General features: G+C 50.3%; 4 protein-coding genes and 1 non-coding gene across 11 annotated transcripts; 1 reads left to right on the forward strand and 4 right to left on the reverse strand.

The window, feature by feature from the left end:
• Positions 1-29,699: 29,699 nt before the first annotated feature.
• Positions 29,700-32,187, reverse strand: LOC115349840 (cystatin-like). The gene is made up of 3 exons (XM_030034586.2): positions 31,896-32,187; positions 31,235-31,348; positions 29,700-30,109 (listed from the first exon to the last, which is right to left on the reverse strand). Exons 1-3 carry the CDS (start codon positions 32,169-32,171, stop codon positions 30,032-30,034), a joined length of 468 nt encoding a protein of 155 aa, XP_029890446.1. The 5' UTR covers positions 32,172-32,187; the 3' UTR covers positions 29,700-30,031.
• Positions 32,188-39,287: 7,100 nt separating this feature from the next.
• Positions 39,288-66,575, reverse strand: LOC115349839 (homeobox protein Hox-D9-like). Of its 5 annotated transcripts, none has more exons than XR_005933812.1 (3): positions 57,036-60,414; positions 50,319-50,504; positions 39,288-41,099 (listed from the first exon to the last, which is right to left on the reverse strand). XR_005933812.1 is itself a non-coding variant. In XM_041128305.1 (3 exons), the coding sequence occupies exons 1-3, from the start codon at positions 66,120-66,122 to the stop codon at positions 48,667-48,669; spliced, it is 408 nt and encodes a 135-aa protein (XP_040984239.1). In that variant the 5' UTR covers positions 66,123-66,459; the 3' UTR covers positions 48,289-48,666. The 5 variants fall into 5 exon arrangements, 2 of the variants coding, with proteins under 2 accessions (XP_040984239.1, XP_040984238.1); XR_003926242.2 differs by lacking the exon at positions 39,288-41,099 and adding an exon at positions 48,289-48,743 and having other exon boundaries at positions 50,379-50,504; XR_005933811.1 differs by lacking the exon at positions 39,288-41,099 and adding an exon at positions 48,289-48,743.
• Positions 47,429-47,554, reverse strand: LOC115350532. Its single transcript, XR_003926483.1, has one exon. It is a non-coding gene; the product is annotated as a U6atac minor spliceosomal RNA (small nuclear RNA).
• On the forward strand, positions 66,013-78,295 carry DSTN (destrin, actin depolymerizing factor). The gene is made up of 4 exons (XM_030034584.2): positions 66,013-66,123; positions 74,908-75,215; positions 75,456-75,532; positions 76,864-78,295. Exons 1-4 carry the CDS (start codon positions 66,121-66,123, stop codon positions 76,971-76,973), a joined length of 498 nt encoding a protein of 165 aa, XP_029890444.1. The 5' UTR covers positions 66,013-66,120; the 3' UTR covers positions 76,974-78,295.
• A 3,884-nt stretch (positions 78,296-82,179) lies between these two features.
• On the reverse strand, positions 82,180-109,620 carry RRBP1 (ribosome binding protein 1). 3 transcript variants are annotated; one of them, XM_030035489.2, is made up of 24 exons: positions 109,510-109,620; positions 102,110-102,811; positions 98,208-98,356; positions 97,850-97,972; positions 96,725-96,877; positions 96,282-96,400; positions 95,368-95,521; positions 93,349-93,487; positions 92,825-93,012; positions 92,611-92,648; positions 91,338-91,428; positions 90,691-90,783; positions 90,231-90,323; positions 90,048-90,128; positions 89,536-89,625; positions 89,006-89,098; positions 87,450-87,521; positions 87,175-87,270; positions 86,626-86,709; positions 85,236-85,328; positions 84,261-84,344; positions 83,667-83,765; positions 83,009-83,152; positions 82,180-82,745 (listed from the first exon to the last, which is right to left on the reverse strand). In XM_030035489.2, exons 2-24 carry the CDS (start codon positions 102,789-102,791, stop codon positions 82,707-82,709), a joined length of 2,997 nt encoding a protein of 998 aa, XP_029891349.1. In that variant the 5' UTR covers positions 102,792-102,811; positions 109,510-109,620; the 3' UTR covers positions 82,180-82,706. The 3 variants fall into 3 exon arrangements, with proteins under 3 accessions (XP_029891349.1, XP_029891350.1, XP_040984378.1); XM_030035490.2 differs by lacking the exon at positions 109,510-109,620 and adding an exon at positions 105,577-105,719; XM_041128444.1 differs by lacking the exons at positions 85,236-85,328; positions 109,510-109,620 and adding an exon at positions 105,577-105,706.
• Positions 109,621-121,896: the final 12,276 nt, after the last annotated feature.

Raw genomic sequence — 121,896 nt, forward strand, 5'->3', positions numbered from 1 at the left:
AAAAGAAACGTTAGTGTGGCCTCAGGGATGTGGAGGAAAATAACCTGAGAAAATAATTGTTGCAAAGGAAGCAATTCTGCCTGCTGCTAAAACAGCCCTAATAGTAGAGAGGAGTCTTGCTGCATTCAGGGACACATGAATTTCTTCTGGGGGAACCGATATATCCAGGTGTCTCGCAGCAGTGGTAATAGATGGAAGAACTGATCTGTGCCTAGCAGAATTATTTCCTTCCTGCTTGCTTTGCCAAGGCATAAATCTCTTCCCTGTTCCCTGGGGTATGTTCTCCTCATCGAAGCAGGGAGCCCTCCAGTTCAACAGCAACATTCATTTACTCTTCATTTCCATCCGTCTAATACCTCAGGAAGCAGAGTCAGCCTGCGGGTCCCTGCTCCAGCAGCAGTCCCACATCACGGCGAGCTCTCCGTGCCTGCAGTCCCCTCTTCACATCAGAGATTTGGGGTGCTGCCTGTACTAAAAGCGACGATTGCCTTTCCCCCAGGCCATTCTCTAGAGGTTTGGTTCAGGCCAGCCAAGCCAAAGAGCCAAAAAAAAAAAAAAAAAAATTCCTGTGCTGGAGTACTGTTTGGGGGAGACATCAGCTGTGATGGGGTAGCTACCTGGGCAAATTTTGCACAGTTTGCAAACCAGACTCCCCCACGCTAACAGCACCAGGGGGGCCAATGGAACTCTTTATTTTTTGCTGGATCAGCCAGTTGATAAACTCAGTGGCAGCCAAAACTTCCTAAGTAGCAGAGTCCTTTATAAATAAGTAATGCCAAAGAGACAAGGATGGATTCTCAACTGATAAAGCTGTAATGATCTTCTTTAGTTTTCAGGGAGGTGGTCTGCATAGCCAGTGACTGCCTGCCACTGTGTGGGGGGGCAAAGCATCCTCACCTTGCAGCCAGAGTTCTGCATCTTCACTTTGGGATTGCTCTTCAGCCAGCTCCGTGTGTCCTTTTCTGCACAAATATCTGCAAAACCCCTGAAAACCCTTGTATACCTGTTTTTAAAAAGGTAAATAAATGTAAGTTTTATGCAGCTTACATTACAGAGTGCTTTCTAACAGTAAAGAAGACTTAAGTGCCTTGGGACAGTGCTTAGTACCCATCACTGCCAGATTTAAGAGCAAGTTAGCCGGAATGGATGTAAAAGAGTTGATGCTGCCCAGAGGCAGGGGGACAGCGAGTGACCTCCTGGATCCCTGCCAGCCCTACTTTCATCTGCTGCTGGCAATCAGCGCCAATATTAACGGCCATCTGCATGACAGTGATCTACCTGGTCACGAAAAGGGACAGGCAGGAGGAAAAAAAAGCAAGAAAAGAAAAGTTGTGGTTAAATTGCCACGGGGTCTTTCTTTGACCTCCTCGGCAAATGTGGGCACGGAAGGGTTTGCCAGGAAAAGTCCTGCCAGGTACGTCCTTGGCAGATGGGACTGTGAACATGGGAAGGGATAATCCCCAGCCCAAAAGGGGGGACTCAGGAGTTAGGTAGACCCGGTGTCCTTCTTGAGATGCTTTTCTATCCTCGTTGACTGCCAAGGTAACCCACAGCTACCCTCCTCCAAATGTAGCTTGCCGCCCTGTTTGCAGGGCTCAAGGACGTGCAGCTCTGAAAGGTTTAAAACCACCACGCGGTGCTGGTTTCTGTTCCAGGGCTGGTTTGGTCCTGCCTGTCCAGGAGCACCATCGGTGAGCTGCAGAGATGGAAACTGAGCACCTTCTCTGCCAAGAAACCCTCCTTCCACCTGGAGCAGAGGTAGCAGCTGAATATATTTAGAATTTCCTACAGTAAGTCCCCTGTGAACTGCTCCTGCCTTCCAGCCTCCTGACTTCTCACATTTAAAGTGGGTTTTCAGGCTGGTGATGAAAGGAAACCAGACCACCTTTGACCACCCCACCACAGCACAAGCCATCAGGAGCACGTTCATCGCCTTTGGACAGACCCTTTTGGTTTTTCTGACCTGGGGAAGAACGGGAAGGTAAGTCTGCTGCAGCGATGTTCCCGATTCATGCAAAGGACAGGGACCTCAGGTCCCAGAGGCAGGGTCCCCTCCTCCACTTTTCCCGTTTCTGAGTACAGGGCAGTTGTCATTTCTGAAGGGTGCAAGAGCCACTGGTTGCCTGAATTACAGCCAAGGCACTTCTTTTTTCTTTTGGCACCTGGACCTACTGGTTTTCCAGTGAAGGTTAAATTATATTGCTGCCTGGGGATGGGTTTTCAAATTATCTGAAAGGTGCCAATAGAATACGGAGAAGCAAATCCTCCTCTCCCTCCTACTTTTTTTTATTTAGCATTTCCAAGTTTCAGTGCATGCCTTCCTCATATAACTGCATTAGGTGCTTCCGTTGCCCCCAGGGTGAAATCAGCTTCTCTTTTTATAAAACCTTCTAGATTGTCTGTGCAATTTCTTCCAAAGACAAAATGCAGTGAGTGAGGGTTTGTTGCTTGTCCTCTTCCCCAGTGATGCGCTGATTGATCATCCTTCTCATAAACTTATTTCTTCCTTCAAATGAAGTGAAATAACGTGGGAAATAAGCTGGGATCTATACACTGTTCATAATTGATTTGATACAAATAATTGATAGTTCTGAAACTCAGCCGTTTGAGCAGATTGCAGAGTATTTCTCAATACTCACCCAGAAACTGCTTTTTTTTTTTCCCACAGAATTGTCCCTCTTGAGAGCCTTTACTTCTAAAGTTTCAGCAAATGGACACAAAACTTTCAGAAAGTAAATTAGCTGGTTTTTTTTTTTTTTTTTCATCTAGACTGTCTTTCAAGACTTGAATTTCTTATTAAATGGTTTGGGGCTTTTGCCAAGATCTACTTTCTGAAGAAATGCTGCTCATTTGCTCTGTTCTGTTGAAGGGGTTTTGTTGTCAGATTTTTTGTGGGGGGAGAACTATATTAAACTGAGACTACAAAAGAAATATTTTTGCCAATGGTTTCCCATTAGAAATGATATGACAAGGGAGTCTGACTTATGTGGGAAATGAGAGGTGTTCTCCAAATGATGGCTCCCATGTGCCACTCTGGCAGTTCCACCAAATAATTGTATTTCCATATCCTACCACAAAAATAAAATAAAATAAATATTTTCATTTTACCAACACTCTCAATTTCTGGACAATTTTCATTATGACAGTTTCCATTAAAAAAAAAAAAAAAATCAACAATTTCTGTGGGCAAGGCAAACAGGAAATTTTTGAGCAGTCCCTGAGCAACACAGCTGACATGGAAGTAAGTCATGTGAAAACCTCCCGTGACAGGCAGGAATTATTGCCAGCTCCATGGACCTCCAGGTGGGAAATCACCACCTTCCTGCTCTTTAAGTCAAACGGAGAAATGATATCTTTCTGGAAGAACACGGTCTGCAGTGATCACATAAATTCGTAAGGTTACAATGCTCTATTAAAAAGAATAAGATATATGTATTGTAAAAGAACAATATGCGTGTATATATATATATATAGAACAATCTTGAAATGAACTCCGTTGCTGGGGAGTTACTTCAAATGCAGGAAAGCTAACAATTTATAGACACAGTTAGCAACGGTGTGTATTACTGCAGAGCCTGGAGTGGCTAGCAGTTGTTGTGAAGCTATGCGAGATGTTTCCTGCTCTGAAGACCTTACAGGCAAACAGGGCATTGAACTAGGAATATTGTATGAAGTGTCATCATTATTTAGAGATGAGAAACCTCAATACAGGGAGATGAAGTGATGTGACCAGGAGCACACCAAAAGTCAGTGGCAGAATAGTGACCCTGGCCCGGAGATAAACTCCTACTTGCCAAAGACACAGCTTGGGTGTCATCAGGACTCATGATGTGGCAGGGTCAGATTCAATTACCAGAAACAGCCCCTTGGGTCTTTAACAATGTTGGAAAACTCAGCAAAGCCTCTGGACAATTTAAAGAGGAAAATAGGAACCCTGCTTCATTGGGGTCAGCTTAATTATAGTTGGCCAGAGCAGGAGGGTGAAATTGCTAGTCTGGGGCTATTTCTTGCAATTCACACTTCCTCTTTGAAGAGTATATTCGCTCTTTTCCCTCTCAGTGTGGAGACAGGCAGCTTTTCCCAGCGTACATCTAAGCCTGCCTCTCCACAGAGCAGCTCTTCAGCCCATCTGGAAACACACCGCAGCAAAAGGCGGGGAGAAATGGGTCCCCAAGCACTGTAAATGACCTGCTCTCCTGCCCCGTAGCACCAGACCAGCCACCCTCCCCACCCGGGGTGATGGATAACACCTTCCAATCTGTAAATCAGAGTTGCAACACCTCTGGCTAGCTCTCGAGCAGCCTTCCTCCCTCCCATCCAGAGGATGATGGATGGGCTGGGGTGCTCTCGCGTACAGAAGCTTCTCATGGGAAGCCACGGGAAAACGCTAGTCGTTGTGGCATGGTGAGAAGCTAAGGCGCTATTTTTTTCAACAATGTGGAGGAGAAAAGGGAATCACAGCTGAGTGGGGGCAGACTAGAGGTATGCATGCTCAGAGTAGAGAAGGGCAGCGTATTCAGAAATGTCCAGGAAAGGACACGGGCAGCAAGGTGATAAAGTTTGCTGGTAATTCTGCTTTTCAGGGTAGTCGTGCTAAGAAGAGCAGAAAGAGCGGTAGAAAAACTCTAACTGTGTTTGCACTATTTAAGGCCAGAGCAGAGAGTTAGACTGTGACCATGGTCCAATCCCCTGCACGACACAGGCTGAGACACCTCACCCTATGACCTTCCTCCTGAGCCCACAAGTTGTCTTGGTAAAGAAGCTGTTGCCCAACATGGCCCAGCCCTCAGGCCAATCATGGAGAGACTGAAATGAAGACTACCATTTCACTGATGATTTATTCCGGCTGGAGACCCGTGTCCCACATCAGGACGACCTGTGAGGAGAAGCCGTGGGGACCTGTCTCATGCGGCAGCTGAGATGGGCTTCCTAAGGTCACCCTCAGCCACACTTAAATGTCTCCCAAAATATTTTGGGTGTTTGGCATTCTTGGCTAAAATTAGACCTCGTTGCTGCTGAGAAACAAACACCAAGCAAGAGTATGGGCTCCTTCTTGGTGTCTACTGGCAGAGGGTGCAAGAAGGATGGGAGCCTGCCAGAGGTTTGTGCCAAATTCGGGTCAGCTTGCTTAAACTCATGCAAAGGACTGTCTTTCACTGCCACTTGCACGGCAGGGGACTGGAGAGGCTACCCCATCCCTGTGCCTTGGAAAGGGGTGGCATTTTCAAGGAACTGTGCTGAGGACTGGAAGCGTTTCACCCCCAGCCCAGCCCCAAGGCACTGCATGGTTGTGGCTCTCTTAAAACATGATGACTTTTTGTTTCTTATGGTCAAGGTAAGTTAGGGATGTAAGTGAGGAATCCAAGACTCTAGAGGAACAATTCTGAATTACAAACTGGGTGGCGAAACACAAAGAAAGAGGCAGCTGTCCTAGGAGAGAAAGCTGAAGATGTTCAGGATCAGATCCTTGACCCACCAAGACACTGACTTCCCAAACCCTAGCTCAGCCTGTGCCAGCTGAAGGAGCTGTTAAGTATCAGGGTGAAAACCCCACGTGGACGTTGCTTTTGCTGCTAAAAGATACTCCCACCAGCTTTGACCTCAATGCAAAGAGACCAAACACTTGCCATGGGTCTTGTTCCTCCAGCCTTCAAGTAGGAGGAATGTTCTCCGTCCAGCTTTCCTCCAAGCTCCGTTTTCTACGTTATCACCTGGATGAGCTGTAGACAATTCGCAGTCAAGTTTGGCCCCACTTCTTTAAGAGATGTGTTACTAATCCTGTCTCTGGATCTCAGGGGTCTTTTGGGTCTTTCTTGCCCGTTGCCCTGTTTGAGCTCCCTTCAGGGGAGAATAGCAGCCCTCACGATGCTGAACTCCTAAACATTTCACAGAGAGAGGTGGCTGAAGAGAGGAGACGGAAACCTGAATTACTGCGCCCACAGAGAGAAAAGCTTCTGCCTGCCATTAAACATTAGGGAGACTGCCAGAGAGAGCACCAATATGTGTAAAATCCATGGGAAATCTGTCTTCATAAGCCTAGTGGCTCACAGTTTTGCTTGGGTTTTGTTGCTTTTTACAATTTACAAATTCATTTATAAACACATCTGAGTTTAAGCATGAAATTCTTGAATTGCACTCAAGCCAACTCATCTGGAGAAGAAAAGGTGTGGCAGAAAGAAAGGTCAACCAAAAGCTACCATATCTGTGATAACTGAATAGATATTTCAGAGCCCACCTTTGCACTTTGAGTGCTGTGCCTGATGATTGCTGAAGGTGCAGAGAGTCCAGAAATTAGTCTGTGAATTACTAACGTGGGTTATAAAGAAAAAGGGTAGGAGAAAAATGTTTGGGAATAGCTGAGATAGGGTACAGGGGCTTTCAATTGTATCAGAACCAAACACTAGGAAGTCCATCATCCTGCCTCCATCAGTCCCCTGACTCGGATGCAGGAGAAAGGCAGGAGAGACTCAGCAGATAATTCCAGCGTGCAGAGAGCTCGGCTTCCCAGAGCTGGCATTATGCCGATAGCCAGGGTTGTTTGTATCCCTTCTTTATCTGTTGGCTTTGAAGCGAAGCAATTTTTCTGGAGAGTGTAATCAGCGTTCCGGGTGTCAGTGCACAACCACCTGCGGAATTTATCATTCTTGAAAGGAAAACTTTGCCTCCAATACCATGAGGGAAAAAAGCAAAAATTGCCATTCTCCCTAGGGCAAAGTTTAAAAAGAAATGTAAGACAACCAGCTTCCTTTCCTATTTGCTAGTGCTTCTGAGAAATAATTTGTATTTTTAAAATTTGTATGTTTAAAATCCTCAGTGTATGCTAACACCAGTTCTGTCCGGCTCTCTTTCTGTTTATGTATTTAGTGCCAGCTATTGGGAGCAAGAGAAGCAGTACTGGTATGGATATTGGTAGTACCCACACACTGCATGGTCGCAATGCACATACATGCAATGACATGCCACACCGTCCCTTTTCAAAATGCATTTATTGGTAGTTGTCACAAATCAATTATGTTGCGTAATGACTTTTTGCCATTACGTCCACAAAGTAAATCATATTGTGGTTTGGTTTTTTTTTTTTTCCCCCAAATCAACTCTTAAATCCTTCATGAACTGCTGGCACACCATTATTATTGACCTACAGAGGTGAGAAAAGTGTGGCTGGATTTACCAAGGGACGGGCTCAGACGGGAACTGTGGGAAGTTTAAATATTTGTAGGAGGACTAAATTAAATGGAGTTTAAGAAATTTAACCATTTCTGATAAAGTTTAAGAATTAGCAAAAAAAAAAAAAAAATCTCTTCTTGCCTAATCCTTAGGGAAAGCAGGAATAAATCAATTATTGATAATTGATAATAGGATTTCCCCATATTTCTTCCTCTTAGAAAATCTCATATTATCTAAAAAGCACCAAATAAATCATAAAATCATAGAACAGCCCAGGTTGGAAGGGATCTCAAAAGATCATCTGGTCCAACCTCTTGCAGCCTAGACGAGATTACCTAGCACCCTGTCCAATTGCATCTTGAAAACCTCCAGCAATGCGGACTCTACCATGTCCCTGGTGAGGTTGTTCCAGTGAACTATTATAAGCATAGTCAAGCACTGGAATGGGTTGTCCAGAGAGTTGGTCAAATCTCCATCCATGGAGAATTTCAAGACCCAAAAGGACAAAGCCCAAAGCACCCTGATCTGAATTCACTGTTGACCCATTCTGGACTACAGACCTCCAGAGATCTCTGAACGATCTTCTGATCTTGTGCGATTTGCTAACCTCACTGCTCTCCTGGATAAAAAGGTTTTTTCCTGGTTTTGTTTGTGTCTGTGCTCTTGGATATACAAACCTGTGAGCTGGTGAGCAAGTTGCTGTCAAATGGGTTTGCACCATCAGGACTCAAATCCTCCAGCTACCTGCTGCAGGGGAGGGGGCACAGCGCTGTTTAAAAGTTACATCACTTTAAAAGACATCACTCCAAAGTCAAGCAGAGAAAATACCAATTTTAAAGAGTTGGGGGACTTTGTGTTGAACTATGGTGTAAATCCAGACAAGAACACTCCTGAAAGTCATAGCAGTAACTGCTTATTTCCCCCTAATAAAGTAATTATGGCTGTGATTGATGAGTTGATGAATTCTGCTCATAAAATTGAGACAGCTTTTACTAAGTACATGCATCACAGGCATCTCATCACCCTGCGCATCGTCCAGAGCGTTATGAACTGCAGCAAAGGCAAGCTGTATACCACTGCTTGGCCAAAGTGCTTGACTTGCTTATAATAAAGTCTTTTTTCCTTAAATCCATCTGGATAAATCAACTTATTCCTGTTGCCTCCATGAACCAGCATGAAGTTGGGCTCTCTTCTCAACAGCCTTCTTGAAGGTACTGGGGGAATGCTGTTAGGTACCAGCCAGGGAAAAGAGGGAAAATAATGCTCATTCTACTGGGACAAAACCGAAGAGGAGAGGTGGGAAAAGGGGTCCCTTAACGATGGGTCTGCCAGGAGGGGATGGTCCCAGAGAGGTTCAGGGTGGGTTTGGTTGAAGGTGCCACATTAAAGAGATGCCCTTGTATTTTGAGGTGAGGGGGCTTTGCCGCTCTTCATGCCAGGCGGTGCGCCCGGTGGGACTGCTCAGCCGAGCTCTGCAAGGACAAGGCTCTGCCTAGGAGGTTTCTGTTCTCTAATCAATGACCTGCAATTTCCCAGTGCAGCATACACTGCAAATCTTGCAACCAAACAGATCACTCGCAACCGGCTTTTTTGCGAAATAGTCATGCCGAAATTGGCTTTCCGTGAGTATTCAGCCCAGCGTGCTGGCGGCTTTTGCAAGAAGTGAGCAAACGACGATGGCTGGTATGTTCAAATGAAATTCAGCTTTTGCACTTAGAACATTTGCAGGAAGAAACCAGAGGAGGCTGAACCGCTCGGGAGCACTCTAGAATCCAGTCCCTGCGGTCCAGCGTTGAAGGGACCTAAAGGTCCCTAAAGGGCATCAGGGGTAGGACTAAGCAGATCTGCGTAACTGCAGCTATGGAAATAACCGTAACGGCACAGATCAGCAATGCTCACCCATCCACGGGGAGCAAGACTTTTCCCATCACCTGCTGATGGGGAAAATCAACCAAACCCCAACCCTTTGCCATGTGAAGCTGGTGACTGCTGTAAGATTTTAACCTCCACAGATGGGAAGCAGCGTATTGTTTACCGCTGCAGCTTCTGCTTTCAGTGCTACAAACACACGTTGGACAGTGTGAAGGTGGGTAATGCCGTGTGTACGAAAAGAGGAACGTGTCAGGAGCACATTGCACAGTCAGCTGTGGGAGGTGGGTTTATGATTCAAAGACCCTGGATAGCTGAGGCTATAAAATACCCGGAGTTCATTGTTTCTAATCTGAAGATCCGTATCTGATCTTAAATGCCTTTTTTAGACATGCTCCGTGGGTCCTTTCCAAATTAAGGAAGAAGCCTTTTTTATCTTCACAGAGAGGCTGCACGGCAAAGGAGCTGCTGCAAGACTGAGTTTGGGGCTGAAAGACAGAGATAAGCTGCATCCCCACGGAAGACGACCTGAAATACTCACAGCTTTTTTATCTACATCTGTCCCTCCTCTCCTTCTCCAGCCTTGGGGCTTTCCTGATGAGCTCTCCAGGAGGAAAAGCTCGGGTTTGAGTGTTACTGTTTCTGCCCTATTTCCCCCTGGGGAGGAGATGGAAATGGACATTTCTGGCTTGGCCTTTGGACTTTTTCTTACGGTAAGCTCAACAGAAGCCACGTCGTACCCTGTTTACCAGTGCTGCAGGAGGGACGCACCGTGGAGGCACCCGTGGAAGCGAGGGATGCAAAAAGCCGGAGCAGCGCCCGGCAGCAAAGATTGCACGGGGGCAGAAACGGCAGCAGGGCCGGAGGGGGGTACACGAGGGGAGAGACATTGGCAAGCAACGGGGGAGCGGCGAGGGAACGTGGAAAGGCACGGTGCAGATATTTGGCCGTGGGAGGAAAGTCGGAGGAAGCTCAGGGCTGTATGGAGAGCAGAACAACTCACGCCTTCATTTAGCTGGGGAACACATCGGTGGCCTGCTGGTGGGAGGCTGGATGATACGATTTGCAGTGAGAATGTAATTCATTAGATGTAGGAAGAAAAAAGGACACATAATAAATTTGCTGGAAATAATGCAGTTTTGAAGCTGCTGGCATGAGTCACAAATTGCATGAAATTTGTTCAAGAGAAATGGGTAGCTCGGAGTAGTTGAGATGTTTCATTTCACCTTTTCTTTGTGCATATGCTTCCATTCTTCTTTCTGAAAAGTGTCCTTTCAGGAGACTTTTATTTCATTTTCATATTTTAAAGGAATAGTAGAAAGAGTTAAATAATGTAAAAGTTATATGAACTGTTTTATCACAAACCAGGTGCTGCAAAATGAGCGAAGCAGGATTTTCTTTCCTTATAGTTGTTAATTTTATCTGTGACCATGGGCACTTTTTCAAACCTAGATATCATCTGGCCAAGGATACCCTTAGCTAACTTCTGCAGGACTCTGTGGGCCAAACTGAGTCAAGTCAGCAGCATGCCTACAAATGACAAAAGCTTGTTATTTAGAAGAGAAAACCAGGGGGTCCAAGGTATAATGAGCACTTGAATTAAGAGCACTGCTGAAGGAAATGGGTCTATGGTCTCTTCTACACCATATGCCCTCATGGAACAGCTACCACAGCTGCAAAGTTGATGCAAATTGTGTTTTCCACCAGAAAGGAAGGACCTCAAGCAGTTAAGTCCTCTTGAAACACCAGAGTAGGAACCAAAAACCATCCTTCCAAAGGTCAATGGCAGACTTTTCACAGGAGCACCCAAGAAGCCAAAACTGTTGCTCAAAACAGAAAGCACTTATTTAACCCCAGCACGCCAGGTTCCCCACAGCAACATGGAACATAGCCCTGAAGGACCCCGTCCTGCAAAGAAGTCGTGGTTTGTGCCGATAAAATGTAAGCATTGATGCATGAAGTTTGCAGAGACACAGCAAAAAAAAAAAAAAAAAAAACCCTCAGAAGGATGAGCGTTGCACAACTGCCAGAGGCAGGGCAAAATCTCATTCCCTGTTCATCAGTATGGGACTATTTTCTATGAGCTAATGCTGGTTCAGGTAATAATTAAAGGAAGTGGGAAGAACAGCAAAGCCAAGGCATCGTGGGGAGCGGAGCGCTGTGTTGTATTCAGTCTCATCTCCTTCTTGTAGCCCAGCACTCAGGTGTAAAAGTCCAAGACTGGCTTTGGCAAAACGCTCTACTATTTTGTGAGTGTAATTTATACACAGAGAGGGCCAAAACTGAGGTGCCTTTGAGTTTGCTCCCAAATATCCTAACCGAAGCCAGTTTTTTGTCCAGGACTGTATTAGCCATATGGTACCTCCATATCCTCTGGATGCGAATTGCAAATTCTCACACACACACACACACACATATACATCCCCCTCCCGGCCCCAAATCTGTGCTCGGCATTAAACTGAGCATCTACTGCACCTCATGTCTGCGCTCCTGAGGGTATTACCTAGTGAGAGCAATCCTGGGCTTCTGTATGGGGCTTTTCTTTTTTTGAATGGAATAACTTTGGGCCTTTCAATAGAGGCACTTTTCCCTCCGCTCTACTCCTTAGAAAAGTTTTAAAAGGAGTTTTTTTCCCCTCTACAATACTCAGCACATATAAAGGCTGAAAAGTGACAGCCCAGGCCAGTAACAGAAGTGAACAGTTACAGCAGCTATTCTCTGAAAACATTAGCAGCAGAGGTTATCACTTCCTCCGTCTTAATTAACCAGAACTGGCCAAAAGAGGTTTTACTCCTTCCTGCCTCTTCTTTCCCTTCCCAAAGTAAAAAAGTTTATTAATTATGGGATGTCAGTTTGTAACAAAAGTGGCACCTTAGGTCTGTGATCCCCTGAAATCAGTATTTTGAAGGACAACACAATTTTCATTTTCAAATCTAATTAAACAGGAAACATTTATCATTGCAAATCATTCATGTGCAATTAAAATGTTGAAGATATTTTTCATTTCGGTGTCTCTCTTCAGAACAAAAAACAATTGCAAACCGTCTGCCTTCCACTCACAACTCTTGGAAATAACTCCCTGAGGCCTGAAAGGAACAACGCTTTCAAACCCATCTCAGCTGATACCCTGACTACCCTCTGCATTAGGGAGACTTAAGAACACCATAATCCAAAGGCCTATCGCTTTTATTAAGATGAAAATTAAATAACATTAAATCAATTCTGTAACATCAAACTTCTGTCTCCAAGAAGACTTCTGCCAGATCCAACCTACAGCTGGCTGGGGGGGGTTCACTCCTCAAACACGTCTGCACTCAACCGTACTGGGGCATTTCTAACATCAGCTACAGAGAAAACCTTCCCAACGAGAGATACAAGGAAATACCTACGAGCAGTGAACTTTCCCGTCGCTGCGCTGCCGATGCTCTTGGGCTTGGACCAATCTGCCCTTCGCCACAGCTCCCTCCTCTGGGATGCGGGTGTCTCAGGGTCAATTCTGCACCTGGGTATGGATGGCATTACCGAATTTCCTTCCTGAACAACCCGAGAGGAACAGTTAGGTTTTCGCCAAGCCAATGATCCATGATGGACGTCTCTCCTGCCGGAGCTGCTCTGCTGCACGGGAGTGATGTGGAGACAACCAAGGAGCAGAGAGGGAAAAGCAAGAGCTGGGCAGGCTGCGAGTTCCCGCTCCCATCCACCACCCTGCGAGCGTGCAGGAGCATGGACGGGTCATATTTTCCAGGAGTTCTGACGGAAAGGTCATTTCTCCCCGTAAGCACGGCCGTTGTGCCGAGAAGGATGCGTTCGGGGAGTGGCGAAAGTCAATGTTAGAGAGCGGTGAAGCACGCTGCCATTTTTTCAACAATTTCTTCATTCGATAGTCTCCGCTATCAACCAGAAAAAACATTCCAACTACAGCTCTCTTCTGCACAAGCATCTTTAAGATTTCTGCCAACTGTCAGCACGTCTGGCTCGTCAAGGAGAAGCGGCAAAACTTCTAAGGAAAGAGATCAAGCGATCCAATCCCCTAAACATTTAACTTCTCTGATTAAACACTCGAGGCTGAGGTTCTGAAGGTTTATTTATCCTGGGGTGAAGCATCCAATTAAACACCCGAACTTCTGCGGGCTGTCGGGGAGGTGTCACTCCCAGCCTGCCTTTGTTGCCAACATTTGGTGGCAACAAAAGGAATGAATAATGCGCTCTTTGAAAAGCGAGGCGGAAAATGATAGTCAGCTGGAGGGGAAATGACAGGCTGGCAGCAGCCTGTCCTCTCTACCTATCTGCATGGGGCTGCGAAAAAATGGGGGTAGAGCGATACCGGCTTTGCTCTAAGGGGATAGCCAGCCCCATCGAGCAACAGGAGGTGTAGCAGGAGATCGCAGCTCTTGGCTTTCCCTGATTTTCACTCCTGCTCGTTCATCCCCGACACAGCCAGGCTGGTGGCCTTTTCTGCCACTGTCCCCTGGTCCCCTTTGCCAGGCTGCAGCCTTAAATCCCGAATCCCCAGCTCCCAGCCCCTGGCCGAGCCTCAGCCGGGCAGCAGAAAGCAGACCTGCACCCCAGGTCAAGGTCTTGCAACCCCCAAGAGATATCCATCCCGGCGTCACCCCACGCGGTCGTGCGTTGCTCTGCCTCGAAATGTTTGCATGTGTGTATTTTGCATACATTTTCTATACGTCTGCCCTTCTCCGACATGCGTGTGCCGTGGCAGCTCTGGTCCGTCTATCAGAGATCGGGGTGTACCCAGCACCCCTTGATGGTGCTGCCAGGCGTACACGATCCAAAACATCTGCACGCACAGCAAAGCCAGCGTGGCCAAGCCTTGCTTTGCTGTCCTTATAACCCCTCCAACAGCATCTCTTGGCTGGAGGGACCTTCCCAAAATTGTACTAGCATCCAAACCAGATCAGGAGGAAGGTGAAGCCTCACTAGCTCTTATTGCTTCCTCACTATTCAAACCTCTTTAGAGCAGGTTTTTAGAAGCACAGACCTACTTGGGGTAATGACATGCACGGTTTCATGGGCACAGCAGATGTTGGTAACTTGTTCAGTGCAAAACTTTGAAACAAAACAAAACTGCAATACAAAAAACAATTCTACATCCTTGCATTAGTTTATGGAAAATGAAGATCCTGCCCTGCCTGAAAGGATTCTTTTCCTTTAAGGAGAATGAATAACGCCTATCTACTAATCATTTTTTAATTCACTGAGAACTGGGAAAGCTTAAACAGGAAAATAAGGCAAGCATCTCAGCAATTTATAGTCAAATATTCATTGAAAATTGTCCAGGCATCAGCAGCACTACCTAACAAAAATGATCCTAAAATTTCAACTCTACAGGTGGGTTTGCTTCAGGGAAACTTAATATCATTATGTTTCTTTCCAGAACTTCATACATAATCATAGCATTTTGTACATTAGCATGAAAGTGTGTAAGCAGAAAGATGCTGATGCTGTACAGCACAATTAATTTCTCCAAGTAGTAGACTGACCCATGTGTCATGAGGGTCAGATTGAGAGAGTTAGAAAATGTTCCTCTGCAAAAATTGAAAATTGCTTGTATTATGATGAGGCTGTTTATTCTGCGGGTGCCAAAACAAATTAAAAATTACATATTGAGAAAATTACCCCAACAAAAAAGAGCTCAGCTCCTGTGTAACCACAGCCGTGAACGTTTATATCTACCAGTAGGTCTCAAATGGGTTTGGAAATCTTTTTTTTTTTTTTTGCAGGGGGGGAGGACCTCATTATTATCACCATTTTACAGACTAGGGAAACGGAGGCACAAAAAGATGAAGCGACTTGCCCAAGATCACCCAAAAGGCCAGCAGCAGAGCCAGAAAGTGAAACTGAGTCTCTTAACATCCAGTCCTGGTTTGTGGAACACTGTCCCTTAGGAAGCAGTTTGACTCCCTGTTGCCTCCACTAAGGCTCTCTGCCGAGCTGAGAAGACCCACAGGCCAACGTGGCCAACGTGCAAACCTCAGCACCAACAAATGACCACCTAAAACCTGCGGTGGACCTGCCCGTTCCCTGCAGCGCGTGGAGATACACGGACCTGTACGCCTGCCTCTTGGGTGAATGCGGAGAAGTCGGACGTTAGTGACCAGAGTATCATCCTGAAGGTCACAAACTCTGAATGGGGCTTCCTCCACCTACTAAGACTCTGGGGGAGCAGAAGAACGTGGCAGTCACACGACAGCCCAAAAACCACGAGACCGAAGATCACGTCCTTGGAAACACGGCATTCACAGCTGGAGTCACAGATTTGTAGTACTGGGAATCTGCTTTAGGTCTCCTTGTACCATCCCTTCTCCAGCCCGAACCTCACAGGGCAAGTGCTCCAGCCCAAGCACCTCTCCGGTATGCGCGGCCTGGGGTCATATCACAGCACCACAGAAATGGGCAAAAGACAAAATTCTTCCCCTGTGCAAAAGGGATGAGCCAGGATTTGTCCTGCTCTGTGAACATCACTGTGCATGCAATCCATTTTCTCCTGATTCATCCACCACCCCACCGTCCCAGTTACTCTGCAGCAGCTAGATTAATGTGGAACGAGTTTCCCTTCAGGATCAGCAATTCATCTTTCCTTGGCAGCACCCCAGCTCCTGCCAAAACACTTTGTTCAGGCCTGCAGGGCTGGAAGATTTTACTCCAGCTCCAGCACAGCCCACTAAATGTGATTTGCGCCGTTGCTAGTAAAAGGCCATGAGCTTTCTACTGCCCTGGCAGTGCAAGATCTCAGGGCATGCCTCAGTCCGGGCTAATTTTGCCTTCTTTTAGCTGTGACTCTAGATGCGAGGCCAAGTGCACGCAAGGATGATACCCGAGGTCTCAGTCCACAAACACAACCCACAGTGGACAAAGAGCAGTCACTACTGGAGTGAGCAAGTAAGCGCATGTAAGTAGCCAAGGTTAAGAAAATATATAAAAAATAAACCCACCACTACTCTCAGACTCCTCCGTGCCAAGATCTCAGGATAACTCACTATGAACACCCAGTTTCTCGATGTGACTCGGACTGAAGTCCCAGTCGAAGGACCCAGAGGTGGAAGGGTGACCGTGACACCCACGAAAAGGGACAGATACTGGGAAGCTCTTGCATACAGTGTTAACTGTTTCATTGACAAGGCTTTTCTGATTGAATTAGGGCAAAGCCCACTAATACAAGTGGAAGTGCAATAATAATAATAATAATAATAATAATGTTTTGTGATACATGAATTAGTAGGGGTTTACGAAGGACTACAGATAAATAAAGCTCAGGCAACAGTTTGTGCATCCTTGCAGAAGTGGTGGCAGTCAGTCAGGGAGAAAAAGTGGCACGGCCACCCCTGCTCTAACCTCTGCCAAATTTGTGTAAAGGTCCCCAGAACCCCGCGGCCTCCTTTTCCATCCCTCACAGCACAATGGCAGGGTCTGAGCTTTAGTCACCCATGGTGGCTGGGAGCATCCCAGTTTGCAAGAACAAATCCTCACGTAAAGTACCATCTGAAGTGTCCCTCCAGATAAGGTGTTACTTTAATACACAGAGGGCTTCTGCCTTGGAAGCCACTGGTACCTGTGTTGGGCTCCACCTTGCAAGGGAAAGCCAAGAGCTTAGGAGAACCAAGTAACCATCCTCAGGCATCCTTCATTCTCAAAACTGTTTGGTTTTGGTGCAGTCTGAAGGTCCTACCCACTTTTTTATGGTACTTTATAATAATAAATATAGAACACATCAGTAAAACCGATCTATGATAACATTAAACACATTAAGAGGAAAACAGACGATTAAAGTCAAGTTACTTCTGAGATGAACTCAAATTAAGTGTTGTCTCAGATCTCCAAATCCTCCCAAAGTGGCAGCTGGTAATCAAAGCTAAAAGGGGATGAAAACCTCCGTTTGCTGCTCCAGTCTTAGTCTCCAGACGGGTGTGAAAAGATGCTTTCCCTCTGCTCTGGCGATGGCCTCAGAGTACAGCGTTAGCTTTGACCAAGTGCCGAGCCATTCTGGTCTTAAGCAAGAGAAGTCACCCACGTCAGGCACAAAACAAACCAGAAGGTTTCCTTCAATCTCACCGTATTGTTTTCTCCGTAAATCAAAGAGTAGCTAAAATAGTGATCGGTCTGCCTGCTCTTATTGAAGTTTTCTTTCCAAACCCAGTAACTTAGGGTTGAGATGCAGCTGATGACAAGACAACCCTCAGTATAAACTTTCGGTAGCTGTTTAGTAGCTATTTTGCTTCCAGGGAAGTAAGCGATTTAGCCTTCCGCCTGCCCAAGCAGGTGTCAAAGAGAGCAGAACCTTGTGGCAGAGCTCTCCAGGGACTCCAAAAATGTAAATACTTTTCCCAAATGACGTCCTGGCTCCCCCCGACACTGCCTTCATAGCACCGCAGCCGGCACCGTGTCGTGCTACGAGAAGCCCAATGTCCCTTACCCAACATCAGCCTCATTAAACTCCGGCTGGCTGTTAGCAGAAAACCGTGCCTGACCTGGGCACAGCCAAGACCATCCCCAGGACTCTGAACCAAGCACTCCCAATTAATATTTGTACCTTTGCAACCTTTTCCATTCGATACAAGACAATTTGCAGTTTTCCCAGTCTTGCCTCAAAGAGGGGTCTGTCACCCTCGCAGGGAAGAAATAAGCTCTTAATTGATGGCACAATACCCCAGGAGCAGGAAAGCAAGCAGCAAGAAAACAAAAAATGATCCTGATTTGAATTTCTTCCGCGCAATGATCCCAATTATACCATATATCACATCATTTGCATTGCCACAACACAGCCTTTTATATCTGTTTGAGTTGCAAGCCATTTAATCTCAGCCTACCTTTAAAAAAAAGGCTTGTAGAGAACAAGACGCTTGCTTTATGCTGATGCAGTTAAGGGAGCTAATTTCAATTCCGAAGCAAACAAGATTTATGCAAGTTAATAGCCTGAGGGGTCCAGGATCCAACTAGGGTAAGGCTCTCGTCGTTCTGTTTTAATAATCCATGGGACAATCCCAGGTATTTACATAAATTGAATCCTCCAGATCTCATCTAATTTCCAGGCAATAATTTCCTGGAGGGGAGGATATTTACCGCTAATTTCAGAAGTGTACATATGACTTTTGCTGGCTTTGCACGTGGCCCTGAAACATATTTGGGGCAGCATAAAGACAGTTTCCCACTTGGCGCTTATTTGCCAGGATGAAATTCCACCAGTATCAAAAAAAGGTGGTTTCAGTGTCTGCAGAGTCAATGGTTACTCCCTGCCGTTGCAGGGTCTGCCGGTACAAGAAGCTGGTATTCAGCAGCTCCAATATTTACAAGCAATGCAGTGGTATGTGTCAGCGGCTGTTCTTGGGAAAGCGATGCAAAGTTCTACGAGAGCATAATAAACCACATTTCGATTAGGCCACAGATCTGAAGAATCACTAAATTAATTTAATCTGTCATTAATATATTATAACTCCTGCAGTTTATTGAACATGCTGGAGAAACATCCAGTTTCTGCCTCTTTTCTTACTTCAACATATTGAAAAACAGCCAATTATTTCACCAACAGAAGGGAATATTTTCTTATGCAGAGCCTGGTTTTCCTGAGAAGCCAATCACAATGAAATATCTCCAGAGTAACACTTTTAGCAGAACTCAGGAAAGTTCATAGCCCTTCCCCACAAACATTTATGTTGGTATCTGTATAAAATTTGTAACAGCCGCAAATGCAATTTGTCAATCTTTGTGTTTGATTGCTTCTCCACGCACCTGCCAGGTATGAGGGTAGTGGAGGATCTGCGGTCGAGGATGCACGTATTTCAATATCCCAGTTCTCATGCTTGCTTACACAGCCTCAGGACCTGTGCTGGCAGAGGCACGATTGAAGCTCTGCAACTAGTTTCATCACATCTGGGCTATCTAGCAAAACACATTTTCCACTGCAAAATGAACGGAAATCACAAAGCAAAAAAAAAAAAAAAAAAAAATCCACGTACAATCACTCAACAACGCAGCACCAAAAAATGAGTGTACCAATCCTTCTGCCGCTGAGCAATGGGGAGGTGCAGGACAAGACATTTCCCTGCTCTGTTTTCCATCCCTCTGTCCGATCCAGCTACAGCATCAGTGTAAAACTGGTGGTTCACGGCACACAGCCCTTTGCCCAGTGCTGGCTCTGGCCACTCTCACAGCCAAAGGTGCCGCTGCGGCAATCGGACGGGTTTTGGCAGAACGGGGAAGCCCTGTGTTTGCTCCTGGGCTGCTTCTGGAGTCTTAATGCGTGCCAGGGAAGGAGTTTGCTGGCTGCATTGGCATTTGGTGTCCCTCAGATAAACCGTGGCTCTGAACCAGCAAGCGTGGCTGATTGTGCCTGCCTGGAATGTAAATGGGGAGATGTTTTTTTTTCCTTGCTCCAGTCTGAGCGGACGAACAAGAACGTGCTCACAAGACACCATGGGGTTTTGAGGGCTGCTGCATGCTAAGCCCAAGATCACGAGCGCAGAACATGTTTCGGGGCATACAGAGCAGCAGCTGTGGAAGACAAGCATGTTCATATCAGTGTTCCTCAAAAGGCGGGCAGAAAACTCAGAAGCACTGAAGAATCAAGAAGTATCTTATCTTGATCTCAAGGAACGTGATAAATGCTCTTCCCCACCTAGGGGCAGATACATGTGGTTTTGCCCTTCACGCTTGCGCAAACAGCTTAATTATCCTCAGAAGCAGGACAAGATGATGGGGTGAAATGAAAAAAATTTCCTTCAGCCTAAGGACCACCTGGAACCAGATGCTGAGAAGTATCTGTTTGCAATAGAAATATCCAGGCATCAAGCTGCAAAAACGGGTGCTGATGGTGCAGGGGAGCATCTGTTTGGGACATCCAGGATTTTGAGGGCCTGCCTGAGGCAGCGTCGGTCCCTCTTGTGCCCTTGTGCCCGGACGATCAAAGCAAAATGTCTGATACAGGCTGTATCAGAACTTCCTCCAGGAGCACCTGGAAGGAGGTGACCGTGTACCTGCTGGGATAAGGGACAGGGTTGTGGCAGATGCCTGGCTCTGCCTTGCTTGTCCTAAGGATTAGAAACCAGTCTTCCTTGTGTCCCCAGTCCTGCATCCCCTGTGAGATGGTGACCCCCTGTGGAAAGCTTTTAGGTTACACATACGAGGCTGCAAGAGGTGAGAGCATTAGCTCAGCACTGGGGAAAGGAAGGCTTTGCTTAGCCCCAGGTATCTGGGATCACTTTTCCCTGCTGGAAATTAATCCGTTACTTTCGCTTGCCCTGCTCCTACCTGCTAACCATGGCAGGTCACCTTTCTGAAGATCAGTAGAGACGCAATAGTGGGAAAGGACCACGGCATCACCTTCCACTCATGACCCATCCCATACGGAGGCAAAAGCCACCAAACAAGTCCCATCCTGAGCTCCGTGTCTCCCTGAAGCTGACCTCTTCAGGGTAGACAACTCTGCAAGCGAGATCTTGCCGTGCTGTGCCTGCACAGGGGTCTGCTCGCAGGCAGCATCCCACCCCCAGGAGGAAGCACGGATGGCCCTGGTGCAGAGCAGAGCCCAGGCTGGACCACAAAAAAAAGGAATGAGTGGGGTTTCCTCCAGTCTTTGGGCAGCAGCGGTGCCTTTTTCTCTCTTCCAGTCCTGGGAGACACAAGTGCGATGGTCAGACGTCATCTGTCTTTCAGGAGGGCTTGTGAGATGGCATCTTCCACGAGACAACATGGACGCCCCAGGAAAATGCAGATGGTGACGATCAAGCCCAGGAAAGAGCAGCCCAAATGTCAGCAGAGGGACGTTCTGGTCACATCTGCACCTTATGGGCTGGTTTCAGACCCCATCACACAGCACCTTCCCCAAGAGTAGCCATTCCCTCAACAATCCCTATAAAATAAAAATAAAATTTTAAAAAGTAAAAACAAAAATATAAACCTTGCTTGCCTGTGTCAGCATTTCAGACCAAGGTCCAGCCTATACCTCTCTGTTGGCTAAAGCAGGATTTGTGCAGTGCCCTGCTTCCCTCGCAGCAGGTACTTTGGCACCACGTGAAAGTTTCAGAGGTGCTCGAACAACCAAAATGCTTAGAGACAGCCCATCAGATGATGTACAGCCCCCCGTACGGGGCATCGCCTGGGCCAGCGGTGGATACCAAACACAAGATTCAGTGAAGGGCCGAGAAACACTCTGTGACTTCAGGGGGATTTGGGAACCCATCTCAGTGCGAGACCCTTTGCGATCCGCACTGCCAGCCCCCATAGACAGCAAGGCGTCCTGCCACAGCTCTTGCGTTGGCTTTGTGGGCTTTGGGCAACGTCAGGGTGTCGGAGCAGACGTCAATCCCGTGACCGCTCACCGGCTTCACTGACAGGAGTCATCCCTGGGACCGGTCCCTGCTTTCCAGTTCAGCCAGGTTGGCATGGCCCTGCCGGTACTGGGAGGGGAGAGGATGCTCACCGGGTGCTGCAGCCCTTTCACGGGTCCCCTCTCAGCAGCACCCAGGCAGTGCTTCTCCTTTAAAGTGCTTGAAGGACAAGTGAAGTGCTAAAGATTTCTCCAATCCTCTTTAAAAAATAAGAAAAAAAAGAAAAAAAAAAAAAAAAACATGAAGGCTGGCATGCCGTTTATAGTGCAGGCCCACAGGCATGCTCGTTTCCAAGCAAGTCGCTTCAGCACACAATATTGCTTTAGATCGAAAATTGTCTTCCACGCCAGGCTTTGCCATCAGCATCGCCCCCAGGATGGGCAAGGATGCTGGGGACCGCATCCCTGAGCCGTGGCTTTGCACCAGCCCGGAGCTCCTCGTCTTGTCCCTGCACAGCGCAGCGAGCATCGGTCCTCACTGGAATCTCTCCGGAGAGCCAACATATGGGGAGGCAACGTCGTCGTCTTCCTTTCTCCCCTCCTAGCCCCAGATGTGGGGAAGCCCTGAGCGCTTTTCCCCTTCTGAAGACAAAAAGGCTAATTTGAGCGCACTCAGTATAAAATGTAGTCGGTATCTGAAATGTGACCAAAACACGTCAGTCTGGGGCCAGTGTTTAATTTGTCACTCGCTAATTCCCAATCAAATTGGCTGTGTTGATAGCCAGAGGATGCTGGGCTTTTTCTAATTACCAGCACCACAAACTCGGCGGAGGGTCTGAAAACCTGTCAGGCATTTTCCCTCCCGCCTTCCCCCCGCTGCTATCAGCTGAGAAGCTCTGCAGTTAGTACCGAGCTGACAATCTTTGTAGAAAAAATTGGTTTACGGCAGCCACGGCTCTCCCCTGGCAAACCTTACCCCACCAGACCCAAGCACAGACCAGCCCTTTTTCCTACAAATCCTGCCTGCACGTCACAGTGTCCCACAAACCACACTGGATCCCCCCGTGCAGCTCCAGGCACAGTGATCCCAACGACGTCTGCTCGGCGGATTAAATATCTAGCTCTACCCTCCCATGCTGCAAACTGGGTTTCTCTACAGCAGCTGCTTCCCCCAGTGAGTGCAGGCTTTGGGTTTTCTTTATTGCCATTAGAGATTGGAATCAAGGGGTCAAAACGAGATTTTTCTGAGAGCTCTTGATTTGTGCTGGATTGCTGAAAGCATAGCTGTGTTCCTTTTCCTCTAATGTCTGAACTCCGCTGCTTCTTGCCGTCCCAGTGCAAGCATCTGCAAGAAGCATTTGCTATATTTGGGAGAGAGTAGTTTAAAACGGCACAGAGCAAAAAAGCCTCTTGCCAGTTCTCCAACTTCCTATCAAACTGAGATCCCAGAGCCAGTTTTATTTGAAAGCCTCTGAGCAAGCCAGCTGGGCAAAAAGCATGTCAGAGCTGTGGAAACATTATGTTTCGTTATTCTCTCAACATTTCGCAGAAGAAATAATTGTCACTGGGCCACCCGGGGCGTGCAGAAGACGGACAAAGTGTCAGATTGAATAGGAAAAACATTTCCAACTATGTTATCTGGCTAACACAGAAAGAAGTGAAAAGACCTACTATTCAGGGAGGAAGAATAGATAATTAAAAATCTGTAGCCATCTTAACAAGTCCCATGAGTTTTAACAAGGGAAGGTCAGTGTAATTAGCCAACCTGCCCAGCCAAGCCATGCTCAGAGGTCCAAAGCTAATTTCACTTTATAAGCTACTGCTCTTCCTGAGGGGAGCCAGTTCTGAGAAGTTCCCAGATATCCCTTCTGGGACCAGCCCTGCGACCCCCAAGTTCACCAAATCGCAATTCTGCACAACCGGTGCTTGGTACCTCCAGCTTCATCGGGACAAGCTGCAACATGGTACGTGAAGAGCATCTTTTTGAATGGCTCTGGTGCCCCCTCTCCTCCAGAGAAGACGTGCTCAGAACTAGCATGGCTGCATTTGCAAACCAAAGACACCCAAAAAGCTCAGCCAAACTTTTCTCTGGCCTCTTTCTCATCAGCATGGTTGGCTTCATCCAGCTTGGTTGACCATCAACAAGCTAATGCCAGGCTTGCTAACCACAGATGTCTCCTGATGCTCCTCTGTGGGGAAAAATCACTGTGCTTTTGGCCTTTGGTACCCAGAGGTAAGAACTTCCCTGGGCAGCTGCTTAGGATGGGTCCTGGCACAGCTCGTCTTGCACCTCGGTCAACCCAGGACTACGACAGTGATGGAGCAAACAGCGGGTGATGAGAGATGGTCACTGGCCACGCAGCCATCGTGGCTGCTGTGTGATGGAGGGTGGCGTTTCATTTTCCTATCCGTCACGTAGCAATTCGCAGCCAGGCAGAACTCGTCATGGCAGCAATTCCATCAGGAGACGACAGAGGGTTGAAGATGTTCGGAGAGAAGTGGTCCATGCTGTCCTCATCGCTAGCGAGGCCAGTATGTCTCTGCACGGGAGGACTCTGAGGGTGACAGCAGCAACCTCACCACCCACTCCACAGTCAAGAGTGGGTGACGCTACTGGGAAGGAGGAGGACTGAGGCTTCACTGATTTTTAAGCCACAGGTTTTAAGCCGTGCTTAGCCGCTTCTGGCACTTGGAGACGGTAACTTTTCTCCAGGGATGTCAGAGCTTTCCTCCTCGGCCCCATAAGGAGGGAAGAAAACCGCAGCTCACCTGTGCAGAGGGACTTAACCTAGGACAAGGGAGAGGGGTATGCTTAGCGTAAACATCACTACTTCACCCGAAACCACTCTTTTCTTGCTAACTTTTATATTCAAGCTATAAAATCAATTCCCTGGCCAGGCCTGAGTTCCAGGTTCTTCTGCAGCTGGGGGTAGTGCCCTTTGTGGTACCTGAACTCCACGGGACGACAGAGAGGATCCTGCTGGGTTTGGCTTATCTATGGGATCATCTCACAGCTGAGTACACACACACACTTCAGAAGAGACCCTCAGGGAGAAAGTTTTGCTTTTTAGCACTCATATTTTTTCCTACCTGCTTACATGATTATTTTTTGAATTAACATGTACACACCTCGATTTTATTTTAAGCTTCTTTTGGTTTTTTTCCCCCATCATTCTCCAGGTTAAGGGGAGAGGATGAAGTGATGTTGCCAACACAGTGTCCCCTACGGACTGCGGCAGCAAACAGCCAGGATGCCTGTTTGCAAGGTGGGTGGCAAAAGCCACCTCCAGCCCTACCCGCCTGCAGGGATGGGCCAGGAGGTCAGTACAGGGAGGAGATGACTTCGCTTGCTGATGATTGCCTCACCCCAGCTACAGCCAGATCACCCTCGAGTGCTTAAAAGAAAAGGGGTGGAGATGGCATGACAAAAAGTATTGACGTTTCTCAGCTGGTGGGGAAGAGGGGACAGTGCCTCCCAGCAAGGCACGGTACAACGAGGACATCGTGATTCACTGGTGGGTTTTCTCCAGCTGGAAGCAGAGAAAGGTTTCCCCATCATCAGTCCTACGCAAACATCTACCCACACCCACCTCCAGCAAGGTCAGAAATAGCACCCAGCACACACCCCAACACTCACGCACCGGCTTATCGCGGAGATGAGCAGCTGAGCTTCTCCTTTTCTTCCCTGTTGCAAAATCCTACAGTAGGAGCCTACCATCTCACAGAGGTTGAGCAATGCCACGTGAGAGAGTGATGACACAGAAGAGAAGTTTTAGCAAGCGTGGCCTCGAGCCCCCGGTCCTGCCCCAGGGTCCACTGCCACGCTGAGCTGTGCCCCGTGTCAGAGGGGGACAGCAGGGACACGCTCGTGAGGGATTTGCACTGCAGAGCCTGCAGGTTGGCTGCTCTTCTCACTCAAGCCAGGTGGGGACCAAGAGTCCTCTTCACCCCTCCTTGCCAAGCCTGGGACCATGCTGCCTGGAGAGAAGAACCAGGCATCTGCCTTCCCACCTTCTCACCAGCGGGCCACCACCAAATCTGGGTGACAAGAGTCATGGTGGGGCCCAGCATCGTCAGCAGTGACCTAACTTAGGACACTTTCCCGCTCAACTCTGCAGAAATGATCTCCAGATCATTGTTGCATCCCGCAAGGAAGGGGATCTGAAGTCTTGCCTCTCCACTGTCATCATCAAGAGATTGAGCACCAAGATTGAAAATGGGATGTGGGCTGGACCAGTAAATTTGATGTCCTGAAGGATCCACACTACAGTGATTCTAAGGCATTGCATGTTAACGATGAATACAAACAACGAAGCATCTTCAAACACTCACTAAGAGGTCTCCATGCCTTAGGCTAAGCAATATTGTACATCCCGAGCACACGCACGCTGGCAACAGCACCGGGCAGCCCAGCCCTAGGGCTGCGGGGTGACCTGCATCCTCACATGGTCATTTGCTTTCGTAATTGCAGGAAATTGCAATTTAGGCTGTGTGCAGAGGGAATTGTCCGGACCTGGCAGGAGTGCTGGTATAGCTTCAAGGATCTCAGAAAGACCCTGCAGGCCCACGTCCCGGGGAGCAGCACGAGGAGGGGATGAGCCAGGAGCCCCAGCGCTGGCCATGCCCTCCCCAACGGGGCACAGACCCGTGGGGTCTCAGCACGGCTGGTAGAGCCAAGGGGGGGGACAGGGTCCATCAACAGCCCCAGACACAGCGAGGGGACGAACCAGGACCAGGGTCCCCGCGGAGAGCCCGGTCCGGAGCAGGAGAAGGGGCTGGAGACAAAGCTACAAGGCAGGTCCATGGTCCATGCAGCAGCCAGGGCTGGAGATAGGGACACATCTAACGCAGCTCGGACAGGGATGGGAGACCCACGCCTGAGCTTAAATGGCAACCTATACCACATTTCTCAACACTGTCTGGGCTCTTCAGTTCTTATGGCAAAAGCTGCTTTTTATCACAAAATCTCACACGGATAAGGTGTCCTTCAGAAAAGCCAGATAGGCTGAATGCTGCCAGCCTGGTCAGGTGGGATCAATATTTCTGCTTGTTGACGCTAAGGAGGATAACATAGTCCCGCTGTCTTCAACTGAGCATGTCATAGTTGTGGCACACCAGGAATGCCCGCTGGCTCCAAAAACATCATGACTTTCACAGCTGTGTGTCTCAGCTGTGCTTTGCAGAGCTGGGAGCTACAGGTCCAGGTGAGTCCAGGCACTGCTAAGGAGAGCTACACTTCTCAGCCGGTCAGCCCTAAATCTCTCCCTGAGTCCCAGAGCCAGGAAAAAGCTTTGGGTTCATGAACTGTAGCAGCAGCAACGCTCTGACCCCCCCTAAGTTTGGGGAAGCGTGACCCCAGAATTGATCCATCAGATGCAAGCAAAGCATAACGAGAGATAAAATGAAATAAACACTTCCCTGGTCACTCGTTCACGTCTGTCACTGACATTTGAAAAAGCCAGGCAGCAAATGCAGCTAAAAACGGGGGCTCAGTTTTCAGCTGACCAAGCTACAACAAGCCAGCCAAGGAGAAAGACCTGCCAAGCAAAATGCCCCTGGCAGGGGAACTTCCACTAATGCTCTTAGCCTGTTGCAAATGCAAAGTAATACAGGCCACAGTGGAAGGTGCTTAAATTAGGTCAGGCTTTTTTGGCATTTTCTCTGAGCGGAGAGCACGTAGGGACAATCACCAAGGCTGACACTCAGCAGCTTGTGAGGATGGGGTGATCTGTGCCATTCATTCGTGCCCTTAGTCATTGGCATTTCAACATGAAAATGTAATACCTTTGAATTCAGGAGCTCGTAACACTCAAACTGTCATTTTCTCTGGCACGGCCACTATTTTTCCTGCCTGCTGTTCAGAGCTGCTGGCTAGTAAGTACAGCTAAAGTGGTGGAAATGCCTGGCTACGTCCATCTGCAGCCTCATTTCTTGCCTAGTCTCCTTACTAAGGAGACCAGCGCAATTACCCATCCAGGCCTCAAGCCAAGACGATAAAAGGAAAACGCAGGCCAAACACACCAAAAGCACGATGGAGCCCCTTCACCACTGCCTAGTGCTTGTACGGATAGACTGGAAAACCGGGAATAAGCATGTACAAAGGGAGTAGTTAGAAGAATGACCAGTGAAGGCACTTGAGCGGCTTGGCACCAGGATTTTCTCGGTCAGCAGGGTTACTGACCCGACGACAGAGCAGACGGACACCTGGACGGTCACTGGCCTGGCTGGCAAGAGAAATGGGCCATCTTCGTGTATGGCACTCAGAGGGAACGGGGCAGTGATGGTGGGGAAGCAGGGGGAGTAATTCCTATCACATCTGAGCACATCCTGGATGGAGATCCTTGGTGTCGGGCAACCAGCTCATCCCCCTGACAACGTGAATCAAGATTTGGCCTTGTGCTCACCACAAGCTCATCAAACCCCAGCAATGACGGGAAGAGGCATTTCCCTTGGGAGAAAGAGCAACCCACAGAAGATGCACTCCCAGGGAGCTGTATTTCCCACTAGAAACTTGTTTTCTGGTTACTCTCTGGTTTTGCTCTCCTTCCTCAGATCCGAGCCATCCCCCTCCCATGCCCAAAGATGTGGTTGCATTGCCTTTCGTCGAGATACCATTTTTTAGGCAAAGAATAACAGCATCCTTACACTTCTCACCTCAAGCTGCTTTCTCCAGCCACCAGATCACTTCTGCAGCTCTTCTCTGCACCTCTCCCACCTTCCTTTCAAAATAGGACCACCAGACCTGGACACAGGACTCCTGGGCTTGAGGATTAACACAGGGCACGACAGAACACCAGACTTACTTTATCCCTGGGTGAGATTTACACCAAGAGTATGTTCGCTTCAAAACACAGAAAAGCAAAGACACAAGATAAAGTATGAACTGCACTATTAGGACTATGCAAAACAAGAAGCATCCCCGTTGTTCACCTCAGCACCTTCACCCACTCCCAAGACTCATTCTCTTGACCTGGCACCTTCCCCTATTACCTGAAGATAAAATTTCTTTCAAGGGGGTCCTGCTCCTTCCTTCCAGCCTTCCCCCAGGCGTAAAAACCAAAAGACCCCTCCTATGCACGATCCCAAGCTCCAGTCTCACTTGCCTTCTGCCCAGGGAAGCTTCCTTGCCTCTTTTGCTTGGGTTCTGGGACATCACATCACAAGACATTTAAAAGCTATGGGGTTTTTTCCTGGATCTGGTTTTTCCTAGATCTGGATCTGTCTTTCCCTGTGATGCTCACACCAACCCCAAACATGGTGCCATATTTACCGAAACTAGCATCAATGTGCCTGACTGAGTGAAAGACCCCACCAGGCTTGTACGTGCACTTGGATTTAGAGGGTTGCTTCTGGGGAACACACACTTGCAGAACGAAGCCAGGTTTTGTAGACAATACCCATTTGCTATAAAACTACACTGGCTGATAACAGTTTCTTTCTTATCAGTTATCCACTTAACACCAATTACTAACTTTCCCATTCTTTTTGCACTAGGCTGCCCTCAGGCTAAATAGACTAGGGGTATCAGGGTCATCTGTTCCTTCCCATGCAGGCGGAGTATCCCCAATTTCCCTGCAATGCAAATTCAGCACGGTTTAACGGGAAACACCTCAGCCACTTCTCTTTAAGAGTTCCTGCGTGCTGATCCTCTCTGCCTGCTGATTTAAAGGTATTTGCCCAGATCAGGCATCATTCAAATTCCCCCCAGTTAACACACAGCCAGAGTACAGTTCAGTCTGCCCAACAAGACAGGCTTGTCACCGATGCGCTCCAGGCATCTCTGCTTGTAAGCAGAAGCTGTCACGGTTCAGGCACACATGCCGAAGAAGCTGTTCCTCCAGTGGTCATAGTTTAGGTTATAAATTATATGAGCCATGCTACTGCTTGGACTGGAAAGGAAGCCCTGGGGCTTTCCGCTCAGAGCAAGCTGGGGATACAACCTGCGAAGACCAGATGCGGTAGGAAGCAAGAGCTCCTAAAACACCTCAAAGGCAGCGCAGGAAGATACTAGAGCGGTTAATCCTTACACAACGCAACTCCACAGACCTGTGCAGCCTTGCAACAGAAGAGCACAGCAGCCAGGACATGAAATGATCCCAGCCTGAATACAAGCTTTGGCTCATCTTGCCACAGTCGGGTGTTGCATGCTGCAGTGTTTTCAAAAGCAGAGTGTTTCTTCAGTGAAGACCGCTAAGGGCTTCCATCTCTTACTCAACACCAGAGGCCAGGTTAAGGGACAAGGAGGCAGGGTTTACCTCCCATGAGATCAGGGTCTCCCATTCCTTCTCACCCCATTCTTTGGGCACGATAGACTAGGTCACAAATAAAAGCAGACCCTCCCTCTAAAACAGAAGCAGCTCAAAAAGAAAGCCACATACCACAGCAATTATGAATTAGGGTTTTATGTTTACAGTAGTCACTTAACAGGGATACCGAGGGGGTGTTTTTAATCAGAACTCTGATGTTGGAGTTGCTTTATTGGGAAAGCTGTAGGAAGACCAAAACAGCTGCTCTAATATGGAATTACAAAGAAGAAAAAGTTGAGATCATACTGTGGTTTAAAGGAAAGTTACATAGTTTAACTTGCATAGCACAAGCATACGTAAGTAGTTAAAAGGCATTGATAAAGCCCATCACAATTTGTGTTATTGCTTGCTCTTATTTTTTCTTTTCAATCTGAGCAACTGGTTGCTGGTCTCTTCTGGAACCAAGGTAGGCTTATTTGCAGTTACTGGTCAGTAGTTTAATTACATTTTGCCAAGGAATGGTGTACACTACAAAGTCACAGGTGGTGTGCTAAGGAAAGAAAAAAAAAAAGCAGTTATCAGATTAAGAGCATAAAACAGTGTCATTGACTATTGCTCTACACTGAATTACCACCCCACATGATCCAGAACCTATGCCAACTCCATGGCTGTCTAGATTTACCCTCTCCTGACAAGTATTCAGGAACACCACTCTTGTTAGTACCTGCTCAGGATGAATCATTTTTTTTCCCAATAAACACTAACAGAGAAGCTGAGCAGTCAGCACTTCTGAAGATCAGGTTACCTCCTTTACCCATTCACACAGAGGAAAGCTTTCAGCATGGGTAATACTCCAACATAAGCTCTCAGGCACAGGTAAGCACACCTGCACAGCTAATCTGTACGTGCACGTGTCAAATCACAGCAGCTCTCATAATGGTACACACAAGCTTCTAGCTAGGTGCTTAATGGATCACTTGCGTGTAGTTACACTTCTTGTACATGCAGGCAGAAAGGGCATGTATGCAGAGAAGCTAAGCCTATCACTGTGATTAAGAGAAGTAATGAAGTACTACGAAAGATCTAGACTCAGACCAGATCAAGGCAGACATATTCGGTGCTTTTATCTGAAAAGTTAAAGTACTCCTTAAAGAGCATTGTCATTAGACAAAACTCATGTGTAACGGCTTGGTAGACACAGAGAACAGGGGTAATCTGCCTCTTGTGATCAGTGCTTAGCCCAAAGTGCTATTCACAGTAGTAAGTCCCCCAGGAAAGTGTGTCAAGTCAGGTATGTTTACATCAAAGGAGCAGAAAATGGTATGGGGACTCAGGACCCTGGACCAAGAGCCAGGAGACCTGTAGGCTTGGCAGAGTTTCCTCCATATATCCTTGTGATCCAGACCATGAGCACTTTTTAGGTGTATTGAGGCACACACAGTCCTCCCCGCACTACAGCCTCAGATCCCCATTTACAAAACAAGCGAAAAGGCCCTGCCTTCTCCGTCACCATCACCTGGCAAGACAAGTTCTGCATGGGCAGTGTCTCGTTAAGTGTAAAGGCACAAGGTCTCCGATTCTGGCTGGGGCAGACAAGGGACACTGCCCATACCTCTCTGTACTAAGCCAGCCGGAGGGATCGGGTTGGAAACGCATGCCGTGCTCTGGAGCCTACCTTAGCCATCTGCGGCGCATCGTGGAAAGCACAGCTCTGGAGATCAGTTGCCGGCTTTGGGCAAGTTGTCCGGCCGATCTCAACTGTCATTATGTACTTGATTCCAGACACAATCTGCAACAAGACAAGTGGGCAAAAGCAGCTTTATTTGCAACCCATACAGAAGGGCTCTCCGATGAGAGAAGCCTAGCAGAAAGGCAGTTTTCTGGTTACATGATGACCCAGAAGCACAGAGGGGATTGCGTGTGGCAACCTCCACGGAAGAGGCACTTGGCACCCTTTCAAAAACAGGAAACAAAATCCAAGTAAACAAGCCTCACAGCGCAGCTTCCTTGGTCAGTAAACAGAGACATGTGCTAACTCGGCACCCTAAGGAAGTTACAGCTTCTTCAATAACACACAGTACTCAAGGGCATTCAGACTGACAAGACCCAAGCCTCGGGGGAAAAAAAAAAAAAAAAAAAAACAAAAAGAGAGGCTTTTATTCACCTTCTGAGGAAAAAAAACAGCTTGCACAAGCCCCTCAAGCTTGAGGCCTGCTCTTTCTCCAAAGAAACCCCACAGCCCTCCTTTTCAGCTGCTCCCCGGAGGGTGCCGGGACCGACCCTAACACCCCCTCCCCGGCCACCGCCGCCGTTCCCAAGCCCGTCCCGTCACCCACCTGCCTCTTGGCGCTGATGATCCGCACCACCCGGCTGGAGTACATATCGTTGCTGGCCTTGTTGTACTCCGTCACGGCGAACTGCAGGGCCCGCTGCAGCCCCTCATCGTTGTCGGTGTTATCGATGTCCACCGGGGCTCCCAAAAGCCGCGGGCGGTCCTGACGGGCCAGCGCGGCGCCGGCGAACATCAGCGCCGCGACGAGCAGCGTCAGGCAAACCCTCGCTCCAGCCATGGCTCCGCGCTCTGCCGCCGCCCTCCTTCCTGCCGCCGCCATTTTAAGTCCGGCGGGGCGGGTCCCCTCCCCGAACACACCGCCCCGGTCCGCCTTCTCCCTCCGGCACGGAGCCGTCCCACGGCGGCAGAGCTGCCCGGTGACCCTCCCTCCTCACCTCGGCAGGCGTCTGCCATAGGGATGGGCAGTGTCAGACCCCCGACCCCGACGCGGGGATTCTCTGTGAGGGGACTCGGGGTGCCCTGGGACAGAAGCTTCCCCCTCCGAAACCCCTCTTGGTGCTGCTACTTTTTCTCTTCAGAAGGGCCAGCGCTGTGAGGGGGGAAAGGGTTTCGGTAACCCCTGAAATCTCTCGCTTGTGCCCTAAAGCCATCTTGCTTGTGGCAACGCACCTGTGTCCCCTGTCCCTCGGGGAGGGGACAGGAGGAAGGTGAGGGGGTGGCACTGCCATTTTGCTGCCCGCGACCCTCCACGGGGGGTTACGGGTGGAGGAGGATGTTTTCCCACACGGGTCCGGGAAGTCGGAGACTTTTTCCAGGCTCTGCCTCCTCGCGGGTTATTCTAGCACTTCTTTCCCTCTGCTGCGGAGGGAAAATAAAAACCACAGAGCGTTTTAAGCTACAAGCGTGGCTCCCAGCACGAAACACCGTGTGTCATTTCCTATAGCTGCCTCCACGGCATCGGTGTTACCTCATCCACACTAATTGCTCCGCTGAAGGCCAGAGGGGCATCTGCGGCCGGGGCGGCTTCCCAGACAGATCGCTTCACTTCCAGTCTCCTCTCGTAACCACAAACCTATCATCTCCCCCATCCTGGCAGGAATCCTAAGTTTGGAAAGACGGGACCTAATATAGCATGAGGGACCTAGCTCCAGTGGGATTTAAGGCCTCGTGGAGTTGTTAGGCTAAGGGAGGGCAAAGTTTTCCGCCTGACTATCCGCAGCACGCCTTATAATGCAAAGGAAAGGGCATGTGCGCTGACTGGAAAGGCTGCCTGCATGCCAGCAATGAGAGTTATCGCTGGAAAAATCCCCGCAGTTGGCAACAAGCTGTGCAACTAATTCAACAACGACAGGGCGTTGGGGTAGTTTTTACAGCTAGAGAAAGGCACGAGCACCACCGAAAGCACCAGAGAGGGGACCGGGGTGTGCGTATTGGGACGTGAGCCAAAGCTGCTAGCGGCTGCAGGAGTCTGTCTCCATTTATCTTTTCCCTAACTGGCCTTGGATCCAGACTGGATCGGTTTAAAACTCAAGGTTAGAGCTCGCCTTCGTGTCTTCAGAGACGAAGGCTCTCTTTTGCACTGTCAGTGACTGCTGCCAACGGGAACAGCCGGCTCTGGCCTCAATCAGTCACTGCACCTCCAACGTACCTGCCAGGTCTCTCCCCACCGCCCTGTGCAGACCCTGCCAGCTCAGGCCTCCATCGAGCAGTGCCCCGGCTCCCAGCCGCTGGAGATGCTCACCAGCCCCACGCAGCACACGCAGGGATCTGTGCCTCAACGCTATCACACAAGGGAAGCACCGTGAGAGGGAAAACCAGTGCCTTTGGGATTCAGGGAGCTTTCACCTTGCAGGCAAACAAGCAAGCAAAGTCTTAGCTCTGCTTGGGTCACCTCATTGGAGTGAAGGTATTCAGTGTGGCTTAAACTCACACTGGCAGGCAGTAAGTCAGCTCTCGGTACAGTCCTGGTGATCTCATGGTTATTTCTGCAAGCGGACATCGTGCGTGGTACAGCGTGACACAGCTGCGTTCCCTCTTCACCTCTGCTTCGGCACCACAGCGTGCCCATTCAGCCAGCCTTGTTCTGCCTCAGAAACCCAGGGTTTCAGTGTCTTCTCACATGCCAGTCTGTCACTGGCCCAATGAATAATTGATGCCACAAAGCCACTCGAGCAGAAAAGACTGAGGAAGCAAAGGAGACTTGCTTCAGTAATGTGAGGGGTGGTGACACTTTTTTGGAGGAAAAGGTTCACCCTCCTCCTCAGGCAGATAATCATTCACACAGTATGGAAGAGGCTCAACACAAAGTGGAACCATCCTCTCCAAGAAAGAGACCATCTTGCCCCAGAGAGGCAACAGCCTGGGCACAGATGTGGAAAAGTTTCTGTCCTGAGTTTTATGAAGCAGAGCCTTCAGGCTGGGTTTCCTCTCTCCCTGGGAATTACCCTATGTACTGGCTTCTCACAGGTGGAGAAGTGTCTCTGTGAAGTTTCAACCAAAAGTTTCCTCCTCATCAAACCGCTGCCTACAGCTTCCCCAAGCTGCAGCTGAGGCAAAAGAATGTTTTCCAAGGAGTAATTCCTAACCCCTTCCCGCACACCGCAGACAGGCTTTCCAGAAACACTCTCTGCCCTCCTGCTCACACCACCAACTTTCGAACCTAGAGGCAAAGTTTACATTCAGTTTGAGAAAGGGGGAGAGGTCTCAAAGACCGCAGCTTGCCTGCCACAAGCACTGCATGGTAGGGGAGAGCAATCCCATTGCCAGCACCAGCAGCAGTACCCAGTCTGCCACATCCTGCTTTTTCCCCCCAAAAAGTGCACGGGGCACTTTGACATTCTATCACTGTGATAATTAAGGTTTCCTCCCCAGGTATGCAAGCAGAGGAGTCTGCTGGATTTGCAGCTCAGAAGTAAGCTTGGCCCCTTTCTGCCAAGTGACTTAAGCCAGGTGCTAGAGGTCCCCAGCACTGATGGTCCTCGAGCATCAAATATCAAAATTTCCTGTTCTCTCCCCTGGTCCTCCTGTGTTCCTGCTCCCTCCCACAGAAAAAAAGAGACATATCTGGAGACCTGGTGGATGCCTGACAGCTCTTCTAAATGTCTGAAAGGAGTTGCACATTGGTCAATGTCATGTTGTCCTCTTCCTTGGTCAGCAACACTTCACTCAGTTGAACACATATAACTGCAGAAAGCAGAGCTGGCCTACGCTCAGCAGTATCAGTCCCTGGAGTTTCTTTGGTGCCAGGATTTCACTTTGTCTTTCCTAACTGATGCACCAACATTTAATCTGCAAAAGGGTAGCTGACAGAGTCCCTCTTTGACACAGTTCATGCCTTGCTTTGCTGTGCAGAATGGCTAAAAAGGTAAACTTGCTCTTCAGAGTTCCTGGTTCTCCAGCTTTGGCAGTGCCAGATGAACCCTGCAGACCTACAATGAAAACAGAAGCAAGCTGCATTTGTTGACTATTGCCCATTCAAACCTCACAAAATGAGGACTTGAACCAAAGCAATTTGGGGAAAAAAAGGCTTAGCAAAAAAAATTATGCTCTACAATCAATGAATAAAGGGGACCTTGTTCATGAAATAAAACTGCATTTTGTCCTTTTGTTTCTGAAAGGCACAACCATTTTTCTCTCTCAGAGGTGCTTTTTTTAACATAAATAAAACATAAATTCTCAAATAACCAGATGACCAAAGGAGCCAGTAATTTAAGGAACGTACCAAGCAGCAGGAAACTCATGATAACATTGCAAAAGTTTGTAATACTGTGTGCTATCAGTATAACTGGAAGAAATAAGAGTTTTAGGGTCTTCTTACATGGTTGGTTCAACAGCATTTGTGCAATATCCAGTATATTTTCATCTACCTTTTTGCCTATGTTTCCATTTCACTCAGGACTGGTGAGCTTTTTATGTTACCAGGCATACTTGTTTCTCCAGATAACTGCTGCATTCCTTGCCCTTGCTGTTGACATCCCTCATCTCTCTTTTAACATCCAAAGGAACAATTGTAGATGTCTCTACTCGGTAGCTAACTGAAAAGCTCTGGAATACTGTGACATGTCTTTCAAAGTACAATTAGACAAGTATGTTTGAAAAAGCAGCTAGTCCTTTAATCAAGAACAACAGTTTCTCCACAGAGCTGAACTCTGAACGACCCTCAAGAGAGACTAATTACTGTGATAGAGGCAGGAACAATGGGGAAAGCATGATATAACACTAAACATCTGGTTTCAATTTCTCTTAACCGAAGGACAGCAGGCCAAATCTATGCCGGGGTCAGGGCTTTGCATCACGCTAAGCGCATCTAGAGCAGCGAAGGGTGGGGTGCTGGCATGGCTCCCCATTTTCCTCCCACCGCGCTGCGTAACTAACACAAGGTGATGGAAGGGAGGCGTTTCGTAAAAGGATTGCTTTCAAAAGCTGAAAGCCTCTTGAGCAAGATAGTCAGCAGTTTATGAGACGGGGCTGAAAGTGATTCAATACCAAAGGCAAAGCCGTTTCACTGCTGTTGAAGAGTGCCCTCTGCTTACGGAAAAGAACCCATCCCATACCAGCTCACATTCAGTGATGGTGGGAGAAGTTGGGAGCCTCTGCGTTCCTTCAAGACTCATGACCACCTCTGTCCACTCCCTGCTCTGGCATGCAGAGGCATTTTTTTTTCAGGAGAGGAATAGAGGCAATGCTATGACTTGTCCACACAAGGAAAATCAGGGCCCTATCTTCGCTCTCAGCTTCAAAAGGGGGGGGTCTCTGAAATCTAGGCAGCTGATTTCAAAGTCCCCAGGCTACATCTCTTCTGCATGTACATACGCCTTCACATGCTGGCAAGCTCTTGCCACAAGCAGCCAGGGGTGGCTTTTCTGGATAGACTTCAGCTGAAAAACACTATGTGCCAGGACAGGCTTCAAAAGCACCAAAGGGCTGCTCTGAACATACTTCAGTCCTGACAGTACAACCGGATTAGTACAGACCCTCCCTCCAGTCCCTCTGAGACACAACCACGCTTCCTTTGCTCTCCACAGTAGCCTTGAAGGAGCTAATGACTGTCTACTTTAAATAAGCTTAGTACTCAGCACTGAGTGCACCTTGCAGGCAATTCAGTAGGAACAGAGCTATTAGGAAATATAGGGCCCCAGTCTAGGTGCTGAGGTCTCTTGAAAGCACAGCCCCAGATTTCTTGGGAACAGGAAAAAAAAAAAACCCAACAGGAAGCAAGTGCAAGTAGCACTGAGCCCTGTTCAGTCACTGGCAGTCGCTTTTAGGAATTAAATGCCAACAACTGCCAGGACTGATCTCAATAAGGTCAACAATTATCACCCTGCAGAGAGCAATTCCTGCGAGATGGACGTGAGGTGGGGGGAGCTACCCAGCTCTCTCTGCTGAGTCCCATGCTGCTCCCATCACTTGTGGGATGACAGCATCGCCCGATTTGAATCCCTTTCCCTTATGCCAGTGCAGAAGACAATCTGCCTCTAAGAAATGGGTATTCGCATACAAACATCTGCTTTAGTAATTACTGATGTTAATCTGCCTTTGTGCCCACAAGGGAAGGCATTATTGTTTTACAGGCAAGCAGTAAATAAAGTAATTGCCAGCAGAAAAGCTGCATTTCAAATAACTGCAAGCAATCAGTTATGGTCAGATTGTGCAACTGAAGCAATGAAGCCACAGTATTGGTAGTGAATGCTGATTTAAGTGAAGTACTGGTGCACTTGGGATGTTAGCAAAAAAAACCCCTAAACCAGCATCCTTTTTTGCTCTGAGAAACATAAATGCTGGCATAGCGATAGCATATATTCAAAATTATCGCCAGAGATTTTATGCAATCTGGTGCCTTTGATGGCTGCATTAGCTTGTATTTACTAAGAATAATTCGGCCATTCCCTTTGCTTCTGTATTCTTCTTCTTATGTGTTTGTTCACCTCAGCCTGCAGGAGAAATAGCTTTACTGCTTAAGATTTGTCCTTACTAGATGTTTTTTTTTCTTCCCCAGGAATTGTTTGGTTCAGAGCTGGCAAGAAAATGAGTTCTGTCCTCAGTCTCCAATCCAATCAGAAGCACAAAGTGCATGTTTAAGCTTAGCTTCTGAAGAATACCAGCGACTTCGCATGGCTAAAAATAAGCCTAAAATTAAGTACGTGTTCACGTGCTGTGCTGAAACTCGCCCTCCAGCAGCCTGCCAAGGTACTGTCCACTCCGGTCTCTTGTAGCAGCAAGCTCTAAAGTTGAAGTGAAGTGGTCAGGTGTTTCAGCAGAAGTTTGCTTAGTGGAGAAGAAGAGCCAGGCCATAAAGAAGGAGTATTTCTTCAAGTTTGGGCCACAGTCTGCACACAGCAGAGAAACAAAGTGTAGTGGAGAAGCCTGCAAAGACTAGAGCTCATGCTCTGAGGCTTCACAGGTCCCAGGAAGCCCAGAGGGGAAAGAGTTTCCCCTATGGTAGCATGGTGTCTGTGCAGAGTTCCTCCAAGCTCCCCAGGAGAAGGTGGTTCACTAGCCACACCACTTTTGTCCTCTCTATAAATCAAATCACTCCTGTCCTCCTTTGACAACAGCTCGTAGCCATAACTTCACTACTGCTAAGTCCAAGGGCTTTAGGACATAGCACAAATTTGGGTGTTCACTAAGCATGATATCACCCCTTAACTATACGTACACATGTTTATGATGAAGGCCCTTTGTGGGGAGCAAGACTACAAATCCCTTATGCTTGCAAGAACCCACAACTAAAGGGCCATCCAGAACCTCAAGTTTTTGTCAGTTTAAGTGAGCCCCTCCACTATGTTCCCAGGAGAGCCAAGCCAGCTGGCAGCCAGATGACAGACTGCTTTGGGTTGCATGGCACTGCGCAGACACAACAGTCACAACTGGTTTTTGGGGTTTGGGTTGGGTTTTTTTGAAGAGACAACTGTTGTGCTGTCAAGTAATTGCATTGATTTCTTGTTGAAAGGGAAACCAGTGGTGCACAGCCTGGATGTATTCACAATCCCCATATATGTACAACCTCTGTGCTAGGTTTTGAAGTGGTTATGGCCTCTGTCTGCTCAGCAGTTCAGAGCCACAAATTCTGCCTGGTTAAGGCTTTTTTTGTTATGGGGAAGCAAAACTCAGGTCCATGAAACATCTGAGTGCAGAGAACAGCCTGTTCTCAAGGGGTTGATTTGCCAGCATGACTCCTGGCTGCTTCTCATTAGAAAGGACTTAAGCTCTTTTCTACATTGTGCTTGTTGGATTTGAAGCACTGGGAAGGGGCAGGGACATTTGTTATGTTTAACAACTGCAAAAGCAAAATCCTTAGGTAGCCAAGGTAGCTTGCAAACAACACCAGACAGTCACCCATACCAGACAAACTGGTATACTTGGCCACTGAGATTTTCCCCTCAAGAGGGAAGTGAAATTGTGAACAACCCCAAAATTCACCCAGCTAGCTGTTCACACGCTGCTCTACACGCATACATTCAGCAAAAAGACCAGCCCACTCCAAAACATGAAAGCGCCTTTCAGAAGAGTACATATTGTTATACATAGAGTACCACATCTATTATCATTAATTAAACTAATACATAGAAAGTCCCCACAGTTAATCCTTAGGCCATGCTGCATCCCACATTTATAGCTAGCCATCCTTCACGTTTCAGTAAGCTCAAGCGCACAAGCAAAAACTCACTTTCAGAGCAGTACTTTTACACAAACAAGAATATGGTTATTTGTGAGTGAGCAAGACTGCTTCATATCCAGTGGCTGGCAGTCAGTTTGCTCCAGTTCAAAAGTTTCAGTCATCCAAGCCAGTAGACAGAAAGCCAGATCACAGCACGCAATGCAGCTGATGACACAGACCTGTAAAATGCCACCAGCACGAACCTTGAAGAGGAACCTTAGAAGGGTGCAGGGAACAGCAAAGAATGGGTCTCAGCACCGGGGAGGCCAACACTTACCTGTGAAGCTGTTCACAATAAAAACTTGCACAACCTTTCCCCAGCAATCTGCGTAACACGTACTTCTGTAAAAAAGGGAGCAAACACACTTGACTGCTTAGCTTCCAAGGATTCATTTGAGCAGGAAGAATTAAACTGTGTGAACATATCCCTTCTCAGATTGCCAGCTGGATAATAATTAGGCTTTTATGAACAAGACAGCAGGGCAGGGACAAGGATGCTTTAGTTTCATCGCAATTTATTGGGGGGTCAAGTGGTTCCTGTAGGAAGAGCTGCATGGATCAGGCCTTTCACTTAAGATTTTAAGAGCTCAGCCACAATGCTATGGTGTTGGTGGACCCCAGTTCCACCCTGGCTGGATATTTTGGCCTCCTCACAAACCTCAATGCACAGATTTGACACAGTCGCAGTTCTTTGTTCAGCAAATGCCTTCCACTGAAATAAGTAAGATCAGGATTAAGGAGCTTTGGCATAGCTTTGCAAGGATATGTGCAGAGACCCACTGCAGGATCCTCTCCATTGTCTCTGGCATGCTGCTGGTTTTATGAGTATTAAGTCTTTCACAAGCATTCAGTAATAAATTAGGTAACATTTTCTTCATTCCCTACCACTCAAAAAATGTACTTCTCAAACATGAAAGCTTTGCTTTCACAAGTCCAGCTATTAGAATATGTTCATATTTGCAGAAAATCCTTCAAATAAATGTCCTTTAGCCTCTAGCCAAAGTCTCTTGCCATCTGTACGGGCACAGAGAATCCTGTGAAATACAGTCAGCCAGACCATTTTCCAGCTAGATAGTTATATGGGCAGCTCTGTCTCAGTTGGACTGAAAGATAAAATCCCCAGTTTAATTCAACAGTAAGGTTCGTAGGATCAAGCTCATAAAGACATGGACACTAGAAATGGCAGGTGAAAGTATGATGGCACACGTCAATAGGTAGTGCTGCTATGGGCCACGTTCCTTAGTTTGCTTTCACAGTATGAAAATAAACACAGAGGCATGTGTTCTTTTGGGAAAGAATATATTTAAGTGTGGGAGATTTTGTCATCTGCTCTCAGCTTTGGCAATTCCTAATGTGTACGCAGAGCTATTCTCTGGGCACAGAGTTTCAGAGTTTGGCTGCACTTCCCAGAAAAATCACCATTATCGCAGTCCCTTGCACGTTATCTAAGTACCTCCACTCCAGGCCTGCTATCTGCATTTGTCTAAAGATAATTACATTTAGCACAGCCCCGCGCTGGTTCCTGCAGGGTTGGAACGCCAGCCGGCAAATCTCTAATCTCTGCACAGCACTCAGGACAGAAACCAGGGCCTGCAAGAGGGACAACGGGTTTTGCCGTCACTAAGCAACAAGATAGCAAACCTCAGATGTTGAAAAATGAGTAATCATGCTCCCTAAAGCTAGGAGATTACCTTTGAAAGATCTCAAAACCAATACAATCTAAATTTTTTTTTTTAATCTGCTTTTTGATTCCTTTTTTAAATATATCAGTCATAAATCAGGGTTAGATTTCCCAGTTTTCCTCTGCCAACCTGGCAGCCAGAACCAAATGCAATGTAATGAATAACAAGGTTTGCATATGTTCACATGAGTCCAGGGGCTGGAACTTGTAAAAAAATCTGCAAATTATTGTGAGATCTCTGAGAGGAAAACAAATCCATAAGGGTTAGCAAGGCTATGATGATACATCATTGCACCAACCCAGCAGCAACATGTAGTACTCAGAGATATTTATTAGGGAAAAGATGTTTCTTACTAGACTAAGAATAAACTAATAAAACCACGCACATATGAACATACACACACAGAGACACCTACCCAATAAACAAATAACTACCTGAATAACTGAGAGCAGCACAGGGAATAAAAATGATGCATGAGCCTATATTCTTGAGAAATCACTGGTTTTAAAAGCTAAATTGCCACTCAGATGTTTCAACAATTACTTCCCAATCAGGCAGGCAGTCTCATTTGGAGAATGCACTGCCATTATGCGTTCAACCCTTCCTCTTTTCAAATGCCAGGGACCTCTAAAATCAGCGGGGACAGAATAAAGAGAAGTTAGGCAGCTGGATGTGGAATTAATTAACCACACTGACACTTGATATTTTCTTTCCAGTTATTCTGAATCATTTTGTGTCAGGTCAAAGTATTCCACCAGGCACTTAGATACTGGCCATTAAACTTCAGGACTCCAGCTGAACAGATTTTTACCTAGTAGGAAATCACTCGACAACAAAAAGGCCTTATTTACCACGGCTGCACTTCACTACGAAAATAGAGAGCAACTGAGCATGCCTTGAGGCAGTCATCACAAATAGGCCACGGCCACTTCAGCATCAAGCAGCATTATCTACCTGGAAGTCCCACCGTGCTGAGCAAAGCAAGGACAGTCCCACTGTGCCGAGTCTGCACGAAGGAAGAAGCCTGGAGGGTTTACAGTCCGGCACTCCAATTCTGGGCTTGAGAACACACCGGCAACCAAATAATAATGTCACTCTGCCCAGTGGGGTGATGCTTTCTTGATGCAAACAGCAGAAGCAGGAATAACACCTTAGCTATCCCTAACTTTTAAAGATGAGGACATGTCTCCTGAACCCTTTGTTGGCTTCCCAAGGAAAAATGCAATTCTCCTCCAAAAGTATTCATCTAAACTACTCCCAAATTCCTTCAAATTCCAGAATAAAACTTTGCTTTGATGAGGGGGAAAAAAATAAATAAATAAAGCAGTGGACAAGAAGGTAGTGCATTACAGTCCTGTCATTCTGCTGCTTGCCACTGGGTCCCTCTGCCTGGATCTCGCTGTTCATGTTACACACTAGTTCGAAGCTCTGAGGGGTAAGAGCTGCTTTCCTTCTCCTATACTGGTACAGCATCTGCAGACACAAGCAAGGAGTTCAGTGCTTAAGCGCCACAATACCACAAATCATTTGGAGTTCACTGGACTGAAGTCAGCTTGCACAGGGTGAAGACCTGTCCTGTATGATCTTTCTGCATCTTTCTTGAAGGTCAAATCTTTCCTGGAGAAGTAAACTGTGAATTTGGGGAGCTGTCAATATGGCTATTAATTGAACTTCTAGTATTACTGATGGCTTGCAAAACCAGCACAAGCAAGGTTATTGCTGAAGAACACACAACATAGCTGAATACATTGAATGAGATTTAAATCAAGGCCCAGAATCAGGAGTGGGAGATCGAAAACATGCCTTAATACCTCTCATTTAATTGCATTATTATTTCTTTCTTTCTTCCCTCAGCATATTTCCTTTCAACCATAGAGGGAAAGTCCCTCCAGGAGGTCATTATTAATAAAGAAAAAGGCATATTCCTTGTACTTCTGATTGATTAACATTAATGACTCGTTGCATGCCACGCAGTAATCTACCCTCAAACATAATTAACAATGTCCACTTTAATAATGTCAGGAATGCAGGCTTTCTTCCCCCCACCCCAAAGGATTTTGGCTGTAAAAGGGTCCAATATTTCAAGGTCACCCCAGCAGTCTTAGTTTTGGACATAATTCACCCCTTTGCTTATACAGACTTGCACAAGAAAAAGAGGTGGTTCTAACTTAGGCCAAAACCAGGACATCCTCTCCCCACTGCCAGATGAAGGCACCTGCTAGGGGCCTAGTTTCCAGAATCACAAGAGAAACTAAAACAGTCTCACCTTTCCTATTATGAATGCTAGTTCGCAGGCTGCTTTAGGAGAGAAAAAGAAGGTTGCAGACCTTTTACCATGATACAGATTATAGCAGAAAAGATGCAGAGAACATCTACACAGTACCTCAGCTGTCTGAAACCCAGGGGCTCTAAAATCTGCTTCTAAAAGTCCACTAAGAGACAATTTAGGCTTCTTAGAAACCCCATCTACTTCACCATGAGCAACACTGGGGGCCTTCTAAGGGGGTTTCCATAGCCAACATGGGTGAGGGAACATCATGTCAAGGGCAGGTGGAACAATGTGGATGATCAGTGAATTAAGCCAAGACGCTGTCCTTAAGACACAGTGTCTGTGTAATTGGCCATCCCCTCGCAGAGGGTACGGGGAAGAAAGAGCACAGAGGGTTCTCACTATGAGAGCAGCAGTACCGGTGGAAGCTCAGCCCTTCGCACGAGGCAGAAGCTGGGGTTTGCAGGGAATCCACAGAACAGAGGAGGCTGAGAGAGTGGTCACGGGAAAAAGGAAACGCGAGGGACCTCTAAGCTGCCCCTGTTCTGCTTCCCTCCTGACTCCAGCCTGGGGATCAGGCAGGGTCTGGAGATGCCTCCAGCTCTGATCCCTTGCTGTTCTCCCTTCCCTGCCTGTGCCTAACCAGCTCAGTCACAAGGTGTGACTCACTGCTGGGGTGAGACAAGTTGAAGCCTGTGGCAAGCAGGGCTGATCCCACTGAAGACAGAGTAATTGCCTCTGCAGTCCTCTCTGACCCTGACCCCACATGAAAGCTGCTTTCCCAAAACCCTCTCACCCATGCGCAAGAGAACAACAGCCCAACCAGTCCCCACAAGCAGCCATCCTCTGCTGTGAAGCCCACGCTGTTGGATTTAAGTGGTGAAACTGTCCTGCCACTCTAGGAGTCATTCAGTCGCCAAACAGTTGAGATTAGAGATTAGAGATTCCGGAAAGAAAAAAACAAGCAGAAGTAAACCAAGGGTTGGTCTCAGGATCAGAGAGGAGTCCCAGGCCATGTGGGCATTCGGGGACATGGCCCATAAGATGAGGGGGGTTGGCTAGCTCTCAACTTCATGAGACAACCCTTGGCTCAGGGAGCTCCCAGTAAAAGCAAATGGAGAGAACAAGAAGAAAGAAGTGAGGTGATTTACCTAGGGCTCTCAGGCAACCGTTAGCAGGGCTGAGACCTGGGACCCAACTGCTGAATCCCAGCCTCGTGCATTTTCTTCCTCTTGGGCGTACCACAGTCTTGATAAACAAGTAACACTTGTTTCTGCAGCTGCTGCTTCTGGGCTGGCAGCAGTTCTCATCTATCTCTCCCCATGTGTCTATTCCCATTAATATCAATTTAAAAAGAACCTCACTGCTTTTTCATTGACATCCTCACTGCCAGCCATACTCAATTAAACAGAAGAAATAAGAGGCTTTAGCTGTAATTATGGTTTTGCCTATTTTGTAGAGAAGTCATCCTGTGAAGACTGACACAGCTGAATACCTGCCCTGGTCACCAACCACACCAATTCTCAGTGGGAGTTTTAAGAGGGAAAAATTAAATTGGAGCTGTATAATACATTAAGCGCTCAGAGGCAGGCAATGCCAGTGATTATCCAACAAAATGACATCAAAAAGCAGAGGCACCAACAGTGATAACTTCCAAGGGGGCATAAAGCATTCTGAAGAGTTACCCTGCAAAGGACAAGGCCCTTCAAGAACATTGTCCAAATCTAACCACTGTCCTTATGCCAGTCAGCAAAATCTGCCAAGCCACTGAAACAAAGCAGTACCTACCACAAGCTCTGTGCTTCATATGCAGAAGTACTGCACTTCCAGTAGACAGAGAAGTGGCGAGGGTGTGTACAGAACCACACATACATTTCATTCCCTTTACTCTTCAGCTTCTCTGTGAGGCCTATAGGACCTATAAAACTTTGCAGACACATTTGCTTGCAGGTACACATACTTGACACAAGCTGGCAAGTCCCTCCTTTTCCTCTCTTTCCCAAGCCATGAAAACACACTGGCCAACCTCGCAGTTCAGTCCCTGCCTTAATTCTGTTCACTCCAGTGCACAGGCACCAATCCTACCCTTCCTCTGGCTGCATGACAAGGGAGCAGTCCTTGGAACTCCACTGCCCGAGTGTCTCACTGAATGGAAGCTTGTCACCCCCCCTTCCCAAAACCCCACATATGTATCTTTTCTCTAAAATTCACAGCGTGGCCAGGAAATTGCCTTCTTCCCTTCCTGCTCACCCTAGCAATCTCAGGCAACCCTCCTCGCTGTTGCAAGCGGCCAGGTACGAGATGATATGTAAGCCGTGTGGCTCAGCTAAGCTCAGCGCACCTCCTCAGCTGGGATCAGGCTGAGCAACGTCCCAGGGAGGCTTGTTATTTATGTGGAGCTGCAAGCCCACGGCCAAGAGTGTGATGTGAAGCAATGCTAGAAGGCAGCAATGGATCTACAGCAACAAACGCAAACCAGGAAACATGAAGCTGGTCTGGTAACTAGCCACACCTTGACTTGGGGCATGGCTGTGAGGAAGTGCAGAGATGTTCTCCAGTGAGATATCTTTGCAATACAACATCCCCAATGCCAAGTACAGAGGAGTCAAGATGAACCAGGCACAGAAGGGGAGGTAATGCAGGGAGATGCCAGATTCTGTAAAGGCATCTGGGGTCATGGGTGCGATCACATTGCTTGCAGACCCCCCACAACCACAGTCCTGTCCGCAGTTGTGCCAAGGTCAACGTTTTCTCAGTCTCTCCTTGGCACCTGTGGGAAAACAAGGGAACATAAGACCCATATGATTATCCTATGGCAGAAGTCCAGGCATGAGGATGCTTCGAAAGCATGTCCCACAGCAAGTAAACGATCCAGCCAGTACAGACGCCAGAGCACTACGCAACTAATCTCCATTGCAAGAACCCACTGCCTGTTTAATCAAAGGCCCTGGCTTATAAAAGAAGGGTCTTCACCACCACCACCAGCCCCCACTCTTAAATAGTAAGCTTTTACCATCCATTTGCCATATACACTTTGCCAAAGGCAGAGGCCTACCCTGGAAGTTCCCCAGATGCTGACGGGTCACATCCAGCCAGTGTCCGAGACACAGCTGAGGAAGGAAGCAGAGCCAATTCTCCTTCATCTGGGGAGTATCTTCTTGACTCTCCTGGATGCTTCAGGGATATACCTCCAAAAATACATGTGCACTGGAGGGGCTACCAGGAGATATAAAAGCTAGGGAGCCATCTGCTCTTTCCAAGCTTCCTTCCCATCTGGCCTGACACATCTCCTGGCCCAAAGTTCAGCACTGTTCCTGTGTTCCTACTTGGCTCCATCCATTTCAGCTGTCGAGTTCACAGACTTCCCAGGATGCATATTACCCCAAAGACTTTTATGGGAGGTGAGAGGTGGAAATAGATTTCTAACAGTTACGTCTTCCCCACTTTTTCCTTTCCTGGTACAAATCAAACCATCTGCCTGTTTTTCGCAGGCTCCTTAGACTTCAGAAGATTCAGAACAATCTTCATATCCACTGATGCATACCGAAGGACAACAGAAACACCCTGGAATGCAAAAATCATTGCATTACATCTCATTTAGCAGAGGACAGAAAGCCCTGGCTTCACCTCCCTCAACTACTTTCTGCCTCTGCCCAGGGTCACGGACCCTTCGCACCAACTCTCCGCACCAGGTGACACACAGTCTCCAGGTCTATAGCAACCCAAAACTGCGGTCTTCCAGCTCATCAGCCTCCTGATGTTTCAGTGTCAAAGTTACTCCCCACCTGCTGTCCCTAGGACAAAGTCAGCACCCAGCTCCAAAAGCACATCAGTAAGTAAGCCTACCAGTTAGGACTCATTTCTTAGGCCCAAGGCACACTGCAAACAAAGTACATGGGCTACCTCTAAGCTTGATGAACTGAAGAGGGGCTTATAAAGATAGCAGAGGGGGGGGCGGGGGACAGGTGGAAGGATGGTGGAGACATCATGAAGAACAAGGCAATGCCTTAGCTATGTGTGTATTTTGTAGGACAGGAAGGCTTCTCCTAGCCTTAGGAAGGAAAGGGCTAACCTTCCCTCCTTTTGCACAGCACAAAACTTGCAAAAACTAGGGCTTACAAAAACAATCCAGACAAGGAATGGGGACATAAATGTAAATTTTCCCAGTATTATACTGGGAAAATACATCATGAGTTTTCACCTGAGCATCTTTGCAGTAAAAAAACCCTGCCAAACCATTCAGTAACTCTCCAAAAATGTTCTGCAGCTCTTACCGCATTCCCACGTCAGACAAACTTTCCCTCATCTCATTAGGACAGAGATGTAGTGCCCCAAAGAACAATTGCTCACAAACCCAAAAATTCTGGGAATGCAGAGAAAGGAGGGCAGCACCACGAGGCAATCAAGCAAGGCTTTGGAAGCACAAACATGCACACAAATAAACCAGATGCATGCTCAGTTTATTCTGGAATGAATTCATGCCTTTCAGCATGCAATGAAACAACAGATCCAGATTCCCTACAAACATGGCAGGAATAGGCACATCTAATTTATCCTGTTCAGATGTGGAGCCGTTTGCCAGGAGAGGGGACAGACTCCATGCCACTGGACAGACAAATGGCTATTGTGAAATTTTACTCAAGTTAACTGTGCATGTAGACAGGGATATGGACAAAATGGACACTCAGGGTCTCTTCTACCTCTGATATCTAGAAGCTGTATTTTATCTGTTCTGTCCTACTCATATTCTAACAAGAAACTAGACATTTTAGTAGATCCCTTATACCCCAATGCTGAAAAATTTTCTTACTATACCACACAACAGAGCTTCGCTCTCTCTGTTGATCCCCTCAAGTTTATTGGCAAGAATATTTACAGGATCAGACAATTTCAAGCAAATTACAGAACATGGCCAAAATACAAATCTTCTGCATGCTCTTACACAGCAAAGCTGTTTTTAAAAGGAAAATCCAAACTCCTCTCAGAGAACAAATATCCGACAGAAGACGTTTCTCAGATAAGAGTATTCCAGCTAGCCACTCCCAAACACATCCAGCAACCAGGCACAGGCATTACTGGCAAATATCAGAAACACTGCTGAGAAACATCACAGACACCTTGCAACAATACCCCAGCTGGGCAAGGAGAAGGAAGGAGAAATAAGCACTGAAGGCATCAGATCTCTCAGAAATCACTTTTCTCAGATCTACCACAGCTCACGGATTTGGGCTCCGATGGTCAAAATCCAACACACTTTGGAGTTTGAGGAGGGGCTTAGAAAGCCTGTAAAGAAAAATAAAAATTGGGATTTTTTTCACTTGTTCTGCTACTGCATCTTGTTCCAGCAAGCATGCTGAGTCCCACCAGCCCCATTCTAAGGTCATGCTTTCTGCAAAGTCCTCACTTAGGAATTTTAAGTAGCAGTTCAGGAATAAGTGTTTTGAGAAGTGGGTAACCAGTTGCTCTGGAGACCAGCAGTGCCACCGTATCTTCATAGACCTGACCATGCCACTTGTAATTTTCTCTACCTCCCTCTGCCCACTCAAGCGCTTCTAATCACTATATGCTATCCAACAGCTTCCTCTGAAATGCGTGTACACACCACTTACTAAAGGCTGGCAAACACAGATAAGTCAGTCCATGCTATGAGGCATGACCTGATGTGTGGCTCAAAGGAATGCCTCTCCCCACTTCTCTCTCTTCCCAGCTATGCCACTCTTGCTTTTATTGATTCGAGCTGGGATACCCTAGGGCCTGCCGCAGCCTCACTCGGTGGCAGGATGCAGGGTCTGTTACCGGATGCACTGGTTCTGTTACAGGTTTCCTACATGGTCTCTAGCAAGTCCCCTGCAATATAACACTGCTGAATTTATCAGAGTAATATAGGTTGGAAGAGATTTCTGCAGGTCATCAAGTCCAGCTCTCTGCTCAAAGCAGATCCGGCTTGATCAAGTTACTCAGGGTCTTGTCCAGTCTATGGCAGCTAAACCTTACAGGCACCTCTCTTTGTTGGTTTAAAATGGGAGTAAAGCTACCCCTACCGTCTGGCAGCCTGTTGTATACATTGCTTAATGTATGGATTGGCCCTTGCCTTGCACCCAGCACATATGGGGCCATCTGAGGTTAATAATACTGGGAAAGGCCTGAATTAGATGCAATATAAGAGCTTGACTGCTAATTACCCATATGGCCTCGAAGCCCTGGACAGCCATGGGTCTCCTACAGGATAAACTACAGGATGATAGATACAAATGCTTAAGCTCTGAGGACAAGGACTCTGACAAATAAGCTCTAGCAAGCCTGTCTATGGTTAAGACATTTCTATCTCATATATATGATGCTCAGAGCTGCAGATCTTATTCTGTGGATTTCTAACCTTAACAAAATAACGAAAAACATCTGGAAAAGAAAAATTACACCAGGGATAGTACTTCGTCTCATCCTAAACACTGGATGGTCCAGGTCTAAAAACATCATTTCACCTAGGTGAAATTTCCCCAGAGGGGAAATGGTTCCAAAAGCTGGGAGCCTGACTGCAGGAGAAGCTGAGATCACAGTCTGCAAGGGTTGTTACAAAGTTCAACACTGCGTGGAAGCACTAATGCCCACCCGTGGTTTCTTCCCTAAATGCAGACACATGGGAAGTAATCTGCTTCCCACAATCTAGGAGAGAAACCATACCCTTTCCAAAACAGTCCAGGACAGGTTTAGAGCAGGATGATGGCCTCTGGAAAAGAGCCACTAGCTGCACTGGCTCCAAAGAAACTATTTCATCTGCAGCTGGGTCACGCAGAGATATACTAACTTCACACCATCATGCCTTTCTTTCATTCATGCACCCACACCTGTCACATGTACCTCAGGACCCTCTTCAGATGGGCTGTCAGCCTTGGACAGCGCTATATGATGGTTCCTCACCTTCCCTGGACCAGGACTTCCCCAATATACACTCCTGCCATGAGCTTCCCATGTAGGTCATACTCATCCCGCTGCTGTTCCTTGGGACTCCAATAACCAGGGCTTTGCAGACCCTTTATTTTCATTCTGCAGACAGGGAATACAGTTCACAACATAAAACCTGGAGTCAGTCAGTCAGGTCAGAAAAGGGAGCTCTTCCGCAAAACAAAGGGCAGGGTTAAGCCCTGGGATACAACAGGGTTTCTGTTCTCATTGATGGCTGCTAGCTTGAGCTCTCATTATTCATGCTGGAAGGACTAAGCTCAGGCTAGCTGCTGTGGATGGGGCTGTGCCCAATCCAGCCAGCTCCTAAGAACAAGATCTTAGGCCCGCAGCAATTGTGTTTAGACCTCCATCTTCCAACTTTCTGAAAGTACCACAGTTTGGGCCAAGGCAGCATCTGAGCTGGAATTTGCCTGTTAGCTCCAGGAAGCGGAGTGCAAGAACAACCTGATCTGAAGGCAGCAGCATGGATGAAGATACACTATCATCACTCCCATGTCACACAAGTGGGGGATAGGAGAGAGAAGGACCTCTTTGTTTTTCATCCTCCAACTTCTCTCACACCACCCAACAGCTTCACCAGCAGTAGGGACACAAAGTTTGCCACTGCAGACCCTCAGGGCGAGTTCTGCTTGGAGAACTGAAATTCCCTCTCCATGAATTCCTGCATTGTGCATGTTCTTAACCAAAAATTCAGTCACCTCCTCTGGAAAAACAAAACGAGCCAACATCTTCCCCAGTCATGAGAAGATGAGCTCAAATGTGACTTTGAGTGGCTGCATTGAGCCACTCGGAAACATCAAGTGCTCAGCCGATAAAAGGCAATATCTACGTGCAGCCTTACCCACCACCCAAGGTGGAATTTTCCAGCACCAGCTCAAAACAAAGCTGGATAGCAAAGAACAAGATGAAGAAGCCAAAATGAGGAAAGGAAGAAAACACCAAATCCAAGGTCAACATCAAAACCTAACCAAATGGAAACCTCCAGATAGAAGCATTAAAGTCAAGAGGGAAAGAAGCATGAACCAAAAGAGATTCAGGATGAAATTCTCAACTCAGAACAAAACAAAATTAGTTGAGAAACAAAACAAGAGCCAAAAGGACACTTAAGCAATGCTAAAGAAAGTTTTGAAAAAGAAGTGTTCTCACCAGAGGAATATTAAAAAAATATTTTATTTTACAGAAATATTTACTTTTTATAAAAATCAGTATTGCCTAACCAAAAAGAGACTAAATTCTGATTCCAAAATCACATGTGCCCTCATGCCAGCAGTCAGGTCCCAAATGTCAAATATTGATACATTTCCACACTGCAGAATTTCTAAGCCAACCTAAGGCTGTTTATTTGCCGTCTAGATTTTAAAGCTATGAATGATGTTTTCCATTGTGTTTGGTTTTGATTTCAACATCCTATCTGGAACATTCAGCTCATGTTTTCATGTTTTTCTAAGCAACCACGAGAGTTAGAAACCTCCTTTTTTAAAATGAGAAAATGGGGATTCTTATGCAATATCTTCCTTCCCGCATCTGGGATTTTAAGAAAAAGAAATATATACAACATCCTGAGACTGCTGACAAAACCATAAGGCTTGGTAACCACTGCAATATGCCATAAAAAAATGCTGTCCATTTCCCCTCCACACATAACTCTCTTATTTGTATAATTCAGTCTCTCTTCCAAAGAGTTTACTGCAGTGTTTGCCGAACCAGTGTACTAAAATGAACTATTTGTAACTTCTTTAAAGAATTTCCATTAAAGCATGACTTGGATGGCTCAACGAGCAAATATCATTGATAGTACACCTGTCACAGACAAACAAACCACATCTGTGCTTAGATGTGATCAAGACATTGTTTTATGGAGGAGCAGTGCTCCCAAGACCATCACAAATCCACATGGCGCCTGTGAGTGCCAGATTTTATGTTCACGTCTCAAAGTAAACTCAAAGAAGTGCAAAATCGCTAGTAGACATGGAGCTCCTTAATGATTTCATCAACAGCTTAGAAGAGTCCTGTGCTGTGTTTGTTCTGGCAAATACAAGAAATATCTAAGCCTCATAAAAATGCAAGTGTTGGAGCATGTAAATAAATGATGAAACAAGTTCTCCAACTCTGGAAGAGCCCTGGCTCTTTTTTGCCTGTGGATATTCACACACAGATGCATGCTAGCATACGCTGATCTTCCAATATGTATGCCCCCAAACTCACCCTAAGTTTTGAAACATTTCTCCTGACCTGCACCAGGTTTACAACTGCAGGAGTCCTGCTGCGTTGAAGCACCCTTACAGGTCAGACAGCCTTCCAGGATGCATATGTCCATCCAGGGTTTTGGTGCTGTGATGCAGTTGTGCTGCAGCTCTGTTACAAAAGCAGGATTCCTCCAGGCTAAGAAGCTGTTCTGATGATCACTGAAGATATACATTTTTTACATATAAGTTTTAAGTTAAAATTTGGATAGCAAAAATGCTTCAGTCAAAATGCAACCTATTTCAGCTAAAAGTGGAAATCACTTCGCAGCTGCTGCGACATTGGAGCCAGTTCTCATTCATACTAAAAATCCTTTACGCTGCTCAGGAGAAAGACAGGACACTTCATATGGCACCTGCATTAATTCACACCCCATTTAAAATCCCTGCATGCTGGAGTGAGAATCAGGCTCTGCTCCCAGAGCAGGGAGCTCAGCAGGAGGGAGAGGGTGTTTTGCGGATGAGATCTGTGTCTCTGAGCTGGCTGTTCAGTTCTGCTGGTTTGCTTCTCAGCAAGACAGAGCTCACTGTGTATCTCAGAGAGCACAAGCAGAGCTTCTGGCTGGCCTTGGCAATTCTGCCTAACCCAGCACTCCCAGGAATGAAACCAATGTCCTGGGGGCCTCCTGCAAACTACCTAGAGCTGCTGCAGTCTTGTTGCAAACAGGGACAGATCTGTACTTAGGACTGCTACAAACTTCTGTTTCTAGCTTGAGGCAATCTTGTTTGATGTAATGCTACTGCCCAGTGCAGCCAGAGCTGCTCCTGACCAGAGAAGGGATAATGTTGCGGAACAGGCTTGTCTCCCCAGGCTAGGATAATATTTCTGGACCGCTAACTCCAGCCAGGGTCAGAAGGAAGCCACATTGGACTCAAAAGTGCCAGAGATGTGTCCTGAGTTTCCTGGGGTAAAACTATTATCCTGGTAATAAGTTTGGGTTTTGAAGGACTTCCTTCTCCTCTTCCCTGGCACTATGTGACTCAGTTTCCAACAAACACTGCACACTACCTTTCTGGATCCACTACGGGAAAGATCCTAGGCCTAAGAAGGGGGGACCTGCCAGGCATGCCTCTGGTCGTGTGCTTCCACTCTCCTCTCTCTATGCTGCAGAAACTTTTGCTGAGGAGGTCCTTTGCTCTGACAGACCAGCTGAGGACATGGACAGAACTTATGCTGTTCTTGATGCTGCTTTTTAAGAACCTCCAAGAAAGGACATTTCATTTCTCTCCCAAGTAACCTAGTCCACAGGTTTGCTATCCTTACCCTTGGAAAGATTTTTCTGATCCCAAATGCTGATGTCCCTTGCTATGATCTAAGACTAATCAGCTTATCTTCGGCTAGCAGGAACACAAAGAACACATTACCCTTCCGCAGCTGACCTCACGTATGTTTGGAGATTGCTATAACCTCTTAAGTCCTCTCTTCCTTAAACTAAGCAGCCTTCCAATTCCCTCCATCTTCCCTTCAAGATCATGCTTTCTGGACTAACACAAGCTTTTACCTTTACCTATGGCCCCATTTCCCCTATCCTGTGACTGCACGTCAGCGCTCAGCATAACGAAACCTGCAGGTAACCCACCTCCCAAGACAACCTGCAGGACTCCAAGCAAGAAGAAAAGATGAGCAGTGAAAAACAAGCCTATGTCTCCACCAGACCCTTTTCAGAGCACAATAAACTGCAATAAAAACTCCCACAACACTCAGCTGTGGCACAATATGCTGCTCCAGGAAGCAGGGAGCCTGGTGATTCTGCACTGTCTTCCTCAGGAGAACACCCTGGCTTTGAACAGGATTGCCTCTTGGCCACAGCTACAGCCAAGTGTGGCCCTCACTCACCATCTCCAGCCAACAAGGCAAGGAGGGGAAGGAGCCAATCTTTGAGGCACAGTTGCACAGCTAACACCCACTGGTCTGAAGCTTTAGGGGTAAGGGCTTTTCAAATATCAGGCTACTGCTGCTTTTTTGAGGTATGTACTTTAGGTACTGCTGGCAAATAGGTCCTTTGTTGAAGTGGCTCTAAAGCAGGACGAGATGTGATTGTTTTGACCTCTAGTGCCTTATGCTCCCCAACCCTCAATTCCTTTAGAATTTCTGTCAGGTATAGGGCACCACAGAAAAGGGGTGTCTAAACAAAAATGGAGGAGATTGAGCAAATTGAGAGCAGTTGCAAGGATGGGCCCTTCAATCTCTGCTGGAGCCAGGAGCTGAGACTATTAGTTTGCAGATTCATCTCTGCCCAGATGCCACAGGGGTGGAGACAAAGGGAAGAACTGCTCCTTGGCTGATGTCTCACAGGCTCCAGGTGAGCCAGGGCTTCCTCAGGCTCTCAGCACAGGTAAGGGGCAGGGAGGAGAGGCACAGAAGGAAGGCAAGACATCACTTTGGCCCCCAAAAAAGGGAGCACAGTCATTTTTCCAACTCACTGTAGCGTTCAGACTGCTCATCCAGGACTAATTTTTCAGTTATCAGTTTCACATACTCAATGAACTAAACCAATTACCCATCTTTTCCTCCAAGTGTGGAAGACTTGTCTCCTCAGCAAAGCAGAAATGTGGGAGGATGGAATATGTGTTTGTGAAAGTGCCAGGTAAGAGCAGGGAAAGGAGCCAGGCATTGGAAGGGAGGAGAGTGGATGGAAAAGGCCAGAATTACATTGTTCTGGGGAGTTAATGCTTCAACCCTGTAATTAAACAGGAAAAGTGATATCACTAGTGATTACAAACTCAGACTAGTACAAAAATAAACCTACTGCATGTGCCAACACTGTTTCTAGAACCGTAAGTCACAGATGCAAGCAGAAGTGCTGCGTTCTGCGGGACTACTAGCAGCAAGGCTAGTGCTTCAGGCAGACCCTCTCAAGCCCTGCTATTCCATCAACAAGACTGTCCAAACCACCAGAGACAGGAAAACTGTACTGCTGCCACGAGATTTTCACCCGCTCACTGTGTTTTCTCTGATTAGCCACCCTCACTATTCCCAGCCTCAATACTCCTCCTTTCATAAGAAACCTGCAATGAAGGGGCAAAACTCATCCAAGCACTAAAAGAATAATAATTTTTTTTGAAACGCAGAGCAAGCACCACAGAGTCCGGCTCTTACAATGAAAGCTGGGATGCAGTGGAGACTGAGGGACTTTTTTGCCATGCTGACCATTACTTCCTCGCCCTTGAACTGGTGTGAAGGATGGGAGCTCTCTGGTGGCAAAATGTGAATTTGCAAAGATGGACTTTCAGTGGCCTCACTGCTTTTCCCTGCTTATGTGGAAGGCACAAGAGCATAACAGAAAACCAGTCCTGTGCTGCCCTCTCCTAGAGCACCAAGAGCAGTCAGATCTAAACACTGGACAAGATGCTTTTTTAGTGCAGGGGTGCCTGTTTCAGAGCCTGGCACAACTCCTAGCTCGCAGCCTGCTCCTCACGACCCTGCAGCCCTTTCTCCAGCCCAGGCAGGCAAGCTGTGCTGGGACACACATTCACAGGCCAGGAGGTACTTGCATTTGGTTACATGACAAAAGCAACAGCAACCAGCCAGATGAGTGTTTTCTAGGGGCTGCTGTGGCTCCAGTCCAAAGAAAACAGGGGACAGCACTGCTCTGGGAATCCGAGACACTAGTGAGAGAAAAGGAAAGCTGATGGGATGTCCCATGGGATGTCTCTCAGGGCAGATCTGAAAGGAGGTCGTAGCAAGGTGGGTTACTTCTTCCAAGTAACAAGCAATAGGACAAGAGGAGATAGCCTCAAGTTGCGCCAGGGGAGGCTTAGATTGGATATTAGGAAAAATTTCTTCACTCAAAAGATTATCAAGCATTGGAACAGGCTGCCCAGGGAAGTGGTTGAGTCACTATCACTGGAGGTATTTAAAAGACACGTAGATGTGCTGCTTAGGGACATGGTTTAGTGGTGGACTTGGCAGTGTTAGGTTTACAGTTGGACTCGATGATCTTAAGGGTCTTTTCCAACCTAAACAATTCTATGGGAAGCAAACAGCAAAATGAAAGGGAAGTGCGTGAAATTGGTCTGGAGAAACACCAGCAGCTGGCTAACCTGCCAGCCAAGGGGAGAAACACCTCAATCCTCACCATCGAGGTTTCAGGAGACCCCAAAACAGAAGCAAAACCCAGCCAAAAACCAGGAGAATTTGACTCAGAAAGAGCTTGGACTGCCATGATTTTCACAAAACAACAGGCCTCCACTCTTCTCTAACTGATTTTTGGCACTGCCTTCTTAGGGAACCCTCAAGCTCAAGTGTCCAGTAGCCCTCAAACAGTTGGGGTCTCAGGGGATCTGGGCTCTCAGGGTATCTGGAGGAGCCAAACCACCCCATCTCATACAGACAGCTTACGTACAAGGCTTGCTCCTTAGGGCCCACCTTGACATCTGGTTCTCAGCTGTGTGCCACTGCTCCTCTCTGCTTGAAGATCAGCAGACCCACAATCTGGACACATCTGGCGTATCTGGTCCCTCCAAGGGACCTGGAAAAGAGAGACAGCAGGGACATACCACCAATCCTTTCTGGTATGTGCTCTGAGCCACAAGCCCCCCGCACGCAGATGAACAATGCCCACGCAACCTCAAGACAGCTGTTCCCACCTCCTGGCCCAGGGCAGAAGCCTCCTGCCCAGCTGCCCCTCCACAAGGTGTAGCGAACACTAGGAGGTTCAAACGGTAATGAGTCAAAATCAGGAAGGATGAAAGCCACAGAAGGTTATTCAAAATAGAGGCACAATGTCAAACTCAAGACATTCCTGCCTACACATTGGAGGCTGGCAGACCATCTAGCTATCTCCTGCTGCCAGCTCACTGCCTTCATCTGTCCTTCCCCAGGCATCTGCTGTCAGGAAGAGGACACTAGGTTAGACACACCCCTGATCTGACCTAGGACAGCTCCAGTGGGAGTGGAGCTCTCACATCTCAGGCCCTAGCAGAGCCTGTCCTCGGGCAGTTCCCTCTGCAGCTGTGTAATGCTCCTTCCCAGAGTGAGAAACTGTGGGAACTCCAGGAACAACCCAGAGCTGGCCAAGTTTGTCAGCTTAAGCGTCTCTGCGAGAGGTGGTCGCAGCAGCTGGGGAGAAACAAGAGCATCAGGCAGGTAGGGAAAGCCACAGAGGGGCTTAAGGCCACAGAAGAGAAAAAAAAAAGGGGGGGGGGGGGGGGGGAGTTGGAAACTACTAGTTTGTGTCTGGCTGAGAAAGTCAGGACTGCTCTCCTGCAGACGTGCGGACAAATTCCTTTCATGCCACCAGATGGTGCCCTGCCTTCAGTCACCAGCAGGCAGCTGGCCTGGCAGGGGACAACAGCCTTCTGCTCTCCAGCTCCACCTGCGTTTGATGGGCACTGTCCTCAAAACTGCAGGGAGAGGGAAACACCAGCCTTGCTTTGCCCCAGGGCCATCTCATGGTTGCAGGGCCACCTCCACCCTGAACTGGGGTGAAGCTGACTTTGAATCCAGGACCAAGAGACTTGGGAACAAGGAGAGGAGGGTAAATCAACCGCCTGCCTGGAGGTGAGGCTCCTGGAGCGGGAGCGAAGGTCAGAAGTACCTTTTTGAGCACTGCAAGAGCAAAGCATTCTATGTTGGGAGAAAGACTTCCATGACAGGGGATCTGACAGGGGAAGCACTGCCCAGGAGTTGTGTTTTGGCTACATTCAAGTCTTTTTGAACCGGCAGAAGCATCAGAGCCCTGGGGAAGGATTGTAGGGCAGCCTGCACAAGGAAGAAGTTGCTCTGGCAGGCCACATTCAGCCCATACACCATCGACTGGCAACCCATGCTTCCTGGTCTCCTTCAGAAATGCAGCTGCAGTCATGCTCCTTGCCAGCACCCACGTATGTCTTGTTGGGTGACTTCCCATCAAGAGATCTGAGCTGCGCTACTCTAGCATCGCAATGGCTCAGAAAGATACCATTGGCTGCTGAAGACTGGAAACACATGGGCTCACCAAGCTGGTTTGTCCCACTAGACCAGCTAGCCTTTCTCCAGGCAGTGTGCTGGAGGAGAGCCAGCACACCGAGCACAGGCCACTGTCACAGATCCAAGCGCAGAACAGATCTAAAGAGAGCGGTGGGAAAGGGCTGCTTTTCCTGTTTGTCAGTGCAGTCTTCCCCACAGCCACTTCCTTGGACAAGACCAACCGCAGCAGGAATATATAGCTCACTGTGGCCCAGCTATCAGCCCAGGTGGCTAGCAGAGCCACTCTTGACCCCATTCTTGATCTACGCCTAAAGACCACATCCTGCTGTGATCACACCCACAACACAGATAGGAGAGAGGTCGGGATACTCTCAGAGGTTCCCATCTATGGCTGTGTCTGCCGTCTACCTGCACGCTTACAGGAAACACAGCGAGACCCTCCTCTTTTCCAGTTTGCCTCTCTGCAATATCCTCCTACTCCTCCACCTCACCTCGCACGGTCCACATGGCAGAAGCGGTAGGGGTGTTGTCTATATACGCATGAGGCAGGTTCACCAGGAAAGCAACACCCTTTTTTATATTACCCGATATATTGGAAGGCAAAAAAAATAAGCGAGCACAACTTGGCGTGCTTGCTCTCCCTAGCATGCACTTGTAATGCTGTCCAGTCCCAGGCTGTGGGCAGGTTTGTCCTGCTGCCCGCCCCAGTTGTGCTCCACAGGCACAGTGCTGTGTAGTCTGTGCCTTCTCACTACTGTCAGGCCAGGACTGTGCTTTGGAAACGAGTGCTTACCTCTCCATACCTGCCTCTGCAACTCAGGCCTCCAGTAACCACCCAAAATTCTCAAAGCATCCCCCTCATACACCACCACATTCCCAGAAATCACATTCAGTGCTACTTCATTATCTTTGGACAGTTTTGAAGGAGCTTTCACTACCCTCTAGCAAATCCTTCACAGCCATCAGGCTGCTGTTGATGAACACCTGTCATGCTGACTAATACAGTCTCATTGATTCCTTTTTTATTACCCCAAGCATTTCCTATCTTATGGTTAGACAGTAAGCAGATTAGGGTGGGATTTTCCAGTCTATGCCTGTACAGCACCTTGCACGATTGGTGATACATGTGGTAGGGCTAATTCACATGCTATCTAATCTTACCCTTGGAAGCCCTCCTTATAATGAACTCCCAATTTTAACCACCCCAGTAACAAGAGCCAAGCTCGCCCCATTCCCGAGAGCTAAACCTAGACAGGTTCAACAAGTGGTCACAGCCCCACCAAACACAAACAGGCCTGCAGTTCCCAAGCCAGAAGAACTAGTCATGCTGCAGAAGCAACACACCACCGAGGGGTTTCTTCATTATTCTGATGCAGCTAAGCGCAAACCCTATCATAAAAAAACCAACCTGCTACAACAACCTTCTGTCTGGGTCGCAGTGTGAGAGGAGTGGGGGTTAATTTAGTCAGGAAATAAAAAGTTATTAACAGCATTGCAGATAGATAGATCTCAGCAGCAACCACCTCCACACCTGGAACAAAGCCCACATAAGCCACAAGTGCTTATTCTCTAAGAAATTCATGCAGCCATGCTGCATTCAATGTAGCAGTGTTATCATCTTACATGCGCAGAGAAGAGATCGCCTAAAGGTTAGGGTGTTACCCTGTAAAGGCAGCGAAGACTTCATTAAGACTTACCACAGATTTCCTGCCCGAGGCTGGGAGAGTCATGCAGCCTCTCTCCCCTCAGCCCTCCCCCTCTATAAAAAGGGTTGCTCACACAGCCCCGTCTCACAGCAAAAGCTCAGGAGCCTAACCAAACTAAACGCTGCAAAGCATTCGAGTAATACAGCCAGAGATGCTGCTTAAAGCTTTACTCACTGGTTAAAAGGAGTTCAAGGTCCCAGTGTGCTCTACATGAGCCTCCCTTCTCAGACTGACCAGGCTTTAAGATCCAATTCACGTGTACGCAGGGAAATCAACACATCATTGTGAGTTTTGCTTGTTGCCTGTTTTGAGGATTTAAGCCAGAGTTGAGCAGTGGCTAGTCTTTAAGCTGATTCTGGGGCAAGATGCATTTCATTCTCATCATAGAAAGTACTTCGGACAGGCACTTTAGTGGCAACAAAAGCAAAGAAAAAAAAAGGGGGGGAAAAAAAAAGTTAAACGAGCCAGGTAGGAGAGTAGCTTGATGACATTCTTGCATATTTAAATTAACATGGGGCTGTTCCATTCCTGAGCTGCCGCCCTCGCCTGGTGTTACTTCCTCCTTCGTCCTTCTAGTGGTGAGCATGCCCCAGGGGTAATGAAGCATCGGGGCTACCTTCCCGGTCACACTCAATCCAGAATGGTTCTGATGAGGCTGATAAAATTAGCCTGGTTTTACAGCAGCAAGCAGGGTCAGATTTTGGTCCAGTTGTTCATAGCATGCAGAGTTTTTACCGTATGGAAATTAAAAGGACTGCAACCTGCAGCAATCGTGGAAGTTGAGAGCAAATTAAAAATAATACGAGTTCTGGCATTCATCCCTAGCAATTTAGGACAGCCTTTTCATTACTGTAAAAATAGCATGTATTTATAAGCAACATCCAGCTCTGATCTCTACCAAATCTCAAATTGCATTATAGAAAAGGCAGTAACAATGTTAACGCTTCACAAATGGGAAACTAAGGTAAAGGGGGGAAAAACAGCTTGCCCAGCCTCACCTCACAGGCTAGGGCAGGGGTTTGGACCGGACTCTGGGGTCTTGGTTCCTGCAGGCTGCCTGCTGTGCCACACCACCTCCTCGGAAAAGGAACGGAGCATCACAGCAGTTTCTGGAAATCACCTTTAGGTTCTCCATCTCCCCCAAAATTTCCCTTTAAATTTTTACTCCAGTGCATCTACTAAGCAGAATGTTTCAGCAATGCACAGCAATGGCTTTGTTTCTGCCAGTGAAATAGCTATGACTGTATGGTTTACAGAGACTTTCTGTTCCTGGCTAAAATTATCTTTGCTGAGCCTTGCGACGCCAAGAGCACAGAGCCAATATTCCGTAAACCCTGAGAAAAATGGACTACATTTCAGGCACACTCAGCTAGTGTGGTTACAGTAGCATCCATCAGCCACGACCAAAGCTCAGGGCCACCACCATGTCAGGCCTCGCACAAGGGGACACCACCTGCTCTTCTTTGCTGCATGAGACAGCACATAAAATCAGGGCCTGATCCTGCCATCAGAGTGCTCTGCATTTGGGGGGTGGTTGTCCAGGCAAAGAGGAGTCTCTGCAATCCCTGCTCAACTGCGAGATCAGGGTGAAAGAGTATGAAAAGACAGCAGGTGGATGCAGACAGATGGGGGAAGCGGGGGCTAAGAGGGAGACAACAGCAATTAGCATAAGCAGCGGCAGTCTCAGCTCACCAGCTGCTTTGCCGATTGTCTGCCTCCCTGATTTCCAACAGCAAAGAAGCAATTTGCCCAAGAGCACCGTCAGTAGCTAAAACTGCCCCTCAGAACTGAAAGTATCGGGGAAAAAACCCACAATTTCCGTGGTACAAAAGCAAGGCTCGCAGGGCTGTCATGTAGGAGTTTGCCTAAGTAAGGCATGGAGCAGGCAGCTCAAAACAGCCACTGAATACTTCAGAGCGAAAGGCTAAAAAAGGAAGGTTTTAGAGGAGGAAATGAGTCAGTAGCTTGGAGGACGGGAGAGGGAGTTCAAATAGCTGAGGCATATAAAGTAAGCAAGTAGTCACCATCTCAAATGTTAGAAAGTCAGTGAGGTGGATGTATTGATCTTTGGTTTCTGTTGATGCAGAGTCTCATTCGCAAACTGAAGTCTATGGGCGACTTTTTATATTGACCATGCTGAGTTTTGAAGCGGTCCTTCACTGGGCAGACGCTTGTCGGCTGCAATTCACGCCAGTGTTTCAGACAGGAGCCAAAGCAGTCACCATCAGCTACAGCATTGCTGAAATTTCTTGGGCTCCCCCATGGCTGGGGGACAGATTTTGGGGGGGGGGGGATTTTGAGGTTAATTGTAAATGCCATTTGCCTTAAGAGAGGGAGGGGGATTCACCTTTTGAGATGGTTCATCCAAACATCCAGCTTGAGCTTTCAGCCTAGCTTATTTATAGCACTGAAGCGAGGAAAAAAGGACAAAGCTTATTCAGTGTTGAAAAGCAGCAAAGCTAGTAAAAAACCCTCGATCTCCACAATGCTGTAGCAATCCACGGTGTTCATTTCTTTCTTCCTAACAACCCTGTATTGCACTTAAACCCTGGGGGCAAAGGGGTAAGTCTCACCCTGGGCAGCTTTTAACCTTGCTCGCTGGTACACTACCACAGCAGCTGGCCATAACGGAGTATGCATTAGCAGAGCAGTAAGCCATGAGAGGGTTAATGTCAGTGTGGCAATAAGCCACAAGGCACAACTTCCTCACCTCTGCCCCAGGTCCCTGTCCTGTCCAAAGGGCAGGACTGATGGAAAGGGAGCTCGTAAAAAGAAGCACCAACTTTCCCTCCCGCCCTGCCCAAAACAGGGAGCTTCCCCTCCGTTCAGGCACCGAGACGACAGCTACGTAGCTGCCGCACGAGGACCCTGCTGCAAGCCTTCTCTGAGGGAAACCACAGCACCGCAAACGGTTGGGGTGATGCTTTAGGTCACAGGCATGTGAGGAGCCGGCTGTCGAGTCAGGGGGCAGCACAGGACTGGAAAAAGACCCCCTTTCCCCTACAGAAGCAGCAGCACGGTATTTACATACAGTAGGGATTCCCAAACCGTGACATAGGCACTGCTAATCACCATCAGGCAGCCCCCAGTACAGAGATGGAGCTCCCAGTGCCCATGCTGATACAGCACACAGAGTCCACGGAGCCCTATGCTAAGGCAGGCTGGTCCCACACCATAAGCCATGCACTTGTCAGTGCATCTTGGTGCACAGCTCCTGCCTCTAGCTTCCTCAAAGCAGCACAGCCGCTGTGTTTATGCCTCACCCAGCTATGCTGTTCTGTCTTTGGGGGAATGAAACCTTTCAAAAAGCCATCGTGGTGCTCAGTCGGTGCCCTTCCCAGAGCAAGCACATCTTTCCCATGAGACAGACACAAGTGAGAGAGATCTCCCTTACTCTGCTGGTGAAGGAGCTCCTGTCCTTGCTGAGGTTCCTTTAACTAGTTACATACCTACTCAACCCACTGCAGTGTTTCCAAAAACACAAGACCTCTTAAAACAGGCTGAGCCAACAGGCCAGTTCCAACTCATTTTCCCTTATAAGTATACAGCATGAAACAGCCCCAGCGCTGTTCTCGTGGTCTTACATCATCCCTTCCCCTCCTCCCCAGGATGTCTTACTTCTGTACCCCTCTTTTTCATAGCGAAACCAATCTATGAAGAGCAAGCTTGGAACAATAACAGACAAATTACCCACATCAATTCAGACTGAAAAGCACAGCTGCCCCAGGTCTCCGTTACATGCCACTGGAGATGGAGGTCTGCTACAGCACCGTGCAGGGAGGCCCCCATCGCCAAACAGTGCCCTCCTTGAGTTCTCCCCCAGCCACGCAGCACGCACTGGCACCAGGCTAACGATTATAGCAGACAGACAGGACCACAAGTTGTCCAGAGAGATGTATCTGTAGGACCGAAGCTCTACTATTACACAGGCATTTTATCTGACTTGTTTTAGAACGATATGTTTAAAAACCAAAAAACAAACATGTACCCTACTCAATTCTTGTTATTACTTCCAAAGTCAGTTAAGACTTTGGTCCAAATTTAGGCATTCCTTGATTAAATACATCAGAAAAGAGCCTGGGGAAGAACTACCCACCCACCCCAATTTAAGTCTAAGTCGTACTGGTAGGTCTTTTGGTTGTGTCACCACAAATCTGATGCAAATGCTCTTGCAGGAGGGACCCCTGGCCAACATAAGGCACCCAACACACGAGCCTAATGCAACAGGACTCCTTTTTCAATACAAGCATCTTCAATATGGGGTCTTTTGGGAACTTCTATCTAATGTGAACAGGCCTAACAGCATCTAAAGAGGGCATTTACTGCGGTATGCTGCAAGAAGGAGAAAAACCATCAAAAGGTTAACACCCTTAATTAGAAGAGCAATATGGATAAAAACTGTAAGGTATGGCTCACACCTTTAGTATTGAGGCTTCATACTAGCTGTAACCTGGTATGAAGTATTGCTGCCTCATACCCCTGCCCTGAAAACATGCAATCAAGCCTTGGGTTTGTTTTCTGCCTACAAGCAGGCACAGAGACTTGACAAATAAGCTTTATGTCAGGGACTTTTTGCTCATTGATTCATGCAGGAAACATCACTGCAGTCAGGACCCAGTAATGAAACCTAACTGTCTATACATTTTTTAAAGTTAGCAGGTGCTTCTGTAATCTGATCACAAAAAGCCCAAGCTTCACTGCCCAGAAACATTAAGGAAATAATATTTTCGCAGCATTTCAGAGTGAGCGGTACTGCAACAAACACGAAAACAGCAGCTTTTCCGAGCCCCCCGGTCTCAGCAGCAGCGTTCTCTCAGCGGCCAGCTTTGTGCCGAGGACAAACCGTTCATTGTTTCAGCCACCTGAAACAGACGCCGCTCTGATTCACGGGGGGACGCTGCTGCTGCTGTTGCTGCTGTGTGGTGGTGATGGTGGTGCTGGGAAGCAATGCACAGGGTTTCCTGCAGCACGCTGCCGGCCTGAGCCAATCAGGAGTGCCTGACTGAGATCGCACCAAAGTAGGTATTAAAAAAAATCCTCAAAAAAAAAAAAAAAAAAAAAAAAAAAAAAAGAGAGAGAGAGAGAAAGAAAGGAAAGCCCCGCACTTCCTCCTCGCCAGCTCTTCCGACGGACCGCCCCCATCGGCTCTCTTTCGGGCCGCCTCCCCTCCTGCTTGCCTCAGGGCCATGACAGCCCCACAGCCGCCCCCCTCGGATGGCTCCCCGCCCCGGTACCCCCCAAACCGCTCCCCTACCCCCTCACGTCTGCCTCCATGCCTTTCAACCCCCCTCCCAGCAGCCCCAATCCTCTCATTTTTGCCCGGCAGCCGCCCTCCCGCCTTTTTCCCTCACGGCTCCCTGAGCCCCCAACTCTCCCCTCAGCGCCTCCCCTCCCCTCACCCCCGCGGCACACCTTGGGGCAGGTAATCCCGCCCCACCTAGCAGAGGGGATGCTGCCATTGGCCGGCCGGCGCGCGACCGCCGTCCATCAGCCGGGGGCTCCCCCTGTGATTGGGCAGCCCACCCAAGCCGGGGTGGGGTGGGGTGGGGGGAAAACTGTGGGGTGCGTGGGTTCCCCTCCCCCCCCCCCACACCCGTAGGGCGGGGACGCGCATGCGCACGGAGCCGGGGGTCCGGGGCGTTGCCACGCAGGGCTCCCACCATAGCAACCGCTTCCTCCTCCGGGCACGGCGGACCGTGACGTCGGCAGCGTTTCCGCCCGGCTCGCGCCCTCGCCGCTTCCCTTCCTGCTGCCGGAGCCCGCGCCGCGCCCAGCATCCGAGGGGAGAAGCCGCTGCCCGCACCGCGCTCCGCCACCTGCCGTGCCCCGCCGACGCCATGGTAGGGAGCCGGGAGCTGCCCCGAGGGGGAGCGGGCCGTTACGCTTCCCCTCCCCCCTCTGCCTCCTCTTCCTCCTCCCCCGCCTTCATCCCCGGGGAAAGGGGGGGATGGGGGCGGGAGGTACCGCCCGCCCGCCCGCCGCATCCCGGCCTGCGCCGCCGCTGTGCCCGGCGGCATCGCGCCCCTCTTTCCTTCTCCTTCCCTCCCCTCGGTCCTTTCCGCTCGCCTTTGAACTCGAGGCGGCGGATCCGTTCTCCTCCCTTTTTGTGCCCCCCCCCCCCCCCCATCCCGCCATGAGGCGGCGGAAGGTTACTCCCCCCTCCTTGAGGCGATGGAACTGTCCTCTCCCCTTCGTCCTCCCCCCCCGGGAGGCGATGGTACGTTCCGCGCCGCACACAGGCGCTAGGGGCAGGCGTGTCCATTTCGCCCCTGGGGGGGGGGGGGGGAGCGGTGAGGAGAGGCGGGAAGAGCCGGGGGGGGCAGCGGCCCCTCCCCGTGCCGCAGGGCGCGGCCGGGGGGGGGGGAGGGGCGGCATCCCCCCACCCCACGCGAGGGGCTGCGTGGGGAGTGGGAACCCCCCCACACACACACACACCCCCCTTCACGGGGGGCTGCCCCGCTCGGGAGGAAACGCGGCCTCAGCCGCATCCGCCCCCGCCGAGCGGCCCAGGGCGGGAGCCATCTTCCCCAAAACTGAGGGGTTTTCGGGCCTGGCCTAGAAAAAAAGGCGACGGCTCTTCGGTGGAGCGGGGCGGCTGAGGGGAGGGGGGGGGGAGAAACCCGTCCTACCACCAGCCCGGGGGCCCCAGTTCCAACGTTCCCCGGTGCGCAGTCGCCGGGGACCGGGCCGGCCTTGCATCAGGCCCGGCTGGAGTCAGCAGTCCTGGTAGCAGACAAAAGGGAGGGGGGGGATGGGATGGGGGGGGGGGGAAGCAAAACCCGCGGAAGGAAGACGGTAGTCGTAACAAACACGTTTTTGCAGCGGCTGCTCGAAGAAGCTTGAATTTTGAAGGTACTTGCCGCAAGGGCTCGGGAGATTTTTGTCTTGCTTCTCCGCACAGGGAAGGTCTAATGCTGGAAAGGGAGGAAATATGGAAATGTATTCACCATAACACACCGACTTGCCCGTTTTCTCTGGCTTTCAGAAAAGCGCCAGGGGACTCCTTTCACAAATGGGGCGAAATAGACTAAACGGCTATCATGCTTCATGGTGGTTCGTTTACGGTTGGTTTGCCTACACTAAAAGTTTGCATCCCCGTTTAAGTTGGGCTAATGCGACTGACAAATTCACTTGAATTACTAGCTCACACAGTTTTAACTGCTGTCCCGTTTTTGCTTGAGTCATGCACAAGCACTTGTCCAGCAACAAACGCTCGTGTGTTTTGACGCACTTGCCTAGGTTATTTGCCGTTAGTAGAGGGGTTATGTCTTGAGGCCTCCCCATGGTATTTACCATTAGTTTCTTAAGCATGTGGTATATCCAGTAAATAAACTTTTAGCCTGTATAGACCTGGCAGACAGGATGTGCTACTAATCTCCCTGCTTCCTATAACACCCGAGTTGAAGCATCTATGGCTGGTCTGCAGCGTGGAGCAGAGCTAATGGGAGTTGCAGATGAAGCTGCTAAAAGTCTGACGAGACTTGCAGCTCTTGTTTAAAATAGGCTTGTCTGAACAAGCTAGCTACCACCTCTGCAGTACGCAAACCTAGTTTAGAATGACTACTCAGTGTGTCAGGCTTCACCTTGCTTCAGAACCAGAGAATTCCCCAGTCAGTCAAAACTAGTATTTCTCATAATGATCTCCTTTTTGGAACAGGGTCTGGGTTGGCTTTTTTAAGATGCTTTCCAGTTGCTGCAAATCAACTTGCTTTTGGGCAAAGAGTGTAGGCCTTCTGGCAAAGCACAGTAATGCCAGCAGGAGGGCATCATTTGGTATCAAAAGAGCATTGGATTTTCTGCTTTTGTGTCTTGCCACAAGGTTCAGTTTCTTTGCTACTGGATTAAATGAGTCCATGGTCTTTGGAGGACCGTGCAAATTATTTTTCTTGGTTGTTAGTCAATACTGTTTCCAAATCTGTGTAATTACAAGGTACATATGCCTCATATACTAGATGACAGCCTCATGACAATTGGTAGTGTGGGTGTCTGGCGTGTTCCTACTTGCCTTGTCAGAATATCGCTATCAAGAGGCTCCTGCTGGGAGCAAGGGCTGACCTAAGCGATCTCATGTGGGAGAGCCTGCGGACAGCCAGAACTTGCATGTAAAGCTGTTCAGAGCCTTTCGCTTGCCTGACTGTTCAGCATTCACAGCGATCTCCAGGACGGATACTTCAGTAACAAGTATCTGGGATGCCCAGAGCAGGCCTTCAAAGCCTGTTTTTAAGGGTGAGGTTTAAGCTTTAGGTTGCCATAGGCGCCTGGAGGGCCACAAGAAAATTCTTACAGACACTTGGGCTCACAACAGCTGATTTCTGTGCTGGATGTGTTTCAAAGAGGCTTTGCTTTCCTGTAAGATTTCTGCTGCATACCAGCTTACACCCACATTACCTTAAAAACATGTGTTTCAACACAGGAATGGGTACTACTCAAAACTTCTGTCCTGCTACTGGCTACCACAGTTCCTGTTTTTCAGCAGCATTGCTGGGATTGCCTTTTGTGGGTATTGCTTGTTATACCTACCTTGATAATTATATCAGGAGTGAACTTCATGGTAGCTTGGACAAGGTGATGATTTCCTCTTTGGCTGAAAGCTGAGGAAATGACCTCCAGGAATTCAGGGGAGACTTTTTTCCTGCTTTTTTTTTTTTTTTTTCCAGTAATTGCTTTCTTACTCATCTCTCCTCATCTAGTTGATAACCTTTCTTATTGGCAGGAAAAAAAAAAAAAAGCTGAATAGAGTTTTGATTCCTTCCCCCATGCCTTCTCCCCCAAAAAGAGACCAACTAATGCAAAATAAAAAACTTGAGTCTACCTGGCAAGATCTGCCTACGAGTGATATGCAAATAACTCTGTACTTCTTGCTGGTTTATGGTTTGCAAATAATGGCCTCTTGCACAACAGCAGTAAAAAGGCAGTTAGTTATGTTTCCTGTCATGCTTCAGATCTGAACTGAAGCTTTGGACTTCCACATGCATGGGCTGCCTGGTGTAAATGGAGGTGTCTGTCTGTCCGGCTGTAGGTAGTAGCAGAGGACATGGGCCTATTGGGACTTGGGAAGTCACTGGTGTTCCCACACTGGTGCTGGTCTTTGGGGTGAAGTTAAACTAGTCACTCCATGCATTGCCTTCTTTCCTACTCAGTAAAGTGTGGATGGTCATATCAGATAGGGTTTTTTGAGTGCTCAAATAACAGATTAAAAGCAAAGCAGTGTTTAAGATCCTTATATTTTTAACCACCTACATTTTCAGTCGGCTTGTCGGCCATAGCTGATACCTTTTCAGAGGCCTGATTTGGTAAAATCTTCTCACAGTCTGTTAGCTGCAGCCAGGTTGTGTGACCCTCCCTTGCTGCTAGGTGCTCTCCCAACCAACTTGGCTTAGTTTTCCCTTGAAGGTCTCGGTGCTGATGGTGTCCCAGGGTATTGTGTGCCAATGTAAGGGACAGCTTTGTGAAGGCTGCTGTCCCAGAAGAGTTGGGTGATAATAGTTTTAATTGAAAAAATATTTGTCGCAGAGATGTACTATGACACGTTACTGAGTCAGATGGAAATGCCACATAATTACACAGGCAGTTCTGGCAGTAGTAGGGGATTTTGAAGCTAGATAGGAGGGATGGTATGCCAAGCATAGGGGAAACAAGGTGCTAGCTGAAGAAACTGAGAACCAGATGTGTGGCAGTAGTGTGACTAGCAAACATGGGAGCACAGTGTTCTCAAATCTGCCTTTGCAATTAAACAAGGCATACTTCCATAAGTTCTTGGTGTCAAATTCCGGAAAAATTGATGATGCTTTTCCAAGAAGCAAAAGTTTCCACTTGAGTAGCTGTGGATAGTCCACACTGGTGTATACAATGTGTGTGCATGATTCCCAAACTAAACAGGTTGAGAACTGGTTCTTGAAATGTCTCTGTAGGTAACACACGCACAGGCACCACTATGCAGGGTTCTTAGGTTCTGATCACAGGAAAGAAAACCCACGCTGTAAAATTGTCAATACATAAAAACAAATTTAGTCCTTCAAACTTGTCTTGAGGCAAACGAAGTCCTTAGTTTAAAGTTGTCTTGGCTGTCTTACAGTTGAGGAGGGAACAAAGACTTTTCTTAGGTAAAATACTTTAAATATTTGAGGAAAATGCTGGAGTTCACAGCGCTTCCTAACAAAAGAGAAGGCAAATTTCATTGTGTCAGAGTTGCATTTCAGTGCATGCTTGCTACAAATCCAGTTTATCAGGCGTCTGGCATGTGTGTCGCTCCTGAAATGGCTTTCTGTATATGGGGATTTTCTTGAGAAAGCTCTGGATTATTCTTTAGTCTTCCCCCATTTAGATTAAATTTCAGTTGTAGAGTACTTGGCGATGGAGGCAAAATGTTGGAAGCTATTAGTGGAGGCAGCTGGGGACGGCTCTTGCAGTTGGAAGCCTGCTAGACAGAAGGCTCTCTCTTTGGACTGCCCTGTGTAGGGACGGCATTCTGCTCTCACAAGACTTCTGCAGTGCTTTGCACTTAAGGCAGGAACGATGGCTTTGTGTAGGGAATAAGAGCTGCTGTGTTACTGCAGCGCATGCTGACAAGGCATTTAATGCAACCATTACCTCATGTGCCTACAGCAGTCTATATGAAAATACAATGGGGATACTGGTATAAGTGCTGCAGAATAATGTATGAGGCAACGCTGCCCACAAGACGTGCCGCCTTTGCAGTAGTTGCATGGAGGTACTGGGGGAGAACTCATTTTTGCTGATTCCCTCAGAGAAACTTACTCTGTCCATTCTCGCCTGAATGTCTTCCTGAATATGCTGTACTGGTGTCATTTTTCTATCTGATGATTAGGTGGCTTGCCTCCTGGCTGCTGCCTTGTTTTAGCGAGGTTAACAGGCCCCACAGTTAAGGTTCTCGACACCTATAGAAACAGGCTGGCTACTTGAATGTAGTCTTTTCTCTGCAGCTGAGTCGCAAGAATGGTTTTAAGTTGGTGTTGCCTGTGTTACAGGGTTGATCTGTCCCCTGCAACAAAATGTCACCAGCTGATGGTCGTGTATCCCGCGAGTACCTGCAACATGTACTGCTCAATGAACAGCCAGCCACCTGTGTACCAGTCCAGAGTTGGATAACTGCTTTCATACTGAAAAAGGAACAGAACCAGGCTAGCTGTTGTAGCCCTGCAGCGTTCAAGCCAGAATGCACAAAATAATGAATGTGCTGTATTGAATCCTCTGAGCAGAGCGGTATTGGGCCAAAGAGAGAAAATCCAGACTAACAAATAAACGTTTATTCTGTCATTACTGACGGGGTGGAGGCTTCTCACCAGCTATTCTTCTGGACAAATCAGCAGAGACACGGTTAAAATGTCAATTGAGGACATGTATTTAGGAGTGTGCTCTTAACAGTCATCCTGTTGCTGCCCTACACAGAATGCTTGCAACCATGTTACAACAAAAGCTCCCTAGTGTTTGGGGCGTTTTTTATTATTTTTTAAGTATGTTTATGAAGCCAGTTGTGGCTGGTACAAGCCCAGGGTTGAAGAGAGAGTCCTACAGTTACAGAAGTAGATCCTCTCTTTGGAAGCAGTTAGTTGCACCGGGAGTTTATGGGTTCATTTCAGCCCATACTGTGACACAGCTATAGGGTTTTCTCAGATGGAACAAATCTGCATTGTGCCTAGCAATATAGTGGCTGCTAATGTCAGCCTGTGTGATGAATCCAGGGGTTGAGGAGTAGCACCAGCTACTAACAGCCTTTTGGTTTGGAAAGCTAGAAAATCCAGTTCTTACTATTGTCCCTTCAGCTTCTGATCAGTGCCAGTTATCAGCTGCAGTTTTAACAGTGAATTTTGAGTTTCCAGACTAAATACTCTCAACATTTTTGGAATCTGAACTGACTTGCCAGCAGTGCTCAGTTTCTTTATAAGGAAACAACTTGTCTCCTGACTCGGAGACATGTTTCTGGCTGTGCAGTAGCACAAGCATATGCTCTTTAACTGCACAGTTTGCATTAACCTGCAGCTCTGTTGCTGCTGCTTGCTTCTGCCTCTCTGCTGAGCATTAACCTCTTCTTTCACAGTTAACTTCTTGCCAACAGGAATTGGTGTGTGTGGGTGATTGAGAATTGACAAAGGCTGAGCTAGGTGACATGAACCACTTTTATGCAATTAGTAGATTCATTCCCATGTTAGTTCAGGCTTTCTGAGGATTTTCTACTTAGAATCTTGAGGTTTTTGTGACTAAAACCTGAGTCTTAACACCTGTTGTCACCTACTGAGGTGCCATTAGTTAGAAGACAAACCTCAGGGGAAAAAACATTGTCATGAGTTCACTGTGGATTTGTCCTTAGTGAATGATGCAATAGTTCTAGTCGCTGTACTGTTTGCTTTATTAGGGCGACCTTGTATTATTTAGAGTCTTCCCAGAGAGCTCTTGCCTACACCGACCACATGGATGGGAGGAGAAAGACCTTTATTCCTCATTAGTTCTCCATCACACTCTGACAAAGTGCAGTCTCTCCATATGGAGGAGGTGACATAGGAATGAGTCAGTTTGAGTGGATGTTTGCACTTTTGCTCGAATTTATCCTGGAATAGGCTTTCTCCGCTTACTTTCCTTGCCTTATTGGTGATATGCAGAAGGGTGGCTGCCTGCCAGGCAGCTGAGGCACAGTGACTTACTCCCTGTTCTTCTATCCCAAAGTGAGTGCAAGGGATTCTGGGTAGATTACCCCTAATAGACAAGCCATGCATTGCAAATCTTGAGGGAGGTCCCCTTGTGTTTGAGTAAACCCCTAAAGAGCACTGTTCTCCACGCTAGAGAAGAGCTTCTGTCTCAGATTCACTGCTGTATGAGATTGCCCTGGTTTTGCATGACCAGCACTTGGGAGATCTAGGTGCCAGACTCCATGGTAGTAGATTCTGCCAGCTGTGCCACCTTTCTTTACTGGGTTAGCAAAGCTATGCCAGCTCCTAGGAGTTACAGAAGGAGAGATGTTGGTAGAAAAAGGAGAATCTGGGCTCATCTGAGGTCCTGCGTGGTAGGCATTGGTCAAGGCTTTAAAAAAAATGCACGTTAAGTAGTTGTTCAATGAATAACCATCTCAAGGACAGCCTGTTTGAATGCTAGCACTAAGCAGTTCTCCTTCACCACTGATACCCCAGGTTTTGCAGCTGAACTCTGCTGTTTCTCTAGAACACTGCCACTCTGACAAGGTACAGTGTCCCCCACAAAATGAATCCATCAAGCACATGTTTTGGGGGTGAGCTTAAGGAAAAACAAAATGAAGAACAACCTTTAGTCCTTCTCAGTTGGTATATCTCACCTCATGGTTTACCTGACTGTTAGTACTGCTGACTGTGCTTATAACAGTGATGTGTGGCAGTTTACACAGAGGGAGGAGGGCAGTTTTCCTTCTGAGATATGAATTGCTGTATCTGAGGATATGTCATTTGAATTTGGAAGACCAAAAACCAGCAGGGGGAGAAGCAGCATTAGAAGGGAATCTCACTGTTTACACTGCATGCAGCATTTTGAACAGATAGATGAGTGTTGCACAGGCTTCAATTCGGCCTTCACTGCTCTGGCCATGATGTTCTTCCAGCAGTGTCCGGTGGCCAGTATGGCTTCCCATATTTGCAATATTCACTATTGCACAGCTGCTTTTAAGCTCTCTAACTTTGCTGCACTCTGAGAACAAAAGTCAGATACAAATGCTTCTACCCTGCCACCTCTTTTTTTTTTTTTTTTTTTTTTTCTCATTCCCAAAAAAGCAGCAGACTGAAAATGCAGTTCAGCCTCTTGTCATTCTTGCTAGGTCTTGTCCTCTTTATTCTGTGCAGCTGCCTTTAACATTAGATTGGTAATGCTGCATCTGCACCTCCTATTACAGCTAGTGCAGGGCGATACCACTAAGTAACTAGAATTTCCCATCAGACTTAAAGGGGAAAACAAAAAAAAAGTTGAAAAGGCAGGCAACTTACTTTAAAAAATGATGGAGGAACTGCTGGGAAGTAGACACTTTAACTGTTAGACTTGCGAGTTCTCCCTTTGAAACACTGCGTTCAGAGCAACTTCAGAAAGTTGGCTTGTTCAGCTAAAAACTGTACCACTACAGTCCCAGTACCCCACTACATGTCTCTTGATCTCTAAACCAAATCCACGTGACAGGCATGGAATTTGGCCATGTTTTACATCTGCTCCTAAAGCTGCTAGCAAGCATGGTAGAAATGGCTAGGAAACTTTGAACAGAAGATCCTCATGGACTTGATTGTCTAGCCAGCCTGAAATGGGTAACAAAATTAAGCTGCTGTAATGCCAAAGGATCTGCCGCAACTGAATCTCAGAGGACAAGGGGTGGACATGCATGTAAAACTACCCCAAAACAGTGTTCTAATATAAGTAGGATTGCGCCTTCTTCAGAATAGTTTTGGTTTGGCAGCTGGCTGTGGGCAGCATCAAGACTCCAGATTCTTTACTTGGCCTGGAAAAAGAGGGCCTGCAGCCTTTTCTGACGAGACTCTCAGGCCGCTGGTGTCTATTGCCAGTAGTGGTTGTCTTCTAGCCTCGCATTTCAGGCAGTGCGGTAACGTAGTTGTGAAAATTTGCAGCGGTAGCCTTAAGGGTCTTTGCTCTTGTCTTTGCAGGCATCTGGAGTACAAGTTGCCGATGAGGTATGCCGTATCTTCTACGACATGAAAGTGCGGAAGTGCTCTACGCCCGAGGAAATTAAGAAGAGGAAGAAGGCTGTCATCTTCTGCCTCAGTCCAGACAAAAAGTGCATTATTGTGGAAGAAGGCAAAGAGATTCTGGTGGGAGATGTCGGTGTGACAGTTACCGACCCTTTCAAGCACTTTGTGCAGATGCTTCCCGAGAAGGATTGCCGTTATGCCTTGTATGATGCAAGCTTTGAGACCAAGGAATCCAAAAAAGAAGAGCTGATGTTTTTCTTGTGGTAAGCTGTCTTCCCAACTCACTCATTCCTAATATGCAGTCCAAGCTCTGTGGGTGAGGTCTCCGAGTGTTTGTATTGCCCAGGCTGGCAAGATGGCAGGCTTAAAGTGAGCCGGACAGCCTGATGCCTGTTGTCTGAGCCATGAGACGTTTCACTTGTTCATAATCGGTAGTATACTGCTTCTGTCTGTGCTGGATAATAAATGTCACTAATTGCACTCTTTTTGGTGTGTCCCATTAGGGCACCAGAACAAGCACCTCTCAAAAGTAAGATGATCTACGCAAGCTCCAAGGATGCAATCAAAAAGAAGTTTCAAGGTACGTAATACAGCTAATGCTCCTAGCTGTGCCATGCCCCTACGATGCTTACGCAGCAAGGCTTAACCTTTGGCTAATTGGTTTGGTTTGGGTTGGGGTTTTTTTGTGTTTGTTTTTTTTTGTTTTTTTTTTTTGAGATACCAGTGAGACATGAGAACTTTACAGGTGAAATGCCCTGTGACAGAGCTAAAATGAGCTCTGGCTAAAACTTAAACTATCTGACTTTGAATTTTAGAGGCGCTAGAACTGTGCTCAGGACAAGAGCAGGCTTTGCAATCTGTGACACCATAGCTGTACTGTACAGAGCAGCACATCTGCACCATAGAGGCTAGAAACCATTAGATTCATAACACGGAGCTAGATTTTGTGCAGAGCTGCCCCCTGTGGCAGAGGACTTTCAGCCCTGTGTCTGTTGAAATACACAATCTCATAAACGTACTGTGGTGTATTAGTAGTAATTAATTCACTTGATTTAGAGATGCGGTTGTGATTACTCATTTTAAAAGGCATTGCCTCTCCAAGTGGAGAAGCGAAGTACTGTTCAGCCTGTCGGGCACCATTAACCAAGGAGTAAACACCTTGCTGCAGCATTCAGAAATTTCATGCTAAGTCGGTCATTACGATGGCTCGTAGCCAGATAGCACTGCCCCCCCCCCCCCCCCCTTCAGTTCCTCATGCCTCGCTGGGCCAAAATCTTGCAGCGTGCAAGACTGACAGGATCATTGTGCAGCAGTGCCAGCCTTCACAGGACAACTCGCCAGTGGATTGGAACTACCCAGGGAGACTGTTCTGTCCTGCACGTGTCAAAGTTGAAAAAAAGAAATCCTGAAGAAATTCTGCTTTTCTCCACATAAGACAGGCTCCCCCGCCCTCGAAAAAAAGAAACCACTGTTGATTCCTTGACCAGCGAAGTCTTTCTGGTCTCTACATCTCAGGTTCTCACTCTGATTCTTTCACCCACCTCTCCAGAGGGGGAGCTGAGTCAGCCATCTTAGTGTGCTTGCGTGTAGCTCCCTCATCTGCCATATCCAGGGTAGCACTAGAAATGAGAGATTTGCTCGTAAGATAGCCTGCGATGAAAAGGCTAACAGTCTGAGCACTGATCTAGTGAAAACTTTCTCCCTGATATTTCTATGTTGATATTTGGCGTGTAGCCACGTGTCTCCTCTGACACATCGGGGGAAAACCATCCAAATTCCTAAGCTAAAGCAGGACTTATCTGCTTGAGTGACTGGATTGCCTCTTCTAATGTTACTACCAAGTATGTTTCTTTGATTGATTGCTAGCATGTTGAAATACTGCATTATTGAGTGTTTTGCCTCTTCTTTTAGGCATAAAGCATGAATGCCAAGCAAATGGGCCAGAGGACCTCAACCGAGCTTGCATTGCTGAGAAGCTAGGAGGCTCCCTAGTCGTAGCTTTTGAAGGAAGTCCCGTGTAGATGTCATACAGTGCCACAACTCTACAAGCATTCCATGTTTTAATATATCAGTTATGTAAAGCAACCATTCTAGGCAAGGGTTTCACTAACTGTAGGGAAGCTGTCTTGTAGAATAAAGTAGATTTTGGAGATGTAGCTCGTATGTACAAATGACCCTAAATAAATCGAATCTAAGGATTTATCTTGGTGTATTAATATTTGCATTGGTTGTCCAGCCCAATACTGTCCCCAATGGATTAACACTAAAGGTCTCCAAAAATTTTGGTCCAATGCAGCAGTGTATCATGGGATGAAAGGGGGGGAGGTGAGAACAATCTGGTTCCTGTTGTTACTTTTCTAAATTGTAACAAGCAAAATTCAGTCAGTCTTTTTAAGGCTACTGGCCAAATTGCCAAACTCAAAATCTTTTCCCCTGTACCTGTTTAATGCAAAACTTAAAACCTGTAGTTAAAGTTAGGCTAAAGCAGCGTGTTGGCACCAAAACTGGGTGAAATTCTTAGTGCTTGCAGTTGCAGAGCAGTACTAATAAGGCTAATTCTGAAGTTAAATAGAGATAAAATAGACACACTTTTCTGGAGAAGTAGTCCTAATCCACTCTCTTGTAAACTCACGGTGCAGTAATAATATTTAAAGGTTCACTTGTTGTGTAGGTTCAATTTTCTTGTTATGAAGTGTCTTGAGGTCTCTTCCAGCCTGAGTGATTCTAGAAAAATTGCTTTTCTGTTGATATAGTTTAATTTAGAACTACCTTAGTTTCTCTAATACACACTTGCTAGCGGATCGGATGCTTCTGAGGCTTTTACAAATGCAGATTCTTATATTGGAGCTCTCCAGTGATGGGTAGTACAATGAGAAAGAACCACATCTTAAAAAGTGGTGGTTTTCAGCCCCAGTCTTTGGTCACTTGGTCCATTTGTCCATAATTACTATTGATTTAACTTAGTAGAACCAATCAGCCTGACTAATATGGCTTGATCTGGGCTTTTTGTCTGTTAGCTTCTTTAATTCTGTAGAAATGCATGGAAATATCACCTACTAGAAAGTTTGACCTGAAATGCCTTTTGTATGGGGGGTAGAGAACATTCCTGTGCCAGCTACAGAGATCTTAAAAGCTTCCATGTTTCACCAGTGGTTGATTAAAGCTGTTTCCTTTGTGTAATGTGTACATGGGAGTTGCATAGAGTTTTCCTGTATGTCTGTAGAGAAAAAGAAAAAAAAAAAAAAAACAAAAACAAAACCCTTAGCCTCCAGTGCGTTACTGTGATATGTTCTGTGCGTGCCAAATTCAAATAGCCTAAATAAATGGGGTTTCCCTCCCCTGGGTCAGTGACTGATTCCTCTCCAGCTTCTGGATTAGCCCTCCTGCAGCAGAGCCGGTGCTGCTGGCTGAGCACGCCGGAGCCCTGCGTAAGCCGGCTGCTCGGGGAGCTGGTACACTTTATGCAGCTACTGCCCTGTGCTGTTCATGGGGGAGCAAGGATGGGGGGGGGGAAACAGGCTGGAAGGAGGAGCTGGTGGAGGCAGAGGGAGTTGGGGGGGAAAGCTAGAGCCAGCCTGCTGCAAGCTCTAGCTCCCTAACAGTACCTGCTCTCTGTCTTTTAGGCTTCGGACCCAAATTTCCATGGGCTGGGGAGCTTCCTGGGAAACACATTTGCAGTCTGAGCAGGACAAACCCAGCACGTGTGGGTTATTTTGTGCTGCTTTCCCTGTAAGAACTGAGGGAGCTTTCTCTGGCCAGCCTGATGAAGCCCAGGCAGTTACAGGCTGCCCCTTCCTCTGCGAGCTCTTGCCAGCTGTGCAGGGACAGAAGGCTGCACTGTCCCCGCAGCCTCTCGGCAAAGCGGTGCGCTGGTTTATCTGCGGGGCCAGGGACATAATGGTCCATTACCTAACTCGGCATGTGCCCTCTCTGGCCACGCTGCATGGTTAAAACCTTTAATTAAAGGCGGGCATTGACCGCTTGCTCTAACTTGGCACCCGCGCGGGTCACAGGGTTGGGAGCACAAGGTTTTCTGATGTAAAGAGATCCACCGGAGCGAAGCTTTCTGATTTGGAGAAAAGCAAACCGGCCTGGTTTCTGCTGGTGCTTTTTAGCCTGTGTTTCGGTCAACTCTGAGCTCGCCCAAGTGGGTAATTGTCCTCATCGACAGCTCCTCCTTGCCCAGGTGTCTGCAGTACTGGTCTCTGTCCAAAGTCCGGGTTGAGATAAGGAAACCAGAGTGACACAGCGGGAGTGGTGCTGCCTGACAAACAAAGGGAACTCCCAGCCGAGATCCAGCTGATAACTAATGCCTCCAGACTTCAGGCATCTTTGAAGAGATATCCAGCCCACGTGACAGCGTGGTGGACTTCTGCCTGGGATGTCCTTCCGTGGTTAGAAAACGGAGCAGGGGTCCCTGCAAAGGGGGAAGGATGTCAGACCTGGAAGGTAGGAGGGCATCTCCTACAACGTGAAAGCCCTCGGGTCGGGGACTTGGGTACAAAATGCCTTAGTCCCAGGACTTTGAGGGATGGGAGGTCTGAGGTGGCATTTCGGGCCTTGGCTAGGTGTGATCCCACAGCTTCAGCTGATCTAAGAGGCTTTGGCTGCTTTTAGGACCCTCACAGTAAGTCCTGAGGTGTTATACTGGCCTCTCTGGAACAGTACTCCTGCGCTCCAGGGCTGGCAGTAACTCTTAACCTTCGCAGCTATAATGCTTCAGGCTTGTCCACATCGTGGAGTTAGTGGGCCAAACTTTACCACCTCCCTAGGCTGGTTGTCCTTCTGCGGTCGGAGGGGATGAAAAGCACGGGAAGATGTTTCCTCTTCTGACTGTTTCAAGTCCTTTCAGTTAAGGTTTCTCCCAAATCACCCAGACCTTCTGAAAAGGCAAGGCAACCGGGGAGAGACAACACGAGGAACGCTTCCTATAGCTTGGCCGATTGCTGGGGAGAGAAATTACTTTATAACAGGACGGCATGAAGAGAAGAAAAAGGTGAAGGGAGTTCAGCTGGACACAGCTCAGAGCTGCGCAAGCTCAGCAGGACTGCAGCCCAGGTACTGCACCTTGGCTGCTGTAAGAGCAGAGCTACCAGAAACCTTTTCAAGTCCACGTGCAGGCAAGGGTTTCCCAAAAGCCGTTTTTTTTGTCCATTACACTGGGGAGAAGATGGGGATGGGAGATGGAGGCTGGTAATTCAGGCCTGAGCTTGAGCAGCAGGTGGTGTAAACGTTAATTTAGCTGCTCCGGCAAATGCAAACTGGAGTGTCTAAGCTGTGGCTTGATAAGCCCAGGCTGAAAGGTAACTCCAGCCATAACTGAAATCAGCCAAAGGATCCAGCCTTCCCATCAAAAATCACTCCAGCCGAGCGATTGCTTGATCTTTATCAATAAAGTACCTGCCTGCAGCACCCGGGCGCCTGGCTGTCGATCGTACCTGCCCAGTCACAGGCTGACAAGTAACAAGCCGAGAGCGTGGCTTACCTGGAGGAAAGGAGATATAACCCTCAGCAAAACCCACTTTGTGAAATCCCACCAGCTCCTGGGAGAGCAGGGGCTGGCCGGTCCTCAGTCCTCCGTGCTGGTGGGCAAGGCTTGGGTTTTTTCCTAGCCCCTCGGGATTTCCTTCCCTTTCCGCCAAGGTGCCGAGGGAAGAAAAAAAATCCCAGCGGTACCACTCCAGGTATCGAAAATTAAGCTAAATGTCTTTTCCCCCAAAAAAGATGTGGGTTTTTTCAGCTTTGCTTAACAAGATCAGCTCCTCTCTTTCTAAAACAGCCAGCTCGGTGATGTGTCCTGGAAGGGCACCATGTCCTCTGACTCTGGGGACATCAAATTTACTTTTGTGCGGCTTCTGGAGCCCCATCAGAGCCCCCCCTGCCCGGGATGCCGGCTGCTCTCCTTGCGTTGTGCTGGTTTTTGGGGAAGGGCTTTGTTACTGCTCCTGTGTTAACTAACGCCTGGGTATCCGCTCTGTTTTGCACAAGAGCTGACAATAAAGGAAATAGTTGTTGCAAAAGCAAAAAAAAAAAAAAAAAAAAAAAAACCTGAAAAAACCCGATGGATTGCACTCACTTCGCTGCACACACACACACACACAGACACACACACACACACACACGATTTCCACATCCCTTCTCCATCACGGCCCCCAAAAACCACAGTGCTGGGGGTGGGGACAGGACACGTGTCTGCCTGCGTGGAGTCTCTGGTGTCTAATATAGAGGTTGAGCGCACACTGCCTTCCCCAGCAACAAAATGGAGGCAGGTCTGACCCTCATCCCCCTTCCTGGGCATGACTTTTTGGACATCCTGGAGGGAACAAGTGCTTCGGGGGCCTTCCCCCCCCCCCCCCTTAAATCCCGCCGATGTCAGCATCGGGCTCAGCAGCTTTATTGTGGGGAGACAAGCACTGAGCTGTCACGTGGCCTCTGCCATTTCCTAAGAAACCAGCTTAAAAAAAAAAAAAAAAAAAAAAAAAAAAAAAAAAAAAAAAAAAAAGAAAAAAAAGAAAAAAAGAAAAAAGAAAAAAAGGAGAAAAAAAGAAAAAAGAAAAAAAAGGAGAAAAAAAGAAAAAAGAAAAAAAAGGAGAAAAAAAGAAAAAAGAAAAAAAAGGAGAAAAAAAAGAAAAAAGAAAAACAAAGGAAAAAAGAGGAAAAAAAGAGGAAAAAAAAAAAGGGAACCAAAAAAAGGAAAAAAAAATTAAAACGGAAAGCCACCAGAGGGGGAGAGCAGAGGGCCGGAGAGCCCGGCAGCGACCAAGCACGACCACCGCACAACAAACACCCACAGGGACAAAATTCCCGGGGAGCGCGGAGGTTAAAGCAAGCAGGAGGAACGGTCCCCGCTGGGCTGGCATGGGTCACCCCACTGTGCCCCGTCCCCACGCTCGGCGGGACCCCACGGCAGCGGAGCAGTGACACCCTCCGCGGCGTGCGATGCTCCCTCGAGGAGCTCGGCGTGCACCGCCAGCGTGAAAACACAGGCGTCTGGAAGGAAAAGTTTCTCTCCTTTTATATTGCAGAAAAAAAAAACCAGAGGGGGATGGCTGTTGCAGCACAGCAAGGAAGGGGGAGAATAAAGGATCTGCTCCTGGGCAAAGCAGGGTGCTGCTTCAGTGACCCCAAAGACCTGCCTGGCCTGCAAACTTTAAAAAAAAAAAAAAAAAAAAAAAAAAAAAACCACAAAAAAACTAAACCCCAGAAAACTAAAGCAAGGACAAGCTCTTTTCACTACGTCATTTTAATTGTACTGACACCCAGAAATACACAAAAGGATACGTGCCAAGAGCCACCCATCAAAGAGAGGCTTCCTTCCATGGTGGGTCTTGCTTTCACACTTCTTTCACTCAAAAAAAAAAAAAAAAAAAAAAAAAAAAAAAAAATATAATAATAATTGCACCGGTTGATGTACAAACACAGTCTTCCCTTTTCACACATTCGTGGGTTCTGCCGTGACAGGAGGGTGAAGCCCCGGCGCCCGCCGCGACGCAGCTGGAGCAGCTCCCCGGGGAAACGAACGGTTGTACAAAACAGTATGAAGATTTTCTTACAAACATAGGCCTGCAGTGTTTACTGATTGGGGTTTGGTTTTTTTTTGTATTTTTTTTTTTTTTTTTAAGTTTCAAAACTAGGTTTTGGGTCACTAATGTCTTGTATCTTTTATCTACAGTAAATTCAGCATATATTTTTATTTTTAGGAATGTGTAAGGCATTTTGGTAAGTTGAACGGTAAGGTCTAGGTCACAGACTCGTCAAACTGAGGTCCCTTCCTTCGAACTGTCCTCTTCGCCCTGGAGAAGGAAAACACACGTGGGTAACTCAACGGGGTCTCAACCTTATTCTCACCGTCAAAGCATTTCACAGATGGGCCGGGTCCTGCCTTCTGGGCAGGGAGAACCGTCTCGCGTGGTCCCAGGGCTTCCCAAAAACCACGCGGATGGTTTCTGGCAGCAAGTGCCACCTTGCCTCTGGTTTTAAACCACTGCCCGACAGGCGCTTCCCCGCGGCCTCCGCCAGCGTCAAGGGGAGGGATGGCCGTGGCCACCTCAAGTACCGTTTCTTGAAGCTGTTCTTTCAACTTCTTCACCGTTTCTCTCTCTTTGGCCAGTTGGTCCTGGGTAACCTTCAGTAGCTCCTGTAGTTTGGTTGCTGCCTGGCCCAGGTCCTTTGTTAATTTTTTTTCTTTTTCAAGTCTTTCCTACGTGCGAGTCAAAAGAAAGCATCTGCCTGAGCCTCCCTTTGCCATCTGGTGACCTTCGCCCCCCTCCGAAACGTCGCCTCGGGTCTGCACCGAGCCGCCTCGGTGGCCACGACCCAGAGGAGCACCCAGCTCCCTCCCCAGGGCGACCAAGCATCACCCCATCAGCTACAGCTCACGCTGGCTCCCCAGAGATGCCACGGGCCGAGACGACCTCACGGGACCAGAACGGTTTCCCAAAAGGCGAAAAGCCCAGCCTGTGAGAGCGTTTGCTCAGAGCATCGCTCTTACCTTGGCCAACACGGCTGAAGGGGCTGCGACTCGCACCCTGTTGTCCTTTAGCCATGGTGGAGCTCACAGCCAGCCCCAGGCAGGGAGCTACGGGCAGGGGAACCATCTACCTTACCCCGCCGTCCCCCCAAAACGATAAATCACGCCCTTAGTCCCGCTCGGACACATCTTTTGCTGTCTCGGTTGAACACCAAAGCACAAGACAGCAGGGCAGCCAAATCACCTTGAGATGCTGGGCCTCCTCCGTGTCCGAAGCTGCTGCGTTTTCAGCCAGTCTCAGCTTTTCCAGCTCTGCTTGCAAACTGCACGCTGAGCTTTGGGCCTGGAAGGGGGGGATATAGTCAAAAAAACACACGAGCGAACAGCGGCAGGCATCTCCCGCATCCTTTCCCGTACAGCCCGTGGTCCCCGGTGGGTCTGCCTCTGGTGAAGAGTTAGGTTATAGAGCCGCTGTCGGACGGTTGGATGCCAAACGCAACGCGTTGCTTTTGCTGATCCAGCTTCCACCGGGGAGATGGCATTTCTCACCAGAAGCAGGATGAAACCCAGCTAAAACCCTCAAAGGAAAGAGCTTGTAAAAAATTATGGGGGGACTGGGAGAGGGGCAATGCGAGGGGCCAGCAATGCCATGTGGCTTTAGCACAGCTGCTGCAAGAAGTCCTTCAGATGGGTGAGGGAATGCGACGATGTCTAGGATGGGGACACGGATGGGGAAAAACCTTCAAATTAATTCTTCAAATTAATTCTTGGGCTTCATTAGCAGCCAAGAACCCATAAAGGCTTTGCGAACCCTTGTATCCTCCTCGCCCGCACCTACCTCCTCCAGCTCCAGCGCCAGCTTTTGCCGCAGCACTTGCTCCTTCTCCACCAGCGTTTCATTTTGCTCCAGCTGGGTTTTCAACTGTGTTGAGAAAAGGGGAAAACACCCAGAAACAAAATTAAAAAAAAAAAGACCCAAGAGAGGAGCTAGCGGGGACATCACCAAGAAAGCTGGGCTAGGCAGAAGAAATGAAACCCAAAGCTTTCCCCAGGGCACCAAAGGGCAAGAGGTACCGGCATCCCCTCTCCGCACAAAAGCTGGGAGGATGCCGATGGTGAGCCCGGGGCTTGCCAAATTTTGCCTGCTCCTCAGGCAGCGCCAGTTGGGATGAGAAGCCCCCCCCCATAGCGGAGGCAGTGCCTGGCAGATCCCCGTGCCCGAGAGAAGGTTCCTGCACTTCATGGGATTAAAGGAGAAAGACAGAGCCCGGCTCTTGGCAGCACATCCACCGGTGAGAGGTGTTAGCCTGAAACGGAACGATCGCTGCTAATGCCCTCAGCCCGGCTCCAACAAGATTTATGGAACCTCCGTAATCCTAAGCCCCACCGGCTGGGAAGGGATCCGGGCGCAGCTCTTTTTGGGGTGTCCCTTCCTCCGAGGAGACCCAAGCCCCGAACACAACGGGGCAATCGTCTCGTGGCCACGTTGGCCCAAGGGCTCGCAGCATCCCCCTGCCTGCCTCCCCCAAAATCCTGCCAGCCCGATGCCGTGGCGGAGGGCTCCCACGGGGAACAGCCTGGCGAAAGCCGGCTGGCGACGCGTTCCCAGTGGGAATAGGATGCACGGTTGAAGGGATGGAGGGGGCTGGCTTCCCCGCCCCCCGCCGCAACACACGGGACGGGAGACGACACGGCCGCGACAGCCCTGAGCAAAGCCACGTGCGGTTCTCCATGCGGTTAGAGACGGTGAGACGGGACAAGGGACACGGTTAAGGGTCAGTGCCTCCGCGGGCAGCGGTCTCACCACCCTAACCTCAAGGGGCGCAGGCTCGCTTGGGTCAGCTTGTAACCCCACTACTTCTCCGTCCTGTACATGGCTCTTCATCTCACTCAACTGCTGCCTGACCTGGAAGGAGGACCAGCAAGCCTGGCTCAGTTACACATCCCCGCACCGCAGCCATTGCGAGACCCACGAGGACCTGTAGATAAAGTTTGCCGGCCTTTTTGGCTTGCACGCAAGCTGAAATGTTTGGAAAACCAGCTCGGTTTCTGCTAGACGTGGGGGACGGTGGTACCTAACGTGGGCAGCTTGAGGCACGACAGGTCCTAGGAGCGCAGAGCACACGCTCGTGCCTCGTCTGCTCTTCTTCGATCGCTCGGCACCTTGGCTCGAAGCCACCGCTGAGGGTTTGCCCTGCCATAGCCGAGGTGTTAAATAAAGCAATCGAGGCAGGGTGGCAGACCCCATTTTGCCATCGATCACAGCTGGGATGGCTGGGGAGGCAGTTACTTGAACACCACCCCCCCCCACCAATTAAATCCCCCCCCACTCCATCTACCAGAGCTCCATCCTGCATCGCAGCAGCACCAGCAGTCAAGCTGCAACGCTAACGGCTTGGCCAGAAGAAAGGGAAGGTCGCTGGATGAACACAAATATCTTCCACGCTTACAACCGCCTGCCCGTCTAATGAGATTAAGGCTAATGATGACCCCACGCCACGTTCCCTCGAGCTGCATCGAGCTCGACCGTAGCGGCTGCAAGGCTGGGAAGAGCCACGGCACCCAAGGGAAACCGTACTCCCGGGTTGCTCCGCTCCGAGCGGCTGTGCGAGCCAGCGGTACTGCCGAGGATTTTAAAAACAATCTCCCGAGCCTCTCACAATCAAAGTATGGATTTAAAAACAAAAGCCCTCATGCTTTTGGCAGGTCTGTTAGCTCTCCTGGCCCTATATCCCAGTCTTCTCCCCCACTTACCTGCAGAAACCTAGCCCCATCCTTCGGGTCCCTGAGCAACCCCTACACGTGGGCTGCACAGCCTCAGTCCTCCCATCGGAGGTGGATGGATGGATGGATGGATGGATGGATGGATGCTTAAGGCACCCAAACCCAACGCCAGGGTGGTGTTGGGGTAACCAGTGTCCAGCGGTGGGGCAGCTGGGTTTTTCAGCCACACGCCAGCTTGTGCAAGCCTTGCTCCCTTCCTTCCCATCACGGGAATAAAAATCTCCTCCTGGGTCTCAAACGTCCCCTCGGAAAGCCGGATCAGTCTGGTGCCTGGCAGCACCAGGTTTCCCCGTCCGCTGGCTGTGCCGCCTTCTCCTCCCCGAACTGGTGGGGAGGATGCCAGCCCCACAGCTGGGTTTGCAAACTGGCCCCAGACCCGGTGTGGTCCCAGCAGGGCAGCTCCAGGGGTTCCCCCTTACCAAGGCCAGCTCTTTGCTCTGCTTCTGCGTTTCTGTCTTCGCTGCCTCCAGCTGCTCCTGGGACTCTGATAAGAGCTGCCTCAACTGTCGAGGAGGAACAGAAAGAAAGAAAGAAAAAAAAAAAAAAAAAGTCCATTTATGCACTTGGTTTTGGAGCCCTTTGGCCCAAGGAAGTATTTTTAGGGTGCAACATCTTCTCAAAGAGGCCACGATGGCATCACTTGCTAACCTGCCTGCTGATGCCTGCTCAGAGAGAGACACAACCGTGAGACAGCTCCATCCCACCTGCGTCACAGAAATCCCACAGGCCACCGAGGAGCAGTGGACACCATCTCCGTACACATCTCCCTGTCCCATCACCTTGCCAACGGATCTCCTGACTTTCGGTGTCTACAACCCAGACCGGAGCAAACCCTTCTGCGTGTTTTCTCCTGCTTTGCAAAGCTACGGATCCCTGGGGCGCTCCCCAAATCCCCAAAACGCGGATGGGGTGGTAAGTCAGGCTCAGAAGAAAGAAGCGTTTAAGAAGGTAACGGCCGCCACACTTACAACTTCAACTTCTTTTGTGTAGTTCTGGCGTTCGGAGCTGGCTGTCTCCAAGTGATTTTCCAGTTGCGTTTCCAGAAGAGAGGTGTATTCCTTTAGCTGGATTAAAAGGGAGGAAAGCAGGAGGGGGTTGAGATTGAGATCCAACACATCCCAAACATCCCCTGGCCCAAGCCTGCCTTCCCCAGGGCAAGTTGGGAGATGAGTCCCGACTCAGCCCAAGCATAGCGCGCATCCGTCTGGCCCCTGCGTCTTCCCCCATACCCAAAACCCCTTACCTGATCTGTGCTCTGCAGATCTGCTTTCAACTTCTCCACCATGTCTTCAAGGGATTTCAGCTGAAGTTGCGACTAAGCCAGAAAGGATTAGAGAAGGTCGGTGAACGGCGTCTCACGTGGAGACTGAGCATCTTTCGTTCGACTAAAAACCGGCCAGTATTTCACTCCCACCTCATCCCGTACCCGAGCGCGGAAAAGACCTGACACCAAAGCGGAGCTCCACAGCCTGCAGGGCAGGAGCTCCTCTTCCCAGGGAGGACGAGTCCAACAAGCCCAGGCTGTAAATCGTGGAGCAAAGTAACGGCTTTTGCCTGCTGGACTTCAGCTGGCTGCAGTCAGCTTTCAACACCCGAGAAACTGGCATCAGACTCGCTGCAAGTTTCCTACCGAGAGTGACTTTGGTTTGGAAGCAGCAAGGTAGATTTTCCAATGAAGCGTCATGGGCTTTGCTATGAAGTGAAGCCAAGCTATCAGAAAAAGCGTGGGGTTTGCATTTAAACCCGGACTGCTTTTTGAAGAGGGCTCCACAGTTGCTGAATTTTTCGGAAAGGAGGAATTCATCTCTTCTCCACAGAGAGGCAGGACTGCTCTGGGACCTGCCCGAGCCACCAGACGTTCATCCCATCACGCACACCCCGCTGCCAGCACACCACCGGCAGCCACGTCATCCCAGTGCAATCCTACGCCAGCCCCAGCAACGGGCCGAGAAATCAAAGATCTCTTGTACAAGAGCTCCCCCACCTCCCTGCAGCCCCAGTTCACTTCAAAAACCCATCTGATGGACGGGGAGCAGCCAGACTGTGGAAAGAAAGTAGCTTCATCTCAGTTCTGCATTCAAGAGGGAGGAGATAACTTAAGTCCGCTTTGCAGAAAAGCCACGGCCAGCCAAGTTCTCCTAGGCTCCAGCTAAGTCACGAGAGCTCACGAAACACGCTCCTCACCAAAATCCCGGGCAACCACGGCTCTCTGGCAGCTGCCGGCTGGCTTTTTAACTAGGAAGAGCAGTACCCAGAGCTAGACAGACAGCTGGACCCAAAACGATGTGCAGTACGTGCCTTGGACCTCAGCTCCTTTCTGAAGGCTCAAGGAACGCCAAGGTTAACCCGGGTTTTGAGAGCAAGCCAAGTTCTTCTGAAAATGGGAGTCCAAGAGCCCCGCACGTGCTCTCGTCCCGTCAAGCCAGCGCCCACCAGGAGGGCTCAGCCCGATTTCCAAGGATCGGAGCTCGGATTGCTGAAGCGGTGACGTGGTTTCCCAACGAGCGTGCCTGAACCGGGGAGCTGCAAGCATTCCTCCTGCTCCACTGGCAGGGTCTAGGCACACATCAGGCGGGGAGGGGGGCTGCAGGAGGAGAGAGGCTTAGCTCCTATCTGAGGTGGGCTTGTCTGCTGGTTTAGTGACGGGAGGGGTGGATTTTGGGAGAAGAGAGAGTCCCCGTGTGTCAGAGTTCAAGGTCGCCATCCGATTTATAGCCAACAGCCCCTCTGCTCCTGGAAGCCCAGCTCCACCAGCCTTTGCACACAAGCGACAAACCCATGCGTGCCCCGAACGCTCACCTTTTGGAGTTCCTCTTCGGACGCCGTGAGCTTTGCTTTCCATACCTGCTCCTCCTCCTCCACGCTCTTCTGCAGGTCTCGCAGCATCCCCTCCTGTCGGCAAAACCTCAGCTGGGTCCAAACCTCCTCCAGCCCTCCCGAGCCGAGCACTGTCAGGGCTGGAAGTTTTCGCACACCCGACGCCTCTCCAAGGATTTGGGCCAAAGCACGGGTGACAGAATTAGGTGCCCCAGGTAGGTCTAGGGGCTTCTGGTTCCCAGGCGGACTCAACCACCCCGCTCAGCAGAGCCCTCGCCGTTCCACATCCCACCACCACCAGGAAGGTTTCCAACACAATTAGGCGAAGAAGAGCTCTAGAAATTCAGGTTTTTCCACTTCTCCTGTCTCACTGGCAAATAATCTACACGGCAGCCCCCCCAACATGCTGTGGGATGCCCACCACGAGCCCACAGGCAGCCTGGGTTGTCTGGAGACCTCTCACAACGTATTCCTAGTAGAAGGCCAACGCAGCACCAAGGGCTGCAACTTACCGTCTCTGCAAGGATAGCTCTGTACTGCTCACATTCTGCTTGTAAAGTGCTTTGCGCTTCCTCCGCCTCTTTTAATTTAAGTGCTGAATCCTGAAAGGAGAGGAAAGCGATGGAGAGAGAGGTGAGGAAAAGAAACGCGGAAACCACAGCCGTGGCAATGCTGGAGTGGGATCTAGTTTTCTAGTGGCTTATCAGCAATAACAAGCAAGCGAGTAGCTGGCTGCCTGCACACCCAGGACAAAAGGAAGAAGTAACCTGATCCAAAGGTCAGAAATTCTGGCTTACACAACTGGGACTGCTCCCGACACGCTCCCGTCCACGGCTCGTTAGGCTGAGATAGCCCACAGCTCTGCATTTTGAAAGCATCATCCTACTACCTTGAGCAACCATAAACCAGGGCTGCTGACTAGACGCCCGAGAGCCTGCAGCTTCCCTCCGCACCCTCAGATCCACCATCCGCCCTGAAGGGAGCCTCAAGGACTCCCTTCCCACTTTCCAGCCCCTCCACTTACCGGTGCCTCTGTTGTCATCGTGTGCTGCTTTAGCACGTACATGGTCTTCTCCTTAAACTCTTGTAGCCACGTGTCATAATCCTGAGTTTGAAAAAAGAGGACAGGGAAGAAGGAGGACACTTAGATGTCTGTCCTTCCCGCACGGCGGAGGCTCTGCAGGGGTCTGAGAAAGCCCGTGCCCACCTGCTGCGAGGACACGGTGACTCCGGGCAGGGCAGAGAGCAGCGTCTGCTTGGTTCGTGTCTGGAGTGCGTCCAGCTGTTGGGCCAGCTCCTCCTGTAAGAGGGACAAACCGGCATGGGATGGAGGTTTTGGGCGCCCACCGGCCTCCCAGTCCTGCTTTTCTGTGCCTACGACGGTGAGCTGGCACGGGGAAACCAGCCAACACAGAAAACTGCTGCCGCTGAGAACCACAAAAACGTCCCTCCCGAGTCACCCGTCCTCCTGGTTCCCCGACCATGACCTGTACCGTGGATACACGGCACCTCAAGACAAACTTTGGAGAAGCTGGCAGGAGGGTTGGGTCAGCACTGCTCCCAAGAGGAGGCAGACAACCCAGGGCAAACATCTCTGGTGGCCTGGGGAGGCTGAACGTTTCCCCTACAACACGGGCATCACCGACAGAGAGAAACGCCGGGCTCACCTTTGCTTTTGTAGCAGCGAGTAGTTTTTCCTCGCACGCCTTCTCCACTGTGGTCAACGCTTCCATCGTTTTCCAGTTCTTCTCACGAAGGTCCTGCCGAGACCACACACAGAGGGCAATAAGCCGAAGGCCACCAAGCTGCTTGTTGGCACTGCAGAGGATTTCAAAGCCTCCGCTCAGGAAAACGGGCGGCAGCCCGTTGCTTTTGTCAAGGGTCTTCCACCCCACCGCCCACGCGTGCCCCCTTTCCCCTCCATCCTCGCAGCGGCCCAATGCATCGCGTCGCTCAGGCGGTGGCCTTGAGGGAGCAGAGCAGAGCGGGATGGAGGCAGGAGCTCCAGAAGCAGCCATCAGGACGCTTAGAGCTTCCTAGAGAGGACACAGGCCAAGTGGAGGGCTGCAAGGTTGCCTCCTTGATACTCAACTGATACCGCCTTGTAGTAGAGGGATAAGGAGCAGAGAGCAGCCTGCTGGGGGGGATTCCTGCTCTCCGGCAGAGAAAGCAATGCCTCCAGTGCTCCACGGGCCTGGAAGAACCTCTGGCCGCTCCACAGAGGCGTCGGTAGCCGATGACGATGGGTTGTCATTCAAACCCCAGAGGTCTGGGTTTTGGAGGAAAAAATTGTGAGCCCAGTTCACTCACGTACGTTGTTTTTCGTCTTCTGTTGCTCCACCGCCTCCCGCAGCTCTGTGGCTTCCCTTTCCAAGGACGAGAGCTGGTCCGTCTTCTCCTGGAGCCTGGAAGGGCAGGATGCAGCAGTGAGTCTCAGCATCCACCTCCCTCCCGGGCAGTGAGCTGTCGAGAAGGGGACCACAGCCCTTCCTATCCCGGTCTGCTCCAGGATCTACACACAGCGGGAGGAGGAGGGAGCGGGACTAAAAACCACAGCCGTGGCAATGCTGGAGTGGGATCTAGTTTTCTAGTGGCTTATCAGCAATAACAAGCAAGCGAGTAGCTGGCTGCCTGCACACCCAGGACAAAAGGAAGAAGTAACCTGATCCAAAGGTCAGAAATTCTGGCTTACACAACTGGGACTGCTCCCGACACGCTCCCGTCCACGGCTCGTTAGGCTGAGATAGCCCACAGCTCTGCATTTTGAAACCATCATCCTACTACCTTGAGTAATCATAAATCAGGGCTGCTGACTAGACGCCCGAGAGCCTGCAGCTTCCCTCCGCACCCTCAGATCTACCATCCGCCCTGAAGGGAGCCTCAGCTTGAGCAGACCAAGGAAGGTTCAGGTCCTTGACAAGAACCACCCAAGTCTCTTGGGGTACCAGCACAACTGAACAGCTGCCCTCCTTTAGAGGAATGCTGGATGCCCGCTGGCAGTGGGGGCATCTGAGAAATTCTCCCCCCATGCAGAGCCTGAGCCTTCTCCGAGGTGTCCAGAACACGGACAAGGGGCACCAGGCACAAATCGTGACCTGGGAAACTCCAACTAAATGCCAGGAAACCTTTTGGCACCGGGAGCGGGGAAGAGATTGTCAAACACTGGAACGGGGACCCAGAGAGGCGGTGAATCTCCATCCTTGGAGATACCTGGAAACATCGCCAAAAAGCCTCCTTTGGTTGGCCCAGCTTTGAGCAACGGCTTGGTTCAGAGACATCCCACCCCCAGCACCAACACCACCAGAACCTCCTGTTCTGCAGGACCAGCCAGCCTCCGTGTGCCTGCCAGCAATTACAGTCTCACTTCAGAATGGACTGGCTGTTATTTGGGGCCAGCACTGGAATCAATTAATATTTGAAACAGCTGTGTTGGCTAGGATTGACATTGTCTTCCCAGCTTTCCAGTCCCCAAGCCTGCTTAATGGGAGAGGGCAGGAAGCCCTCAACCACAGCGCCCGGGGAAGCCCGGGACAAACAGACAGCAAGCTGGAGGTGCCGTAGCAGTCTCCATGTGCACCTAGACCCACCTGGACTGCAGCTGCTTCATTTCTGCTTCATTGGCTGCCTGGAAGAGAAAAAGCACTTTCGTTACCTGTCCTAGGCACGTGATGCAGGTCAGCCCTTTCTGTGGCATCCCACAGCAAAGATAACTCAGGTACTGTGTTAACACAGTGCAAAAACACCTGCTTGAGCGGCGTAACCCCCTCTCCTCCTCCCGCCCCAATTAAACGAGCACGCGACCTGCAAGTCTCTGTCTTTTTCCGCCTCCCTCATCTGGCCTGCCTCCAGCAGAGCTTCGATGGATTTGATCCTCTCCAGGAGCTTCGTATTCTCCGAGCTGGCATCCTGCAGTTTTCCCTTCATGTTGTCCAGCTCCAGCAACTTGCTTTTAACCTCCGCTTCGGAGCTCAGCAGCTTGGCCTGCAGTTCTGTCGGAGGAAAGGGTAAGAAACGTGGTAAGGTAGGTGCAAACAAATTTGGAGACTCCCCACCCTGCCCTGCCCAAGCAGGGCTCTTGGCCAAAGAAGCCTTGGCCGTGGATGCTTTCAGGAGGCATAGAAAGCGCGGGCAGGGATGCAGGACAGCACAGGAGAGAGGCATTGGAGCGGCATCCAAGGCTAGGACCACGGACCGGTCCCACGTCTTGCTCACACCGACACCAAGCAGCCTAATTCATCCCTGGGTCTCCTCGTCCTGCCCCGACCAGCCCCACCAAGCACCCCACCTTCCCCACAGCTCTCCCTGCGCCCACCCAAGGTCCTCACCAGAAATGCTCTGCTGCTGTCCTTTGGCCTTTTCAGCGTCTGCTAACAAGGTTTTGTAGCTGGTCTGGGTTTTGCGGAGCTCGTCGCTTACTTCTTCCAGCCTCTTCTGCAGCGTCGCCTCTATCTCCCTTTGGGAAGCCTGCACGGCAGGATGAGAAGGTTTTCCGTAGCGTGCCAGGCACCCCGGCCAACTTGAAGCAAAGCTCCGTATGTCACATAAAGTTACTCTTAAGCTGTGCTTTGGGGGGGGTTTAAGTCATCCTTCCCCCACGCTCCCCCTGTGCATGAAGCATCTTGCTTCGTGCTCACGTTTTATCATTTGCCAGCCCTCAAGTGGGAAGCAGACAACACCCGAACGTCTCGGTTCTGGGCCAAGACCGCGGCCATCCTCCTCTCCGGAGAGCTAAGCTCTGAAAAACCTCTTAAAGCTCTGGTCCTAACGCACAGCCCCAGCCCAGCAGGCAGAGGTACTGCCACGGTGCTTAGCAGGACGGAGACACCCAACCATGTGTTTCCACACGCGGAGGAATTTTCTGTGCGGTTTGGACCAGGGAAGAGGTTTTTTTTTTTTTTTTCCATCTTAGAAAGTAGCGAGGAAGAGGCCTGCCCAAGGCAGGCGCTTCGAAGGGGAAGGCAGAGGAGGAGGATGAGGAGCGTGCTGCAAACCAGCAGCATTACGGCTACGAGTCGCAGCCTTGCAGAGGGAGAAACGTGGCTTTGCATGGAGGGGACAGAAGAAGGTAAATCAGCAGCCCCATCTCTGCCTGAGTTATGCTTCCAAAACCACCAAGAAAGCAGGACTTCTCCGTTTTTTGAGGATTTGACCCCGTATCGTCAGCTCAGAGCTCCAGGTGTTACTGTGGAGCACATTCTCCCTAGCGTCTTAAACACATCGCTGGCTTTAAAGTCTTCCAGCTAGTATGATTCATTTAATTAGTATTAAGGTGTGCAGCAAGCTGACAGCCCTGGAGAAGTTCTCCTAAAAGCATGCCTAGGAGCTGGTGTTTTGAGACAGGAAGGCGGCTTCACGCTGGCTGCGTGCCCACATCACCCCCTTTGCTTCTCGCCTGCAAAAGCAGCGGGGGCCAAAACCAGCCCACCAAAAGGAGATCTGCACCCTCAAGCACCCGAAAAATTACGAGCAAGGATATCAAAGGCCCCTTGCTCTAGTAGCACCTCTGCAAAACCATTTTGGCACGCGCAGATAAAGGTCTCCGCCACCGTAGCCCCTTCGTAAAGAGGCCAGAGCAATTCGGATACCACGGCGCGTGCGGGAGGGATCCATCATATCCCTCGCCCTGTCTGCCACCCCTGGGGGAAAGAAGTGCAAGTTCCCGGGTCGGGGGTACCCGGGATCCATGCTCCCAGCCCCCAGCTTAGCCAAATCCCAGCAGGAACGCTGCATCCCCTCTCCTAGAAGATGCTCTTCCCTGCGTGGGTACAGCCTGCCTGAATCGCCGCTCCTCTGCCGACAGCGCGCTCGGAGGTTCTGCTTGGGAGGTGTCCTTTAAACCCCCCTAAAAACCCCAAACCCAGCCACACCCCGGTGACAACAAAAAAGCCACAAGCTCTACCTGCCGCACCAAGGAGGGAGAGCAACGGGCTTAAAAACAGCTGAGGCGAGAGAGAGCACCCACCCACGGCTGGTGCGAGCACAGGCTGGCAGGGGCCAGCGCGTTTTCTCTCTCGCCTTCGGGTACCACCCAGCAGCGTTCAGCATCTCGCCTTCCCCCCCCCCAGTCCTTCCCACCGGGCTCATCAGCTTCACAGGTAGAGCGAGAAGAACAGCTTCAACCAGGGCATCGTGCTCCCCGGGCTTTGCTGGTGACGCTCCACGAAAAGCGCATCGCGTGTGACGAACTAACGGAGGGGGAGGTAATTAAGAGGTCCGCAAGGCAGCTTGCTTTCCAACCACGGATGCTCGTATCCCTCCGAGCTCTTCCCATGGCCAAGTCCATGGATCCCATGGAATTAGCCACCCACCCCACCTCTGCGAGGGTTTGCCGGCGCCTGCCTGACCTGCAGCTGCTCGATCTGTTTCTCGGATGCTGCCGCTTTGATCTCCCAGCTCTTCTTCTGTTGCTCCTCTTGCTGCAGCACCTCTGATTTCTCAGACAGCTCTTTCATCAGCTTGTTGCACTCTTGCCGTAACTTGGCCAGCTCAGCGTTTTGCCTGCACCAACAGAAGCAGGGTTATTTTAGCCCGCAGGCCAGTCGAGCATCTCTGATATTACCTAGGGGGGAAACCTCGATACGGGACTTGAAACATCTCAATGGCTGTGTTCGCCTGTTTCTAGGGCACGGCTGGTCCTTCAGGGAGGGGGTGGAAAGAGCTGACAAATCACTTTTCAAAAGCCGCGTTTCAGTCACAGGAGACATTCCTTTCTCATGAAGTACAGGACGCGAGGATCTGTGTTCCCAGACACAAGAGGAAGCGCTCTAAGCAGCTGGAGTCCGCTCTGTAATTATTGGACCGCCGTTAATCACCAGCCATTTCAGACTTTCTATAAAAAGGAGTGCGAAATTCTTCTACCTAGCTCCTATTTGCTCTGCAGGCACCGGGCAGGTCTCGGTTCTCTGCAGCATCGCTCCCATCCGCGTTTCTTCTGCACTTTGAGAGTACGAGCTCCCCTAAGGGGGGGAAGTGCCACGGCACCTTCTGGTCCCCTCTCCCCCGTCTCCGCTGTCTGCTGGCTCTAGCATCAGCACAGGTGACCCCAAAGCAGAGAGGGTCTCCCCTGCCCCTCCACTTGGGAAGAACATCCTTATTTCCCCTGCCAGCCCCCAAAAAGCCATTTGGCAAGCTCTTCCTCGCTCCCTCCTCTGTCTGTAGAAGCACCTTCGAGAAAAGGGGTGGCCAAACCCGATGGACAGCCAACCCCAGGGTTTTCCAGTGGGCAGCCCCGCGCTCTTTCCCCCCTCTCCGGCCTTACTTGCTCTCTGTCTGGCTGGTGGCCTGGTTGAGGGCATCCCTCAGGATGGAGTTCTCCTGCTGCAGGCGAGCCAGCTGCGTGTTGGGACCATTCTCCAGCTGCTCCTGCAGGGTTCGGATCTAGAGGAACCCAACAGGGGTTAATGCCGCCGCCGGCCCCTTTGCTCTCCCCGTGAAGCCCACGCGATGAGCGAGAGGGACGGGGGGGGGATGTCTGGTGGTACCGACAGCCCCCCCAGGGATGCGACGTTCCCTGAGGATGCTCCCATGTGCCTCTTTTCCCCTCGAGAACCACGGTCCAGGAGCATCGCGGGGTCTCGCCCCCCCTCCCCGAGGTTCTGGTCCCCTCGCCCATCTCGGTCTTCTCCAAAAGACCATACGACTGCCACCAAAAACCACCCCACGGCCAGAGGGGGAAGCTGCGGAGCAGAACGTGGGGCTCACCTTGCCCTGGAGCTGCTGCGTTTCGCTGACGTGGTCCTGGTAGCTGGCCTGCATGCGTGCCTGCACCGCCGCAATCTCCCGCTCCCGGGCCAGCAGCTGCTCCTTCAACTTGCCCTCCACGGCCGCCGCTTTGGCCCGCTCGGCGGCCAGTTCCTTCGAGGAGAGAAGTCACCCAGTTAGTCCCCAGTATACGAGTTTTGCTGCCTTAAGGGGATGCGAAACCAGCGGCCTCCCAGCTCAGAAGACTTAGAAGTTCAGCCCTTTCGGAGCTGCCTCCCTGCCCGTTTAGCGCTTACATTTCCTCCGGCATTTTGTTTTGGGCTCTGCGGCCACTGGATGCCACTGTTGTTCTACATTGAGCCAGCTAAGAGAAAGGAGTAAGGCAGCCTGGAATTTTACTTCCCCCCCTCCTAGGATCAATAATAGCACATAAAGTTTGGTGCAAAGCAGGAAAATAATAAAAAAAAAAAACAAAACCAAAACAAAACCAAACCAAAACCATCCACCCGCCAAGGGATGCTCTGTTAGCCGGCTGAGCGACACCGCGCTCCTGCCCCGCGCAGTCTGCACGGGCAAGGATTTAAGCACAGCACCTGAGTGCGTGGGCTGGTTTCGCCCTCTCCTCTCCTGCCTGCAGGCAGATGGACGGGCTGCGAGGCAGGAGGTGCCAAGTCCAGCGTGGCAGGGGTCTGTTCCGACCTCAGCATCCAAAAAAAGGTGGAGGCAGGGGGCCGAGTTGGGGAGCAGGGGCTGGAAATAGGGGTCAGGCTCCTTAAAAAGGGACTGATCATCACCTTCTCGGCTCAAGGGATCCGGGCAGAGATGAGAAGGGATTTATTTTCCTCCCTAAAGCAGCAGAAAGCTGCAATCTCTTACAGGAAGGGTTTTCCCCTGCTTGCCCCTGCGGCTGCGGTTCTTTGGGCTGGTGCCTCCCTAGGCTGGATCAGGCCCAGGCGAGGAGGTCAGGCGGGGCTCTCCTCCCCTTTTTGGGGAGAAAACAGCAAAAGGGTGAAGGGCCCAGAGAGCCCCTGGCCTTCACCTCCAAGGGGGACGGGATACGGGGAGCCACGACGAGCGGAGCCCACGCCGGGGACGCCGGGAGGGCTGCGCGGCGCGGTGCTTTACCTTGCTCAGCTCCCGCAGCTTGTTCCTGGCAGCGGCTGCATCCTCCTGCTCGGCGGCGAGCTGCTTCTCCTTCTCTTCCAGCTGGCGTTTCAGGACGGCAACCGGGTCACCCTTCTGCGTAGCCTGCCAGCGCGGGGCGGCACATCAGCGGGGGACCACCGTCACCGGACCCATCCCCTCCAACCCCACGCGAGTGGGATCCTGCCCTCTGCTCCGGGGGAAAATTCAGCTCCGGTCTCCAAGAGTGACCTTCGGGGCCAACCTGCCCAAAACCAGGGTACCTTCCCTCCCCACCGCACCTCCCGAGGCTCGGCAGAGCCCCGGCGGCAGGCGGCCACGTCGGCGTCGGCAGCCCTACCGTGTGCCAGGTATCCTGGACGATGCCCGCTTTCTCCGTCAGGATCTCGATGAGCTGTTGGGCTTCCCCCTCGCTGAACACCATGCTGCCGACGGTGGACACGAGCGTCTTGTAGGGCAGGTAGAGGGGCCCGTCCGAGTCCGCGGGTGCTAGGGAGGAGAGACGAGGGGTTGGGACCGCTCAAGCTGGCGGCAGAGCTGAGTAGCATCATCTCAGTTGGCTTCAACCCCACGACCGCCATTTCAAAGCAGCATCCACTGAGATTTCCACAGTCAAGTTTGAGCCCTCTCTAACTGAAAGCAGTAGGAGAAGTGCTGGCGGTGACACTCACCGCACACGTCTGCTTCTTGAGCCAGCTGTCACCTCTGCCTGGCTCTACTACTGGTCCCACCACCTTGCCTCCGTCCTCCATCAAACTGAGTGATTCCCAGCAGGAGCTGGGCGTGCTTCGCCAACGCCAGGGAGCAGAGCATCAGAAGCTGGACCGCGCCGTGATACGACCTTGCTGGGGGACGTCACCCCATGCAGCGGTGCCAGTGATGCAGAACGCAGCAAGGTCATCTCCCGCATTTCACCAGGCAGGTTTGTTCCAGCTCTTTGCTAAGGGAATGACGCGACTCCAACCCTTCCCCTATCCCTCTGCTAACCCGGGAAAGCCAAGGAGCACCAGGGACCATGATGCTGTTTGTAGGACGACAGTGCGCACGGTCACAACGGATAGAGGGTGGCAGCAGTGCTTTAGGAGTTCCTGCACAGTATCTATGGCCCAGTGGGCTTATTTTCCTAAAAAAATCCCAGAAGAAAAAGCAGTTTGGACTCCAGTAGCTCCAAAGCCTCTAAAGCTGTTAACACCAGGATCTCCTGAGCACAGAGCTCGGACCCCCGCAAGCAGCAAGGCCAGGGAAGAAGGACGAGGAGGAGGAGGGAGCAGAGTTTCCCCTGCAGCCCCTGGAGAGGAGCCCACGCTGGAGCAGACTCTTCCTGAAGGACTGCAGCCCATGGAAGGGGAAAGGTGTGAGGAGGAAGGAGAGGCCGAGAGGATCTGTTACGGACTAACCACAGCCCCCATCCCCCTGCGCCGCTCAGGGAGGGGAAATAGAGGAGTCGGGAGGGAAGGAGTGAAGTTGAGCCTGGGAAGAAGGTGTTGTTTTAATTTTGTCTCTGTTTTTCATTTGTTTTAATTGGAAATAAATTAAATTCGTTTTCCCCAAGTCGAGTCTGGTTTGCCTGTGACAGTAATTGCTAAGTAATCGCCCTGTCTCTATCTTGACCCACGAGCTTCCCCATCTTATTTTCTCCCCCATCCCGTCGAGGAGGGGGAGCGAGAGAGCGGCTGGGTGGGCGTCTGGCAGCCAGCCACGGTCAACCCACCACACCAACAGAGCAGCAAAGCCCTGGAAAGCCTAGCAGCTCCAGCACACGCCGTTTGCTCCTGGCTTCTGGTTCAGGACAGCAGCGCTAAGCCCTGGCAGGAGCAGAGTCTGTCTCACCAGCAGCAGCCACTTCCCAGCAGCGCAGCTGGGGCAGCCCCACCGTCTTGTGCAACTGGGGCCCCAAGAGCTTGGCTCGCGCTTTTTTCACGCTGGCAACAGCACGGATGCAGGACGGCGTATCACATCCCCTGGCTCGGTCCCGTTGGGCGGAGGAACCCACCGAGCGAAATTTTGCCCGTCTCCCGGCGGCGTTGCGCAAGCGAGCCTTGCACAAGGCGGGCAACGACGCAAACCCCACCTCGCAGCTGGCAAACGGAGCCGGGGCAACCTGCCAAGCCGTGGCAAAAGGAAGCGCGCGCCGCCGCCGAGCCCATTTGCAGAGTCGGAAACCTCGCGCCTCGCCGAGGGAAGCGACGAAACGAGAAGCAGCTGTGCGGCGAAGCCGCCGTGGGAAAGCACAGCAGCAAGGGCGAGGGGTCTGAAGAGTCCCTTCCCAAACCCGAGGGGACACGGGAGACACGGATGGTCCTTGCGTGGAGCCCCACACCCGGGAGGCTGCAGCCCAGATCAGGTACCCACGCGTGTTTCACGGGAGAGCGTGGCTCCCGCTATCACAGGTAACGACCTGGGACCCCAGTACACGCCAACCACTTGCAAGCAAGTTTTTGTGTGATGCAGGAGGCTAAAAATGAACCACACGAGAGAAAAACACCCCAAGCCGCTCTTGGCAGGTTTGCCATCTGTTTCAGTGCCGAGCACGTGTCTTTGAACATTTTAAACACCCATTTTTATCTGCCACGGGATAATTTGTTGCTTCTGCCTTTGAGGAGGAGAGACCACAGCTGCCGAAAGGCTGTCCACAATACCTTGGTCAAACTGCAGCCTGCTTCGTGAAGCAAATACTGCCGAGAGCTTTCCTTTGAAAAATCCCACAGGAGCAGCTAAGACATCACTCTTGGCTTTTAAGACATGCGGGATCGGCACTTCATACCCAAAGGAGTGGATGTTCGGAGCAGCCAAAAAAACTCCCAACTTAACAAGTGCTAAAAGTTCATCTCCCGTCCACATTCCCTCAGCTGTTACAGCTTGGATTTAGGGTCATGTTTTTCAGCGTTAGAGAAGCGCATCCCCGGGTGCACATGCGAAACCAGCCACCTCCAGTTTCCCCAACACCATCACTGCGATCCCCTCCAGCAGCGGCTGCTTAAACCGTTTCAAACCTCGTCACTATGTGGAGATGGCCTTCAGAAAAATCCTCTCCTCAGAGGAGCAGCCACAAGGGTTTTAACCCAACCTCGGAGACCAGCGGCCGCAAAATGTCCTGCTAAGTGGCAGACCCTTTTCCAAAACACGGGTGTGGAAACTGCCAGGTTACCCAGCAGCCTAGGTTTGGATGTGCTGGAGAAGGCTAGCAAGTAGGGGTGTCTTTTTGTTTGGTTGGGTTTTTTGTAAATAAAGAAAGAAATGACACCTATGCATCCCACATCACGCCTTTGAGAACACCTGAGGGATTTCTCCCATGTGTCCATATGGGAACACTTCTACAGGGCTGAAAGCACTCGCATTTTTAGTGCCTGTAATTATCACTCAACCAAAAATAAAACCCAGACTGTTCACGTTGGTGCAACGAGAGGCAAGAGTGCAGCTACAGAGCTGTTTCTCCCCTCCCTACCCTTATTTACACCCTGGAGAGTTCAGGGCCACCCTCTTTAATCTCTTTCATCTCCGAGTCAATCAAGTGAGGCATGAACGATGACGGGCAAGCTTTCCCTTCCCTGTGACATATCCAAAGTTACTTCCCTCTAACTATCCTATGATCAGTCCCCTGCAGTATAAAATACCTTCAACCCTCTCTCCTCCAACAGGCTTTTTTTCACCGCCACTGAAGAAGGAGGAAACTCTAGCAGTGACCCACCTCCCCATAGAAGAAGAGCGGTAGAGCTCCTGTGTGCTTCTAATAATCAGGGCTGCAGGGGGAAAACACCTTGTCTCGGCTTTCCACCCAGATGTCCAGCACCTTGGCAGCCGCCCCCTCTCCCAGGACAGGTACCTGCACCTCCCGTTCATTCTCGGCGTGCAGATCGGCTCAGAGACCCACAACGCAACAGTAAATCCGAGAAGAACCTGTAACTCCCCAACATCTGTGTGCTGGACCAAGGAGCTAAGCACCAAGCAGGGGTACCCGATGCAGGAGGCGACACATTACAGAGTGAAAACAAGTCAAGAAACTCTTGACTTCAACTCTACTTCCCCCCGGAGAGAACTACAGTCCGGTACAGGCTTTTTCAGCCCACCCTCTCCTTGGCGCGCATGGTCCATCTCACCAGAGACAGCCTTTCTACAGCTGCCCCGTTTCCAACGCTGAAGAAGAACGAAGAGATCTCAAAATGGGATAGCTCTGTTTTAACAGCACCAAGGTGCCCTGCTGGCTTTCTCGATGGGGATATAGGCAGAGGAATTTGGCCTTACCTGGCTCGCTCTTCTTCTTGGACGCGGCCTTCTTCTTGACGGGTCCATCATGCTTCTGCTCCTCATGGGTTGGAAGAGCATCGGTTTTCTTGATGGCGACGGAGCTGATGACCGGAGCACTTTGCTGCGTGCCAACCGGCGGCACGGCCACAACGGGCACCTCCTTAGGGGTCACCTCCAAGACGGGAGAACTTTTAGGGACACTGACAGGAGGCGAAGCCAACACCGGGCTAGGAGCAGGCTCTACCTTTGCCACCTTCTTCTCCTTCTTCCTCTTCTCCTTAGGTGATGGAGCAGGTTTCTCCTTTTCCTGGGAGGCCACTGAGACCGCTGCAATCGGAGACTCAACAGTTACAGGCTCAGGCACCGCAGCAGGCTCGAGAACCACATCCTTGGGAGAGTCCGTCACTTCCTGAGCCAGCTGCTGCTCTGGGATCTTTCCATTAGGTTTCTCTTCCTTTTTCTTCGCTTTTCCCTTTTTCTCAACAGGTTTCTCTTTCTTCTTTTTCTCTACTTTCTGCTGCTGGGTCTTCTCAAGCTCTTTGCGTTGCTTGGCCAAGGCTTCCTCGTACGATGTCTCCTTCATGGAGAAGGTGGACACCAGGAAGATCCCGATGGCTGATATCACCATAAAACCTCCGAAGACCATAACACCCAGCGTCTGAGGGTCATACACATCCATCCTGCCTTATTCTTCTGTGCCTGCAAGACACCAGAACAACAGTTAGTGGGGGGAAAAAAACCCAACGATGCAATGGCCTCTCTGAGCAGGGATTTTCATATAGACATTTGTGTCGCCAAATGGCACCACGCACCGAAAAGACAAACGTTCAAGATTCACTCACCCCCGGTGAGGGCCATTTACCTACACCCCCCCCAAGTTTGTGCTCCTCCACTACGTTGCCGATGTGGTCCAGTCATACCGCAGCGACTAATTTCACTGGCCGTAACAACCTCCAGAAGAACCAAAGAGGGGGGAAGGCAAAAAAAATGGGATGCGATCAGAGACAGCCATGAGCGACTACCCATTATATGTCCAATGAGATGGTTTTACGTGACCGTTGCGTGATGCTGCGTCCCCGCAGCGGTAAGAGAGCCCCTTCACAGACTGTTTGGTGCAGGTTGGCCAAGACCCGGGTTCTCCCTGGAGCACCTGGCCTTTTCATTGCACCCAGATGCACATTCAGCTATCAACTTTGGAATAAAACATCCTCCTGGAAGGAGAAAGCACGCACAGGAGAGCTTTCCCCAGCCTTGCGGCAGCCTTGGCTTTTTCCCTTCGCCACCTGCACCCTGTGGCACCGCTGGTTTCTGCCCAGCCCGGCGAGGAGGACGCACGGTGACCACGTCCTGCTGGGTAGCTGCTCCCAGCCATGAGAACCAGCTCAGCAACAACGCTGCGTGCACAGACACCACGCAGAGAACCAAGTCACAACCATTTCCTTGAGATGCAAATACCAAATAAAAGTCATAAGTTCAAGCTACAAAGAAAAAAAAAAAAAAAGCCTGGTCATTAATTATCTCATCTCCCCAACAGATGCCCGCAGGAAGAAGTGAGACTTGCAAAGGGAGCGCTGGATGTGGCATTTCTGCTACTAGCTGACGGGCAAACCGGGCACAGGGTCCTTCCCACCTTCCTCTCCAGCCTCAGTTTCTCCACCTGGAATACACGGAGCAGCAACGGAGACCGTACCGCCTGCTCCGAGATCTGGCAGGCAGGGTGCGACCGCACACAGAGAAAGATGGTGCTATCTGCATTCTCCTTAATTGCTAATTGAACCCTGTCCTGAGTTTCGAAGCCAATCTCTTCCCTGCTGTCCCGCTCACGCGTTGCTCCCATCGTGGCATCACCTCCACGTGTTGCTCCGAGGCGGCTCACGACCCCCCCAGATGCTGTAGTCGGGCAGTTAATCTGCAAATGGGCACTTTCCAGGAGGTGCCAGGCTGCGGTTTCTCGTCACTGTGCTTCAAAATATAATCAGGAAAATGCAGAAAGTCCTCGGCTATCAGAAGTTCCCATCCCCACGCTTAACTGTAAACATTATCAAATTTCCTCTTTAAGAGGTTGTGGGTTGAGGAGGGAGGGAGGGGCTAGAAGGGGAGGAGGCAAAAATGAGAATAAAACTAAGGAGATCAGCATCTTTTCAAAACCTCAGTGCTCCCAGGGAGAGACCTCGGAGCCTTTTCCTTTCTAACAGCCGGCGCAGCGACCGCGCAGCCGAATCTGCAGCTCAGAGCTCCTCGTCCAGCGAAAGGGGGGTGACGGTGCAATGAAAAAAAATCTCCTCCAACACCCGAGCAGGGAGCGCGGAGCTGGATGGAGCTGCAAAGCGGCCATCTCCCACCCACCGGAGACACCCACCTGCCTGGGGAAGGATGTTTTCACCATCAGCCCAGCTTTCCCTGCCTACCTCTCCAAGCATCCCAGGCAAAGCAGGAGAGAGCTGGCAGGCAGGAGGTTCTGCCAACGCCAGCTGGAACCAGCTTCTCCTGGCAGGGCCAACTTTCTACCCCGGGGCACCGTTCGAGATCCCGGCTGATACTACAGGCATCACTACTTCACGTCGTTTTGGATTTGAACGGCCTCAGCCCGCTCTATCCCAGCGTTAAGTGGTGCCAAGTCATTCCTTTCTGACGAGGCAGCATGGCTTTGGGATGGTTCCCCACCAGGACAGACAGATTATTCCTAACCTGCAGGGTGAAAAGGGCTGGATTTCCTCTCCCTGGCAGTAAATAAAAAGTAGGGCTGGAGAACACATACCCACGACCTTGTGCTGGTTTTAGGGCTACACCGAAACACCCAGGAGCCGGTTTAGGGGCAGAACAAGGTGATCCACATTCCTCGCCCAGCAACCCCAACACGTCGGTAAAAATAAACATTTCCTGACCTCACGCCGCCACGGCTTCGTATTTAGATAAAAATTTGCCGCTCCAGCAGAGGGCAAGGGCATCGCCGAGCGCTGAGCAAATGCACTCCAACCGCACCAGCTGCCGCTGCCACCTCCAAAAGCAGCTGGATGGAGCCCACGGAGGATGGAAACGGAGGAAAAAACCCAAACCTCTGCTACAGAGCCATCCAGCACGCAGAGGATGGATGAGAGAGGACGGCGTTATTATGTAGAGACCGGGGCAGTGAGGTGGGTGAGATGGCAGCGCTGGACACGGTGCCGCGGTGCCAGAGCCCTCTCTCTGACCCATATCCCACCCTGCGTTGCTGTCCCCCCCCCCAAAATCCTTACAGGCAGCGGTATTTGAGCCCCCCCGCTCCCCTCTCCCCCGCAGGCAGCCTCACCCAGCCCCGCTGCAGTAAAAACCGCCTGTACCTTGCCTCCTCTCAGGCTTTACAGCCAGGGTGAGATAACGACGCAGATTAGCATTAAAGTCTTTCCTAGGTAAAGAAAAAAAAACCCCAACAACCCCCTGCAAAACAAAACCAACGCAAGAAAAAAGCAGCCCAGAGCACTAACCTAGAGGAGCTGCGGACCTGCTGGAAGAGCCGTCGCAGCGGCCGGAGCTCGTGAAAGCAGCTTGAGATGCTCGCACGGGCCATTCGCAAGATCCCAACGGTGGACCGGGGAAATCCCGGGCTGTTCCCAAGGACAGGCGTGCCGGGAGAAAATCCAAAACGAAGAGCGAGAAATACCAACCGGGCAGCAATAACTCCCAGCAGTGCTATCACGGCAAGGGGAAACTTTGGTCTCCCTGTCTCAACGCTCGTGTCCCGCAGCCCGTGGCGCGGACCGGTCCTGGCAGACCCGGCGCTGACTCCAAGGAGCAAGTTCTACCAGTAGAGTTCCTCCTGCGGTCGAGACTTGGCACAGACCAGTCCAACAACTGGGTTCAGGGAAGAGCCTATTGCTCCGACGGCGCAAAGACGGCGCGGGCAGGCTGTAACGCTACCACGCGCGCTTAAATCAAACCAGGTTGGCTTTGGCATTCGGGGGGGGGATAAGGAAAAATCTTTCTCCGGGAACTTCCTGATGCATAAATGCAAGAAGCGCCGCAGCGTTAAGCGTCGGGAGCAAAGCTCTGCTTTGGCATTTCCTGACCTCGCCGTCTTCGCCCTTCGATGGGCTGAAAGTTTGCTCCTGGATTCGCACAGCAAGAGCCGGTCCCCGTCGCGAGCGCGGCGGCAGGAGCGTGCGTGCCTTGCCCTTCGGCAGGGAAGCCCTCCGCACTCCCCCCCCGGCACAAAACCTTAGCCAGGACACGGAAAAACAGGGCACCGAAGGCATTACTGCTTGTCTGCTCGCGGATAGTTTCACACGTACAGGTTCTGCGCGACAGCCAGGCTTTGAAGAGGCTTGAAGACTTCAGCGTTCTCCTCTCTGTACCTTCTGGGCCCCCACGGGACTTTGTCCCTACGACGGCGTTTTTCAATCTGATGCCCGGGCTGCTTTGGGAGAGGGTTGTGTGCCTAAGGGGTGCAGGGACACCACCAGCTATCAGAGTCCACGTTCGAAAAATCAAGTTCACGTCTGACACTGAGCATGTTTACCTGCGTGAAGTTTCTCGAGCAGGATCATCCTCTACTCCTCATCCAGCCAAAACAGTGGAAATCACCAAATATCTCCATACGCAAACTCCTTCCCCAAAATAGCTTGTGCAGATAAAGCTTTTCACCACTGCCAGAACAAGAATAAGATGGACAACTGATATTTCACTTGGCCTTCTTTGTAAAGGAGCCAGATGAAACGCTGTGCTCCGACTCTTCCCTTCCTGTGGCTTCTTCTCATTATCCATCAAACTTCCCAACATCCCAGGTAACAGCCCAGGAGACCTGACCTCCCTCGCCACCCCGCACGTGCAGTCGCCTCTGTTTGCCCTGAGCAAAAGTCCAACTCGCCCTAAGGAAGCAAAACCAGTAAAGCACTCAGCCTTGCTGGTTTTTCAACACCAAACAATTTCCAGGACAAACCAACCCACACACACGCAGCGTGACGGCACCGGGCATGTTTGCCAGAGACAGCTAAGTGTCAAAAATCAGGGTAGAGCCTTCCCACCTCTCCAGCCTTTCCTGCCCTCTGCGACCATTTTCATGAAATCCACGGGAATTCAGTATCTTTGCGACCCTGCCCTCCCCTGACCCTGGTTTAAATCAGCCAGGTCAAGCGTCAGCTGGGCAGGAGCAAAGGAAGAGACAGGTTTTGTAAGAACTACAGAAACCTTATTTCTTTACACAGCCAAAGGAAAATATATCTGTTATCGCCTCCTGGTCTGGATAAGTGCTGCAGATGGGAAAAGATGCTCTTTGCAAGCAGGACACTGTTCCCCCTGCAATCCAAGGCTTGCGCTTTGCCGTGGTGTCAAGGTGGCATCTCAGGTTAGAGAAATATAGAAGAAGAGGTGATGGGGTGTCGGAGGGCAGAGAAAGAGAGAACTGGGTTCATGCAGCCCGGCTCTGCAGAGCCCGCAGCAACGCCTGCCTGCGAAGCACCTGCAGCTCCCTTTCCTCTACAGCACCTCCCAGCAGGTTAAAAAAAAATAATAAAACCCAATAAAAAGCTCTCCCCGCCCTAAACACACACACACAAGTCAGTCGAAGCTGGCTGACCCAACACACAAGTTTCCAGGCTGAGATTTTGGCTATTTCCGAAACGCAAAACTATCTCCGGGGCCATCAGGGCGAGAAGCGGGCAGCACCTACGGGTTCGAAGAAATAAAGTCTCGTCTCCTCGCCTGCCCCTGGTCCGCAGCTTCCCTCGCCAAAAAGCGGCACGAGGGCAGGGACGTGGCCGGGGACGGTGTTCCGCCAGCACAAAGGAGGGAGAGGGTGAGGGCGAGGGAACTGGGAGGCCTGATCCTGCCGATAGCAGGGCAGCCCGGCAGCGGGAGAAGGCAGCAGCACTGCCAGCAGATAAAAGACAATCACCAGATACTTCTCCTGGAGTTTCTCTCTCCGCCCTGTTGCGATAGAGAGAGACAAAAATTAAAAACAAACGAGAAAAGCCCGCGTGCCGCCAGCAGATCCTGCCCGCGTCCCCGGCAGCCTCTGTTTAAATACATTTTCCACGTAAGTGACTGTGCATTTCCAGCCTCCCGGCAGCATGTGTTACTCCACGCAGCAACTCCAGATCAGCCACCGGTCGTCAACAGTTATAGCTCGACTTAATTGAACGTGTCTTAGCGCTCCATTAGCTCTTGCAGTGCGGTGGGAACGGCAGCCGGGGCCCTTGGCAGTGCTGCCAGCTCCCTTCCTAAGCTTCGGAATTAAAAAAAAAAAAAAAGGCCCGAAAAAACAATATATATACACGAGAAGAGCATAATAGCACCGTAAAGCAGCTGCGGCTTGACTTAATCTCCGCCGGGGCTATTAAAAATTTTCTCTCCCCTCCGCCGGCCCTCGCCAGCTTCTGCTCAGGGTTCGCATCCCAGGTTCGCATCCTCGCCCGCCTCGCCCGACTCTTTCCAGCCATTTCCCGGCGATGCGGGCGAGGGGAGGCCGCTGCCATCGCTTCTGCGAAGAGGAAAGCTGACATTTCAGGCGGGGACGTTCCTCCGTCGTGCCCGGCCACGTGTGCAGGCGCACGCTCTCCTCGCCGGACCGATTCCCCCCCGGCGGGGCGAGAAACGGGGCGTCCTGCCGGTAAACCCAGCGGAAAGCTGGTGACATCCAGTTTGGAAAGACCCCAGGGTTGTTGCGAGAGGGGGGGGGATGTCTGGAGGTTTATGGGGTCGCCGATGTCTTTCTGAACGCTTTGGGTATCGCCGGACGCCGTGCTGCCGGGGGGGTCTCGTAGTGCTGGGAGGGATTTATTTTTTTTTTTTTTTGCGGAGGGGGGAGGCGGCTTAGTTAAGGAAAAATAAAAATAAATAAGGAACAACCGCCCGAGAGCGGTGACCTTTTGTAACCGCGCTTAATGAGATTAATGAATTTCGTCAGGCCGCCGCTCGGGCAGGGGAATCGGTTGGAGGGCTGTGGGGTGGGGGGCGATGTCCCGGGTGGGGGGGGGTTGGCGGTCGAGGACCGAGGACCGGGGACCGGGACCGGGGGCGGCCCGGGGTCCCTCCCCACCCTTCCCCTCCCCTCCCCGGCCGCCATTCCGCACCGCCCTCGCCGCGCCGCGGGCAATTCATCCCCCCCCCCCCCCCCCCCGCAAACGTGGCCAGACCCCAAACCCGGGATCCCATCCCCCTTCCCTTTCCCGGTTCCACGCGGGACAGCCTTTCCGCCGCGTGGGCGGAGGGGACGCGGGTGGGTGCCCCCACTCCACGTCTGCTACCGGTAGCAGGAGGGTGGGGTGGGGTGGGGGGAGCCGCGGGTGGGGTGTGTGGGGGGGGGTCCCCCCTGGCAGCGGGGGGGGGGGGGGGTGTCCCCACGGGGCGACTCTCCCCCGCGTGGAAGTGGAAAGGGAGAGGAGGGGAGGGGAGGGTGGCCGCCGCCGCCGCCTCCTACCCACCCGTGCCGGGTCGCGGTCCCTCCTCGCCGCCGCGGCCGTGTGGAGTCGTGGCACTTTCCGCCGCTGTCTCGCCGGGTTCGGGCCGTCCCGGTCCGCCCCGCCCTAGGCTCCGCCCCTAGAAGCCCCGCCCACCTCGGCTCCACCCCTCCCCGCCCCGCCCCGCGGGGCACACTCACCGGGAACGGGGATACCCCGGTACTGGGTTTTGGGGGGGGGGGGGGGGGGGGGGTATGTAGTCCCCGCTTCAGCCCACGGTGGAGGTTTTTCCCCCCCCCCACCCGAGTCCTTCTCCCACTCGCCGTGGAGCCTCGCCCGCAGCTGGAGGGGGTGGCTCGGGCAGCGGGAGAGCTGCGAGCCGGAGAGGCAGGCTGGAGGGTCGGTACCGAGGGCTCCGAGCTGGGGGAAAATTCGTAGAGATTTGACCCCCCCCGTGGTGCCGGTGGGTTGAACGGGTGGGGGTCGGCCGGGGGTGTCGGCGCAAGTCCTAAGGGACAGATGGGAGGGGATGGATGGGAAAGCCCTGCAAGGGGTGAGGGTGCTGGTTCCCACTCTGGACCCTCCTCAAGGGACATCGTAAAACGGATCGAACCCTAAAAATGCCCCGATCCCTGCGGGAGCTTTTTTTCAAGGTTGACAAACGTTGCGTGGTTAAACAACGCTGGGGCTCGGCTTGTGGGGCTGGGGCTGGTCCATCACCCACCAGCTTGTGGGTCCCAGGGTGGGGGCAAAACCATGCCCAGAGCTGCCCACGGTGACCAGTGCCACCCAGCGTGGTGGCTGTCCTCTGCGTGCCTCCTGGCCTGACCGTGACCTCCCACAGCGGGACAGAAGAAATCGGAGGTGTATTACTCGGGTGCCTGTTTGCACCGGAGGGAGTTAGCTATCTGGAAGTGATTTGGATGTCCCAGTTCCTTGGAAATGAAAAGGGAAGGGTTGGAAGGGATTTCCTTCACATTGGAAGGGACCGACTATTAGGCTGAAGTGCTGGAGAAGAGCCAGGGCACTCTTCGGGAGATGCCATGCCCTGCCGGTCTGGGCCATAAGAAGGTGAGAACCATCTCGGCCCAAAGGCCCGTCTCCCCAGGAACGTGCCTCCAAAACCAACCGACCACCCAGACACCCAACCAAGCAGGAGCCATAGGCTCATAGAGCAGAGGTTTGCTGCCTACTCTGTAATACACAGATCGCACTGGCTACGCTTTTCACCCAAAATCGCACAAAAGGGAGTATGTGTCCCATGCCTCCGCATCTTCAGCCAAGCTGAAAGCCATCTCTCTCTCCCTTTCCTGCGCCTCCCTGGCCACGTTGTGGTGCACACTCTGGCTTCTGCACTTGCTAGGCACTGACCGTGGAGTAAGAAATGAATTTATTATAAAAGCGGCTGGGAAGGAGCCATAATTTGACATCACAGCGGAGGCTGTCGGGATATTCCAGCCTCCTGCCACCTCTCTCCTTGCAGCTGTAGATGCTTGGGGCACCAATGTTACTGTAGTTCAGTGGCCAGACCTTCTCACGGGGCGGCAGTTGGGGCTGCTCTCAGCGGCATCCCTGGGATTTACATCGGCTGCCGCCGCATCGTCACCCCTTGCGCAGAGAACAAATCGTGCTATTGAGGCCGGGCTGGGGACAAGCAGCAGGTCCTGCCCGCAGCCTGGTACATCTCGACACAATGGCAAGGAGAATAAGTGACTGTTTCATGCAGGCTGATGTGACGGAAGAAGAGAAAAAATATGCTAATGGGGAAACATTTTGGCTAATGATGATAATACGGCTTCTGCAGAGGGACCTGAAATATGCACAAACACTTCTATTCTCAGCACTCATGACAACTTGGAGACTTTTGGGTTTTTTCTACAGACTGCAGACAAATCGGGCAGGGCCGGGCTCCCCGCTTCAGGCAGGACCTGGACTGGGAAGACCCATGAACGTAAAGGATGGCTCGTAGGCAGAGTGGCCCAACATTCAGCCCTCCAGGCAAAGGCACAAAAGTTTGAGATCCAGCCCTGCCCCAGTCGCCCCGGGATCCTCAGCTCGTTAAACCCACCCAGGACCTTCTCCAAACCGAAACACTCGGAAGCAGGAATGCAGGGTTTGAACAGCACCGACGTCCCAAGCCCTGCGGGTTCCCATTTCCCCAGCTGCGGCCACAGTGGAGCAGGCAGCCGTGAGCATCCCGGGGGACTGGGGGGGTTATGTCATACCGGCCGCATATGGGAGATGTGGGGCTGGGCTTTCTCGCGCTCTATTAGCAAAGCTTTTGCTGTTTGTCCCGAGTACTTCATTAGTCACCAGGGCAGGGACTGGCACGTGCTGCCCCAGCCAAGCACCCGGGGCGCAGGGTGGTGGGCTCACTCTTATCGTCTCCGGCCAAATGAATAATTGAGTGTCTGCTTCAGCGTGGAACAACGAGGGCAGAGCAAGGGACACGTGTGTGGGGAAATGCACGGCGTGGGGTGAAACCCCGGGCAGGCGGAGCTGGGATGTGAACCTGGGCGTTCTCTGCCACCGTGGCACAGATGTGCTCAGAGGACGGCTCCCTCCGCTCCTTCCCCAGCTGTGTTTCGGGTCTGTAGACAGATGTCTGAAACCCTTGCTTGCCCTCTGCTCACCGATACTCACGTGGCTCAAAGCTGGTTCAGCCCACAGCACTCCTCCCAGCATCCACGGTCTCCTGCTGGCCTACTCTTGGGTCTTTCTCCCCACTTTTTTGAGATGTCAAGCCTATACCTCCCACCATGGTGTTTCCCTTTGGTTCCTGAATTGCCTACTGATCCAGGCTGCTGGGTCCTATTTTATCAGTATAATTTGCTTTCACCCCATATCGAAGGAGTTCTCCCTAACTACTACTTCTCCCAGCTCCTGCCCAGAGGCATATCATCCAGCCCAAATCCAGAGGTCTGTGTACCCTGTTGTTAAAACAACCAAAGTGCTGGCGATTATCCACGGTCGTCCTCACCGCTAGAAAGTTTTTCTTGGGTTTGATTTGAAAATCCCTTGCTCCAAGTTTTTCAGTTCCTAGTTATTTTTGCATCCACAAGTCTTTGGCCGTTGGTGAAGAAGCTGTTGTTTAGCCCTGGAACGGCTCCAAATCTTTCCACTGGATGTATTAGTTATCCTAAATTCATAACCATCGCCGGGGTATTTTTAGCTCCGCGCAACAGTCGTCAAACAAGCCCTTGCCGCAAGGTCCGCAGGACTCCCTGAGGTCCCTCACAGCCCTGCTCCTTCTGAAGGGCCAAGCTCAATCGTGCAGAGACGACCACGAAATCTTACCTGGGGAGCCAGCCGGGACTGCGACCGAGCGCCTCGTCCCGTTCCCATGCAATCCGCGTCCAGGCTGCAGCTGAGCGCGCACACAGGCACGGCTTGTGTTTTCTTACAGGAGAGCGGTCAGCTTGGCCCGGGTTCAGTGGTGCATTTCGATCCTGAGCCCGTGGGGAGGTGGGGAGGTGCCTGCCACCCTCGCTCCCGCTGTGGGATACTTACTACTATAGAAATACGCCAAAAAAACTGGTAGGAACGAGAGCAGAGGAGTCCTTCGCCCCAGATTTGGCTGCTGCCTGCACTATGGACATGATGCTGCGTTGTCTACCAGCCGGGCTGATCCTCCAAGCAGCCCCACGTCCACGCTCGATCCCTTCGGAGACTCTGGAAGCAGCCTCCCCTTTTTTTATAAAAGCAGGAATCGGTCTGTCTGGCCTCCCCTCGGCTCCCTGGCGTTCCCTCCCGGCCCGTGTGCCTTGCCAAGCGCTCGCTGGTCTGGGTTTAATAAGCGGCGGCTTTGCTCCAGCGATGGAAACTGGAGGTGGATGCTGCAGCGGAGCGCGACGCGGGGCCGCGGTGCGACCGCAGGGAGGTGGTGGCAAGAGCTTCTGGATCGTTCCTCTCCCTCCTCGCCCATGTTTCTGCGGTGACAGGGGCTGAGGTTTGGATTAGAAAACGCACCACGCCACAGCTGTGCCTGCTTCTGGAGCAGGGTACGCCCTGGCCTCCCCCGTTTTCAACCCAAACCTACGTGGGATTGGAAAATACCGCCTGAATATGAAATATGAACCAGGACCTGCAGGATTACCCCCACTTCGGTGGACTGGCAGCCAGAGACCAGCTGGACAGCCCAGTTCCTGGAGGGCACTAAACTCCTGTGTCCCGGCAGCTGGGCTTTACCCTGCGTGTTTGTAAAATAACACTTTTCCAGGAGCACTCACGGTGTTCACCCCTCAGATCCCCATCTCCACAGCTCTGCTCCGTGAGGTGCCCCCAGTTCTGGTGGGAGAAGCGCTAGCTGGGGAGTCATGGGGTGGGAGGTGGTAGCACCCCTCAGGAGGTCCACACAGCCTTCGTCATTCCCCAGCGAGGCATTCGCCACTGTGCTACCAACCTCCAAGCAGCTGGTAGCCACTTAACGAAGGAGGTGCACCCACCCAGCCTGCCTTTCAGGCGGAAAAAATGCGGTTGCGCTGCTGCCGAAGATGGGTGTCGTGTTCCTCTAGGACAGAGCTACCCCGGGGTCAAGGATGGGTTTTGGTGGAAGCCACGTTCCTCGGGTGGCTCCCGGTTTGGGGATCTCTTGTGAGCTGGAGGAAAGCACTGATATGGCGCACGTGAACTTTGGAGGTGAGGCCAGAGTAGTTGGCAGTAACGTCCTGCGACTTGCAAATCAACTTTGCATGAATCCCAAGCTCTCTCCCTCCAAGACAGGGGTGACAGCTCTATAGGAGGAGAATTGCTCTTGGTCAGCTGGCACGTTCTGCAGGACCTGGGGATGGCCATCTTTCTCCTAAGTCAGAGAAGGGGTGAATATCTCATGAGCAGAGCGGGCAGACCCTGAGGACAAGATGCTCTCATACTAACACCTCCGCCTCTAGTCACGAGGAGCACATTTGTACTTAAGCTTATTCTTTCCCTCCCTTTTCCAGCCACTCCAGCCTGCACAAATGGCAACCAGAAGCCAAAAGTTTCAATGACTTTGTCTTTGGGCCCACTGACGATCAAACTATTACAGAAGTAGATGGCATTGATGAGGAGCTCGGAGTTAAATTAGCTGATGAAGGTTTTGAGAAGGTAACCTCTTTCTTTCCTCCCCAGCTGCCTCCCGCATTGCCCACTGGCCTCATCAAGAGCATCATGTTCTTGCAGCACCCTTTCTTCTCCCCTCCTGGCCATAACAGGGCTCCCACTGTGTAAGTCCATCTGAAATCTGGTGGAAGATTGCTCTGGGCCATTTCAAGGCATGATGACACGCGCTTTGCAATGGGGCAAAGTCAAATATCCATGTGGCTCATCAGTTCCTCCATCCCTCTTTAGAGCTGTTTTAAGCAGAACTTAAACCTGTCCTGTGAGAGAATTTACTTAAACAGATTTATCTCCATAGAGGGAGGGTTGTGAAGCTACACCACCTCCCGTGGCTCAGCCGGCAGTGAATGAGTGTTAACCAGCTGATTTTGGACCCCCGGACATATCTTCTGGGAATAAGGCTTGACACACAAACAGACGTGCCAACCTGTAACTTCAGCTTCTCAGTTGCGTGCCCAACTAGACCCACTCTGCAAGCAGCTCCTGATTAATCACTCTGTGTGTGTGTGTGTGTGTCTATCTTGTTGGTACTTGGGAAATATTTCACGTTCTACTCTTAATTTTCTCCCAGAAGTTAACGTTCTCTCCGCCACGATGGCAGGGAAGGCGACACACCGTTGTCCCGGCTGCTCCTGGTCTCGGTCCGGTACATGCCACGGTCCCACAAGCTTCACGTGAAAACCTGGGCTGTTTGAAAGGTTCCACGCAGTTATCCCAGGTACGGGAGAGCTGCAGGGCTGTAGGACCAGCTCTCTGTAGTCTCAGCATCAGCCTGAGGTCACTCAGGAAGGGCAGCTGGTAGACTGAGCGTAGCCGGATCCATCCCAACGTAAGCTGCGCGGTGCCTGGAAAGCTCTATCACTGTGCCAGAGCAGGCTTGTAACAGGAAAAGCCAGCCTAAGGGCAAAGCCAGGAACACAAACTAATTTGGGAACACAATGGTTATGCTAATCAAAACACTTTCCAGAAGAGAAGGGAAGGAAATTACCTAATCCTTCACCATGCAACCTGGCCTCCCGCTGCTGCCCAGTCCACAGATCAGAGCTATATACAGCTTGGAAGAAAGGGCATTCCCATCTGGGCAAGGAAAAAAGCATAGGGACCTCTTTCCTCCAGACCCTCTTCATCCACACTGGATGCAGGAGAGTCCCCCTCTTCCCATCCCCAAACTGGCTTTTAGGTCCAGATAACATGGTTCAGAACATGGTTTAGTGGGCATGGTTGATGGTTGGACTCGATGATCTTGAAGGTCTTTTCCAACCTCAATGATTCTATGATTCTGTAACTTCATGCCTCTCTCGAAAGTTTGGCTGGACACAAACTCACGTGACTCCAGGAGCTGGGGCTTAACAAGAAACTTCTTCAGGACTTAGAAAATCTGGTGAGATGGGTTGCAGGGATTCAGGGACAGCAGCTTCAGGGACGTCGCAGATTGCGATGAGGCAATCGCTGGTTCTATCAAGGGAACTCTTCTCACTTTCCGTGTATGATCTTAGCAGGGTTCATGCTCGTTGCCTGACTCAACATCTGGAAATTATAAATCCAACTGAAAACAGCCCAGGAAGGACCTCCTAACACGCCAGAAAAAAACACAGCTCCCAGCTTTGAGAAATCCCAGGGCATGGCCCCAGATGGAGAATTTAAGGTATTTTGGGGATGCTAGCGTTACAGAGAACAAGAGGACACAAATGCGCTTGTGGGATTAAATAAAAGGCCACAAAGTACCTCTGGCTTAAAAGAAACGTGCTTCTTCTGGGAGCAGGCTTCTCTGGTTGAAGCTCTCCCACGTTCACGAGCCTCATCTGCCTATTGCCACCACACCACAGACGTGAAACCGGTGCAAAACCTCTCCTCACCTGGTCGAAGCACCTTTTGGGGAGAGCAGAGGCATCTGCTTCTGCAAGGTACCTTTTGCCTGGTGCAACCTGCATAAAGCACCGGGGTAGGAAGAGACAGCCCATCTCTTCAGCTGTGCACACGAGAGAGAGCGTGTCCACACCGGTTATTGCGTGCGGATGGCAACGCCAGTCGGGGACGGAGTCAGAAGGGTGACTCTGGCTGGTGACACCAAGAAATTGCCGGCATGGATACCGCAGCGGTAGAGACGCTGCAGTACAGCCAAAACTAGGCTTACGTGACCCATGCCTCTACTTCCCATCAGCAGCTGATCTCCAACCAATCTAGCAACTGGCCGTAAGCTTCCAAGATGCTGATGCTCACAGGAGAGGTACCCAGAGAGCTCACGAGGGCTTTGGCTGCGTGAAAGCCACAACAAGCAGTCGGGGGGTTGCGGAGAAGAGCTGAACACCACATGGGAAGAGCAGCAGAGCAAAGCCTAAGGGCCACCAGACACTCATAGCCCTGAAGACCAAAGGGAAGAGGTTGCTCAAAGCGTGGCAGCCAGCACCCTGCCACACCAGCTCCTCTTCTTTCTGGGCTGGTTTTGCTGGGAACCAGTTTGGGTCGGGGGGAAAGTGTGAACTGTGTCTATGGTTGGAGGTTTGGATGAACCCGGAGGGACTGCGAAATCTTGGCACGAGAGCCGGGAAGGGAGATCAAAGACCTGAAGGGGTTTCTTCTGCTCCACGGTGCAATCAAAGCTGCAGACAGAGAGAATGCCTTCTGCCCGGACGCTCGCCTCCGGACAGGTAATTTGGTTTTATGTACTTATTTATAACCACCACGTCGCCCCAGCACACAGCAATTATCACGCATGAGTCTCTCTCACCTCAGGTTCTACCCAGTGATGAGAAGCAGGAAAAGCAAACAGTGCCTTTCTAAAGTCATCCTCCTGGGTTGCTCGGTGGGACTTCAGCACAACCCCGCAGGGGGGGAAAGAAAAAAAAAAAATCTCCCTGTGGCTTTGCGTCAAGTCTTTATGGACATGCTACTAATAGCAGTTTCCAGTATTTCATAACAAGCCACCACGAAGGACTTTTTGGATAGAAAGGCAGTACCATCAACTCCACTTTTCAGGAGGAGAAACGCAGGCAGAGGGATGATGCAGCTTTTCCTAGGTCTCTCTCCTGGCAGGAGGCATCTCCTGCCTCCTAGCTGAACGTGCTAACTCCCCAGCAAAGACAGCATCATCCCACCCTTCATGTCTGTTGATGCACAGTGGCTCCTCCCCCAAAAAATCACATTCCACGCTCGTGTAAAAAAAATACACCCTCTAAGTGGCATACTTTTCTGGAGGAGAAAAACTCCCGTTTTCAAGATGGAATTCCCTTCTCGCCTCACCACCCCGAATTTTAAGGGGCTTTCTATGGGAAAAAAATTAACTTGCAATTTTTTTCCCTTTGATTTTCTCCTGTTTGAATGTTTCTTCAGCTGACGGGCACCAAAGGGAGCGTGGAACTGATCTGTGAGTCAGCAGTGGGGGGGAGATGGGGAGTCAGCGGATGCCTGTGTCCGAGGGAAGACCAGGGGACCCTCTCCTCCAGCACAGGACACGAGTGCTCCATCAGCTCCCAGGATGCAGAAAGGGCCACGTGGGATCCCTCTTGGTCCAGGGCAGCACGGGCAGATGTGCAGATGTGCTGTGGGTGCAGGAGTGGGGTCGTACCGGGTGCTGGGTGTGCTTGGGAGAGGTCCTTTCTGCCCCTGCCATCCCTCGGGTCTGCTCGGGGGGATAGAAACCCTCTGAGCTCAACACCACCCCAGCTTACATAGCTTCCACCCCTCTGCTTATTCCTCCGCTCCTGTGCATTAGCAAAAAGCAGACAATCCCTCCACCTGCATTTTGTTAAATCTCTTTATTTCTGTGTCACTTCAAGCCCCCTCCCCTCCACGCACGCCTTAGGATGAATTTCTCTCGCTGGGCACAGGGACCCAGCACGTACCCGCTATTGCAGGGGGGGCTTTGCCAAGGGCCAGCGGCACCTCTCCGTCTCTGCTGGAAAAACCTTGCTTTAGACGGCCTGGGATCTGCCACATCAGCATTGAAATGTATCGGAAGGTCTCTAAGCCAGACACACCTAGGAATGGTTATTTACCCGGAGAAGCTGAACCGGTGTAAAGGGAGTGCTCTGAATGCACTGACTCTGTAATGGGACCGGTGAACCAAATCCTGAGTGGAAGAAGGGGAAGAAGGAGAAAAAGAAAAGAAGTAGAAAAGAAAGAAAAGGAGAAAAGAAAACTAAAAAAAAAAAAAAAAAAGGAAATAATTTTTTAAGCAGCTTTCCTTCCAAAAAACATAGCAGGAAACCTCAGGCTTGGGAAGAGGTTAAATCTGTGTGTGAGGTGGCACCGCATAATGCCATAGTAAATCCTAACTCTGAATTACTCTTCTTAGGGCAGAGCTGTGTACCTGCACGCTGCCGTCCAAGAACACGCTGTGCTCGCTGCCTGCACACAACACTTTGTACTCAGGATCCTGTCTCTCAGCAGAGCAGGGATTTTTATATTAGCAAATAAAAAAAAAAAAAAAAGACCTCTCTGAGTACATATATGATTACACCCAGGTGCCACGCTGACATTTCGGCCAGGTGAGGGGTTTGAACCAACGCGTGTGTCAGCAGCATTGGACCACGCAAGCCCCAGACCTCGCTGCACCGGCGCAGGATGATGGCTTACGTTGGGGTGTCAAAACATCAGGGGTTTGGGCCTTGGGGGAAATTATTGGGTGCGCAGGGGGAAGCTGGGAGTTGTGGGAGAAATTCAAAGTACAGTTGCAGGTTTGCCGGAGGTATCTCACTCGTCCTCTCACCCCAAGACAACAGACCGGTATTGAATTAACACACCAGGGTGGCTGCTTGTGCCAGCCCCGTGATAGCAGCGTTGAACTCTGGCAGGGGCAAGGCACCCCAAAATCCTAAAATTCCCTGCTAGGCTTTTCCCTCTGTTTCCAAGGGCGGCTCTAAGGGATGCTTGCAAACCACCTCTTCCCTTGGACGCGCTGCCGCTCATGCCCTGCTGTTTGCCTGCCTCACCCGCTCACATTTTAAGTTCCCCAGAGATTCATGCATCACCTAACACCCCGGTGACTCCAACCCAGCCTGAAACCTCAGTGCCATCGCCTTGTCCTTCAGCTGTGCTGAAACCAAAACCTCTCCGGAGGGGGAGGCACGTCCCCAGCCGCTCGCCCTTCGGGTTTGCTCTCCTGGCGCGGCCGCGAGCGCTCGGAAGCCGTCGCCTGCGGTTCGTATTCCAAGAGGACTTCTGGCCAGCGATCGCCTCGTTATTCGGTACTTGGCAAGGGCCGTCAAAATAAAAACCAGAGCGAAAGGAGATTGAATGGGAGAAAGCTGGGGAGTAAGGTCATCGCGACGCTGGTCTGTTTGAAGCGCTCTGACACAGCAGAGATGTCCCGTGGGCTCGTTCGCCCCCGGGGAGCCGAGCACCCAAACCCGAGCACCCGAACCCTCTGAGCGTGCAGACGCAGCGCGGATCCATCCCAGCCAGCAGAAGCGGTTCCCGTTTCCACTGCCGGGGGCGGTGACTCTCGTAAAGTTAATTAATCTCTTCATGCAGCATAATTAACCTGTGGGAATCGCTTATGAAGAGCAACGTGTTGTAAAATCCGAGCGTTAAGATGTGACATAAATATCAAGATTATCTTAAAAAACCTTCAAATAATACATTTTGGGGTCTTTCTGACTCAGCAGCACGTGCTTAAAACTTAACAGAGGGCAGGGGGTCACGCTCTCCGGACTTTTTCCCAGCTGTCCTGGTTAGAAACGATCACACACGCTGTAATTTCACGTGGCCGCGTGCTGCTGGAAGAGCAGACTTCCAGCTGAGCTTCCCAGCGGCAGCCACCCGTGTTAGAACTGCGAGAGGTCCCAGCGGCACAGCAGAAGAGGACGGGGCGAGCATTGACCCAGAATAAAGCTGGCATACTTGCTGCTGGAAAGCTGCGGTTTGCCCCTGGCTATATATATATATACACACATATATATATATATATATTTTGCAAGCTGTACTTTGACCCTGTGTACTCAAGGGAAATATTTACCTTGAGAGCAACAATGTAAAGCTTGTCTGCGAAGCTACCTCTGCTCCTAATTGTATACTACCTCGTCAACCTTTGAAATGCGAATCGCCACACTCACACACCAGCACCTTCTCCAGGAAATAAATGGCATATGCAAAAAGGCTGTCCCTCACATGGGAGTGCGGGTCTACTTAGAGGGTTCAGAAATGCTCGTGGGGGAGAGGGGCCTGGTTTAAAAGCTGGCGTTTTTCCCATCTGGTTCCCAAAATCAAAGGACTTGCTTGACTCCTGGATGCGATGCGTTTTCCTAAAAGAGTCAAGTTTCCATTAATACCTAAAAAAGCGAGATAGATACTTGTCAACCTGCCCTGGTCCAAGTTGTAAAGCAAGTTACACCCTTGTTTGCAAGTCTGTAGATATTACTGAGGGCACTTTGTTCCAAAGAGCAGCTTTGGGATTAAATGCACTTAGAATCATAGAATCGTAGAATCATTTAGGTTGGAAAAGACCTTCAAGATCATCGAGTCCAACCATTAACCAAGCCCACTAAACCATGTCCTTAAGTACCCTGTCCACTCGCTTTTTGAATATCTCCAGGGATGGTGACTCAGGATGGTGACTTTGGTAGCAATTCAGGGAGGATCATCAAAGCTCAACCACCAGCACCTGCGCTCCTGGGTGAGAGGCTGGAGGTGACACAACCACCCACCTCCTGGGAGATGCAGCGGGGTGGGCTGTCTCCGTTGACGGCTCTCCATCATCTGCTGGGGCTCCAAGGAGGAAGATCCATGGACAACGCGGTGGCTCAGCCCCGCTCCTCGCCAGCCTCTGCTCTCCAAACCACCCCCTCGCTTTGCGTTCCTCTATTTTTAAATGTCAGGCCACCTTGTTCTTCAGAAGGTGCTAAACGCTTACAGCCAGGGCTTTTACCAGAAAATTTTCTTCATTTATTAGTATTATGTTAGTACTAGAAAAGGGAGGGAAGGGCTTGTAGTATGAGCTGTGCAAACTCAGATCCTTGCTGCCCATAAAATGGCTTTTCGCCCTTACCTGATCAAAAAGCTATCACTCCAAGAGGACAGCAGACAGGTCTCCACGCCTGCACCGCCGCCGAAAACCGCAGCACCCAGCTGTACGCAAGGTCAGAGGGGGGCCCGACACGAACCCCCGTCTCCCAGCCCAAAGGGCAGGTTTGTGACCGCAAGGCTACGCTTCCTCCCCGGTCACCTAGAAAAAATACACCGCCACCCCAAAATTTATCTGCATCACCCTGCATTAATTCAAATAAACCCTAGCCGAGCCAATCGGAACGTTTGATTTATACATGATCGTTTATTAATTGAGTGGATGATGAAGCTACATTCATTAATCCACCTAAT

Source organism: Aquila chrysaetos, chromosome 13, assembly GCF_900496995.4.
Source record: "Aquila chrysaetos chrysaetos chromosome 13, bAquChr1.4, whole genome shotgun sequence".
Classification (NCBI taxonomy): Eukaryota; Metazoa; Chordata; class Aves; order Accipitriformes; family Accipitridae; genus Aquila; species Aquila chrysaetos.

What these genes read in the sequence shown, in the direction of transcription:
- RRBP1 (XM_030035489.2), bottom strand. Translation starts at nt 102,791, where the DNA reads ATGGATGTGTATGACCCTCAGACGCTGGGTGTTATGGTCTTCGGAGGT. An exon ending in AGCTGCGGGAGCTGAGCAAG is followed by an intron (nt 96,878 to 97,849) that starts GTAAAGCACCGC and finishes CTCTCCTCGAAG; the next exon opens with GAACTGGCCGCCGAGCGGGC. An exon ending in AACAGATCGAGCAGCTGCAG is followed by an intron (nt 93,488 to 95,367) that starts GTCAGGCAGGCG and finishes CCTGCCGTGCAG; the next exon opens with GCTTCCCAAAGGGAGATAGA.
- LOC115349839 (XM_041128304.1), bottom strand. Translation starts at nt 66,300, where the DNA reads ATGCCGCCGGGCACAGCGGCGGCGCAGGCCGGGATGCGGCGGGCGGGC. An exon ending in TGCGCGTCCCCGCCCTACGG is followed by an intron (nt 57,121 to 65,876) that starts GTGTGGGGGGGG and finishes TGGAGGGACCAG; the next exon opens with ATACGCCAGATGTGTCCAGA.
- LOC115349840 (XM_030034586.2), bottom strand. Translation starts at nt 32,171, where the DNA reads ATGGCGGCGGCAGGAAGGAGGGCGGCGGCAGAGCGCGGAGCCATGGCT. An exon ending in TCATCAGCGCCAAGAGGCAG is followed by an intron (nt 31,349 to 31,895) that starts GTGGGTGACGGG and finishes GTCTTGTTGCAG; the next exon opens with ATTGTGTCTGGAATCAAGTA. An exon ending in ATGCGCCGCAGATGGCTAAG is followed by an intron (nt 30,110 to 31,234) that starts GTAGGCTCCAGA and finishes TTCTTTCCTTAG; the next exon opens with CACACCACCTGTGACTTTGT.
- DSTN (XM_030034584.2), top strand. An exon ending in GAGCTGATGTTTTTCTTGTG is followed by an intron (nt 75,216 to 75,455) that starts GTAAGCTGTCTT and finishes GTGTCCCATTAG; the next exon opens with GGCACCAGAACAAGCACCTC. An exon ending in AATCAAAAAGAAGTTTCAAG is followed by an intron (nt 75,533 to 76,863) that starts GTACGTAATACA and finishes CTCTTCTTTTAG; the next exon opens with GCATAAAGCATGAATGCCAA.